General features: G+C 43.5%; 1 protein-coding gene across 7 annotated transcripts; it reads left to right on the forward strand.

Annotated features, from left to right (window-relative positions):
* The first annotated feature begins 40,682 nt into the window (after nucleotides 1-40,682).
* On the forward strand, nucleotides 40,683-121,606 carry CTDSPL (CTD small phosphatase like). 7 transcript variants are annotated; one of them, XM_048317447.1, is made up of 9 exons: nucleotides 40,683-41,164; nucleotides 87,600-87,754; nucleotides 94,291-94,323; nucleotides 97,920-97,973; nucleotides 101,116-101,217; nucleotides 106,176-106,232; nucleotides 113,386-113,478; nucleotides 113,616-113,641; nucleotides 115,091-115,205. In XM_048317447.1, exons 1-9 carry the CDS (start codon nucleotides 41,089-41,091, stop codon nucleotides 115,104-115,106), a joined length of 612 nt encoding a protein of 203 aa, XP_048173404.1. In that variant the 5' UTR covers nucleotides 40,683-41,088; the 3' UTR covers nucleotides 115,107-115,205. The 7 variants fall into 7 exon arrangements, with proteins under 7 accessions (XP_048173404.1, XP_048173495.1, XP_048173016.1 ...); XM_048317059.1 differs by lacking the exon at nucleotides 113,616-113,641 and adding an exon at nucleotides 117,112-121,606 and having other exon boundaries at nucleotides 40,689-41,164; nucleotides 115,091-115,276; XM_048317132.1 differs by lacking the exons at nucleotides 40,683-41,164; nucleotides 113,616-113,641 and adding exons at nucleotides 43,003-43,051; nucleotides 117,112-121,606 and having other exon boundaries at nucleotides 115,091-115,276.
* The last annotated feature ends 11,293 nt before the right edge of the window (nucleotides 121,607-132,899 follow it).

Genomic DNA, 132,899 nt, shown 5'->3' on the forward strand with positions numbered 1-132,899 from the left:
CCTTTCCTGGTGATTCATGTCAAAAACAGGGGGACAAGAAGGTTTTTAGCGGAACCTTTTGTTTTGCTGGGGGAACAGCAGCCTTCCCAGGTTACCACCAAGGCTTTTATTTTTTATTACTCTTAGCTCAGCCAGGCTGGATGAATTGTCCTCCAGTGTAGGCACCAGTGCTGCCTGTGCTGCTGTGCTCTCGGGCAGCTCTGATCTACAGCACAGCGGTTACCCAGAAGGAACCAAGCGAAGAGCTCTCGTTTCCTCTCCCATAAACAAGTTTTCCCCAGGTTTTGGCTTACACACATGCAGAGGGCCATCACCATGTGGGGTTCACAAGTTCTACCTCGTGTTCCTGACATTCACTTCCACAGCTCCTGAGCTGGGCTTGTGTTGAGGATGTGAAATTCCAGTCGGGTTCGGAGAGGTACGTTTACACTCTTACCTGTTGAAGGAGGGGGTGGTTAACAGGATGGCTGCCTGGGCAATGTCAGGTGGTTCTCACACAGACATACCCCTTCCCTCTCACAAATGGCCCATCACAGGAAATTGGATTGACCTCCTCTTTATTTATCGTCACCAACTCTTGTTCTGCCTTGTCAGAGACTGATGACTGCTCCCAGTGTTTGCCGTCTACCCAGACCTCAAGGAATACTACAGGGCTCTTTGGAGAGATGCAATCACAGAGCTGTGGGCAGTTGGCCAGATTAATTCCTGATTACAGTGTAGAATATATGGCCAGTGATTTCTCAAATCCCACTATCAGCTGTTTTAGGCAGCCATAAAATATAATACTGCTCATATAATGACTAAAATCCATCTACAATACCAGGAGGATTTAGTCCCTTCTCCTAGGGTTGGCCCTCCATTCTTCTGACCTTCCTCACAGACCTCCTCTGCTCACCCCTTTGGGTTGAAATCCCCCTCCTTGTACCCAGGGGACCCACATGCAGCATTCAGGATGAAAACCTCCAAGCTCCCCATAAATGTGATGGAAACACTCTCCTGATTTTGAAAGCCAGGGTAAATCCTGGGTTTTCTGGCACATTTTCGCACTGTCTCTTGCTGCCTTTGTCACACTTTGTGGACTTGTTTAGATGAGCAATTAATTGGTTGAGGCAGGATTGCCTGGGAAAAGTCAAGTGAGAAATACCTTTCATAGAACATCAAGCTGGACTCAGTATTCAAAATCTGAGAAGTGCTGTCACAGGACATATTTCCATGGTAAGCCAAAGGAAAGAAATGATGAACATTGAAGTGAACTGGTTTATACTGGCCTGCTCTGGTGGTGGGAGATCCTCGCCAGCACCTGAAATGTCAATGCTACAGCCACTCTGCAACGTGCTCTGTGCTGTTGGACGCCTCAAAGTCCTGAAGGAGTTAAAGCCCTAAAATCTCCCTTGGTGACCTGTCCTCTAGCAGGCAGCCCTGTTCCCAAAGGATTACACCAGGTATCTATCCCAAACCCGCCACTCCCCACTGCAGAGGCTGTCACTGCTCGGAGCAGCCCATGGCTCTCTCTCAGGAGGTCTCCCCCAAACTGTGGCCACCTGAAGCCCCTCTCAGCATGCTGGCATTTCTCCTTGTCCCCACTGCAGCCGTGGTGGCATCCTGCCCACTCACAGGCATCGTGCCCATGTCCCCAGCCCCTGCTGCCAGCCTGTCACCGGGGCAGGGGTCTCTTTGTGGCCCCTCCAGCAGGTCTGCATTCCATGCCAGTGGCAAGAGAGGCTTTCTGACGCCTCTGCTTCCCTCTCTGCCCCTCTCTCAGCATGCAGGATGCTCACACAAAGGAGGAAGCATATGTGTGGTTTGGAGGGAAGCAGCGTGGCACCGCTTTTGGACACCTCCCTTACCTGACACCTTTCCTACCTCTCCTGTCCTTTTATTCCTGTGTGTGGTGGAGAGCAAAACCTCTCTGCAAGCCTGGCTTATTTTTAGAAGGCTGCACAGCCAGAGACACCCTTTCACTAGCCAAAGTAAGAGGACACCAAATGGTCCTGACCTTTCTCTCCAAGGCCCCATGTGGGGCCCGTGCATTGGGCAGAGCACAGGGTGGAAGCAGGGAAGGAAGGAATTTGTGTGTGCTTGCTTGGCTGACTGCCCTTGCCTGGGGCTTGGGTTTATATAAAGAAGATGAGGACACCACACAGGGATGAAGGTTTGTTGGCCATCACAGGGCTCGGAAGCTGTACTGACAAGGTCATGGGCTTGAAAACACTTTCAAAAACCTCCTCAGCAGATCTCCTGGAAATGCTTCTCCTCATCTCTCCCAGGTGCTGAGCATGCAGAGTGACTTTACCTAGAGCCTGTGAATTTCCCTCTTTGTTCTTATGACACCCCAGTGTTGCAGCAGGGACTTGATGCAGTTCCTCATGCATCTGAGCCACTGTTTGAAAAAAAAAAGCAAAATAGCAAAGGGTTGATCCCTGCCTGCAGGTGGGAGTCCTGAGAGGCAGAGAAAAGGAGTCCCAGATTTGCTCTGCCTTGTGTAGACTCTCTCTTTCTCTTTATTTAAATCCAGTCTCATCAGACTTGGTGCTGCGACCATTTCCCTGGGGGAGCCTGTTTCAGTGTCTGACCACCCTCTGGATGAAGAACCTTTTCCTAATACCCAATCTAAACCTCCCCTGACACAGCTCCAGCCATTCCCTCGGGCCCTGTTACTGGTCAGAGAAGAGATCAGTGCCTGCCCCTCCTCTTCTCCTCAAGAGGAAGCCGTAGACCGTGATGAGGTCACGTCTGGTCCCTGCTTTTGCAGTGGATTTTGGAAATAAACCACCTGCCATCCTCTGTCCCTTGGACTCACAGCTGTACAGTGGCACTGCTTCAGTTAAAGCGACACTTCCTGCACATGGAGCAGGGTCCTGCAGTGCTGGCTACTACACAAACATTTAAAAAGGGAAACTCTGGCTCCAACAAACTGGCAAGATGATTTTAATACAGGAGTGAGCACACAAGTGCAGATGAGCAGGGTAACGAGATGCCTTTTTCCCTGGCTTTGTAACCTCTTCACCCATCAAAGCCCAGCAGCGAACACACGGACCACGGGCACAGCAAGGGGCTCAAATGTGTTCTGCAGCTTGGATAATTGATAAAAACAGCCCTCTCTCAGCCCCAGCCCTGGCTTGAATGTGACAGCCACGCCAAGGAGGCCTTTAACGTGCCTGGAACTGCTGCAGACAATGGGGAGGCCGGATTTCCAGGAGGGCAGCAGGAGAAGAGGAGGAGTTGCTGCTTCATGACCCATCAGCTCTCCAGAGCATAAGGACACCTTTGTTTGCTTATCCTTCAGCCTCCTGTTACCCAAAGTGGGAGAAGCAGGAGATGGGAGAAACCTGGGATTTTCAAACATTTTCTGAGTCAGATGCAGCGGGAGAGGGGAGGAAAGCATTCCCACATCCAGGCTGAAACAAACAGGCAGCGCCTGCCTGGGCCCAGAGCAGCCACCGCCCCTGATAAACACCAGTGCTGGTGCAAACCCCAAGGGATTTGGGGGTCTGCTTGGGTATCTCCCCCAAAATCCATCAGGCAGCACCTTGCCTGGAGGCAGCATCACCCACGGCCTTCTGTTAGTGGGGTATGGTGATGGGGGCTGGACGTTTTCCTCCTGGCAGCCAGGGATGTGCGAAACGCTCGCCTTCCACTCGCCCAGGCACAGCCTACCCCAAGCCACCCCGACCTCAGGGTGTCTCCTCATCACACTGTCCCTTCCCCAGCTGGAAAAGTTTTCCAGCCCCAGGATCTGCTCTGTGAGAGAGAATCCCCAGTAAGTTTACTCAGAGGTTTGTCAACCCGGGGATTTTTCCCTCCCCAAATTATTTCAGAGAGAAGTTTTAAGTTACAGCATCTGCCCCTCCCTGATTTTCCTCCTGTGCCATTGTTGTATGGGACTGGAATTACCTGAAGGTTGGGTTTCCATCCAAACACCAGAAGGAAGGAGGCAGAAATGCCATTCATTATCTCCAGTTGATTTTATTTATCAGGTATAAAGGAGCAACTGGAAGCCAAACAGACATTTGGGCAAATATGTTCAAAGGGGCTGCTATCATTTAATGGGTGAAATGTTAAGGAGCTTTAGCATGAGGTGATGCTGGCAGAGAACTCCAGGACTCTTTGCCCAGGCCAGAAGGAAAAGCTGAGGACAACTGCACTGACTTTGGCTCAACCCAGTCAAATACTGCAACGACTGTTTTTAACTTGCAGTCAGCTTGAAGGCAGCATCAGCAGCTCCAAACCTGAAGGAAAGGATCACATGCCTGAAATCTTGCCTGATTTCTTCTCCAACTATATCATCTAGTCTAATAAAAGACAATAACTCCTCCTCCCAACCTTGCCTTGCTCAGAGCCTGAAAACACCAGAGCTCCAACAATTCTCCTGTAACAAAGGGAATGAGTCATTCATCAAAGCATGCATTTGGGAAAAAAAAAAATCTGCATATTCATTTTAAATTCTGGTATTTAGCTAAAAAGATCTGGTTTACCTGTAGAAAATTATATTTAAAAATAATTTTAAAAATCAACAAAACCCCCAAAACCTAATCAACGGCTGTTGAAATTCAAAGTCTGGGGGCAAATGGCTGAAAGATATTTTTGGGCACAAATAACATCATTTTTCAAGCATAAGCAGAATAGTGGGAACAAAGGACTTGCCAAAGGATTGCAGCTAGAGCAAGCTCTGGGGAAATCATTTCAACAGACAGATGGGTGGAAGGACACCCAAATGTCAGGAAATGGCACCCAAAACCTGACAACATCCAGATTTCCTGAGCACATCGGGCAATGAGGAAGCTGCTGCCGTTTCATACCTCACATAGCGATTGTCTGCATGCAAAAAAAGAAAAGCCACGTGGCCTGAGACGTTTTCTGGAGTGACAGAGTCACTTGTGGCCACCACAAGGTGGGCACCTTGTCAGCTGCAGAGGTTTAACAGGACTCCAAAACCCCTTTTTAAAATGGCCTCTAGTCTGCAAGGCAAGCAGAATCTCTGGCTTCAAAGACATCTCCCTGGATCTTCACAAAGATTTTTTGTTTTAAAGTGGGGTCTGTGCTAATTTGTACCTCTAAACACCAGGAGGTGCTCCCAGGGCCAGCAGAGCCTGGAATTGCAGCAGTGCAGAACATCCCTCCTCCAAGCTGAGGCTGCTGCTGTCTGAACAAGGTGTCTTTGCCCCAGCACCTGAAGAATAGTGGGGTTTTGGTAGCTTCAGTGAATCGTAATTGCACCCATCCAAAAGTAGTGACCTCAGCCCTGCCAACCATAAAACACTGCTCACTGCTTGGGCTTAATGGTGTGTGGCCTGCCAAGGAATCTTTTTTCTCTCCCTTTCAGAGACAATCTGGGGGAATTTATTGGCTTTTTAAAGCTGTCTGATCTTTCACTGAAGGAAACTAATGGAATATCAATGACACCAGGTATTTGTCACAAGTATCATTTATGGAGGAAATACGGGCCTGGCTCAGGAGGGCTCTCCTGCACATGGTTAACCAATTCCACACACAGGTCCAGGCAGCAGCTGGGATCAAACCCAGGCTTCTCTGTGGCTGCAGGCTTATCAGCCCCTACCAAACACAGGAAAGCAAAGAGCATTCCTAATTCAGTTGACTAATTCAATTTAAAATCCCGATGAGGACAAGGCAGCTTGAATTTTCATGGGAGCTTTAATTTAGGATGACACCTTTGCAGCTGGAAGGAAGAGCCTTTGGTTGATTTCAAGCACCTTTTCAAAATAGCAGGTAAAAAAAAATAATTTTAAAAAGATGAAAACATTCCTTTTCCCATTTTTTTACTAGCATCTCCATTTTTTTCAGCTCTGACTTTTCACTGAGCTACACCCTATTTGGGGAAAGGTCTGCTCTTTTTTTGACTCTTTTTCTGACAGGTTAAGAGTTACCCAAAAGAAAACGATGTCTCAGAAGCGTTGTGAGAGATGTGAGGCTTCAGTTTTTAACAGAAAAAAAAGCTTTATATACAGGCTGCACCCTTATGGGGTCATCTAACCCTTGTGGAGGACTCATGCCTGCTGTGCTGAGGTTTTACCCCACAGGGCAGCATCAAGAGCCGTGATCAGCTCCCCAAAACTGAGATTTGCAAACATCCCACGCTCAGACTCTGGTTTTTGGGACACAAATCTGCTTTCAGGTTTTCTTGCCAGCCTTAAACCCAGCTTGGGTACTCAAGAGCCTGCTAAGGACTGTGCCCAGTGATGAGTCTTTCTCTGCAACATGGTGGAAAAACTCCTCTTAAAAACATGAAATGTGCCAGAAAGGAGCAAGCAGCATGTCTCATTCCTCAAATTTTTTGGAACGGGTTTTGAATAACAGAGGGGATGGTGGCAAAGGGAAAAAAAGGCCACTTTTGTGCTCAAAGACTGGAGAAATGTTTAAGTACCCGAAGCTTCGTGTTAAATTAGTACAAAACATGGTGATTTGCTGCAGGGCTCGAATTTCAGCTTCTGCAAACCTCTCTCAGGGGAGAAGCGAAAGGGAAAGAGCAGGTCCCGGGTTTGAAAGCAGTGAATAAATTAAGCCCGGGATGCTTTAACCCCAGGAGTGTGGCAGGAGAAGCCTCCGTACGACGGCGGAGGGAATTTCCCGCAGAGCTTTGACAGCACAATTAGCAGCGGGGCTCGATGGGGCAGGGAACGAGAGCAGGAGCGAGCGTGGCCGGGGGGGATTGTTGATGTGCCCCCGAGCTGCAGAAGCTTCTGTTGCCTCTATTCCCTTAAACCACGGTGCTCTGTCCCCCAGATCCAATCCCTGGGCTCGCATCCATCCACCATCCCGCAGGGAATTGCTCCTGCCTTGCTCTGTGAGCTCCCGGGGCTTGTCCGCCTTCGGGGGAAACGGGGCAGTGATAGGAGGAGCAGGGATGGCCCAACACCTCCGAGCCCTTTAGTGCCTCTGTTCCTTCAAAGCTGCTCAGAAATGAGCCGGAGACCCAAATTAGGGTGAAAAGAGGGCTCAACATGTAATTTTTTTTCAAATGCTGTGACCACGTTCCACGGATTTTGGGGAGCGATCCCTAAATCCGAGCCCAGCAGTGCTGCAGGTTCACATCTGAGCTGTCCCTGGGTCTGTCTGCAGAACGTGCTGGCAGCTCCTGGAACGCAGAGCAAGACAGAGGGAGGGAGAGAGAGAGCAAGAGGGAGACGTGCTGCAGATACTTGCACACCAGAACATCACATGAACATGTTTAGTATTTTTCCAGAGGAAAATATCATCCAGGAGGCATAATTATATCTTAGGTTCCCTTTTTTTTTTTTTTTTTTTTACAGAGCTTTTTAAGCAGTTGTTTTGTTTCATTCTTCTCCTTTTTCTATTTTCGAATTACAGCGTTTGCAGAAACAGGAGGAGGATGACAGCTAACACAAGAGAGAAGCCACGGGTGCCTGAGAGGGAGAGAGATGCTGCTGTTCCTTGCCATCCCTGGAAGTGTTCAAGGCCAGGTTGGATGGGGCTCTGAGCAACCTCATCCAGTGGAAGATGTCCCTGCCCATGGCAGGGGGAGTTGGAATGACATGATCATTAAGGTTCCTTCAAACCTAAATTGTTCTAGGATTCTGTGACTCAAAAGCAGCTAAATTTAGGTCTTGTTCTGCAAGCTGACTCCCCCGTGGCAACTCACAAAGTGATTCTTGCTTGATGATCTCTCAAAGGACAAGACCTTGGCAAGAGAGAACCTCTTGAACTTCCCACCATCCCAACACATCCAGAGGTTAAATTTCTCTGGGAACATCCCCAAGAAGGTGGTTGAAGCAGCTCTGACAAGCTGGATATTTTGTACACCTCCATCCTGACAGGTGAGACGCTCACCCACTGCCACCATTGGTGAAGCTCACCCTCTTCCCAGTCATCACTTGAAATCATTTTGTGCTGCTCCACTGGCTCAGGGCCACAGCTGGATGCCAGGGGAGCTGGGAACACATCACGTTTTCACAAACAGAAGTGCCCAAAGGCATTTGAGATAGCAAACTCACTCCTTCTAGGCTGTCACCACAGTAACAGGGGGCTTCCCAAAAATAATCAACAATATGATTCTGAGCCGCTCACTTGTCATCTTGGAATTAGCAGCTACTCAACATTTTGGCTGAGAAATGAAACACCCAGCAGGAATTGGTAGTGGGTGTTTCAGAGGGGAGTTTTACATGAGGCACCTTGTCCTTGGTCACCTGTGGGGACCTGTGGCAGGGGAGGAGAGATCCCTTCCTGAAGCCAGGATTCTTTCTGTCCTAAAGCATGAGAATCACGAGAGCTCTTAGGGGTGGTGAAGTACCACTGAGGTATGGAAACCTCCATGTACTGTTGGAGATCCCAGCTCTGGCCATTGCCTTCTGTGGCACAGACACCTTCCAAGGAGGAATTTATCACTGTTTATTCCCAAGGCACAGCGAGGGTGAGGTTTCCAGCGATGTTTTTATTGCTCAGCTAACAGTGTTAACCTCTTCAGTGAGGATGTGCACCCATCTAGCAGTTGTCATTGACTGAAATTAGCTTTGCACTTCAGGATTTGTCAAGTTGCAATTGTACTAAATGCTTTACTGGCTGCAAAGTGACAGTCCTGACACAGCTAATGCCATGACCCTTTGGCCTCAAAGCAGTTTGAGCAGACCCCTTGGTCCCTTCCTCTCATCAGGATTTGCATCTCCCGAGATGTATGTCACTACCTTTTTTTTTTTTTTTAGCAGAATACTTCTTTTTCACATGTTCTGAGAATTTCAGGCTGTGCATGGATCACGTTTTCAAAATCTCTTCCATATTTACAGGGCTCAGAAGCCCTTTTTTATATCTACACTTGTTTACTTCACCCAGCACCAGAGCTGGGAGTGGGGAACACAGGACAGGGTATTTCAGGTCTCACTATAAAATCAGGTGAAACAGGGCACAAATAATTTGCAGGGCTGCAGCAAGGACAGGGACAGAAGTCTTCTCATGCTGTTCTGTAGAGGAGAAAGATACCAATGAGGGCTGGACTGAGGGCTGAAAGGGCTAGAGGCCAGTAGGTCCAGAAAATATTCAGTAGAACAGATCTCCTGGTCCTTCCTGTACAGGAGCCTTCTGCCATCACACAGGATGGTGCTCAGCGCTTGGAGAAGCTGCCAGAAAAAAATCCCACTGATTTTAGCTCAGAAGGTGTTTAATCCTATTCCTAAATCCATGGCAATGAAAACTGCTGGAAGATCCCAGCCCAGATGCTCAGCAAAGAGGTGCTGTTTTCTCCTGTGATGGCAGCCCTTCTCCAAGTGGCACCTCTGGGATGTGACACCGCTGAAGCTCACCTGGCTGGTGAGCATTTGTGATCAATTAAACCCCCACTGCCCTCCTGTTTTCCCTACAAATGTCCCATTAGGATCCAAGCAACAGCCACAGTCAGGAATGCAAAGACAATTATGCACTGGAATTTAAACAAACCATTAATTACCAAGATGCTCTGGCAGATGATGGCTCCAACAATGCTTATTACAAGAACCTCCATCAAGTTATCTGCTCTTTCATGTGTGGCAGAGGTAACAATCTCCACTGAGATGGGAAAAATAATTAAAACCATACAACAAGATGTTTTATTAATGACACGCACATCTCCATTGCTCTGAGAAAATTGGGCAATCTGTTCCTACACCACAGCTCTCCTTCAAGGGTTTGTATTTAACATCACTTTAATAATGGCTGGCTAGAGTGCTACCTAGCTCCCTTGGGTTGGCTTAAAGGAGGAGAGGACAAGGGAAGGATTTATTTATGAACGGCACCCACTGTAGAGCAGATCTATGGCACAAAGTGGAATAGAAAAAAGCCTTGCAAAGACAGTCCCTGCTTAACTCACTGGCTTTTAAAGAAGGGGTTCAGCAATGCAGTAACAAAACACAAAGTGCTTGAAAAAAACATCTTTAGGAAAAGTACTTCTTAAACCAAAAAAAACCCACCTTGGTTTCCCTCTACAAATCTAGATCTGATCTCAGCTGATCTGGTATCAAAGGCTTTCACTGGGAGCAGGAGCAGATCCATCAGGGGGTTTGCAAGGTTTGGTGAACCTGAGTTCAGTGATGGGCCCGCAGAGCACAGCCCTGGGACGTGAAACTCCCTTCCACTGCCCTTCATAGCAAGCACGAGGTTAACGTGTCTGAAGATTGAAGCCCTCTCTTGATGTCTGACCAAACCCCCAACAGGACAAGCTTTTCCAGCCTGCCCTGTCAGCTCACCCCAGTCTGCCTGAGGACTGCACACAGGAGCATCCGCTCCTCCTGCCCTCGGGCTGGCACCACCGGCCGGCAGAGCCACCAAGGACATGACTCACCACGGTGCTGAGCACCTTCCCTCTTCCCACTGAGCTCTAATTTACTTAATCACCACAGATGTCTAATTAAGGACAGGCGTTAGATGTGATGGGGAGCCGGCTCTTTTCCTGTTCACACACTATGGGGCTGGGCAAGCCCAGTGTCCCTCACCTGGTTTCAGGCTTTCAAACGGAAATGTTTTGTTCCTTTCCCAATGGAAGTTCAAAGTGGACATTTCACCTAAAAGCAGAGGGTGTAGAAGAACCTATAAAAAATGCTTTAGATCCCAAAAATATTTCAGAGGAAACTTTTTTCTCTGTCACAGGTATTTACGTGCATGGGCTGGGTTCTAGCAGGGATGTAGAAGCTTGGACTGGGCTGAGAAAAGAATAAAATATTGCTATGAGGGGTACAGAAGGGAGCTCACTGGCCACAGGCTCACTGCCCAGTATAACCACAGCTCTGCATGGAGACAAGAAAGGACCAGGACCTTCTCTACAGCAGCTGCTTTGCTCTGCTAACCTGATCTTTAGTGCAGGCACAGCCTCAAGGGTTGTGGCACTGAAATCAGTCCTGCCTCTTCCACATACTGCTGGGTAGCCTTGAGTGAGTCACTCAGCCTCACTCAGATGCACACTGCATGGCTAGGGAGGCATGGATACTCCTTTTTACTCCATGGATACTCCATCATTTGGTGGCATCCATTGGCTATGAGGTGTGGGGACATTTTAATAGCAGTATCTGGCTTTTCTGAGATACTTAGCACAAGCAGATCTTGAAGTGCCTTCTAAAAGCTGTACAATTTCATTATTCTTGGTTGGTAAATGGGGCCTTAGCCCTGGCAGGAGTGTCTAGAAGCTGCCACAGAGCCTTTCATTCATGTTGTCTTTGAAATTCAGTCAGCAGCTGAGTTGCCTCACAGGATCACCCACCAGTGGCTCCTGACTCTCATTCATCAGGGCACACTCAAAGACATCTCCCTGACCTCCAGCAGAGCCATGTGCCTGCTTAGGTTACAAACAGGCTTCAGAAGGCATCTGCTGGGCTGCTTCACTGCAGAAGCTCAAGTTTCGCTTCCCAAAATGATGAAACACTTGTTTGACACTTGTTTGGTTGGATGGAGCCATGAAGTTATTCAACCCTGCCAAGGTTTCGCTGTGAGAAAAGACCAAATAGTTGAAGACTAGGGCTTTTCTTTGATATTTAAATAATTCCAACAGAAGAAGCACTTGCCTAATGCTGAGATGAACCGGGGCATGCCCAGGAGTGTGAAGCACAGTGAGCACCACAGCTGCCCACACGACACTGTCATCGTGTGGCCAACGCCACGTTGAAGACCTGCAGAGGGTCTCCCGTTGTAATAGGTCACAACATGAGGTGCCAAGGGCTTCCCATGTGTCTTGCAGCTCCCTCCCAGTGCAGGTGGGGTCTGTAGAAGGCAGAACAACCAGCATTGTCATCTTTCTTGTTAGAGAAGAGATGGCTGCAAGGTCGGTCTGGGAGAGAGGGTGCTGCGAGCGCCGTCTGTGCTGCCAACACAGTGATGCCGAGGGAGAGAGGAGCAGTCTGTCAGCCAGGGAGAACATGAGCCCAAGGCCAAAAGAAGGGGTATCTGCCCAAGAAAAGCAGGAACTCTCTCCCCCTGCACGCTCACAGCCCCCAACAGCTGGGGATGTGGATGATGCAGGCACCTGGTGCCAGCAGCGCCCTGATCTGTGCACAGGGAACCACACACAGGGCTCACCATGGGTGCAGTGGGGACATTTGGGGTCACCATGGGTGCAGTGGGGACATTCGGACTTCCCCAAAGCCCATCATCCCACCTGTGCCATGGAGAGGCCCTGGATCTGTGGGTGCCTCACTGGGATGTCAGGTGCTGCTGAACCCGCGTCCTTTCAGAGCAGGGAAGGGAACAGCAGGGAGCGCACATCTGCATGTGACCTGAGTGACACGAGGCTGCAGGCACAAATTACACACTTTACAAGTGACATCTGCTGTCACAGGGGGAGGTTAGAACGAGGCTGTTTAAAATTCAACTAAACTCTGCCCAGAAACAGGGCAGTACATTGTCTCTTTTTCTTTTTCACCCTCCGGAGTAACACTGTGATGTTTCTAGCAAGGAAGTCCCTCTAACAGATTTCACAGTGGGTTTTGCCCAGAGGGTGGGATTCACATATTCCATGGGAATGTCTGGCTGCTTCACAAGCTCCAGGCCAGAATCTCTGTCAGTAAGTACCACAGGAGTTGATTTACACCATCAGAGGTCTGGTTTAGACCAGGAAGAGCTACAAAATGCAGGAGATGCTCAGTAGCATCCTACAGCCCCACTGTGCAGATGGAGAAACTGAGGCACAGCAACTCCATGTTCTACCAGCAGAACTTATAGCAGGATCAAGACCTCTGCAGTGCAATCCTGCCCTTTGATAATGTCCTCTTTTTTTCTCTAGACATGGCGAAAAAGAACTGAACATTGTTTCTGAATTCACAGCTCCAATCCATCTTCCAGATAACTCACGACATGAAAGTAAAATGAATTGTTGCTCTCCTTCTCTCCATGATCTCAGCAAATCCTAACAGCATTACTGTGACTACATGGATTGGATATTCTCTCTCCAGTTTTCTGGTCTATCTGACTCTCTTTGGACACACACACCTTGATATGCTGTTAAACTCTCCCACCCACGAGCTGCTTGCGCGTAGCTTTGCTCTGATTTGTCATAGATGGCTGTACCATTATGATGCTATTAAGTCAGTTATCTCATAACATGGAATTACTTAATAATTTGCTCCATTTGTCCTCATTGATGGAAACAATGTGCTCAACCACATCTTATCTCAGTTCTCAAGGATTTTAAGCAATCTGTCAAAGCCTTGAGCAGCTCCAGCTCTTCATTTTATCAGTGGGAAGATCAGAATATGTGACTCAGAGCAGTGCTGAAGGATCCTTCAATGTGCAGAAGAGAAGCAGGACATAAACTGAGCTGGGCAAATTCAGATGAGACAATTACCAGTAACAGGGAATATCTATCAAAGGAATTGATGTACTGTCTACATCCTGAAGACACAATTCTTCTGATTAATGCCTGTATCCACAGGGAAAAGCCAACACTGACTCTTGTCTTGCTGTGCACATTTAGACCCAGGAGAGATCTAGTCTATGTGCCCAGGAGAACCAAGGGTTTACTCTTATCTTTCTAGAGGAGACTTCTAAGACTGGGCAGATGAATTGTGTCCTTGGAGTGCACATTTCCTACCACCTATGGTAAGAGGAGTTGGCAGTGGCCACGTTAGATGTAACTATATTGTAAATGTCTAGTCAGGAGAGATGAACTCCAATTTTGGTGCTCAGCTCTGTTTCCAAACTGAGTGCCCAGTACTCTTTGGATGTGTTGGGTATCTGCACACATATCTGCTGGCTGACATGATGAAAGACCTATGGGGACTTCATCTCTCAGGAATTTGATGTCATCCAGACTTGGGCCTCCTCTGAGTCCTTTGTCATGTCTGCCACTGCAGATGCCAGAGGTATCCACGGTATGTGCTGTCTGGGACAGGCTGGAGCATTTCACCAATTAAAAATGCCAGTTCTCAGAGAGCTCCTAATGCAGCCAACAGCGCTGTTCTTCTGGCCAAAGGAATCACTCCCTGGGGTCATGGGCAGGATCAACAGGCACCCATTGCTCATTGGACACCATCCTGCAGAGGCTGTAATTCAGCTGTGTCTCCATCTCTGAACTCTACCCTTCATATCATGCAGGGAGCTCAGCTCTGCTGACAACACATTGCTACCTCACACCCCCGGAGGGTCTTGAGGGTATCTTGCCCAGCTTTCAGCAGCTGCTCCAAGAGCTGCTCCAGAGCCTGTAGGCCTGCATCCTTTCCTGCCAGATTTGTGTGGACGCCACAGATTCTCACAGCATCCCAAAAAAACCCCCATACACCTCCATTTAGACAAGTGAACAGTGCCCTGTATGTTTTCCAGGAACACACGCATTACTCAAGAACGCTTTGCTGGATACATTGCACAAATACAGAGGTGAGGTTTTGTGGTGTGTGTACACAAATGCTCGGACTCAAAGACTTTGTTTCTGGCCATAAAATTTCTAAATGATCCTTACTTATCGGCCAGGATGTTTGCTTTGCTCAGTTCATTACTGTAGGCAAGATGCTTTTCCTGCACTTTATCACAGGATCTCGAAGGGTAAAAGATTTCTATGAATACCAATGTTTATTCTATCAACGGGAACACTCAGTGCAGTTAAAATACAGTCAAACAAGATGCACTAGGACAGAAAACCACAAGCTGTGTTTCATGCGTGGCCATAAACAAGCTCAGCTTATCAGAAAAACAGGTCCAAATGTGTCAGGAGCCAGAGAAAGCTCTTGATTACCCAGCATCAAGCCCGTGGCCAATGTGACTGTTGGCCTCTTTTCACAGGAGCAAGTTATAATCCATGTTGGCATGTGTGAAATAAAAAATAGGCGGCACTCATTAAGAAAGAAAAGAAACGGAAAACCGTGAAAAGGAAAGTAGCTTTACCAGTATTTCCAGTGGTGAATCATTGGCATTCAGGGCTGCGGCCTGGTTAGGGCGAGAAGGCTTCTCATTTGGGTGCCCAACACTGACAAATCCTGCTAGGGAAAAATGCTACCCCTCTTCCCCTGGAAGCAGAGAGGCAGGAGGGTTAGAGCTCTGCTGCTGCTGCAAGGGATTCCTTTTCTCCACTCTCCCCAGGAAAGCCATCCCCCTTTTCAAGCTCCCCACTCCACCCTGGCCAGATCCCAGCACTCTGTTCCCAGCCCCATGGGCTGTCTTCAGCCCTGTCCACAAAGGCTGCTCTTAAAATGTTCAACCCCTCCTTTCCCAGCAGAGAGGGAAAATACCAGTTCCTTGAAAACAAGTGGCAATATTCTCAGAGACAGCCGGGAAAGATCAAGAAGGCTTTAATGTTTTCACCATCTTCCTGAGTCTGAGCTCTTACTGGTGTAGACTGGAAGCAAACTTGGTCCCTGTCACCAACAGTGCTTTCCCTATAAAAATAGGAGTTTCCAACGGAACAAGTTTTCCCTAATTGTTCCTGGCAGGCGTTTCACCGTCAGCTTCTCTGTGGGCAAACCTGCTACTGGTCCCTCCACTAAAACCACAGCAAACAAGGTCTGGAGAACAAAACTCGAGATGACAGGGAGAGCTTAAATAAAAAGGAAGGAAGAACAAAACCTACAGCAGGCACATAATCAAGTGAACCAAAGGGCTTGTCCAAGCTACCAACAGCTGGGTGACAAATCTGCCCGTCTGGGATGCAAGAGCAGAGAAAGTGGCTCAGCAAACCATGCAGGGCCTGAAAGTCAGCAACCTACGATGAGTCACTGGGGCCAGGACGTGAATTTTGGGTGTCTGGGAGTGAAGAGGACAACCCAGTGCTGCCTGGAGCACTGAGTTCTCCAGGGAGATGCCTGTCTCCCGGCTGGTCCAGCACTAGAGGGTAACAGTGAGTCAGGCTGTTGGGCCAGTTGTTGGGCTAGGTCGTGTTGATGGTAATGGAAGGGTTGGAAGTGGTGATTCCAGGGAGGTCAGAGCAGGCAGGAGCAAATGAAGGGTGTTGCACTCCCCTCTCTGCACTTGCTATAGGGCACTTATGGGGCTGGGCTGCCCCATGGACAGAGCAGTGGGGGTGCTGGAGGGGGTCTCTGTGCACTGGTGGGAGAAGAAACGAGGTGACATCAGAAACGGGCTGCTGAGCATTGAGGGAGCGCAGGGCTGTGGGGTGGAAGGCCAGGAAAGGGGATAAGGAGCCTGGTGGAAGGTGCTTTCTGCCCTTGCAGGATGATTTTGAGCCAAGGGCCAACTCACTGCTCTGCTTCTGCACTCAGAGCAGGATATGCACCCGCTGAACCCCACGTTTTACTCTCAAAGCCCTGGTTGCTCATCTTTAGCAGCTAACGTGCTTTTGAACACATAACACAACCAAAGCCCAGCGTAAGGTGTAAATTTACACAGCTTGCTGATGCTTCAGTTCAGGACCTCATCTTCTGGACATGGACAAGCAGAGCCCTGGCAGCCACCTGAGCTGCCTTTGATGGCAGGAGCCAGACCTGTGCCTGTGTCTGTTGGCATTGAGCTTGGGACCTCATGTGTATGCAGAGCATCGAGCAGAGCAGCTCTTCTTAAACGGTGCCTGTATTCCCAGAGGGGCTGTGCCCAGTCACACATCACTTGGTAAAGTTGTAGTGAATTATTTTTCCTTTAAAGCTTCAATATTTTTTGAATCTTTAATCAAAACTGTAAAGCTTAAGAGCAGGTTCTCTAGCAATTGAAGTTAGGTGTCTAGTGGTTAGATAGGACCAGCAGTCAGGACTCCTGGGTCCCATTTTCAAACTTCCCACTGACTCTTTGAGTGACCTTGAAGAAGTCAATTAATTTCTGTGTCATTTTCCAGACAGGTAAAAATGAGGAAATAATTCTTCCCCAGTTCACTGGGGGATTTTGAGTGTTAATTGTTTGCAGGGCACTTTTCTCTCCCCGAATGAGAAGTAAAAGAAAGGCTGCAGGAAGGCTGAAGCTTGGCATAGCAGGACATGAACACTTCAGGACCATGCTGATGTGCTCAGAGGGCCCTTGCTGCAAGGAGGGGGAATCACTTGACCCTACATCCCTTGGCCTGCACATATGGCTAGAAACCTTCCAGCACTGCACCTGGGGTCCAGCTCTCCCCACCGGCTGCCCCAAGGCTGCCCTGCCCCAGCCTCTCAGCAGCTCTGGAGGCTGATGTCTCCTTGCAGTGGTGTTATGGAGGCAGAGGCGGTGAGAAGGAACCAGCTGTCTCCATCCAGAGCCTCTCACACGTGTCCATCTCTCATCCCCCCAGGCTCCCAGCCTTGGCACGTTTGCTGATCCTCACCAATAACATGCTGATACCTCACCAATGGGGATGCATCACCAGCTGGCAGGCTCTCAGCGACCAACCACAGCTATGAATTCCCATCTGGGCTATCAGCTGCTTTGTAGAGCCTACCAAAAAATCCTTTGGGGACTTGGCTTTGTTCTAAAATGGAATATTTTCACATCTAGAATGAGGTGATCCTTTTTCTGGGGTGCTCTGTTGAGGCCAGCGGAGCTGTGTCAGGCCACACCAGGCTGCCCTGGGGTGGGAATGACTCCTGCAGGGAAGGATCTCTGAGTTTATGAATGTGGAAATTTATTTTTGCCTTGAAGGGAGGCTTGTCACTGCCCTGTCTGCAGAGCTGATCGCTGCACAGGTTTCCCCGGGCAGGAGAGAGGATGAGGAGCTGCCACTCGGGAACCCCATCCAAATTAACCTACTTACCAGGCTGCTCTGCTGGCTGCTCCAGGAGAAGGCTGTTTGTTTGCTTTAGGCCATTTCTGTGCAAGCACTAACCAGAGGTGAGCAAAATTCGGAAAATTTCTGCTCCCATGGGAAATTTCAGCCTTTCAGAGGTGGTTTGCATCTCAAATCAGGCCAGTTCAGCAAAATGAAATTCTGGTTCAACTCACTTGGAGCAGTCGGATTCTCCCTGGTGAAAAAGTGCAATCTGGAGAAAGAAGGGAGCGGAGAAATGGGGGAGACTTTCTTTAACTTACAGGAAACTTCCCTTTATGAACAATTGTATTTTTTCACTTGTTCCAGTCCCAAACTGCTCCAGAACTAATGCCAGGAATTCCCTCATCTATTTATACTGTTTTGCTGTCTGGGTCTTATTGTACCTGGCATTTCCTGTGACATATGACTGTGTTGCAAATAATACCAGGAACATTTACCTTGTGGAAGTATTGTGGAGGGAAGGCATCCAAGGGCCCTTTGTCAGCCTGCTGTCAAAAACCTGCAGGGATCATCCCAGGCCCCCCAGCGCTGCCAGCAAGGGTCCAAAGCCCTGTGGATTTTAGAGCACTGCATCTGCAACAGTGTGGGCTTGTTTTGGGGGGGGATAAATGCTTTTTCTGGTGAAAGAAAGCAGCAACACTGTGAATTTCTGTCAGTTTTGCCAAGTGAATTCATTTAGAGTTAAAAAACATAAGTTGCATGAGATGGATTTCACTATGAAATGTGTCTTTGTTCAGAGATTTCCTTTCTCTCTGTTTTTCTTCTTAACGTGAAAAATCCTTAAAGAGTGAACTGAAATGCTTTCTCTGGGATAGAGTGAAACTTTTTTATTAGATCAGGAACAATATAGACGTGTGTAATTATCTTTCAGCATCTCCAGCAAACCAAAACATCTCTTACTCACCTCATTGTAATTGAAAGCGTCGTGGGACACCCTGTTAAAACTGAAGCTGCTTGCAATTGGCTTGAATCCAAACAAATAACTCTTAACTGAAACTCTTGTTTTTACAAAAGGAGCCATGAAAACATTACCATGATGAAGATCTGTCAGAGCTTACTTTGGGGGACAACTGCCAAGTGGCGGTTCTGTATCTAATCTCATCAGCATTGCTGTAGTTACAAGCAAAATCAGGTCCATGGATTGCTGTTTTCTTGGTATTAAGTTAATGTCAGTGAGACAGACCAGATCTGGGATGGAGTTTGGCTGATTGCATGTAAATGTCTAAATTTGAGTTCCCTTCACAGTCACAGAAATCTAGTTATGACAGCCCGTGGTGTCTAGGGAACAGCTCACTAAAGTAGGTGTCTAAAACAGTTTGGCTAAACCCCACCTTGAACAAACTTATGTCAGTGCTGCAAAATCAGCCCAGTTCTGATGGAGACAGAGGGTGTAGATGTGCAGGAAGGAAGACAGGTGCCTAAATACAGGTATTTCAAGTCCTTTGGGATGCCCTGGTGTATCTCACCTGGCTTCTGGTTACCTCTAGAAGGACATGGGTCTCACACAGATCCCATCTCCTACCTGCCAGCCTCGTGTCCCTGCTGACATGGACATCCAAAGCAGCACTTGGTCACTGATTCATTCCCCTGAAGTTGCATGAGGTGAAAATCATTCCCAGAGTCCCCAGGTCAGCAGGACCTGGAAATACACCATTTGGGAGCACTCCTGATGGGCCCATATTTCCAAAGATGGATCATGTAGCAGCAGCCTGCAGCGTGACAGCCCTGCCCAGAATTCCAGGAGGTTGCCCAGCTGAGCAAGTCAGTCTCTTGTTACCTTACATAAGGCACATGGCGAGAGGAGGAATTGCTGTGGAGACTGCATGGGGCTTTCTTGGAAAGCACCTCCATTAACTTCCAACCTTTTGTCACCTCCTGCAGAATCGCTTCCATGATTTTCCTGCTGACAAGTCACACCTCTTGCTTTGTGGGGGGCAGGGCCATGCCAAACTGCCCCCAGTCCTTGCAGAGGCAGAGCTTGCTTGCATCACACTAGGAAGCAGGAGATTTACACCAGTGGGATTGCACAATCACTCCAGATAAGGGGAATGTAACATGTCAGCAGTGTCCATGTCTTTATCTCTGTAGGAAAGACATACAGGAACACTCAGATCTCTGTGGCATTGACAGAAGAAATATCCTTTCCCTGCATTTCATCTGAACATGAGCACTGAAGAGTGAGCAGCACTGTTTGACCAACAGCCCCAATGCTGCTTATCTGCTGCTAAACCAGAGCTGGCACTGCTTTAAATCATGCATTTCCCTTTCCCTGTCATTTATAATCAATAGAGATAGTTTATGTTTATGCAGCTTCTTTCATCCTAAGGATCCCACAGTGTGTTATGAGGCATGATCCAGATGCTGCCCTTCTGTTCTGTAAGTACATTCACTCATGAAGACATCACAGAATCATGAATAGGTTTGGGTTGGAAGGGATCTTAAAGACGATTTCATTCCAATCCCCTGCCATGGGCAGGGATGCCTTCCACTATCCCAGGTTGCTCAGAGCCCCATCCAATGTGGCCTTGGACAATTCCAGGGATCCAGAGGCAGCCACAGCTTCTCTGGGCACCCTGTGCCAGGGCCTCCCCACCCTCACAGGGATGAATTTCTTCCTAATACCTCATCTAAACTTGACCTCTGCCAGTTTAGGTTTTTTCCCTCTTGTCCTAACACTTACATGCCCTTGTCAAAGTCCCTCTTACAGGGTACCTTTAGGGACCGTGGAAATCCATCTGGGCTTTCTGCCCTGGTGGCTTCTTTGTTCATGGATGTACTGGTCAGTGGTGGTGTCCCAAGCAATGATGGAAAGAAGCACAACCATGCCATTTACATTCTTCTGTTAAAAATGCATCCTAGAAGATGGTTGGAAAGACAGATATGCCCCAGGGCAAGAAACCTGTGAAAGCATGATTTCTGCAAAGGGCCATACGTACAGACCTTTTAGGGACTAAGTTCACATCATATCTTCAAGAGAGGGCAAATCCATCTCCAAAGGTGACTTGTAGAAGGGCAAGTAGACTGAACAGAGGTTTGATTCTAAAATCCTGAGATCCAGTGAAAATTAGACTGTGAATCTGAGGCTCCCTAACCAAATGTGAATACTTCAGCTGTAGATGTCTGTCTCTGAGCTTATTTGCTAAACCCCACTTGAGTCCGGGAAGACAATTGGGGGTTTTTAGGGCATAACCCAATAGGGCATGTGTTGCAAATATCTACTTTAGGATGAGGTACATTGTTGGACTGTAAAGGGAGTCCAGGATGACTATTCAGAAGTAAATGTCCACGTTGCAGATGTCTGAAGTTAGGAGAGATGAATCTTACCTTGCAGCAGCACCTGTGAGCCCAAAACTAAACAAGGGATCTAACCAGACAACAGGAGTCCTTCTTTCATCTGGGCTGACACCTTTGTGTTCTCTGCCCCACACCTTTCAGAGAAATGGAGAAGAGGTGGCAAACAGCACTGGGCTCTTTGTGCCTTTGGATCCAGGTAAAAAGGCAGTGAAACAGGCCTTGCCAGAAAATCCTCTAAAAGTAGCCAAAAGCTTGCTTAGTTTAATTACCAAGGCCAGAAGGTGGTATAGAAATCAGCAAGGGCAGAACCAGGGCTTCACACCCAGAAATAACAACCTTGATATTTAGTCCACTGAAATAAACAGAGTGGGCTGGAGATGGGATGAGAAACAATACTCTTTAAAACACAACCCATTTTAATGTTTCTTTGGAGATCATAATGAGAACTGTGGAATTACAGGATGAGATGAAAGTTTCCTATTTAGCAAATTAAAGAGAGGTTTTGAGGCTTTCCAAGAGCTTCACTCAGCTTCAAAATAGAGTGGACCAAAACTAAGCATCACCCAGACTAACCACAGTTCTGGTCAGAAGAACAGATCCAAGAATGTTCTCTCTGAGCACCTGAGTCTCAGTTGATGGGAGTCTTTCCACTGACTTCCCTGGGTTTTGGACACATACAGAGTTTTTTCCCCTTAGACAGGAGATCTTAGACCCCTGCCTAAAGCCGCTATTAGAGGCAGTGTTTGCCTGTCTGCATTCCAGAGCTAATGCACATTCCAGCCCGTGCAGAGGACTTTGCCTCCCCTCCGATGCACAAGGTCACCTCACCTTTGATCCTCTTCGTTGGTGTCAGGCTATCTGAGGAGGGCTGTGGAATGACTCAGCAGCTCACCGCCCGCTCTGCTTCTCCCTTTAACCGGATTTTTTGCTTCAGTGGAGCTGTTCCCAGCCTGGCTGAAGCTCACATGCCAGATCTTGAAGCGAGCAAGAGCGCAATTATCCAGCAGGTGTAAAGCCAGCTAACGCCAGCACAGCACGGCTCGGGCATGCGTCAGGCACGATGAGGTGGCAAAACATCGCTGGCGTTGCCACGGGGATAACAACACAGGAGCAGAGCATCAGGTAACAACAAACTGTCACATGCCAGCAGGGCATCCACCTTCACCTACTCCACCTCAGCAGGAGGAAGAGACAGTGAGTTGGGAACACTGGGGACGTTTGGGAGAAGTTTGATGAGTCCTATTTGTGCTGCTAAACCCCAGCAGTGACTGGTGCTCCTGAGCTCACGAGACATGTTGCAGAAACTTAAGACGGTCAAAAGCCACAAGATATGCGACCAATGGAATGACAAATTGAGGGTAAGGCTTAAGAAGCAGCACATAGACCAGGTTTGTCAACTGCTTCCTAGGTGCCCAGTGCTCCTTGTGGGAAGGGGTCTGGCCATCTGTTCTAGAATCACAGAATGGTTCGGGTTGGAAGGGACCTTAAAGATCATCTCATCACAACCCCCCTGCCATGGGCAGGGACAACTTCCATTAGACCAGATTGCTCATAGCCCCATCCAACCTGGCCTTGGACACTTCCTGGGATGGGGAATTCCCTTTTCTGTGCCAGTACCTCACCACCCTCACAGGGAAGAATTTCTTCCTAACATCTTATTTAAATCTCTCCCGGTTTAGTTTAAAACAGGCATGGGTCAACACACAACTTGACAGCCCTAGGTGGTCCATGAGAGAGACTTTAGTAGGAATCTTGCCTGGAGTGCTGCCTAGTTTTGCTTCACTCCATTTCACTGGCACGTCCACAATCACAACCACTCACAAAGTCCCACCGGTCACTGCCCCACATCCCACCACATCACACAGCTCAATTCAAAGCCCTTTAGGACCTGGCTCTGATGACACCACAAGTGCCCCCAACACACCTGCTGCTGAAATTCTCCCTGAATCTCAGCCATCATTTATGTACAGTAATTAGTACTGTTTGGAACCCTTGAGAAAAGCATGGATAAATACTAAGAAACTACTTAATGCTCCAAAGCCTAAAACATCTTGGCTTTAGCTAGTTTATGCTGTATCATAGTATCCAACTTGCAGTGCAGGGCACAAAAATAGCTTCCAATGATATTATCACTTTGTTCTAGTGGGCTAAATTCAGCCCTGAGGGGCTGTAGAAATTAATGGGGTTTGGCCCAACATGAAGTTAATAAGGATGGTCTATTTCAAGCCCATAAGGTACCACATTCTGCCACTACAGATTGACTGGGAATAACTCACCTCTTCAGAGACACTGTATTCACTTGCAGCCCTGGATGTGTTTGCTCTAAATAGAGGCAGCAAAAACAGACATCAAAACCAAAAACATTTCTTTCAGACTCCAAATGCCTCTGGCTCTGATTTTGATCTTGCAGGCAGTAGAAGCTCAAGTGAGTGGAGAGGTTTATTCCTCATTTGTGCCAGTAAAAATGAAATGGGCCCACTATGTTTAACACTGCTTTGGGATGCAGAACGTTTAAGGCAGTATCTAACAACTTAGAAATTGTTAATCTTGGTTCAACAAGGCTAACCTGTACTTCTTCCAATCTCTTCCTATGGATGATCTCTTTGCATCTTTTGATTTCTGTAGCCACTTACTTTTTTAACTTCCCTGTCCATTCAGCCAGATTCACCTTGCCTTCTCAGGAACTTCAGAATCAAACTCATCCAGCATCAGATTTCCAGTTCTGCAAGACCCTATCCTCATCTCTACAAAGCTTGTTCATTTAGCTGGACCAATATGTGTTTACCTGTCAGAAGGGGTGCATAAGCATGTTTTCTTGGAGTCTGCACTGCTGCTCCCTCCTTCTGCATCTCAGCCTTAACCCCCAGCTTGAACTTGACCTTTAAGCCTTTGCAGCTGTTTGTTTTGAAACAGGGCACAACCACAGAGGCCCAAAATACACCCTCAATTCCTGCATCCCGATTCTCCATCGTGCCTTGTACTTTCCACAAACACTCTAAAAAAAGCAGAATGCTCCAGAAAGTACTAAACTTCAGCTCAAGTGGTGTCAGATCTTCCAAACAGTCTTGTAATTTTTAACGTGGATGATTTGTGTAAGAAATCTCCCGTCTTCCCTGTCCCTTTTACAACTTACCCTGGCTGTCCTAAGCTGAAGAGGAAACTGAGGAAGGATCTCCCCTGAATGTCTGTTTTGGCTTCCTCTTGGAGTGGACTAAATTTGACATTTATGGGACATTTTATGGTTCAGAAGCCAGTTACCACAGTCCAGCTGTGTCCATACTATCAAAGGGTGACTCCATCCAAACTGCCTATGGGGAAAGATCCCTCGTCCATGTCAACTTCAAAGCACCAACTGGAGACTGTTTGGGACAGCTCTAGGTAGCCTGGGCCAAAAATTGTGCCGGGGATAATTCTAACCATAGAAGGCAAATTCTAGGGGCTCCAAACTGTTTCACTATTGTAGATGTATACTTTAAAACCTTCCCATCAGTATAAAAAAAACCAAACCAAACTGTATCTTTTTTTTTTTCCTGGATTACTTACTTTATCTTATGAGGTGTTCTCCTTTCCCCAGAAAGAAAGAGAAGTGTTTCCTGCTGAGGAAAGCTGTGCTGAAGAGGAGCACGTCCACCTCTTTCTGTGGATTTCATTCCTGATTTCATTCCTGATTTCATTCCTATGGCTCATAAACTTAACTCCCCAAATTTGTTGACTTTCAGCAAGGCGGACGAGGGTGGGACTTGGGACTGTGAGTATGGACTTACATAGACTATAGCTGTGGAGATGAGGACTTTCCAAGGAGGAGAAAGAACTCAGTGCCCAGCTCCCTCCCAACCCAAAGGCTCTGCCTGGTCCTTCCCTGATACAGACAGCACCTCCCAACACCCCTCCACGTTCCAGCAAAGATGAATGGGTTGATAACCAATTTATTATGTTTGTTCTTTTACCACAACCAAACGTAGTCCATTAATTACTTGGATCACAGAAAATAAAGAGCTGATTTGAGATTCTCATCTACTTAGTCATTTGTTAACTTCTGATAAAACTGAGCTTTGTCTTCTTATCTCTCTTCGCCAAACAGAGAGGCCAAGGCCAGTAAGTGAACCTCATCTTTCACACTACCCTCCTGATTCAATCAGTCACATATTGTAGTTGATCATTACATTTTCGCGATAACTACTTGCCCTCTATTCTAGGATGTAAAAAATGTTGGGTGCACTAACCAGGGAAGGAGGAGGAAATACAAAGCTCCACGGACATCACATCTTTTTTATCAATTTATTTGGTGTAAAACTGGCGGTAATTTCACAATTTATTTGGTCCCTAATCAGATGGAATAGCTTGTCTCTCTGGAATGAAAACAGTCTTTACCCTCAATATACATCCATTATACCTCATTCCCCAGGGACCATTCTAATACAAAAGTTTCTCAAAGAACAAACTTCACCATCTTATCTTTCACCATTATGATTTCTGAATCCTCAAAGCTAGTCTTTCTTCAGGGAGTTCTGACACCACTTACTCCATCTCACAATTCATGTTTAAGGCCTAGCCCTTACTCATGGATGCTCTGTGTTTCTTGGGAACTCCCTCTTAAATACAAACATCATCAGGTCCATTTTTCTGGCTAATGCATCTGCTCACATCTGTCAGGCCTCTCATTAGGATGATACTGGGACTTTCTTGGGAGCCAGATGACATCTCCAGCCTACACTCTTTAAAGTCATAATTTTTAATTTGTCACTACATCTAAGGGAAAATGAAAACTTCGAAAATTTTGAAAATTGACTTTAGGAACTTCATCATCAGTTCTGAAAATCTCAGCTCTGGGCTGATGTCCCTGTGGTGTAAAGACCTGAGTTCATTTGGTAGCAGTGATAAAATTTTGCTCTCATTTCGAACAGCATAATTTTGCAGCAGATTTAATTATTCCCTGCAAACATTTCCTCTGGCAAAGGGTAGATCTACATGTATGTAACAGATCATGACCTTTCTTCCCCCTACCCCAAAGCTTTGGCACCACGTGTGTTTATGGCATTGTGCACACAGCAAGCAATCACCCTGCAAGACAGGAAGGCAACTCCAGAGAGTGAGTTGTTGCCAACAGCAAAGAACTGGTTGGTTAAAAGGGTGGTTAATGTTCTGAAATACTGAGTGGCTAACAACACGTCAAGTGGCTGTTGAGAGAATGCTCATATTTACTCAGAGGTCAATTATTCACTCATAAATTTATTGGTTTAATTTCCTTATAGTCTATTTCCTCTATTACATATTCATAATCATCTTCTCATAAGTTCTCCTCCTACAGCTACTAATTATTCTCTATGTTCGCCACACACCCTTTTGTGCCATATAGATGGGGAATATTAATTTCTGTATAGCAGAGATTTTTTTTTTAATTAAAGCAATGTTCTTTAGAAATAAATGCAACAACCATCAATTAAATTCAACAAATAAGGAAAAGTAATTATACAAAAATGCCAATCAAGATGCTGAGATGAAATTCAAATGACATCAATCACACTTCTGCTGTTCCAAAATGCTGATTTAATCAATGTGAAGTCCACAGGGCTTCAGTAAGGGAACCATTCTCACACATTACTTTTTATTTCTCTGGAAGACGCAGTTACCAGCTCTGTACCTGGGGTAATCTACTCTGGGAAAAGGTGTGCAAAAGGTCTGCTCCATGCTCTGGGTGTCTGAGAAATCAACACAGATCACATCTCAGACTCTGCACGGTATCTTCACTCCTCCCTGTGAACAAGAGCAGGTACAAATAACTGAAGTATTTGAAATATTTCACCAAAAATAAGGGCTCACAATCTTTGGGGACTCAGGACTATTTACTTCTATGGGAGACAATCAAGTGTCACTCCTTTTTCAATGAGGATCTTCCAAGATGCACAAGCCTTTTAAGGTCTGCAAGGGAGTGTTTCTGCATAAACACTCCCCTGTTAAGTTTAACCAAAGTAGTCAAGAGGGAAGAACATGGTCACTAAGAAACTAGAACTAGATTAAGAAAAGTAGTCTGGTGGGTCTTAAAAAATTCAAGGGAACAAGGTAAAAAGTTTGCAAGTCTGTAACTGGTTATCATCAAATACTTATTTTATACAGCTACATGTTACATAGACTGAGCAGTTACACATAGTCATTCATACTGTAGTTACACAGAACAACAAAAAAACCATAATGTGCTTCTTGCCAATTGTGTTTGGCCCCAAGCTAGAAAAACTTCTGCAGTAGAGCAGCCTCTTGGTCCAGAGGCTGGATTGTGTCCTGAAGCTATCTCATGGATCTGTTTTCCAGAATCGCGGCCAGACACACACAACTCCCATTAAAGTAATTGATTGCTCTGTGTGCTTAATACTTCAATATCCTGGGATCTATAGATTACAGCACAACGTGCTGCATCGTAATATATGGCAAATTGCACTGAAGTCCGTTGGCACTGGCTAAGTAAAGACCAAAGAGATGGATATCAGAGTCCAGGAAGAGGCACGAGGGATATGTTAGAAGCCAGTAGCCAGCTGTGCAGAGTTTAACCTGTCTACGATATTTCTGTGAGAGCTGCAAGCAGAAAATCCCATCCCATTATCTCCAGAGAGGGAAGAGGGATCGTGAAGAGAGAAGGGTGAATTATTAAAGGATAGGCCAAGTATGACTGAGAGCTTATTAAAAAGGGAGGAGGATGGGTAAGCAGAGAAACAGCTTGCTAGGCTGGTTCTATTAAAATCTAAGGCCGGATCCTCTGTGTAAATTAGCATAGCTCCATTGACTCGGGTCGACTGGTTGACTTCTTCGGCTTTATGGCAGTTTACCAGCTGACATTTTAGCCCATTAACTTGAAGCATTGCATGTTTTCCTGGGAGCTTGGTCTTTGTTCTGTCCCCCACTCTTTTTTTTTCCGCCAGAACTGACAAAATCCTTCAGCTGAAACATCTGAGGAACGACATCTCATCAAAGATGGACGTTTCCATGGAAATATCTGTTTCGGATGAAATTTTTTGAGTCTTTCACAGATAAAATATAAATAACTGGTTGGACAAGTTTTCAATAAATCAAAATAGAAACTTTGCTGGAGAAGCTGAAATGTTGTTTGGGTTGCATTTTTCCTCTGTTTTCTCAAATAAAGAACATACAATGCCTGAAGAACAGAAATGGCCAAATTGAAAATTTGCTGAAAACTTCTAAGAGGAGATGAAACCCTGTTTTGGGTTATTCCCCCACAGATGCCTGCATTTATACCCCTGAGGGCAAAAAGAGATGATGAAGAGCTGACGGCAATGAATGTGAGGCAGAGGAGGGAGAGGCAGAGATAAGCACTCCTGGTTTTTCTCTGGATGAGAGCCTTTTCTTTTTTCTCGCTCTTTTCCCTGCTCCTTCTCTTCCCACTCCTTGCATCAAAATGTAATCTGGTGGAAAAAAAACCCAGAGCAAGCTCTGCCTCCCCTGCACCAGACGTTGCTGATAGAGAGAACCTCTGACATGGATCCAGAGGGTTTTTTCTTCCTCATTTTGAACCCTGATTCACCCACACGAAAGGGCCGACATTTAATCATATGGGGAAATACATTCCAGGGGTGAAACTGCTGTGGCTGTTTCCCAAAATATGATCCCAAGGAAGAAGAACTGGTTATGGAAGATCATGCCCTGAAAACCATTTTTAAAATTAATATGTAAAACGAAGAGCTCTGTTCAAACACATAGAGTCTCACCACAATGGAAGTTGGTAACTTCATCCCTGAGAGACTCATGGGGAGTTTCATCCCAAGAATATTAGAAGAGTAGGAATGCATCAAGGATCCTCCACATCTGCTGGTAATCCCATACTCCAAAACAGCACTGGGGAACCACTCCAGGGGGTCTCACCTGATATGTGCAGTGACAACCAAGGTTCTGACTTAAAATGCCAAGAGATTATCAGAGATACAAGACCAGTTGAGTATTTCCATGACTTTACCTTACATCAACTGCCCACAAAGCTCTCCATCAGTGAAATCATAGAGTCATAGAATCATAGAATGTTTCGAGTGGGAAAGGATCTTAAAGATCATCTCATTCCAACCCCCTGCCATGGGCAGGGACACCTTCAACTAGACCAGGTTGCTCTAAGTCCTGTCCAACCTGGTCTCAAATATTTCCTGGGAAGGAGAGTCCACAACTTCCCTGGCCAACCTGTGCCAGGGCCTCACCACCCTCACAGGGAAGAATTTCTTCCTAATATTTAATCTAAACCTGTTCTCTTTTAGTTTAAAACCACTTCCTCTTGCCCCATCACTATCTGCCCATGTAAAAAATGTTCCAACTTATTCAGTCCCTGGTTCTGGAAATGAAGTACCAGCTTCCTTGGCATAATTCAGAATACCAAAAAAATTAAGAAGCCTCCTACGACTGGGGAAGAGAATTTGAGCTACCAGCTGCTTTGAACATTTGTAGAGGAATACTTGGGGACTGGGTTGCAAACACACTGCTATATTCCACTCTCCAGCAGCCTGAAGTATGTTTGGCAATATACAGGAGAGAACTTCTGTTGGTGTGAAACACCAACCAGAACAGGGCCTAATCCCACACATGGATGAATATGGTCATGCCATTTTACTGCTGTGCATGAGGTCCCATAAAGAATATGTCGCTCGACTTACTTTTCTCACATAAAGAATAAAAGGTATGTTTAAGCCAGTGCTTAGCTTTAGGCAGTGCTTAGCTGCTGACCAGCGTGGAAATCCCATCTGGAGAAGACATGCAGATTCGTCATCACTGCCAAAGTAGTTTTCTACAGCAAGTGCTAATGCAAAATGAGACAAGAACTACTTACTTCAGTGCAGGCAAACTTCAGCTTTTTCTGTGAGCTTGTTGGGTGAGGTCAGCCAGATTAAAAGAAAAAAAAAGTTTGCTAAACTCTAAATGCAATTAAAACTAAAGAGGGTGCACTGGGGGTAGGTGTTATTCAGAGTGTTTGAGGGGGTGCCAGAATCTGGATCTGAATAGTTTTGATTAACAAACCTGGGTCTGAATTGCTAGAGAACTGTTCATTTCGTTAAGCCATTATTCATGGCCTGTGACTGGTCATAAGTAATGTTCTGCATCCTGATGAGAGGATTGAAGCTTACGCTGGCATGATGAATGCCTGACAGCAGATAATGAATAGTGTACTTCCCTCACAATTCACAAATGCTCCGGGGTTTCTGAATTGTAAACTACCAGGCCAACTCACTGAACAACTACATTGAAATAACATTCCCAAAAGCAGCAGGATTTCAACTCTTTCTCTATGGGGTAGAGTCTAATTTCCTTAAATCAAAGCAGTACAGGTCAAGCAGGTGTCCTAGAGCTGCTTGTTGGTTTTGTCTCAGACCCAGGCACTCTGCAAATACAACCCAACCCCTGAGCCACAAATTCTTCCTCAGGGAGAGAGCTGAGGGTTCCCTGCTGGGTCAAAACCCAACTCTCCCAAAAAGTACCATCCCTCCATGACTCCACCAGTTCCACTTGTAGCTGGAGCTGTTTAAATACTCGCAAACAACAACCCACATGGTCACATAAATAGCAGCCAACGGAAGCCCAAGTAATTCATTTATCAGTATATTGGCCAGTGGACTGTCTTAATTATTTAACTATTCTGGTAAAAGCTAATGCATAAAGAACTTTAACAGTGTGTGGATCTTGCACAGGGCCTTCAGCCAAGGGGAAAATTCAGGCTGTTCAAAGTCTTCCCTGCATGCAAATGGGATAGATTGTTCCTGCTGCATGGAGCTGTGGGATGACTGGCCAGGGGCAAAGCATTACAAGGGATGCTTAGACCAACACACTGCCACGCTCTTTCCAGCTTTATCAGTGTCTCTAAACACCAGTATGACTTGTACCCACTCATAAATATATCCCCAAACGAACAAAACACAAGCGTGCAAGGAAAATATTTTGTTTACTGACCCAAGGGAAAGTGAAATGTAAGATAGCTGTCCAGTGAAGCCCGGAGAAAATCACCTGGGAGCATCAAAATGCAGGTGCTGCAGCTGAACACTTGACAGACAACCACGTGTAGAGCACTTTACCCACAGAGGATGAGGAAAAAATTGTTTGGCTTGAGATATTTGCACTTCACAGGCTGATCTCTCAACCAAGCTGAAGAAGCAATTAATTGAATTAACAGGGCATAGCAGCCTCTGGAGCACTCAACACTGCTGCTGTGGCAGGCCTGCTGCCCAGACGTCTTCACCTGAGAGCACTGCACCTCTTTGCTTCCACTCCAGCCACGTCTTTGCTGTGCATGACAGTCATGGCACTCATTAAGCTGGTGGCTTGGGACAGGCTTTAGGTTGGGAATGGCTTCTGCGAGAATCTCAGTTCAGCGGGATCCTGCTGGGATGGCGAATCCAAAAATAAACAAGCGGAGGCTTCCCACTGACCCACTGACGCAGCATCGGTGACGTTTTCACACTTGGCACCTTTTTAACAAACAACTGCTCTGTGGTTGCTTGAGGTGATCGTGCACGCTCCGTGAGCTCTTTGTGTCTGCTCACAGCGCTGAGCTCCCGCATCCCACTGATCCACCCCGGGCTTCTCTTCCTCATGGGTGGGGGATAGGACCAGGAATTACGGACTTTGCCTATCTTCCAGGGGTAGTACACGACTTATCCCACCACAGCCCTTCCCGTGCCTTTACCAGGTCGATTTTCAAGCTCTTAAAGGGTAGATTCAACCTCAGACAGGAGAGGGAGCAGCCTGGGTAGCCCAAATCCTGCCAGAAATTGCCTATGTAATTGCAGTTGAATTACTCTTTCTATGCTTCAGTTTTCCGCAGGAAATTATATTTCCTTTGACACTTAAAACTCTAGATCTTTATGCTGTGGGTCACTTCCTACTACTTCTTGTACAGAACCCAGCACAATGAGACTAGCTTTGACAAGATTGCTGAATTATCTTGATCTCACAATCAAATATTTTTATTAAGCTCAATTTCATCCTGGTTGTCATACATAAGTGCTTCTTCCTGATGCTTAGACACTTCTGTTACTCGTAGATATTTATCAGGGAACATTTTTCATGGCCTTTTTACTGGAATACAAATTCTACAGTGAAAAGTGTAGGATATTACTCCAAACTGTTGGTGGGTGGCCAGTGCCTCTGGCTTTGGGAATCACCAGCAACCCGTCAAGCAGCAGTACCTGTGTTGCTTTACATATTCAGGAAAGCAAAGTTATATGGAGCTCTTGGTGTATCTGGAACTGGATTCCTTTTTATTACACAGGCAGCAAAAGAGACAACTGGAGAAGACAAAAATACTATTCCCAAGCACAGACACAGAACTCCTTTAAATCATCTCTGCTTTTCCAATATCTAAAGCTCCTTTTCCATGATCTAAAGCTCCTTTTCCCAACAAAGGTCACCAGGTTTCTGTGCAGCTCTCCAGCAACCAGGTGCTGAACACCACCCCACATTTGAAATTCTGAGGAGAAAGGCACTAGGATTGAAATGAGTTTGCTAGGAGCTTTTCTTCAAGGATTTCCTATCTCCTACTCTTTCTGTGGTCCACTTTCCTTTCCTCTGCTTTACCATTTCCTCCATCTACACTTTCCCATCAGAGCTTGTGTGCAGAATTCACAGATGCCTTTCATAAACCTGTCCTCCTTCCTTCACTCAAACCTCCCCACTTTGATTTCTCTACTTCCAGCCACACAGACCACACCACATCACAAAACATGCTCTTTCAAATTCCTGACACTCTCAGGTTCCACTAGCAGCCACGTGAACAAAATTTCAATCAGACAAATGGTCCGAGTGGAAGCATCACAGCTCCAAAGGCTTCAAAGAACGCTTGTGGTTTCCATGCCAGCATTTTTTGTGGTAGCCACTCACTGCTAGTAGGGTCTAGTATCAGCCTTAACCAACCAAGCCACTTCACTTTCCACAGCCAGCCCATAATTAAAAAAGGCCAATAGACTCTCGATGATGATGCAATGATGTGTTCTCAGGTGCTTCTCTAGGCACGAGGCCAAAAGCTAAGTTACCATTTATGCAATTTGAAATGAAAGGCACAAAATTAGGCAGCGACTAGAATTTCTCATTGCAATTCTTAATCGTTTTGACTTTATTTTTCCAACAGTCAGCAGGTTTTTCCTGTGAAGAGTCCTTTAAAAAATAAATTAGATGGCTACTTACCATGACTATCAGTTGACTCAGATGACAGGAGACATTGCACTTACAAGACCTTTCGTGTTCCTCACTCCTCCTTTTCTGTTTCTCAATTAGGCAAGAAGATTCTACTGCCTTCATTCATACTATTGCTTTATTCCATAGCTCACACTAATGATTTCAGCAGTGACTCCTGCAATAAATTACCGTTCCCGTGTGCCAAGATGACCTGAAGTCCTTGCCGAGGGCTGTTTCAGGCCTTTGTCATGACTTTCTTATCCCGTTTCATCCTCCACAAAGCCAGGACTTTCTCACAGCTCATCAGCTGGCTCCCCCAGAATTGGTATACAAATACCTTCCCATGTTTACTGTGCTTCATGGGAAACCACAGCTGTGTCACTAACATGGCATGTATCGACCATTGCTCTTATTAACTCAGCAACCCCATCGTGTACCTATCAGTAAGAAGGTGTTTGTTGTCCTGTTTTATATGTGAGAATGGTCAATGTCTCACTGATTCAGGTGTTACACCAACATTTCCCACATTTGGAGAATAAAACACACATTTCTAAGAATGAGTATCAACATTTGAAATAAGAAATATGAACATTTAGAAGTATTTTTTAAATATGAACCTCTAAGAGTTACAAAAACATCATGGACCTATCCTATTTCCCTCCAGTCAAAGTCCAGCCAATCCCTTTTAAGTGCTGCGAAATCCTCACTGGAGCTGGGCACAAGGTAGAGCTTAGTCATGGAGCCTCTTGCAGATCAGCTGGAATCTTTGTAAGTATAAATCATAGAGCAAAATCAATTGCTTCCGAATCATGTCTCAGAAAGAATTACCAAGAGCATGCACGAAGTCAAATCCCCAAAAGACAGGGAATGCCAGAGTTAAGATGATCATGACCTAGTCTGGAAAGGACAAGCTGCTGCACTTGATGCTACATAGCCTCAGGGGAATGTGCAGTAACTGGTTACCCCAGTGCCCTATAAAATCTACTCTCAGGCTTTCCATGGTTGCTATTAAGAGGAGTTGTAAACAGCCACGGAACCATAACACGAGATTAGCTGTTGTTATATGTGTTTCACAGATAAACTCTCTGACAACCAGTGAAACTGAAATGGAAACCAAGCCTCTACAGCCGAATTGGCAGGAATGCTGCAGCAGGATACTGGAGAACAGTGCTCACAATGGGTAACCAGATAAGGGCAAAGCCAGCTTTTATCCTGTTCCACTCTTGTGCTCAAGTGAAGCAGCAGAACAATCAAAAGTGAAGCCCGGCTACTGTTGACATGTTCCACCTCTCATGTCTCAACAACATCAAAAGGTTGTAGAATCATGGAATGGTTTGGGCTGGAAGAGACCTTTAATAATCACCTAGTCCAACCCACCTGCCATGGGCAGGGACATCTTCAACCAGATCAGGTTGCTCAGAGCCCCATCCAACCTGACCTTGAATGTTTCCAGGGATGGGGCATCCACCACCTCTCTGTAGCATGGATATTGTCTAAGGCTGAGGATAAAGATGCAGTTGCACTACTTGAAGTTGCTGTTGCCTCCTAAATGGTTGGGGTTTGGCGCCGTGCTATTGCTTCTGGAGTTTGAAAGACTCACAGGAAGCCCTGATCTGCTCTAAGACAAATTAATTGGGCGAAAGAATTTAACCTGTTGCCTTCAGTCTCCCGGCTTTGACTGAGAGGAAGATTTGTTACAAATGTCTCCACCAGCTGATTTGTGGTGGCAGCTCCTCTCCAGCTCTAGGAGGTTGAGGAGCACCTTAGGGCAGCAGCAGACTCTTTAAACTTGACCAGATGAAGATGCAACAAACACACGAATGGGAGACTTCACCAGCCTTTAACAAGTTTGGAACACGATTTGGTTGCTTGCTAAAAAAAAAAAAAAAGAGCAGGCTTCCTTGCAGAGGTGTAGCATTTGCAGTTAGGTAGAACTGGATACGTCACTTGTAGGTCACCTGGTGATGAGCCCTCAGAGCCTTCCAGCCATGGGTCAGCAGCTGCATTCAACCCAGAACCGAAATTACAGCCAGGCATTGTAATTGTATGTTTGCTTTCCTCTGGGTCGAACACTTTTCAGGCATTGTTTCTTCTGTGGGTGTCTGACATCTGCCACAATCAGCCTTCATCTGAGTTGGGCTCCTTAATCAAAGTTTCTGGATTAGGAGTGTACAGAAATTTTGTATTAAACATAAATCGTTAACGTTAGTTAAAAACCCATTCACCTTGTCTTCAGCACTAATTCAGCCCAAGGTAAGGACCTACATTTTCTATCCTGTGCACAGTAAAAATCCCAGGAGAATAAAAAACCCACAAGAACTCATAATTTGCAATGCTACTTTTCCCCCAAAATAGCTTTATTGGGGAGCAAGAAGGGAGACAATTTCTGTTACAGTACTTGAAAGCCAGTTTCATGACTCTTTCTCAGATTGACAGTAATACCGATTCCACCCAAACAACTCAGCCTGAAACAGACAACTCATAATGTTAAAGTTCAGGACAGTTACAGTTGACTGAAAAAGGGACTCAGAATGGAAATTGTCGTACAACTGCTACGTTATGACTTCTGCCAGATCTGGAGATAAAACTAAAAGCAGCCATTTTCTTCAGATTGATTTGGTTCTCTCTTATGTGGAATGACAATAATAACATCTAAATGATAGCACTGCTTGGAGCTCTCTCATTTTTTTTCCAGAGGAATAAATACACTGTATTCAAAGCCACAAAATCCTTGGAATTCATAGCACTCAGTGAAACCAAAAGTGATCAAACAAGCACTAGTTTAATAAATTCTGATATGCACATATGTTCCAACAGGGAGTACGTTGTGTTTTACTTGGGTAAAAGCAGAGTCCCAGCACACTTAATGCTCAACTGTTTTCTCATCAGAATCTCTTCTGTCATACCAAATAGGTCACTGTGTGGAAATCACAGCCACATTTTAAGTAGATTGAGTTAACTTTATGAATGCATCATAAAATGGGAACTTCATAACTTCCTATTGACACTGTTTTACAGTCGCAATTTACCATACTAAAGGCACTATTTAGGAAACAATGACTGAACTACAATGAGATAATTAAGGAATAATGTCCATTACTTCAAAGTATACAAAGCAGTAAACAGCTGCCAAAAGTGATTAATAGCCGAGGTGAAGTTAAGACATTTAATCAATCTAATAAACCATTTATTGCAAGAATATAGCTGCTTACACTAACTATGAGACATTTATCTTATTGATACAAACTGCAGTATTTTCCTTTCTTTAGGATGCAGCATCACGAGACCTTGATTGTTCTCCCATTAAAGTCAAGGATAAAACTCCCATTGTGGGCCCAGGGTCAAGACTTCACAGAGCTGATACCAATGAAAATAAATGCTTCCTTTTAATGTAGAACAGTTCTGATAAAAACATTTCCCCCCCCACCCCCCACTATTATAAAACATCTTGTGGCATTGAGAGAGGGACACATTTTAGTAGCAAGGACAAATGTCAGAAGTCATGATGAAAACCTGGATCTCCTATTAGCTGGTACTGCAATTCCCTGCTAAGTATTGTTTAGTCTGTACCTCCACCTCTGATCTGTGACAGAGAGGTGAAACCATTTCCTTGTTCCATGGGATTATTTAGGATTTAGCTCATGTAGCATACAAAGAAACTGTAGAAGATACTGTACACACTTCGGAGTGTTCCTAAAGTAAAACCAAAAAGGATACAACACGGATTGCTCTTGATTCTGTAACATCTGTGTAATAACTGGCCCAGGAAGGAGAGTGCTGGGGGTGGGAAAGGCTGATCCCATGCCCAGGAGAAGGGACCTGTTTCCGAGGTTACAGCAGCACTGCCAGGACAAGAACGGCTCTGCTTCCTCAGCTTCCGTTCTGCTTCCCTCTACTCTGCAAGACCGTGGGCTTTCCACAGCTCCTCAGTATCCTGCTTTTTTGCTCTCCACCTTAGGCTGGAGGGGTGAGGGAGCTGCATGGCAGCAGCAAAGGGACAAGTGCAGGGAGAGACAACCCCTCCTGGCACGCCCTCTCACCCTACTTCCCCCTTATATATCGCCACAAACAGCAGTTCCCCCTCTAAACTGAAGCAAATGCCAAATTCCTGACTAAGATGAACACACAGCGAGCTGCTTGACTGGAGTTTTACGACATGAGTTGCAGAAACAATCTTACCAGCATTAAAATCATACATACCGCATTGGCTCGAGGTGAACATTGCATTTGTCAAGCCTTGCAAAACGTGCTTTTCATCAGACAAGACGTTTCTGTCTCCTCATCCCTGCATAGGAAAGAGGCATTGGAACACATGTTCTCCCACCACACAGTACAATTTCCCTTTCCCTACAAAGAAGTGGAAGACGTTCTTAGCGCTGGATGACTCCTAAACTTGCTCTGAAGCAATTCTTTTGTCCTAATGGTAGCAGGAAGCTTCTTTGGTTTTACCCAAATATAAATATTGATACAGAAACTCATACCAGATAATAACAGAGGTATGAATTTATTGTTTCAGCAAAAGCTCCTATGCAAATTAACCCTAAGATAATTAAAAATGCCTCCAGTGCCTGGGCGGGTAAAAGATCAAGCACTTGCTGGGTTACAATATAACCAGTGCTGTGATAAAGCTGCATAATAGCTCAGGAGCAGCAGCTCCCAGCCTTCCCAGGCAGCAGGGCTAATTCCACCAGCCAACATGTACCAACTCCTGCTCATCTGCGCCCGATCCAGCCTGCAAGGGACTGTTTGTAACTGCAAGACTCTTGTCTGGAGAAGCCAAAGCCAAGGAGCAGGTTGGAACTTGCACAGTTGGATGCAATGCAAGCAGTGGCATCGCGCTCACTCCCCGTGCAAGTGTTTGTCATAAGAGTAGGACGGGAAAACCTAAAATACAAGTCCCAGAAACCTGCACTACAGGTATCTCTGCCTGTACTGCTCTTTAGGGAGTGTTAGTTTTGGAGACGGAAAGCACAGGTAGATTTGGAATGACTTTTTCTGCATTGAAAAAAACGCAGTGATTTGAAGACTCACAGCAAAATGTTTAAACCTCTTGAGTGCAGGAATGAAACAAGACCCTGAGCTTTTAAGTAATTTTCTCCAGAAACTGGATGTGGCACTGCTGCAGAGCAGAGATTCCTTGAGGCTGGGCCCATAGCCTTTTTCATGGCAAGGAAGAGCTGCAACAAAAACAGCTGCTTAAATTGCTGGAATTAAACACAATGGTCATTTCTGCAGCCCAACTTGGCAGCTGAAATGAATCAAAGAGTCCCAGAATGGCTGGGGTTGGAAGGGACCTTAAAGATCATGTAGTGCAAGCCCCCTGCCATAGGCAGAGACACCTTCCACTATCCCGGGTTACTCCAAGCGCCATCCAACCTGGCCTTGGACACTTCCAGGGATGGGGAGTCAGTGCCATGGTTTTGTTACTGTTAAGTAAAACTGTTCATAGATACATTTCTAAACATTTTTTTTAAATGCAAATGGTCAGTAGGTTCCTCTTTCAGTGCAAAAAGAAGATAGTTGTAACCAGTATTACTAAAATTCATTTTGCCTGGATCTATGCCGGCTACAGAAGGATTTTCCCCATTTATTTAATTAAATTTAAAATTATATCTATCCTTGGTGTAGCAAGGTTACAATAAAGGCTTGAATATACATTAGATTTTTTTCTAGGAGACAAAGGAGGTTACAATTCCTCATTTATGTTAATTACACCACCATGCTTTTGTAAAGATTTTCTCTTGGTTTTACACTCTGGCAGCCCCACATCAGAGCCATTATTTGGGGTGGGTTTCCCCACATACTTTCCCCACTATCAGGTCCAAGGCCCTGGCTAATGGCAGGTACCAAGGAGGGTGGGAGCAGGACAGGTACACCACAGTTTATGTCCTCATGCACCAGCAAACAGCAGTGCTGGGAATTCCTGGAGAGCCAGACATGCCTTTTAGGAAAAACACAGAGGGCATTTGCTGTGAGAGAAGCAGCCAAACCTGCCACAGGTACCTTCTCAGGACAAGAGGGACATGGAGCTCCAGGAGTGGGTCCAGCAGAGGCTACAAGAAAGATTAAGGGACTGGAGCATCTCTCTTACAAGGAGAAGCTGCGGAAGCTGGGGCTGTTCACCCTTCAGAGGAGACATTGAGAGGGGACGTCACCAATATCTGTCCCTGTCTGCAGGGAGGGCTCAGAGCACAGACCAGGCCCTGCTCTGTGGGGTCCAGGAGGAACGGGCAGGAACTGATCCCAGGAAGCTGGACCTGAACATGAGGAAGAACTTCTTCCCTGTGTACTGACTGAGCCCTGAAGAGATTGCCCAGAGAGGGTGTGGAGTCTCCCTCCCTGGGAATATTCCAGAACCATCCGGACACAATCCTGTGCCGTGTTCTCTGGGACGGCCCTGCTGGGGTCCTCCCCTGCTGGAGCAGGGACATGGGACCAGATGACCCACTGTGGTCCCTTCCAACCTGAGTGATTCTGTGATTTGAGCTACACACTCCCTTCTGAAAAAAGACACAGTCACCTGTAAAAATACTTCACACGTCTTCTAATCAGATGGTTTATACCTGTTCATGAACCCATTAACATTCAGGTCCAGAGAAGGTCAACAGAGCTGGGAATGGGTCTGGAGCAGCAGGAGAGGACGAGGGAGCTGGGAAAGGGGCTCAGCCTGGAGCAAAGGAGGCTCAGGGGGGACCTTGTGGCTCTGCACAAGTCCCTGACAGGACGGGGCAGCCGGGGGGGTCGGGCTCTGCTCCCAGGGAACAGGGACAGGAGCAGAGGGAACGGCCTCAGGCTGGGCCAGGGGAGGGTCAGGTTGGACGTTAGGACGAATTCCTTCACAGAAAAGTTGATTAGACATTAGAGACTAGAAATAGGATGCCCCAGTGAGGTGGTGGAATCACTGGAGATGTTTAAGGAAAGCTCGCATGTGGCACCCAATGGCTGACATGGTGGCGCTGGGCCATAGGTTGAACTCACTGATCCCAGAGCCCGTTTCCCACCTAAACAATTCCGACTCCGTGATTTATTTTTTCCCGCGCAGCCCGAGGCGGGAAATGGCGGCCGGGCCCGCCCCGCGCCCTCACGGCTCCGCCGACCCCGCCCTCCGCGTTAAGCCCCGCCCCGGCCCCGCCCCCGCCGCGCCCCCGTTGTGTTGTGCGCGCTGCCCGCGGCCCCGCCCCGCCCCGCCCCGGCCCCGCCCCGTTGTTTACCGCGCACCGCCGGGCGCTGCCGCTCCCGCCCCTCGCTCCGGACCCGGCGCGGGGCGGGCCGGGCGCGCTCACGGGCTCGGGGCGCGGCGGCGGCGGCGGAGGAGGCGGCGGCGGTGGCGGCGGCGGGCGGGTTGTGGCGCAGCGCGGGGAGCGGCTCGGCCCCTTTCCCCTCCCTTCCTCCCCTCGCGCCGCGCTTCCCTCCTCGCCCGCGACCCGGGAACGGGGGGAGGAGGAGGAGGAGGAGGTGGAGGGGGCGGCCCGGCGTCGCTCCGCCGAGCGCTGCCCGCGGGAGGAAGGGGGGCGCGGGGATGAGATAAGCGCGGGGGCGGGCGGCAGGGGGGGGTATGTAGGGGCGGCTCAGGTGGATGCGGGGGGCGGCGTGAGGCCGCGGGGGGAGGCGCGGAGCGGAGGGACGGGGGCTCTTCCCCCGCCTCGGGAGGCGGCGGGGGCTCGGGGGGAAGCGTTCGGCGGGCTTCCCGGAAGGGTGAATTGGATTAATTCTCTTTTTTTTAAGGGGGGAGGGGGTTGCGCTCCTTTTCCCCCCTCCGCCGTGCAGAATTGGCGCCGGCAGGAGGCCTCGGTGGCATCGCGTTTGGCGTCCTTCCCACCCCCTTCCCTTCGGTTTCGCTCCTGGAGGAGTTGGTTGTTGAGGTTTCGGTTGTTTTAGTTTTTTTTTTAATAGTTTTTATTTTTTTTTTCAAATACAAACCTGAGTCTTGATTTTTTTTAAACAAACAAACCAACCCGCTCCCCCCAGCACCCCCCAACCCCCCCCGCACACAAGCCTGCCTCTGAGAGGGAAATAGCCAGGTGGAATCTCACTCTGTTTCCATGGACAACCCGTCCATTATCACCCAGGTGACTAACCCCAAAGAGGAGGAGATCCTGTCCTGCACTCAGGATAAAGGTGAGCTGCTTTCTCTCTTTCCTTATGATTTTTTTCCCCCCTCTATTTAAAAATGCACATAGTAACAACTCGCATTCTTCAGTGACCGTATAATCCTCTCTAGGCTGCTGGGAAGAGAGGAGAGCTTGTTGGGTTTGGGCTGGTTTTTTGTTGTTTTTTTTCTTTTTTTTGTGGGATGAAGGTATTTGCATGAAGGTCTTCGAAAGGGCTTGGTGGATACAGCTGAGAACTTGTTAAAAGTGTTTAAATACCGAATTTCATCGGTCATTTAAATAAAATATTCTTGTTCCCCGAGGTTCGGGGAGGTAACTTTATAAGGTGGTCACTGTGCAGTTAGTGCCCTGCTCCAGGGAAGGGATACCTGTGCTGGGTGTGTTGGAAGGTTTTGAAATACCTGCTGTAAAGATTTTAAATTCTTTCCCCCTCTCCTTTTTTTTTTTTTTTTTTTTTTTTTTTTTTTTTTTTTTAAAGAAAACAATTTCCAGATTTCTTTCCTATATTCCTCCCTTCCTCACATTTCAGAATCCGTGCAGCTTTCAGGTTTGTTGGAGATTATTTGTGCTTCTCAGGGAGAGACACGGGCTACTTGTAGAAGCGGGCTCTATTTACTCCCCAGATAAATAGTTGTTGCTTGCATAAGGCATCACACTTGGATTGGGTTTTGCTCCCAAATGAGATGAATCCAGCCTGGCCGAAGGAGCTGCTTCCCTTCAAAAGTCTGGATGTTGACAAGTGCCCTTAACCTTGTTTGCTTTCAGAAGCTTTGAGCAGTCTCGGGGTCTGTAAGTGGCCGTGTCCTTGTGTCTGGTGGTGAACAGGAGGGTTCAGGTTCTGGGGGCTTGTTCACAGGTTTGGGAAGTTATTTGGATGTCAGTTTTATGCTTTGTTACGGGCAGTGCAGGTAAATAGGGAGGAAGGGGCAGAAATTAGAAATAAAGAGTTATGTCCATGTTGCCTGGTAGGTACGGTCAGACCTCTGAGTGGTCGTCTAAAAATGGTGGATTGATAGATCTTGCCCTGAAATTGATGGGTTTAGTGCCCAAATAGCTTCCATTTTCGTGTGGCTCATCTTGGAAATAGTGAGGGGTCTCAGATTGTTGGAGAAGTTGCTCCTAGTTACTTTTGACTGTAAGGCCATACGTGAAATCTTGGTCTTCCCACTTCACCAGTGCTGACTGCAGAAGTATGGAGGTAGATTTACAAAAAAAAAAAAAAAAAAAGGCCATCAGGTTTGGGGGGTGTTTGAACAAAAATTACTTATTTTCAGCATAGGAGTGTTCATGTAACTCTTCAATTCCTTTTGCTTGTGAGGTGTTACTTCCACCATGAGGCCTGGTTTGGCTCAAAAGATTTCTGATGCTTTCCTCTGTTTTGGCAGTGTGGAACGTGGGGTATCTACAGTGAACAAGGTGCTGTGCTCTGCCTACTGTGTCTCCCTAAGACCTGGCTTGGGGTAGACATATGTGATACTGTGCTCAGATGTTGTGGTTTTAATGGCCTATGTTATTGTATGTAATGGAAGGGCTTCGTTAATATCTGTAGCAGCTGGTTGAAATTTTAGTGCAAAAAAGCCAGTTGAGACAAGCAGGGGAAGATTTGACAGCTTGGAATAAGAGTAGGCATCCACATCAAACAAGTGGCTTCGGAGTCCTGGGCAGAGCGAGCGAAAATATGCATCTAACTTGCATAACTCTGCAGTAACTTGCATAATGTGCATTGTGTTCTTGCTATTGGTTTGTCTTTGGCAGAAAATCATGATGGTCTTCGTTGCAGAGAAGGAGCTTTTCAGGCTTCGTGTTGTGTTAGCAGGGCTGGGCTGGGGGAGAGGGGAAGGAGGGGAGCTGGTGTTGGAGATGAGGAAACTCCAGCGTCATCTTCAAACAGGAGGTGAATTCTCTTTTTTTTTGGGTTTTTTGGTGGTTTTATTTTTTTTAATGTGGTTACAGTGCATGCAGTGGATTGACTATGAGCTCTGTGGTGAGACTTTCAAATCACTCCGGAGCAACTTTTGCAGCAGGAGAAGTGCGGGTCTGTCCGTCCTGGGCTCTGGAAGGAGAGTGCTGCTTGCTCCAACCTCTTCCACTACAGGTTTTCCCGGTGCTCGAGGTACGGAGCTTGTGGAAACCCGTTGCTCTACCTGCCTCCCTGGCGTGGCTGCACATCGCGTCACCCAATTTTCTGTCAGATTTCTGAGCGGTTTTAGCAGAGCTTTTAGGTCCAGTGAGCTGTGAGAGAGAGAGCCCAGAGCGGAGATAGGGAATCCAGATACGGCTCCTAGCAGGAGGCTGCTGCTAAGTGAGTCCTTGCTGCTAATTCAGGTTGAGCTGAGTGTATTGGTACAAAATGGCTCACAAATATGTTAAGGCAAAATGAATTAACTCTTTGTTTCATGAAATCCAGAATCAGCTGAGTCTGAATTCTGGAATTTTGTGATACGGTGAAATACAGCTGTGTGGTGTGAGCCAAGGCTGTCCAGTTTAATGAAAAGCTGGTTTTTTTCCTCCTAGTTTGGCTGCAGACATAAATTCCAGGGTACTAAGGGGCATGTGGGGGCTTTGGGAATCAGGGTTTTCTTAGGGTTTTTGAGACCTTGTGTTGGTGTTTCTTGTGGAAAAAAATGAATTTATTTTCCTGTTGTTAAGCTGGAGAGAGGCAGTTCCACAGTAACTGAGCAGCTGCTAAATAATGCATGTGTATACCTTCAAGGTTTTGATTTTTCCCCAAGATTTCTTTTAAGCTTTTAATCAGATGTGAGACCAGCATTTAGCTTGATTTATTTTTTTTAAATGTATTTATGTTTTAAAAGGAATTCAATGTGCAGTACAGGCTTATGCCAAATTTCTCCTGTGCGAGGGAGCGAGGTTGGCAAGAAACAGAGCTGGTTCTGTGGTCCTGGGGCAGTTATGTTTTTAGGTAAATACTGTGCTTTACAAATAAAAGTGCTCAAGCATTTTCTTGCTAGTCCAGGTGTATTAAAAAATACCTTTTGAGATAAGTGAAGCTGTGGCAACTTGTTAAGGGGGAGCTTGTAAACACTAAGAGGGATTTGTTAACATTTATTTTTTAACAAATGGCAAAAAATTTCGAAGGTGGAAAAAACCAGGTCTTGGTATGTGAACCATTCCCTAGTGTGTTGCCACATGGTGGTGCACTGGATTTAGTTGTCTGTCAAAATGAAAGCTGAGCATGAAAGGTTTGCTACAATCGTATTTTATTATTGTTATTATTATTATTGTAATGTTCTCAAATGCCTGTGGTGTTCATGCTGCTGGAGGATTTTGGCCCGTATCTATGTTGTTAAATTAGTTCTGGGAAATAGAAACTTAGGTTCTCCCAACTGGAAGTGATACGTAGGTGCCTGGAAATACTTTGAACACTAAATTCACAGAGAATTCAATTCCCTGTTAGTTTTTTAAGTAACAAAAATAGTAGTTCTTTGCAGAAATATTTTATGTTGCGGTCATCTGGCACTTCTGGAAATCGGGAACATTAACAAACTTGAAACTAAAAGAAAGAGACCTACGTATGGGAAAAGAGGTTTGTTTTGTCAGGCGTCAATTTGAACAACTACAAAAAAATACAAATACAAAGTACGAAGAACAACTGGAAGTCTGGATCTCTATAAATCAGTACAGATAAAATCAACTGGTTATTTTTATTTTTTTAATTGTTATTAATTCTTATTACTCAGAGACCCCTAATGTAAAATCAGTGTGGTTAAATGTACAGAAAACTGGGCAGTGCTGACAGAGCTCCTCTGAGTGTCACGTTGAGAACATGGTCATGGATGGGCAACAGGCATTCAGTCCAAAGAAGTGAATTTGCCTTTTTTACCTGCCTGCATTAATTTGATCCTCATAAATGATGCAAATTCTTGGCTGTTTCCATGTGCTAAGTTAAATAGGAGTGAAAAATAGCCCAGTCCTTCAGGTACCTGCTTCAGGCTGTGGTGTTTTGTTTTCTCTCTTCAGATACATCTTTCCTGACTTCTATAAAATTTGCCTGTCAGCTGACTGTCTATTTTCAGTTATTTAGAGTAACAGAATGTTTTTGTGTCCCTACAGGTGTGAATTGTCTTCTTCAGTAAATTATATGAAAGGGGTTCACACTGCAACCTGAACCATTAGGTTTTTTTCAGTCACAGTGTGAATCCCTGTGGATGTTTTCACAAACTTTTTTGCCTTCTTTTCTTTCAAATAGAGTTGGAAAAACCAGCAATGAGACCAATACTCATTATAATTTTAAATAAGGAGTTCTGAAGATCTCAAGTTAAGAGCCAAAATAAGTGTCTTTAATTGTGTCTTCAACAGAAAAACCATATTTAATATAGCTGAAAATACTTTGAATATGCTTTTTTGCCATTACATCACCAGGATTCAGAGTACTCAAACACTTGAACATATGTTAATGATCCTGAGACATTGTCTCAACAGATTTATAGTATTGACTTCAGAATTTTAACACTAAAGTAGCATTTAAAGGGGGGAAAAAAAAAAAGTGGAAACCACTCTAGCAGTCCAGTGGAATGTGAATTGCTCACAGAGGGTAAAATTTTAAATCATTAACTAATGACATAGTTGGTATATGAAACCAGAAGCCATACAGTAGGTTTTGTGTTCCAGGAAGACTGTAGCAACCTGTAGTAACCCAAGATTTGATTTAGGATTGCAGTTAACAGGCAGAAGTGCAGTAATGGGAATGATAATTTGCCTGAATATCAAATATTCAATCAGTGTCTGTAACCTGCAGTGTGATCGTTTCTTCACAGTGCTTGTTGTCACCTCAAATTCATACTGGTTTCAATTCAGTGATTAGTTAAAGTGTTCAGAAGTTTAACATGCCTTTAAAAAAAAAAAACCCAGCCCAACAAAGTTGACCTACATTTTGTTAATTCAGTATTCAGAAATGCAAATGGCATTTTCTGACATAATCAGTAAAATGTGGCGTGATCGATGCCACGCTTCAGCTTTCAGAGTTTAAGCTGAACATTCCAAATAAGCCTCTGGATAACGGGTCCATTTTTGTTTCTTTAAAGGGATAAAAACTGAAATGCTGAGAAGGCAAAAGGCCAAGAGAAATGAAACTCCCTGACTTGGTCGCTGTTGTGAAGGACGTTCCTGTTGCCCTCAGAGATAGGTTTGACTGTGGGAGGCTCATTTTCCCATCATGGAACACTTAATTTATGAGTTTGACTGTCATGTAGAAGTTACCATTCTGACATGAAAATGGTTGCAAATTAGATCTGTCCCACAGTTTTTATATATATGTCAGTTCCTAGATACTCCTTCTATAAGCACGTGTACTTCTGTTTTCTGCTGAGTTTTGAGATGTTGGCAATGACCACCATGGTTGGGACTCAGTATTACATTTTCAATTAAAAATCCAGTTTCAGGCAGTCCTGGATATGGAAATGATAACTTGGGAGGTGAACTTGTCCGTTACTCAAGCCCAGCCAACAGAGAATTTTGGATGCATTACTTTGAATTGTATTTGAAGTGTTTCTGTCCACAAGAGTTAACACTTTCTTTAAAAAAAAAAGGAACGGGAAAAGCAAAGACAGGTCTAATTATCTACGTTCTTCCTTAGGTTTTGCCCACTGTGTGAATCAGAAGGGGAAAATGTGCCTCATCCCTCTTTCTCCTCCCTGCCTGGGAGATGTATCTTGCTGGGAGAGCAATGAGGAATGTGGATATATGTAGGACCAGGAAGGAGCTGAGAGCTGCCAGAATGCTCCAGCCTGTTTGGAGGACAGAGCAAAGTATGAAATCCTGGCTCATGAGGGCTGGGTACCCCAGGCAGAGGCTGGTGGTGGGACTGGGAATAGTTTTGGCATCTGTGATGGGCTCCCAACCTGCCCTGACCACTCCTGGGCAGTGGGTGCTCCCATGATGAAGTCTGAGGGTCTCTGCCCACCCATTTGGGTGGTTTTGTGTGTTCCCTTATCCCAGCTCAGAATTATTTCCAGAAAGGAGTGGAAACTTCCAAGCTGAAACAAGAGAAGGGCTGATAGAACTACAACGGGCCAAGCGTGTTTAGATGTTTAAAGATCACATCTGGATTGCTGGTAGGGATTGTAAACCATCCCGTGCCTCTCAGCAGTGGAAACCTGGCTGGAAAATCTCCCAGAAACATTTAGCAACATCTCCTAAGTCTCCATGAGTCGGTTCTAGTGGATGTTCCTGATCTAAGCTGTATTTCAACAGGGTGACATCTCACTGGGTTTAAATTCTCTGCTGAACTCCCAGAGCTGCAGGCAGGCACAGAGGAAAGGATCCTTTTGTTCTTTAATGTCATCACAGACACTTTCAAGAGTTTCACGTTGGCAGTGTTAATCTTCTATAAATTCTGCTTTTGCTGGAGTTTGAGGGGAGCTTGCTTTATTTTTACTTGGAGAGGTTGAGGCGTAAAACAGACATGGATGGGATGATTATGGAAAGCATAAGTAGCATCTAAATAGATCTGAGTGAAAATAAGTTCCACGTGATCTGCTGTGGTATAATTTTGGCCTTTTTTTGTATTTCTGGAATGTTTGCTGTAAGACAAGAAAAAAAAATCCAAGAGTTCTATACGGTCCAGTTCTTCCAGTGCCAGCTGCTACTGTGTAACGCAGATATTAGCAGTAAAAATATCAACTTCAACCAAATGAGCAGAGAAAGTCCTGTTCTAAAGCTTGTAGGCTTTATTCAGGCTGTTATCAAAATGATCACTTGCAAAGTGCCACTTCTTGTTTTCTTTGTACAAGATAATAAAGTATGATTTGTAAAAAGAAGAACCCAATTATTACAAGTGATTGGCTGCACTAGAAATGAGAATTCTATTATCTAGAAAATTTATTGCGAGTTAAAGCTGAATAAATACATGGTAGACTTGGATTCTAAGGGTGTCAGGGGGTTTGAAATGAGATTTTTTTTCTTTATTTATTTTTTCAATAAACTATTACTCTATTCTGAATGTTTATTAATATGTTTAAAGCCTGACAGATGGGAGAATAAGACACTGCAGGGCCTGTTTTGTACAGAGGAGCAGCCCCAAATAATGGATGCCTGGTCTGTCAAAATCTAATGTGTATGTAACTTTTAAAATGTTTCAAAAATTTCAGGACAGGTTTGTAGGAAGCAAATATTTCATGAACCTCAGCCTGCAGTCACAGTTTGCATATTGATGGTGCTGTTTAAAGTCGAGTCCTCTCTTCTGGGTAACTGGCCAGTTGTTTGCTGCCACTGTTGCAAACCTTATTTTCCTGGTAGCAAGTGAAGTATTGATTTTTATTCACTGCCATGCTCTCCCCCACCCTGGCAGCTCTCTGCTTCCTGACTTGTCCTCCAGGATTCCCAGCGGAATTGGCAGTAAAACTAATCTTGCTGTTTCCTGGCCTGCTGTAATCAGCAGTAAAATTTGAAACTTTCTTGTTTATTTGATGATATGCAAAGGTTGGCCATCCTCTTGGAGTATGGAACTCCTCCCCTGGCCTCTGGGAGCCAGAGGGTGGGATGTGCTTCCAGCTCCTCAGGATGAGCTCCTGCCTTTGAGAACGCTTTGGGGTAGATAAATCAGTTTCAGTCCTCATAATCATCATAAAGAATTTCTGCCACAAAGGTGCTGTTACAGTGGACACGTGCAGAAGAGTCCAGGTATGGTTTTTTTGAAGCAATGCTAGCAAAGAATTTTTTTAAAAGATACAAATTTTCTACCAAGTCATTCTGAGCATGCATTTAACAATTGGCAGACAGTGCTGCTTTATTTCTGTCCACAAAAGCTGTCTTGTATTTTCATGCCTCAATATTTACGTACTTGCATTCATTACCCACGAGTGCACGTACATGTGGTTACCAGGGATCTAATTAGAGGAAAGCTTTCGTAGGGTCAAAGAATAGTTAGGGTTGGAAGGGACCTTAAAGATCATCTTGTTCCAACACCTTCCACTAGACCAGGCTGCTCCAAACCCTCTCCAACGTGGCCTTGGACAATTCCAGTGATGGGGCAGCCGCAGCTTCTCTGGGCAACCTGTGCCAGGGCCTCCCCACCCGCACAGGGATGAATTTCTTCCTAATACCCCATCTAATCCTGCCCTCTGTCAGTTTGAAGCCATTCCCCCTTGGCCTGTCCCAAGTCCCTCTCCAGCTCTCTTGGAGCCCCTTCAGGCACTGGAAGTGGCTCCAGGGTCTCCCCAAAGCCTTCTCCTCTTCTCCAGGTGAACACCCCCAGCCCTTTGTCTCCATACCAGAGGTTCTCCAGCTCTCAGAGCATTTTTGTGGCCTCCTGGTGTTGCTGCAGCAGGTCCACCTTGGTGAAGCCCAGAATGGTGGGTGTAGATTTTGAAGCTCGTTTGCAGTGTGAGGTTTGCTTGAACTGTGAAGTTGGCAATTTTTCCTAGTGATAGTCAGATACAGGCATTCTGCAGGGGAGAGGTCAATAGTGGCACATTCCTAGAAAATATTTAATCATTTATATACTTCCTTCAGCCAAGCACAAAGAAAGGTCTAACATTTACCACCTGGAGAGAAAGGTACAATTATGAAGTATCTCATTAAACCTTCACAAAACCCTTAACATTTTTTTAAAATGGGCTTATGGTACTTCTTTCAACTAAAACTGGTTAAAGATACACATGAACAATTTGATGAAGGCAGTGTAAAGTGAAGCATTTCAGGGAAAACACCTCCATGTATTTCACAGGGATTTTTGGAATTAATCTTTGACCTTCTGGGGTTTTTTTAATTCTCTTGCTTGCCTTGTTTTGCTTGCTTGCCTTCTTATCTTCCATCAGAAGTTCTGGACTGCAACAGCTGCCTCTGTTCTGATGCTGTTGAAGCTCAAGGGGCTGAGGTGTTTGATGGCTGTGTCCGGGGATAATTCTGGTGTGTCACTGCTGGGTTAATGCTTGGACTCTATCTTAGAGATCTTTTCCAAGCTTTATGATTCTCTGAGAAGCTGTAGTGGATGTTTGGGGCTCAGGTGGTGCAGTGAGGAGGAGCCCTGGACAATATTACATGGACAGATTGTCTCCTGGCAAGCTGGCCAGAGTGGTGTAGGAGCTGTCTCGTAAGGTGAGATGTTCTTTGTGTTGAAATTTAGGAGGATAAAGGTCTTTTATCACCTCCAAGGAATGTTGTGCTATGTTTAAAGGGAGGAGATGCATGAAAAATAACCAAAATAATAGAATGAGTGCTTCAGGGCTCTTCCCAGGGTACAGCATGGCTTCAGAGTGAAAGGCAGAATATCCCATTTGAGTTAAAGGAAGTGTTTGCTCCTGCATCATACAGGTGCATAACCTGTGAAGAAATGGTTTCCAAAATTGTTTACCTGGGAATTCCTGAACAGGATGAACTGGCAGCAATTTGCATTTGTTATAACTGATGCATTATATACTGAAAAACAGTATTATAAAGATACTGATTGTGTTCAGCATATAGAATCAGTCATAGAATGGTTTGCATTGTAAGGGACATTAAAGATCATCCAGTTCCAACCCTCTGCCGTGGGCAGGGACACCTTCCACTAGATCGTGCTGCTCCAAGCCCCATCCAGCCTGGCCTTGAACACTTCCAGGGATGGGGCAGTATAGGAAGGAAGGGTAAAATTTCATTGCATAGTGACCAACTGAGCATGTCAAGTGTTTGTGCTTGTATTTATCCTGAACTCGCCGACAGTTTTCCTGTGCTGGGTTATGGGTGCTGGAAGATGATTACCTTTGCCAAGTCATTTGTTGGCCAGCTGCCAGTTCTCATTACTTTTTATGATGTGAAGGTGATTTCATTGAGAATCCGCAAGTTGAAAGTGATTTTGAGAGTTTTGGAAGTGGAGAGGGGGGAAGGTTACGTTAGTTGGGGAATTAAGAAAAGAAAAGGAAAAGAGTACTGAATGCAATCTGCAGAGCAATTCATTTGCTAATTACGCATTGACATAAATTGGAAAGCCCCAGAAGGAGGGGGTTTACAGCATAACTGGAAAACAATTTGCATCTGTGTAGAGGTCTGTGCTTATCCACAAAGGAATGAGATTTTAACTGGATTTGTTTAATCGGGTTTATCGTGAGATTTTAACTGGATTTGTTTAATCGGGTTTATCGTGAGTGCATAGTTGTGGCCTTCCTTTTTCCTCACGTTGCAAAATCGCCTGTCTTTCTGGAAGATTCCCTCTTGTGTTGAGATTAAATATGTCAGAGAGGAATGTATGGAGAAGTTTAATGGAGACTGAAAGTGAAACCTAAGGAAAACCAGGAAATGTCCTTCTGAATTTTAGAGTGGATTGAATACGTGAATGTTTCTGGCTCCAGATTACCGTGATAAAACTGTCAGCTTAATGCAAACTCTGCCCTGAAATTCAAATGCCTTTTTTTTTTTTTTTTTCCCTGCCCTATAAGAAATCTGAAACTCCAGCAAATTCTTGCTGTCTCTACTGGGAAGGTTTCTAACAACTAATTGTACACACTAATTACATGCTAACTAGCATTGCTCCAAAGAGCATTCAGTGTTAGTATTATGATAGTTTGGGGGTTTTTTCCTATAAATCTTTCAGAGTTGTTGGTGCCCAACATGTTACCGTACAGTTGCCTCCATTTTCCCTTCGGTAAACATGTCATGATGGGAAAAAGACAAAAATGCAAACAAAACTAGAAATCAAACTTGACAGTTTTGAAATAGGAATCTGTTCAGGTCTCATGCCTGTATTTACTTGTGCTGTTGCTTCTGCACATCATTATAAATTACCTGTTTAGCATCGTTCTGGCAGGCAAGGGAGCTCTGAGAGCAGAATGTTTTTAAAAATGTCACTTGTGGCAGTGATGGATTCTTTTCAGTACCTTTAAATCAATCAGTTGTTTATCTTAAATGTAAGTGCTAAATACTGTTACTATCTCATGATACAAAACTGTGATCATATTATAAGGAGAAAAATGAGCTTTCGGACCGAACCTGCCCCAGATGCAGGAAACAACTTCAGTAGATTCCTAAGGACCAGGTGTCCCTGGATCCCTCAGTCAGGTGCCATTTCCACAGGATGCAGAATAGCATTTGGTAACAAAAAAGAAGACATCAGAAGGAGGTTTTGCTTTATAATTTTTCAAAGTGTCCTTTCAGGAAAAGTCCTAAATAGAGTGAAACTGCCATTTCTTTTTGTGTAATATGCTGGATTAAGCCCTGAAGTGCAAAACTTTATGTTGACCTTGTGCTGTTGTGTTTCTGTTGAAACACAGTTTCCACAGTGGTGAATTCCTGATGCCCCAGATAGTTCTGGTTCTTCCCCTCATCACCCAAAAATATTTGTTTCACTGAACTCTCCTCAAATAACACTTGCAGTCTTCTTAAATTGTAAATCTAAAAATACTGCTTGGAGCTTTGCAACATAAAAAAATAATTGCCTGAGCTCCTAAATCCAAGAAAACAAAAAACCAACACACACACTCCCCAGGAATAAAATCAAGCAAGCCAAAATGAAGCAAACAAAAAATTCCCAGTAATATTAGCAGGGATATAAACTGTGAGCATGAAACTACTCCTGGAAATCTCAAAGGTGACCTTGTGGTGGTGACCAGGAGGACACAGCAGTACAATTTTTAGCAAGGTGACCTGGCACTCAGCCTGTACAAACCACTCTCCAGCCCCTTTGGGAAGGGGGATGCTGGTGTACAAGGGTGTGCATTTGTTTGAGTAATGGTTGTACTAAAACATAGAAGCAACCTTGGTTTTATTTTGGAAATGCCTTCAGTGGGCACTAAGAAACAGATAAGAGTAAAATAAGTCTGGGCTGACTCATTGCAGAATGTGCTGAGATAATCCTGAATTCCTCTTAAAGTTAATATCTGTTTAGTTTAGGCTCTGTTTATCCTTGTGCTGTGGATAAGGGGGTGTTGGAATTCAATTGAAATAATTTTAGAAATTCCTAGGTAAAAAATCATTATTTTTTCAACAAACAGAAATGCCCATAGTGATTAGCAAAAAACCTTGATTTTTTTCTGTTGCTGATGGTGAAAGGTTGCAATAAAATGTTTGTACTGGCTACTTTAAGTAGCAGTTGAAGTCAGGTGGGAAAACAAAACTCCGTGGTGCTGTTTTTAAATTGTTTTCCAGTAATTGTCAGCCCAATCCATGCTGCTCTTTAAAAAAAAAAAAAAACCACAACAACAAAAACATACTCTGCAATTTTTGTTGTGAAGATGATTTCTTAAGTCCCACTGTAGGTGGTCTTTGTATGAAAGCCTTCAAGTAACAAATGGCTTTATCTTCTCTTCTGCTAATAAGGTCAGTAAAGGTTTCTCTTTTGGATAATAATAACAACAGCCTTTCAAAGGCGTGAGAATCCCGAGTGGAAAACAGGTTCACAGTTATCACCTTTTTAATAGCTGCTCAGGTGATTGGCAGCTGCTGCTGCTGCTAGGAAGTGTTTTACAGGAGTAAACTGGTTTTCTTGCTTTAATTAGGACCATATGTGTACAGCAACTGTGATTGTCTGGGAAGCTGCATCCTGTATTTTCAGTTAAGTAGCTGATAAAATTATGCAGTTGTGGAAATGACTACCAAGTCCAGTGGGGAGGTGTCTTTGCAAACTGTTTTGGTTTTGCTTTCTATTTAGTCATTCAAGGCAATCAAACATTGATTGAGGTTTGATGGTCTTGTGCTGTAATAAAACAAACTCTGAATATTTTCCTGAGGTGATAAAGTAACTGTTTGGACCCCATATCCAAAAACACAATTAAAAAATCCACCAAATTTCAAGTTTTCTGACCAACAAAACACCTGTAAATTGTTTTCTTGGCAAAGTCTGCATGGATTAACTTCTCTGTAATCAGCTATGTTGCATGGTAAATAGTAGCAAAAAATAGATTGAACAAGAGAAATAAATATGAACGTGTTAAATTCTTGATTTGTGTTCTAGTGAAAGGAGCATCTAGTGTTTGCTAGAGAAGTCCATTTTTAATTCTTCTAGAAACAATTAAAACTTGTCAACTGAAGGGAGTGCTTGGATGCTGGACCTAAAGATATTTCTTTGGCAATGTTTGGGTGAAACTGACCACTAACACCCTTCCCTCTGGAAAACATCCCATCTATTTATGTCACTTCCCAGAGGTTAAATGCAGCCCTTGGAACAGGCACAGGAATGCCTTTTGGTCCAAGTGGCCGAATATGTCACTTTTCTTGATTACTGGGGTGACCACATGTCATTATTCCTGCCCTGTGTGGAGCCAGGAGGTGCCAGGAGATGTCCCAGGGCACTCCCTGCCCATTGCTAACTCCCCTCCCTGCTGGCTGGGTTTTTTTTGTTGCTTTGTTTTGGGCTTTTTCTGTGTTTATTCACCAACACCAGTGCGTATCCATTTCAGGCTTTTTGAGGAGAAGCTGAGCCAGATGTTCTGTTGTCCCTCAGCTGTGGATGTGTGACTGAAAGAGGCAGTGTCCTGCTCATCTCTGATCCTCTTAATTTGGCAATAATTGTCTTCCTAACAAAGCTTTCTGTCATCATTGATATTTTCAGTTCAGTTATTTGCCGTGCTTAGTGGGGCCCTAAATAATGCTATACTAACATACCTAGTAGGACTTTCAGTCAAGTGTGTGAGGTGTTGCTGGAACCATTTCCATGTCTGAAAAAATGAAATATTGCTGTGCCTGTTCCTTACCCAAGTGCTCAGGAACAGGAAAAATTCCCTTCATTCGATTGATAAAGTTTGAGGTGAGGGCATCTTCCATTTTGTTCCATGAGTTTGAATAGTTTTCAGTTTGGGGTTTGGTGGGGGTTTTTTTGATAAAATAATACTTGATAGCAAAAACTTAAGCGTGGCTTTGTCCTGTGTGCATGTAAATAAAGTGGGTTTATCTTAAAAGTTGGTGGAGGGAACACAGGTGCTGTAGGATGCAGTTGATTGCAATGTTGAAGTTGTCTGCTTTAGGATGCCATGAATCTTGGGGACTCCATTAACAGTGAAGAAGCCTGTACAAATTTTCACTGACTTCTGTGCAAAGATAAGTTAAATGGAGTTCAAAATCCTAATTTGACAGCTTTGTCACCAGCTTTGTCACGCTGTGTGTCAGCACTGGGGTTTGGCTCCATTGCAGTGTAACCAGGGATACGGACTTGCAGAGTGCCACCATTTAGCTCCTCTTCACAGGAGAAGGAGAAGAAGAGGGGAAAATTTGGCAGAAGAAATTCAGTGGTTGGTGGTGGTGTTCTGCTTCTCTAAGTTTAGCAGCCTTGGGGGTGGTTGTTAAAATGGGCTTTCAGATTTTGAAACCCTGTGTTGGGAGCAGCGTTAGGTAACGTGGAGCTTCAGCGTGCTGGAGGTCCATCAGTGCTGCCAAAGCCCCAACACCTGGGTGAATTTAATCAGTAATTCAGTAAAAATGGAAGAGATTTAAAAGCTCTCCCCATTGCAGGCAAGAATGGTCGTTTGCTCAGGGATAAGCTCGAGGCAGAGTATTTAAACTGCGGTGTGTGGAAGTTTCATGTCACACTGAAGTCCCGTCGCTCTACTCCATAGAAGCAAACCTGATCTCAGCATCAGCAGGGGCTCGTTGTTTTGCCACTGTAAAGAAACTTCTTGTGTCTGTTACGCAGCCAGTAGAACAATATAGAGGGTTATGGAAAGGCTGCATTATTCCAGGGGCCTTTTGGATGGTTTTCACAGTTTCTATAGGATGTTAGCAAATCGCCCATTGCAAAAAGCTGTAAGTGAATTCGATAAAATATCACCTCTCCTAATTCTTTCTCTGATGGATTTTGTCAGCTGCCTTCCTGAGTGAGTACCACCAACATTTTTTTATGTTTATTCTTCAGCATCTCCAGGAAATCTTGTCTTAATTGCCTGTTTCTGAATTAATTTTTTTTTTCTTTGCAAGATCAGGATCCTTTGCACGATTATTCAGGAAAAGTCTTTGTAAGAAATTTTTCATTTCCTGCTCTTTTTCCCCTGCATCGAAGGGAAAATCAATGCTCAGTTCTGGAAAGGGAGGGGGATTCATCTGGGATAATGACTTAACACTGGCTGCAGAGGGAAATGGGGTGCTGTTGTGAAGTGAGGGAAGAGATCACATGAGCACTGAGTGGTTTTAGTGGATTCTGACTGGATTTATCTTCTATACATTTTGATAGTCTAGGGAACTGCTAAGGAAAAAAAAGTCCAGAGTCTGCATCTTGCTAGAATAACTCTGTACTTCTTTTAACATATTCAGGAAGCATAAATTTGCAGCACTCACAGTAAAAGGAAATTTTCATAGCTGTTCAGAACTAAGACCTTATATTGTATGTAATGCATTTCATTGGACTTACGCTTTCCATGATTTGGGTCTTGACTTCAAGGTGCTCCTGCCAGTGAAGGGAAAGGAATGGAGAAGCCTTGGCAGAGCTGTTCCCATGGCTTCTGTCTCCCTCATACCCATCCTTCTCCTCTCGTGAACTTAGAGCTGTGGTGTTTTGGAATCTTGTCTCATCCTGCAGGTATTTGTGCCTTGGCCCCTCTACAGGACTTTGTGTGAGCTTAGCTCTGGTTCAAGGCGAGGCATTAACACAGATTTTTGGGTTGGGAGAGGGTTGAATTTGCAACCAGCTTTAAACTCCTGCCCTGAAATTCTCCCTTAGGATGAGATTAAATCATTCTGCAGACTCAGCTGTGAGCTCAATGGTGTGATTTTAGTGGGGCTGGTCTGTGGCACTAAGGATAAAATTTAGCTCGCTGCTGGAGCTTGGCAGGGTAAGATTCACAATCAGAGTTTGCAGTTTAGGAAGTATTTACGGGGCATTTAACAGTTACTGAAACTCTAACACTGTTCACCCTTTTTCTGTGATCAGTAATTAGCAAGGTGGTATTTTATTTCCACTGGTAGACTGAGATTACTTGCTCTACCTCTACTGTTGATGTCCCAGGAAGTAATTTAAGGGAATGAGGATGCCTGAATAGTTAGGATCTGGGAAAAGAAGATAGGCCACTATTTCTGCAGTAAATAGAAAATTGAGAAAAGGAGAGCAAGGTAGCAAACAGAAAACTGGAGGAAAGATGGAGCAAAGCTTTTAAGGAGTTCAGCATGATGTAAATGTCAGTATAAAAAACAAATCACCTTTCAGGTGTCACACAAGCCCTTTTTAGGGTTTCTTCCTTGACAGTGTAGGTTTTCAAGATAAAAATACTAAGCTTTAATTTTCTGCTGCAGAAAAGAATTTAAAAGAAAAGGCTTATTGTTCATACAAGACTGGCAGACTAATGTTAGAAAGGTTGGTTTTTTTCAAAGCAGGGGAGTTTTTAACCCATTAATGTTATTTCAGCCATTGTAAATACTCATGTATAATTCTTTAAGTAACTGAGGGTTAGTTTGTGCTCCTGTATACACATGGAACGACTATAGGTAAATACCTGTTGCCTACCTTTGGGTTTGTTACTGTGAGAGGAAGTTCCAGGCTCATGGCATTGTCCAGGAATTCAGGTTGGAAGGGACTTCTGGAGGTCAAAGCAGGGTTGAGTCAAGTTTTGAGTATCTCCAAGGATGGAGATTTCACAAGCAGTCTGAGACCCTGTTCTAATATTTAGAAGGAATTTATCTTGCTGCAACTTGGATCCCGTTGCCTCTTCTACTGCTCCTGTGTCTGTTCCACCAAGAATCTCAGTCCATGTTCTCTGTAACCTCCTCAGCAGCTGTATCTGCTTAAAATGTTAACCTAGATGTGCAAAGGAGTAATAAAATGCCTGTTTGTCCAGTGTTACCCTCTTACTCAGGCAGTTGTGTTTACTTAAATATAATTCATCTGCAAAGATCCTTCTCTTCCATGATGTTTGTGGTGATTTTCAGTTCAAAGCCAGTGCTTTGTTTTGTCCTCACTCTTGCCTTGGCTGTATTTGTTTTCTGAAGATACTGTGGCTATAGATTCCTCCTTAAAAAATAATAATAATAATAATTTTGTCATGCTGTTATCTACTGCTCTAACCCGTTTTTTGGTTTAACATAATCACCTGTTGGAAGTACCTACCCTATTGTGCATGCACAGCTTTTAATGTTTTCTACAGTAAGTAAAAATCCCATTTTCAACTATGTCATATGAGTCAAAACCCTCTCAGAATTTTTCATTTGAAAGGGATGTTCCTCTTTTCCAGCACTCAAAGATTTAATGTGCTGGTTCTTGGGACACTGTACCCAAGTTACTGGGTGTTTCAGAAAAATACGTACTGTTCAACTGGGAACCTTTTTTATTTGCCCAATGACATATCCAGAAAAATGATTTGTACAAGGGTAAAGACAAAGGCACCTTCCACTATCCCAGGTTGCTCCAAGCCCTCTCCAGCCTGGCCTTGGACACTTCCAAGGATGGAGCAGCCACTCTGGGCAACCTGTGCCAGGGCCTCACCACCCTCACAGGGAAGAATTTCTTCCTAATATCCCATCTAACCCTGCCCTCTCTCAGTCTGAAGCCATTCCCTGTGTCCTGTCACTCCAGGCCCTTGTCCAAAGTCCCTCTCCACCTCTCTTGGAGCCCCTTTTGTCTCTGAAAGTGGCTCTAAGGTCTTCGCAGACCCTTCTTTCCTCCAGGCTGAACAACCTCCACAAAACCCTTCATGTCCTCATCACTTTGAGGCCATCCTACAGAATACCTAGAGATGCTTAGCAATGGTTGTAGACAAACTGGGTTTTTTCGGGTATGTATTTGTGTGAAGGTTATAGTGGTAGCAGCTGACATTTTCAAAGATTGAAAGGGAAATCACGAGGTGTTGATGTTATTATTGTTAAATTCTGTGTGGTTTTCAGTCCTTGACAGATTTGTGCTCCATGTAGTGTTCCTGCTCCTGAGTAGTTTGCTATTGTTAAATGGTGTATATTCATCCTCAGTCTTGAATTCAGCTGAAGTCTGGATTCAAAATTTAGATGAGATTCTTTACCTCTGAAATTCTGCTTTCTCTGCTTTAAAATTCAGCAGTTCTTAATATCCTGCAGCAATTTTGTGTGGCACTTTGATATATTCTCTGTAAAGCACACAGAATCCGAGTCTTTATAATTTCAGTAAGAATGGCAATGGCTCTTAAGTAATGTAGAATGAATGTGAGGAAGCTTTGGCAAAAGTGTTCCTGCTCTACAGAAAATTAGAGCGAGGATTTTAATGGCACGAGGTGATTACAGCCTCCTCCAGAAATGACATGATGATCCATAAACAGCTCAGTGTTCCTGAGCAAGAAGCTTAAATGATGGGTTACTTCTAAATAAATTGACATCTGTCAACTTCTTACATTTTTTTAATGTGGTGGTTGTTTTTTTTTTCCTAAGTGTATAACGATTTAAAATAGAATTTGAGGTTATACTGTAAGGTGGTGTCTGTGGGGCTTCATGTAGAGAAGGTTGGGTTTTGAGGGAATGGCAGCATAGAAGACCTTGGTGCTTTGGGTTTGGGGGCATTTTCAACCCTTCTTCCCTTCTGTCTGTTTTTGTTTGCTATGCCAGTCGAATCTTCCTTCTGAGGTTACAGAAAATAACTGTTAAGACTAAGTAGGGAATTTTTTTATGGCTTTAGTTCCAGGTACTCCTACTATTTCTTTTTTCTTTTTCTTTTGTTTTTTTCTAGCTGTTGTGGGTAGGATAATTTTCCTGCTGCTTGACTTTCCTAGGGCATGTAGGCCAACAGTATTTTAGGTACAACTTTTCACCCTAACTTCTCATTTTACCACAGGACCTGCAGATGTAAAATAACTTAAAGCTTCATACAACCTGCTGTTCACACAGCCTTAAGAAGAATGCATATACTTCAATATTTTATTATTATTATCTTAGCATTTCATCAGAATACTATGAATGTTATTTTTCGATGCAGAAGATTCAGAAAAATTATGGGCTAGATAGCCCAGTAGAAAATCTGTACCTCATTTAAAAAATCCTTGTGAATCCTGTCTTCAAAGAAAAAAAAAAATTCCCTTTGTATCTCCCAATAAAATTCTGACATCTCCTTTTTTTAGCTTCAGCTTTACATTTTGCAGTGCCCTTTGTTTTATTGCTGTAATACCAGCTAGCCTGTAAGAAGCCAACTCCAAACTGCATCATGATGGCAGGTTGCTTATATTCTTTTAATTCTCTCTGATAAAACAATTTGAGTTAATTACTGCTTGGATTTCTCACATTATTTGGGCAAACAGCTCTGTTACACTCAATAGCACATTTTGTGATTGTTTATTTGTTTGAGGAGAGTATTAGTGTTTTCCTTCAGTGTTTTGCTTTAAGATTAACATATCATTAAGCTGCATAATAAGACACAGTCTTTATTCTCGTGCAGTGAAATGGCAGGGGAAGGCAGGGCATAGTCTTGCAGTTCAGTCAAGAGAAGTAAGAAGAAAAAAAAAAAAACAAAAAAAAAAATCTCTGAAAGTGCATTAGTCAGTGAATTTGGGCTCTGTTACGGGACAGCAAGGCCCAAATTGAAGCGTCTACAGTAAAACTTGTGTTTGTGGAGGTGGATTATTTGTTCATTTTTGCCAAATGTTTCAAAACATGGACTTTTAGTACCAAATTAATCCGTGTAGCCAGGTTTTGCATAATTTGGGGAGCAGTATTTTCTGATCTATCAGCACTATTTGATATATTTTATCATTTATTGTGCTCTGTGTCTCTGGTATGGATTAATCGAGGTCTCTAATAACTGCACTTTGGGAGATCACCAGTTAAAACAGTCTTTGCTTTTGGAGGCAAGAAGTTAATCTTTGATGGTGTGTTTTTGACATGTTACTGGAAATCATTCTGTGCACTCGCTCTGCTGCTATTTCCAGCATTGTTGTGGGGCTCTTTTCAGCAAAACCGCTGTCAATGAGAGCCTCATGAAGCAAAAAAACCCAGCAGCTGATCCATGTGTGTTGTATCCATGGAGTTAAGCACTTCACTTAAATGGAACAGAGAATTGCATATAAAAAACATTTTTTTTAATGGGATGCTGCACCTCAAATTCTGTGCTCAGTTTTGGGACCCTTGATACAAGAAAGAAGGGCTGGAGCGTGTTCGGGGAAGGAAATGGAGCTTGGGAAGGTTCTGGAGCACCAGGAGCAGCTGTGGGGGGGCTCAGCCTGGAGAAAAGGAGGCTTGGGGGGCGGGGACCTTTACCTCTCCATGACTACCTGAAAGGAGGGCATAGCAGGGTGGGGGTCAACCTGTTCTCCCAGGGATCAAGTGACAGAACCAAAAGAAATGGCCTCAAGTTGCACTGTGGAAGGTTTAAATTGGATATTAGGAAAAACTTTTTCACCAAAGGATTATCAGGCACTGGAGCAGGCTGCCCAGGGCAGTGGTGGAGTCACCACCCTGGAGGGATTTAAAAGATGTGCAGATGTGGCCCTTGGGGCAGGGTTTAGTGGTGGCCTGGGCAGTGCTGGGTTAATGGTTGGTCTGGATGATCTTGGAGGCCTTTTCCAACCTAAAGGATTCAGTGGTTCAATGTTTCTGTGCTGTCACAACCTGCTGCAGCCTCATCTGTTCCTTCATGTGTTAGGCTCCCTTTATAACCTAAGTTTAAATAGGAGTTGTGTTAGGCAGAAGAAAGACAAACTTAAACCACACAACCTTTCTTTTTTTCTTTATGCTCCATAGGACTTTGCCTTTAGAATGTGAACAGATGGTGGTTTTTCCTCTTCTGGCTTCTCATGAGTGGTACATTCTCTTTGGTTCCTATATTGACTAGTACCAGAAAATGTAGGACACTGGGCTGTCTACTAACAATGCTCCACTTAAAGTTCAATGAGTAAAAGCATTTGGAAGTCCTGTGCTCTGAAGTGTTTCAGAAAAGCTGCTTCAAAAGTTCTTGAAACACGTGGGGTTCTTTTCTCGGCATGGAGCCTTGTGGTGCAGTCCTGGTAGTTGTCCATCCTGGTCTGCCACTGATAGTTGGTGGCTTTTCCTTTCCTAAAACAAATGGTGTGTTTGGAGTGCAATTAATATTTATTTTTACACTGCTGCCCACAAAAAACTGTTCTTAATGTGCACCTACTTCCTCCTTAAGCAAGGTTACAGCCTTGCTGTTTAAAAAAGGGATCATCAGGCTGGATGATTATAAAGTCTGGCCTCTTACCATCATCTTCACAAGTGCCACTGGTTTTCCTTAGGATTCATCCTTTTCTCCTCACTCTTTGTGACTTCATGACCCACCTGTAGAGACAGATGTGCCAAACAGGCTGTTAATTGTCATGGTTGCTTTAGCTGGAGTCTATAATAAGACATCTCATGATGAAAAGGTGGTTGCTCATGTTGAAAACCTGATAGATGAACATGTCACCAGTGACACAGAACATGACAAATGTGCCTCCAGTCATTTCATTTGTCACTACAAATGTGATTCTCTTTATCTGCTTGGCATGAATATATATGCAGAACAGATTTGAGCATTCCTGTGTCAAGTGATAGTGTAGATGGAGTGTGGTGGTAGAAACATTTGTTGTTACAAGAGCCTCTTTTAAGTTTGGGGACGTCCTCTGGCAGCTCTGCTCTGTGGTGACAGTGGTTGTTGCTTGAAACATGATGGGAACCCATTGGTGTCCCTCTGAGTTGTCATCATTGGCCTGGAACATCGTGTTTCTTCTTTTTTTTGCACTCCTTGAATTCTGCAGGTCTAAATTTTTCGGTGTTACGAACAGTTGAACATAACAGTGATGTTCAGAAATAGTGTGTTTAAAAAAAAATCAGCCTGGAACAACCACAATATAACTTTTATCTGTTCTTCTGAGGGTGTTTCATATTGATTAAAGTGTTGTGATCCATTTGTATCCTACCTGTAAGGAAAAGTCTAAGTGTTGTACAGATCTGTGTATTTTACCAATGCACCACGCTGTCCTCAAAAGTTCATTTAGAAACACTACAAAATTGCCCAAAGGTTGGTTGGTTGTTGTTTTTATTCCTCTTTCACAGGCATTTAAGTTAAGAATTAATTTTAAAAAATGCTTAAACAAGCAAAAAAAGCATTAAAAAAAACACCCACCAAACAAAAATAGTTGGATTTGGTGTGGTTAATCCCAGAAGGGGAGCCTTGGTCCCAGTGACAGCTTTCTTAAAAGCAGCTGGGCAGAACTGGCTGTAGTCAGGCCCATGCTGGATCAAAGGGGAAATGTGCCCTGTCAAGAGGTGCTTTTGTGGGGACCTGAACTGAATTCCACATCACTTTTGTGTGCTACTCTGCCTCTCTGGCAATTCTTAAACTCTGAAGAATACAACCTAAAGTTGTCTTGGTAGGAAAGTAAGAGCCATTCCCTAAGGATTAATATGCCCCTCTCAAAATGACTGTCATTTTTCATCTGGACATGAAGATTTGTTACAGCACTTGTGTTTTTAAATATCTGAGTTCTGCATTGGTGAGGAAGGATCAGTGTGAGCCACAAGCTGTGGCAGATATGGTAAAAGCTGTGGTTGTGAAAGGAGGGGGTCTGCCACAGGCAGGAGAATGCAGGGTCTGTCACAGGAGGGGATTTCAGTGTGTACAGAGTCCTTCACCTGTGCCAGATGACGCCTCTTTAATCACAGACTCACAGAATGGTTTGGGTTGGAAAGGATCTTGAAGACCCTTCAGTCCCACCCTCTGCCATGGGCAGGGACACCTTCCAGTATCCCAGGCTGCTCCAAGCCCCATCCAACCTGGCCTTAGGCACTTGCAGGGATCCAGGGGCAGCCTCAGCTGCTCTGGGCACCCTGTGCCAGGGCCTCCCCAACCTCACAGGGAAGAGTTTTTTCTTTGTATCTGTTCAGGCCTGGCTCTCTATCAGTTTAAAGCCATCCCTTCTTGTTCTGTCACTCCAGGCCCTTGTCCCAAGTCCCTCTCCAGCTCTCCTGGAGCCCCTTTAGGCTCTGGAAGGGGCTCTAAGGTCTCCCTGGAGCCTTTTCTTCTCCAGGTGAACACCCCCAGCTCTCTCAGCCTGGCTCCAGAGCAGAGGGGCTCCAGTCCTTGGAGCATCTTTGTGGCCTCTTCTGGACTCACTCCAACAGGTCCTTGCCCTTCTCCTGTTGTGGCTGTTTAAGCCACTTGAGAACTTTGGAGATGCTGGCAGAGATGGTCCACGGTCTGTGTTCAGACTTATGCATGTGTTGAAAGGTGGACTAAGATGTGCTTGGCATGGAGAGGAGCAGTGCTGATGATCCAGAGCACATCAGTAATACTTGCATTTGCTGTTTGAAGGCTGCTGCCCTGTGCTGTGGGTCACCATAACAATGTACCCTAATTCTGTCCTTGCTCACCTTCAGGATCGTGCTCTTGTCAAGTGGTGGGGCACCCAGCAGCCTTGTGAAGGGTCTCTGTGACACTGTAATTAATATTTGAGTTTCATTTATGGGATTATCAAGAAAGGAAGATTGAGTTGAAATGTTGGCAATAACAAAACTGGACTGTAAAATAAATGGTAGCACCAGGGAGCTGCTGCAGTGGGCAAGTTTCATTAAAGCTCCTGTGTCCCAGCAGAACAGGTTGGAAAATGAGCGCTGCTGGTGGTGTCAGCACAGTCACATTGCAGTGGAGAGTCTTCCTTGGAAAACCTTACAAACCCTGGCTGTGCTTCCACTCAAGTACCTGCCCACAGCATGTGCCCTGTGTTGGTGAGTGCTGCAGAGATTCAAACCACAGAAGGTGCTGGTGAAGTGATCTTTGTTTTTTGCAGTAGACACTTAGGGGAGGAGTACAGCAGGGCACAGCATATCCTTCTCGTGTTCCAACAGGATTTGATGCAGGAAAGGCAGCTGAGGGAGATCCCTAAAGGCATCACAGGTAAGGAGGCCCCACAGCTGCAGAAGCGGAAGGTGGCTCTCAGAAAGGGTGGCTGAAGTGGTGACATTTATCAGAGGTTCAGAGAGAGAGAAAGAGCAAAATCATTAAAGTCAGCAAGCTGCAGGGTGGCAAACTTCAGTAAGCACTGAGAAGTTGGAGACATGACTCAGTTCCTTCAGATGCAAGCCTGAAAGAAAAAGAGGATTTAAGATGATGTAGCAGTTTAACAGAATTTTTTATTGTGGAGACGGGCACAGGCTGTCCCAGTTCAAATGAAGCATAGAAAATACAGTAGTTCACTAACTTGATAAGTTTTTCCAGCACAAGAGGAAGGAAGGAAGCCTGCAAAAAGTCTGCCCTAGTTTCTAATAGGGATGGTTTGAGCGAGAATATTTTTGCTTCCCTGATATTTTTGGATGCTGTTTTTAATTTTTTCTTAATTAATTTTTAATGTTCTCTGTCTTGTGCTTGCCAGAACATGCACCTGGCAGTGGCTGTGGGGAAGGCAAAGTATTGGGAAAGTATTGTAGTAATGAAAGGAAGACAAAGGATTTGGTTTGGTGCTCAGGAAAGCAGGAAAGGGAAGTCACCAACTTCTGACACTGAAATATTGTATTAAATTGGGGGGAGGGAAGCTGGTATCAGTCTTTGGCTAAGACTTTAATTGGGAGCAGATGGCAAATTAAATCACTGGATGCTTAGTGGCTGGTGTGAAACTGTACAACTTCAGAACTGTGAGCTGTTACCTTTGACACCTTGGGAAGAGTAAATAATCTTCTAAAAAAAAACCCATAAGAACTAAAATAGTGCTTAGGCTGTCTTATTCATAATTTCCAATTTCAGTTTTCAGAAAGGAACACAGAAACTTGAGAAATATTGCAAGAAGCCAAGAAAGCCAATCATACCCAGCAGATTTTTCTTTTCAAAAATAAACCGTGTCACAGGGACTGAACTTATTTCTGTAACTTGGTAACATGGGGAGGGAAAACGAGTAGATTGCCACGAGCTGAAAAGAAGCTTTTTAAGAACAAACTAGAAAAATGCTGGTCTGCATATAACCTGCTGTGAAATGGATGCAGAAATCTTTGCTGATACATCAGTAGTCCAGGGCTTTCAGAGGGATGTGGCAGGTGGAATAGTGGGGTGGAGTGTCCAGGTCTGGCACTGGTCAGTCACTGATGACCTGGGCGATGCAGTGGAGGAGACTCTGAATCTGCAGGTACTGAAACAGGAGCCATGCTGGGTGTTTCCACTAAAAATAGAAAGGGACTGGATGAGCCAAACGTAAATCCTGTGTTTTTCATATTACTTAATCAGACTATTTCCAGTTTTTGTGGCATAAATCAGTGCAAAACCAGAAGATGACTGGTAGTGTTGCTAGACCTTAGAAAATCCTGAGGTATTTGTAGTAGTCAGATCTGACACGTAGCAGTAAGAAAAAAAAAGAGATATATGTCTGTTTACACATTCCAACGTGACAGCTGATTTGTAGCAATGGTGAAGTTGTCCTGCTGTACCCTGTTTTGGAAAGACTTCTCTGAGCTGCTGTGTAAGGCTTTGTCCTCTGGATTTGCTGTTGAGAGCTTTCCAAGGAGATGGGAGAAAGCCGAGTAGAAAAGCTGACCTGCAGTAAAAGGCTGAACAAATTGAGAATTTCTTCTTTTTATCCTGGGGAGGGGTATCCTGATTTTTATTTATTTATTTATCTGCCCCTGGTTTCTGTGACTGATGTGATTACAGCATTTCAGCAGTGAGTTTGCCAACAGAAATCACAGTGGTGCTGATACTGGAATAGAGGTTTTCATAGAGGAAAGATGTATTGGTGTGGTTGGCTCTACACATAGTTAATCCAGGTACAGTCACTTCCCTTCCTTTCTTCCCACCTCTTGTTGCTATTCCATTATTAACCATGACATCTGTAGCTGAACACAAAGAGTGAGGGCTTAAAAGCATCAGGTTCATACCTACCACTGGAAGCACCTTGAATCAGCAGTTCAGACAACCTGAAATAAATCACTTCAGCTGGTGCTTTAAGCAGGGCCCCTTCTTCCCTCTCTTTTCAGAGAGCACCTTTTCTCTTAGTCATATTAAATGCTTTTTGCAGAATATCTCGATTTTAGGGAGGGTGCTTTAAGCCCCCCTTGATTTGTGGTGCCCTTTGCACATCCCGTGGTATTTCCACGAGTAGCTGCTGTTCCTCAGCCAAGCACAGGCATTAGGAGAGGCATCAGCTCCTTTGGATGAAGCTCTTGACACAACAGTAAGCAGCAATTTGCTGCTGTACATCTTAAATGTTGTAGAATTATTCAGTGTAAATCCTGTAAAAGTTGTGGTGGAGTTGGCTGCTGATCCCAGTCAGCAGTTGAAGGAACGGTGAGTCTGGGATCCAAGCAATCCTGCCCCTCCAAAGTGCCATGGATGCATTTAAGCAAATTGCAGATATCTTTATGTGTGGTGTAGGAGTTTTACTCACAGTCAGTAACTGAGGAAGTGCCAGAATAATTGGAAAGGATGACAGGAAGGGTTTTTTACTCTATTTTAGGCCATGAGGTTCAGGAAGAAGGAATTGAGGAAGCTGCTGGGAGGGGACGCACATACACAAATAAAATTACAAAACACTATGTTTCAATATATGATGCTTGGTTAGTTGGGTTTTTTCCCCTGGAACGTACTGGGGTGAGCCTGGCAATGTTGCAATGGCCAAGAGATGGGGAAAGAAGGTTCACCCTTTTGGGTTGAGACGGAAACAAACTGTTCTGAGGATGGAAGGGGCTGATGGTGCAGTCCAGGGGCTGGCATGGAGCAAGCAGGCAGAGAAACTCAACAGCTTTCAGAGAAAAAGGAGATGAATTAGAGTTGTAGACGACTCCTTCCTTGTTTTCCTTCCTTGATCTGATGCTCTGGGTTCCCAGGCTGCTGTGGCCAAGCTCAATCTTCTTTCAACCACATCTTCCCCATCTTCCTCCCCATCTCCCACAAATGCTGTTGCTGCTGCTTCCCCAACCCCACAGGAGTGAAAGTGCCTGATGCGTAACACTGAAACCTGTGAATAAAGATCTCTGGACATTCCAGATTTTCTGGCCATAGTGGTGTTGCAAAGTTTGTTTGTACCTTTTAGATCTGGACTATCTGCTCTCTGTCTTGATGAATAACGTTCAGTGTGTTTGTTCAGCTGCAGGAATTTGTTAATCTTCCCTTCAGTTTGCTCCCAGAAAAAAAAAAAAAAAAAAAGAAAAAAAGATAAATAATCTCACCCTGGAGAAGTTTAGCAAAGATTGGATTGTGAGAGCTTTCCGTGCCGTTTTTTTTTTCTTTTTTTTTTTCTTTTCTGGGAGAGTACATTTGTAGTGGTAGCTGGAAGAGCAGAGAACTGAATGTGCAGGATTAAGCTTGAGGCCCCAGCTTCCTGTATAAGGGGAGAGGAGCTCACGAAGCCGCGGCAGCAGCCAAAAGGAAAAGGGTAATGGACAAACATAGGCTGTGTGGATCAGGGCGCTGCCTGCCAGCTGCTCCTAGGGGGACTTCCTGCTCTGGGACACAGGGGATGTTGGGGACAGTCACTGTCAGTGCAAAGCTGAGCACAGGAGCTGGCTGAGGGAGCTCCTCCTGGGTTTAGCAGCTCAGAAGGCAATAGGGGGTTATTTCTGAGAAGGTTTAGGTACAAGAGCTCATGGATTTTGTATTGAAGACTACAGCAGAGAGGTAGGAAAACAGAAGTTCCTGGGAAAAAAATAACACCAGGAATTCACTGGTCTTTAGTGGAAGAGCCACAGGTTTGTAGGAGCTTTTTCATGGACACTGCAAAGCCAAGCAACTTCAGTGCTGTTTCCAAACCTTGCTGGGACATCACTTCCCTTTGAAAGCTGGGTTAGAAATGTGTTTGTGACAGGGTTTACAGCTCGCTTCCACAATCTGTGATCTGGGAACAGATCAACAAACTCTGTTTGTAGATAGTTCTCTGCAGACCAGGCACAGGAGAGTCTCTGATTCCCGTGTCTTGCACCTTAAATCTGCTTTTCTTTGGGAAATGTGAAGAGCTTCCTAGAAGTCCAACCCAGAGTGAAATCTTTGAATGCCAATAGTTTAATGATAATTTTTAAAACTGTAATAAATTAAGTAAAGAAGAAAACTCTTGTTTCCTACTGTTTTGCTGTAATAATGAGCAGAGTACCCCAACTCACGTGGAACATGGTACCTTAAAGAGAAATTAGAAGCTATTTTGAAGGAGTGATTGGGGTGATGGCTGAAACCTGTAGTTGCAGCCATACATTCGAGTCCCCAACATTTCCTCCAGTCACCTTAATAAAAATAACTCTTTTGCCATTTTTCCTCTCCCATGTGGGTCTTCCTTCCACCAGGCAATGCATGGAAATCTTAGAATCATTTAGGCTGGAAAAAACCTCTAAGACCATCGAATCCAGCCATTAGTCCCTCTCTGTGCTGGGGCTGCACCGGGGATCCAGCCCTGAGCAGTGAAGGCAGTGTCTGTGCTGGTTGTATTTGTCCTTTATGCTGCAGATCATAGCATGTGTGCTCCTTTCTCAGAGGACACCTTGTCCAGTTCCTCAAAGAGTCATGAACTTGCTGCTGGCTTCCTGGAGAAGACTCTTGAAGCCTCCAGGGAGCTGAGCCCCAGCGGTGCTGCCTCCCAACGCGCCAGACGCAAACACTTAAAAATACTTCTCCCATAGCAGCACAATTGGACTCTTGCTGTCTGATTCCTGAAACATCTGGGTTCGTGCTCCACAGTTTGTTTATTTTTGTACAAGCCTGAGAAGGGATCAGGAGACTGAGGCCGTGGCAGAGCCCTCAGCCTGCGGAGTCAAGGCTTGAACAAGTGGCACGGGATTGATGCGGCTGCTGTTCTTAGAAGGACTCTCCTCTTCCTAGAAGTTTTCATCCTTACACCAGGCACTTATTTCCCTCCCTCTCCTCCCTTGCATCATTTTTGCAGCTGTTTTTTCTTGTGGGTTTGGGTTTTATTTACATCTGCTGTTAGTAACGTAGACTGTATATGCCTCCTTGAAATCGGGATTCTCCTCCGTGTACAAAAACCTGGGTTTTGTGAATGGCTGAAAAAAATCTGTTCCACTTCAGATTACAACACTGAGTTATGGAACAAAATGTCTTACACTCCTTATTGTGGATACGGTAAGGGATTATCTTTTTTTTTAATGACAGTTACAAAGCTTTACAGAATTGTTTCAGAACTGGTCTGATAAATGGTGAAATATTTTGTTGCAGCTTAATTACAGAGAACAGGAGCTTATGGTTTACCCTTATTTAAACATGCACATGAATCTTTTCGAAGTAATAGGGCAAATATAGTACTGTTTCTGGAGGCTTAAAAAGAAGATTTGTGCGCTAATATTAAATTTTTAATGTATTATTCATGAGGAAAGCCAAGCTGAAAGCTTTTTTTTCCTCCCCTCAGTGGAAATGAGCTTGAAGAATACATTATCTGTATAGAAAAAAAATGTAAAGGATTCTTGCTCTTGCTAATAGCAATGTGGTGCATGCAAGTACTGTTGGAATTTCCTCAGGGAAAACAGAATTTGGTCGAAAATAAGCTGATACAATCATTGAATAATTCATACAACATTACTGGAGTTCAATTCCTAAAATAAGTTAGGGTAATTCCAGTTAGAATGTGCTTTTTAGAATGATGGAGTGATTGTTTATTGAAGTTGCTTTGAACTCCATGTCTAAGAATTATTGCCTCTGATTTGGTTACAGGGCTGGGCTGTGTATTTTTGTTACTCGTGCCACTTTCAAGCTGTCTTTTGCAGATGTGTGCATGTGCACACCATGTATTCCTGGAGATCTCTATGTACTTTTGGGTTGTTAAGGCAGGAAGAATGTGTGTGAGCTTTGGAATTTGGAGAAACTATATAGTATTATGTAATACAATGCATCTTTTCAGTATGGAATATTTTATACCTTGTGCAGACTGATGTTTGTAATTATATTTCCTGCTGTGGTATAACTATAAACAAGATGTATAAGCCAAGTGACATCATTTTTAGTGTTCTTTTTCCTTTGTACTTTCTCATTCCTAGATCATGCTTGGTTTAGTTGCCTGAGATGACTCCAGGAAAAAAAAAAAAACAAGTTGCATGTTTAAGCAGCTCCAGAGATACATTTTTCCATTGCCTTACTACAGTCTTACAGAACAATTAGTTTATGAATAAGAAAAGTATCAGTAATTATTAATATACAAACACCACACTTATATCTTGTGGAAGGCATAACTTAAATTGTTACTCAGATGCTAAGACCTCATCTAGCAAGATTTCCTAGATATGGTTAATGTCATTTCTACACATTGGATAAAGCAGGAATATTTGCTCCCTGTGATAAGGGAATAAAGTTAGGATGTAACAAGCTAAGTGCTCCTCTAGAACCTACTATTAAATTATATGAGCACCTCTCAATTTTTAATATATATTCAGCCCCAAGGTGCTACTGAAAGGCTGTGTGTGTGCCTTACCGAAGAATAAAACTGAAGCAGAAAATGTTCGGCAGTTGGTTTTTACACAGGGTTTAAAAAATTATTCTTATGGACAAGGAACTGTTGCACAAAAACTTTGAAGCTGCTTGTCCAAAAAAATGGAAATTTGGAGCGGAGCAGAAAAGTGGATCGGGTTCTCTTTAGACTTGAACTGGTTTTCGTGGGTGGGGCTGACCTTTTTCCCTGTGTTTTGCAGGACGTACATCCTATTAAGAAGTACAATGCAGTGTTGTCTTTTGTCACTTGATCCAGAGTTTGGGAAACCTCAATTCTATGTCCCCAGCTGTCATTTGGAACAGTTAATACCTTCTGGCATTACTTGGAACTTTTGTATTGTCTTTCCTTTTGATGAGTGTCCAAAACTTGGGCTTGCAAGAGAAAATACCTGTTTGACATGTACTTGGAGCCACATTCCTTAGTATTTGCTGTGAAACTTCCAGTGGCATAAATCACAAACTGGTAGAGGAGTTGGTCCCATAAACAGAAGAACAAGAGGAATGTCTCAGATTTGTAGAACTTGCTATAAATGTTATATTTAATGTTTTCCATAAATAAGATAACCTTTGGGATTGAAGAGAAGACATAAGGTAGTGGTGGGAAGTGTAAAACCTGTGGCCAGAGAGCAGGTACAAACATCCCAGGAGTGTTGTAATCACCTTGTGGTGTTATCAGGTGGTGGTGGAAGCGTGTTTTGACATGTGGCTTGTCACAGGTATTTGGAAATTGTGCTCATCCTTCATTAAAGGAAGGGCTGAAACAGCCTCTTCAATGCTTGGGCTCAGCTGTACGACTGCACCAGCTGATTAAATAAGGCCTTTGAACAATTGAATTTCCTAAAATGAGAGAGGAAAAAACCCAAAGTTTTGTGGATAATGTGTTTGCTTAAGTGCTCAGTGGCCAGGGCATCCTCTGCCTGAGAAAACTTTCCACTTTCACCTCTGGGCGAAAGGAGGAAGGAAGAGTGTTTAAAAAAAAAACTGCTGTGAAAGCCCATCCAGAAGCTTTGCCGTGTTTGTGTAAGCTCTTCCCCTTGGGAATTGTGTTGGGTCTTTCAGTGGTCTTTCAGCTGGTACACAAAATACTTGGAGCAAATAACCTTCCATTAAATGTTCTGCCGTCAGAACTTTCTGTATGGTGGCACTTTTCTTGCAGCACCTCATGGAGACCTCACAGGGTTCCTCAGGAATCCTGGAAGCTGGGGTACACCTGAGAGGGGCAGGAGACTGTGTTTGGTGTCCAGAGTTCCTAGTTCAGCCTTGCTGAGGAACCTCATGTTAAGCCCTAGTGCCATGTTTGCTTTTGTTATGAACAACATTTTCCATTTGTGTTTTGGTTATGCAGATCAGTGGTGTGGAGTGGTCAGGAAATAGTAGCATTGGGCACAGAAGCAGAAGGATTAAATGAAGGGGTTATTTTGCAGCATTTTTGGGATAAGCAAGTTTTGCTGGACTGTTCCTGGTCTTGGCCAATTCCAGTGACTTACAGGAAGGACCGAAGCAGTGGTGTGGGGGATGGTGATCTTTCCCTTAACTGTAAATGTTTGCAATATAAACAGCTCAGCTGTTCATCAGGGGTTCCCAGGGGAGAGAACAAAAACAATATTGGCATATTTAGGGTGGGTTCTAGTGTAGACAAATCAGATGCATTGTGCCCTACAAGTGCTTATCAGCTTGGCTTTGTGAGCTCTGCTGTGGTCAGCTGGGCTGGTGGCCAAGCTGCCAGGACATTCTGTGAGGAGAATACAGAAACTACTTGGGAGCTATAATGATGTAGTTAAAACAAGAAAATAAAGCCATTTCTTTAAAATGTCAAGACCCATTGCTACTCAGAGACTTCCCCCCACCAGCTGGCCAGGTCTTGGCAGGAGTTTTTTGGCAGTGAGTGTCTCAAACACACTGGACCTTACTTTGTTTATTTTGTAGGGCTGGAATTCCTTGCGTGTGTGGGGACCCGTGGGAGGGGACTCAGGCCTTGATTTCTGCTCACATGTCACTGGAGTACAGTTCTTCAGCAGAAAGAATGTCTCTGCTGCATTGCAAGACTTACATCCAGATTTCTACTCTTGATATTTGTTGAATTTTGGTCTGGGAAAATCCTGTTGGGTCATGGATTTCACAGAATCCCAGAATGGGTTGGGCTAGAAGGGGCGTTAAAGATCATCCAGTTCTACCTCCCATGCCATGGGCTGGGGCACCTTCCACAAGATCAGGTTGCTCCAAGCCCCATCCAACACTTCCAGGGCCGTGGACGCTTCCAGGGAGGAGGCATTCACTGCTTCCTTGAGCAACCTGTGCCAGTGTCTCCCTTTTCTCTTTTTCTGTCACCAGGAGAAATAAGATCTAAGACAGGCCCTAATGAAGCCAATAATGCAGCTATTTGTCCTCATTTTGGTTATGTAGGAGCGGGAGAGGTGCCAAATATTTATCTTGCTTTGCAGCAGGCGTGCCAGTGCATACAGAGCTTTCCTGCTGCAGCTCTGTAGAGCTTTGGGAGATCAATTCAAATGCAGAGTCTGTTTAGATTTGAGTAATTCATTGAATGTGCTGGGGCTGGGCAGAAGGAGCCAAGTGGGCTCTGCCCAAACTGATAGCACTCAGCCAGCAGCCAGAAAAAAGCCTTTCAGATTGCTTGTGCTGTGGTATGGTACAGAACATAATATCATTATTTGTGCCAAAAGGGATTTTTAAAGCTGTCAGGATAAACAACACAGCCAGCTGTGCAGGTGTGACCGTCTTAGGCGCTGCTTTTCTTAGTGCAGGTTTGCTGTGCACAGCTCAGGGGGTCCCGGAGGCGCACAGAGGGTTTTCGGTTAGAAATTGTTGGTTTTGTGCCCCTCTTCCCCTCAGTGTGAGTTAAAACCCGCATGGCAGGGGGTTGTTGGGTGAACACCTGCATGTGGGGTCAGTGCAGACACCTGAACTGCAGAGGGGCAGAGGCTGAGGTAGTGAGAGCAGCATGGGGAGCAGGAAGTAGTTGAAGAGGAGCAATGCTGGGTGTGGACGCGGGCTGGGGCTCCCTCAGCTTGGAGCTTGTTATTGCTGAGAGAGGAGAAGGAGCAAAAACTCGGGATGGCTGTCTAAGTGCTTGAGTATATATGTAAGTATAGACTTAATATGATTTAGCATTTATGGGTCCTTATGCCTGGGGTTTCCCATCTGAGCTAAGTGCAGTAAATGTGCTGGATCCATCGTCGGCTCAGGCCTCCTGCCTCAGCTCATCTGCTGCTTCTCTGCCCTGAGCCAAAGGGAGACCTCTGCTATTAAAAGTGCTGGTGGTAAGGCAAGACTTCTGCCTCCCGAAGAGATGAAAAGTGCTCTGCAAGACCTGGCTTCTTTTACCTCTGAGAACAACAGGACTGTAAGATCTCTCACCCCATCCCCAGAAGTATCCAAGGCCAGGTTGGGGACGGGGCTTGGAGCAGCCTGGAATAGTGGGAGGTGTCCCTGGCGATGGCAGGGAGTGGAATAAGTTGATCTTTAAAGGCCACTTCCAACCCAAACCATTCTAGGCTTCTATGATCTGTGCAATGCAAATGGTGAAAATCTGGCTCTTTTATGCCAAGAAAGAAAAGGATGCAAAGCAGTGGGGATAGTATTGCATCATTATGTACTGAGTACACAGCTCACGCTTGCCTCTGCATCAGTGCTGGAGGAAAACAGCAGGGGTTTTTTGCCAGATTGGGCAGAGACCAGCTGATCAGAAGTGTTCTGCATAAACAGCCTGGGCAGGAATGTAGGCTAAGAGAGGCTGGGGCTTGGGCAAGATGCAAAATGAGAATAATTTCTCTTTCCTCATGCCTGGGTTCTCTCTTAAAATTAGCACAAAGGCACATGCTGAAGAGTAAGCTAGGGAAGAGTTTCAGCTTTGTTAATGGGCTCAGATGCAATTTTTTTTACCTCTTTTTAGTCTACCTTTGACAAGGTCAGTATGTGGCCTTTGGGGATAGCAGGAGTGGGGTCTGTAGAATGAATCCACATAGTTAAAATTACCATCATTTTTGCTCCAGTAAGCAGCAAAAAATTACTGGTTTTGTTGGGTTTTTTTTCCCTCTAATATAATTAAGGAAACAGTTTATTTTTAATGCTTCTAAACTTGTAGTCCTGAAGACACTGGTTATTTAATATCCTCAGTTATACAGCACTCAGTTATTCATGCTTTCTCATGACTGTGAAATAGCAAGTGGGCTGCTCTCAGTGTTACAGGATTGTCAGGAGTTGAAGCATGGGCATTCAATCTTGTGCATTCCTTTAGTACAAAGTTTAGGATATTTCAAATAGGTCAGAAGTACTCGACATTGTGGGTATTTGGAGAGGCAATTAAACATGTCTGCAGCTGTTCCAACCTGCAGCTGAATTGTCAGCTTGGTCGAGGCATCTGAGTGCTTGTTTAAGACACCAAAACGCTTTTTAAAAATTCCCCTCCTGTTAATAAGAATAATAAAAAAATAATGTTTCTTACTAGCTGAATTTCTCAACAGGCAATAAACTGTGGCTTTGTTTTAGGAAGGAATTGCTGGAAGTTCATCAAGTTTCACTGCTTTTATTTTTTGTCAAAACTGTAGACACTTTATCGTACAAAGCTTGCAGTTTCCTGTATCTTTTGTTTCATTCTTAATCTAGTTTTAGCTTTCTGATTATCGTATTTCCAGGTGGGAATGTGCGTCTTTTAATGGTCTGGGAATGTTTAATGGATAAAATACTCATGACTCCGGAGTAAAAGGTCAGAAGAGATAGGATTGAATATTTTCTAGCTTATTTCTTGGGATCAGTTGAAAACACAGTTAATATTAAAAAAAAAGGAGTTTGAAAAGTGAAGGAGAGATGCAGCACCAGGACAATGCGAGATATATTAGCAAATTATTAATGAGACTTTGCAACGTGCTTCTGTGGGGGTTTTTTCCTTACTTCTTTACTTAGTGTGTAACAATAGATGCTCTGTTACAGCTTCAATTTTTTGTCAGAGATACCTGGCAGAGCTGCTGTTCTGCAGGTGACACTTCAATTGAACTGAAAACCCACAGTGGTTGATACTGTAATTACTTTAGATCTAAAATAGTTACAGAAGATGTGTAGGTTTTACTGAAAACGTAAATTGATCAAAATTCCCTCCAGCTTAACTGGTGAGGGCGGATTCAGCAGATAGAAAAAGAAAGCAGCAAATAAAATTGCATTTTTCTCTCTGTGATAGGCACTTGTATTACATATCTATAAATATTGTAATTATTTTTAAAAAAGAATTTATGAAGAGTAATCCAAGATTGGATAAAATCTGCTGCATGAAAGCTAAAGCTGGAGAAGAAATTACCTTGGCAACAGTTTCTCCACGTGAGATTCTGTCCCAGCAGATTCACTCCAGTGTAACCCAGACCTCTTCTTGAGAAATCCCTGCAACAAATAAGTTTATAATCAAAATCTGATGTTTTTATTTTGCTCCCAGAAGGGCTGGATTCAAGTAACCTGCTAAGTGATACTTGTCGTATGATGCCTGTAAATTGATTTTAAGAGCATTTTTAGTTAGAAACAGCTGTTCCTTTTAGATTCTATTAATGACTGAAGCTCAGATAATGCACTGATTCAGAGAAAGTTTCCTCTTCCAGATGAGTGGGATTTCTCTTTATTTCTTTGTATCTGGGTTTCATAATACAGAGAAATTTGAGGAGGGGCAGGGAGGAATGGAGCAGAACAGCAGTCACACCAAATAAATCTACATCTCTGTTAAGTCAGTGTCTTTTTGAAGCTAAGCCACCTCTCTTCTTCTTCCAAAGAAGCAAGGTAAATATTTCATAAATGGTCACATGTTGTTCCCTACTCCATTAAGAATCTCTTCCAGAACTTGCATGATGTAAATGGCTTTGGTTCTGTAGAATGTGTTACCAGAAGCAGCTTGATTTCAGATGTGTATTTTCTCACAGGGTGAATGTTTCATGAGACCTGCACTCAATATCCACAAAATACCAACGGGTTGGTAGAAAGAAACGGGGTTTAGAAAGAGAAATCAAAGGAACTGCAGAAAAGGTGTCCCAGTTTGATTTTTTGCTATTAGGGATGTATCTTTTGGGGAGCAAACTTTGGATGAGTGAATTTCCCTGGCAGGAATTAGACTTGTAGCCTGTCCCAAAAATATCCCCAGGGAGTGAATGAAAAATTCCTAAGGCAAAATGGAGAAACAAAACTTTTTCTTTGCAGAGGAGCACCCTTTAACATATTTTTGCAAGATGAATTTGTTAGAGAAGAGCTGTTCCTAGGAAAGAGAGAAGAAAGCTTGCAAAAATAGACTAATGCTTTGGATTTGATGTCTTGCTGAAGTATTTGCTGCAAAAAGTACCCTAGAGAATGTTGCTGTCTCTATGGGAACATCTTTGGGCTATATTTAGGAAAATTAAATTAAGCTTATTCTCCTCAGATGAGCAAGGTTTTGATAAGGCTTTGGTTGGAGGTGTAGTGGTATTTTTGGGGGGAAAAAGTAGAGGAATTTCTTCCACCTTTGGGTTTAGTGAACCACTTGTCTTACACTTTTCAAGTCAAAAAAAAGAACTAAAAGTGTCACTTATATTTAAGGCAATCTCTGTGTGGCAGGACGGAAGAAGAAGCTCAGCTTAATTTCACAACCCCAGGCTATGAATTTGGTCATTGGGGGGAAAGAAAACCCAATAAAATCCTTATAAAGATCAGTTTATTAAACTGAACAGATTTGATAAGGAAATGAGCTGATTATAGATGCAATGTCCAGCAGTATTCTTTAGGTTTGGATCTCTCCTTGTCTTGAAAAATCAATGATTGGGTAAAAGCTGTGTGGCAGGTGGGTAACTTGGTGTTTTACACACTGTGTGGTGCCTGTGGAGCACAGAAAAAGAGGTTTTTTTACAGCTCTTCACTAACTTCATACTAATTTCATGGCATAAATTCTTCAGGCAAACACGGTCTGGGGCTACAGAGGCCGTGTGTGCGTGTCCGTGCCACGTGCGAGTGTGCATCCATCTGTCCCTTCATACCCTGTGCAATAAGAAAACACTCTCCCAAAGGGCTTTTCTTTAGCTTGTTTATCCCTCTTTCTTGTTCAATCAGCATTGGTTCCAAGACTTCTTTTAGCATTATTATTACTATTATTATGCCAGCTGTGAGTTAAATTAATGTGTGGGGGTAGCAGTTACTGCCTGGGTTGTGTGACGGCTCCAGGTGCCACCCGTTGCTTGCCTGTTCCTGCTTTTTCCCTGTGTTTGAGCTGCTTGGGATGGAGCAAGTTGTTCTTCCCTGCCTTTCCCACCATGTCCCACGCAAGCAGAACCCGGAGCAGAGCGGATGCTGTACATTTTTCTGCTCTATAAACACGTGCTTGTTTACATTTGCTTCCCTGCTGTTCCGACTCAGATCCTCTCCCGATGCCAGGGGGGATCAGCCCTCACTGACAAACACGGAGATCCAGCCATTTTGACCCCGTGTGCTGCTCCTGTTCCCATTTGTTTCTCCTCTGTCTTCCTTACCAAGTATTTAACAAATTATGGTTGAATATTTTCCAGAATTTTTTTTTTCAACGAGGCCAACCTTGGAGTGATTCGAAATTGAGTTAGTCAACGAAGTTGAGATACACAAACATCTGATCTGGTTACTGTGTGTTACTGATGGTGGAAAACAAACTTAAGTGCTGAGTAAAATGGGAATAAAACAATCCCTTTTATTGTAAGCTGCTACTAATATTTGGCAAACCCTTCTCAAGCAAAACCCTCTGCCGTGGGTGCAGCAGCTCATGGAACCTCAGCGCTGCAGATTTTGCAGCTTTAAACTCCCAGGTCTTTGCTGATCCAGCTTCACCAAACCGTGATGTTGCACCAACATCGCAAATACATCAAATTCTCTTTATCAGCAGAAAAGGCTGGGTTGGATCCACAGGCTACATCTGCTGGTGAACTTTGTGCAGTGTATTTTTTTTCTCTGTCTCTCTCTTTTACTAGAAGAAAGGTTTGTTTGTTGGCGGCTGCTCGGGGCGGGACAGGAATGTAATGCATGCACAGACTGCGCAGTATTTCCTGTTGAACTGCCGCTCCAAACCTCGGCGCTGGGAAAATATCCAGATCCAGCAGCTCCAGCCTTGCTCAAACAGCAAAGAAGTGCTGCAGAGTCCAAAATGCTTTGTTTTTCACAGAAAATGCCATTTTTTAAAGTGAACTGTCATGGTGTGCCGGTGCCGTGAATGTATCAGTCTGTGGCTGTTGCTCTGTAATATTTATAGATTATTGCACTGAGACAAAACACTTGAAGCACAAAACACTACGGGGACAGAGAGATGGCTCCATAATGCCACTGTAGAAAGTTCTGTTTATTTTGTATCATAATACATCTCCATAGCATTGCTTGCATACTTCAGTTAGCTTGGTTTACCACCCAGTTACAAACCATGGCAATCTTGTGGCACTGCTACTTTCTCATTATTTGCTGTATTTTATTTTGCCCTTAAACTGGTTGGAAGCATTGCTTTTGCATTGCATGAATTTCGCTCCAGGAATGAAAGATTTCAAGGCAAAAAGCTTGGAGTTGAATCAGTTTGGCCAGGTAGCACTGAACTCCAGTGCTGCAAACCCGCCCTTGAGTGTAGTGTCAAAGTGAGATGAGGGCGTTATTTCTTTTCATTTTTTGTCTTTTTTTCTTAAATGGTTCTGGTCCTTTGTACCGATGTTTCAGACTATCAGCTGATGGAAGGGTGATTGTGGGGTGTGGCTGCTTACTTATTTACTTATTTTATTTAATCATTTACTTATTTTTTTAAGCAGATGTGTATTTTGAGCATGTGTATTCCCAGACTCTTCTGGAACCTATGAAGTGCTATCACTCTTCTTAAAAAAAAGGCAAAAAATACTAGGAAAAGATTTGACTGTGAACTGTGTATGTTTGCATGTATGCATTAGAAAATTCGGTATATTCTTGTAGCCCTTTTTTTGTGTGTTCAGTAGTTATTCAGCCCTGTGTGAAAAGGAGGTGAGTGTGCACAGGTAATCCTTGAAGACTGGGGCACATCCATCCTGGGTGCTCCAAGGAGAACACAGACAAGGCTGTCCAGCTATTTACATAAAAGCCAAAGGTACAGCAGCTCCCTGGCTCATCTTGCTGGGGGAGTTACTGGAGGCGAGCATCTCCTAACTTCTCCTTTGTATTCCCATCCATCTTCTGTCCCAGTGGCTGTTCCAGTGGCAAGCAATACAGGCACAAAAATGAAAGTGCTGCTTGTTAATTAGTTCCTTCCTGGATTACAGGAGCCCTACTTTTCAGTCCTTTGGAGATACAGATCTACACATGCTGCTTCTCAGAATTGGAAGTGGTCTCAGTGTAGCCCTGTCAGCTTGTCAGGCACTGGAGCAGGGGAGGAGGCGGCCAAAATCTGCGCTGTTTAATTCGAGCTTGAAGGTATTTTGCTCAGAACATGGTTCAGCAGGTTAATTGGGTTCTTAAATCAGTATTTAACTTTTCAGCTTCACTCTGAAATGCAGATGCCCCAGAAGCCGTGGATCTGCCTTCAGTCTTCGGGCTGAGTAAATGCCAGAGTTGGGCTCTGACAGATGCATGTATGTTTACATGATCTTGCCTAGTAGCAGCTCTCCTCACTTCTGGAATACTGTAGAAGATGTTTAAGTCATGGCTTATATGAGAAGCTGACACATATATGAAGGTTGTACCATCATATGTATGTGTCCAGCCAAACCGCAGCACGCAGGCTGAAGTGTAGCAACAGCTTTAAGGGTTTGGAGTTTGCCTTGAGATCCATCAGGTTCTTGTCCTGTTCTGAGCCTTTTCATGGCTTCTTATCCCTCCTTGTCGTTTAAGAGGCTTTTGTGTGCAATTGGTGTTTTTAACATTTACTGGCTACATTTCATGAAGCGTCACAGCCCGTACAGAGACAGCAGTGCTGAGTTCTCAGTCGTGTCTTCTGAAAGTGACTTCAAAATTTCACCACCTTTGATCCTTAAAATATGAGCATGCAAAACCAAGAGCAGGTATTTAATCCACCCAGATTTGAGGCCTGTAATAAATAATTTATGTAAGGCAAAATAAGGGGGTGTTTTTAGCTTTAAGCTACTGCAACAGGAACATTTCCAAAGCTTTCTTTGGTTAGGTAGAGGTCTTTGTACAGCTTTAGCTGAATTGATGGATGAATTAGCATCCATCCTGATGATTTTTGTTCTAGGTACTGTGTGAAATTTTATTTTTGAGGACTTCTGGAGGTACAGAAATGAAACTGTAGTGTTTTGATACCCACTAGAAAACTTGTCTTAGAATGGGATAAGCTGTTCTTCTGTCATCATTTCATTTAACGTTCAGGCGCAACTCATGAGCTTGTTTTCCAAAACATCATGGAATGATTTACTAAGAGTAGTGTTCAGTTTTTTCCTAAAATTCCCTAAAAGCTCCTAAATCATATTGATATTTTTTTCAGATCAAAGTGCACTGACCTAAAGAAATTATCTCAAAAATAAAAATAAGTTACTCGGTTATTTTTCCCTCATGTCCCCACCTGCCTTACATATTCAAGCTTTTTTTCTTGCTCATAACTTCCATCCAGAGCAAACTACTAATGGAATGCCTGGGAAACAGGTTGGTGGAGAAGGAGAGTCAAATGCTTTGGAAAGATTTTTATTTCACTAAACTAGTCTGGGATCCTTCCCTTCAAAGTAATAATTTCAGTGGAAAACCCAGAACCTTACTTTTTTTTAATTGTGTTGCTGGGGGAAGAAGAGTTGCCAGTTTCAGTTGAAATTAAGGTAATTCTGGGATATAATATGCTGAATTTAAGCAGAGCAAGTTGCTTGGGCTATACATGTTTGAAGGTTAAACCAGTTGTGGGTGGTTGTTTCAGGTATTGTGACAGTGCTTTTATTGCTATATTTTCTGCAGAGTTTACATGAGAGGTGAAACCTTTCAATGATAAACTGCAAATGGCATTTTAAAACTAAAGGTACGAGAGCACCACATGCAGATCTGGCACTAAGGGTTGTAAAACAATTTCTGTCCTGGTTAGTACATCACAAAAAGAGGAGCTGTATCAGCAAGTTGATGGTTTTCTCCTTAACTGTTTCCATCTTGAGGCGTGTGGGATATAAAATTTCATTTTTCTGAGAAGATCAGATACAGCCTTTTACAAAGTTGGAGAAATTAGACATTTCTAATCATGTATAGATTTTAAAACTGCTTCCTTTGAAGAAAGGCTTTGTTTAATATCACTTAATTCTGACTCGCCTCTTTCCGTCCTGTGTTACAAACTAACTTGTGGTGAGAGCTCCCCATACCCAGATGTTCATTTTATTCATTTAGTGAGCTCATCTGTAAGCGAGGAAGTCTCTTCATTATCCAGTTTCATATTATTTGGGAGAACTGGATATTGCATTCATTTAATTAGGAAAAATTCAGCGGTAATTAGCTTGTTCCTGGCTGCAGAGGAATGGGCTTGGAGCCTTCCAGTCATCCCGAGGTAGCTTCCTGCAGCAGCGAGGGGTTTGTGGTACTGTGGCTGCACAAGAATCTGCTTTTGTAATTTCACATCTCTACAGCGAGATCTGATGGGGAAAGCCCTCAACTAAACTTTTTTAGAGTACAGTACATGAGGGAAAAAGCTTTTTTTTTTTTTTTTTTTTTTACTGTGTAACTTGTGCTGTTGCTGGAACTGTCCTGGTGGGAGAGCAGCACAACCCTTCTGCCTTCCAGAGGAAGCTGTGTGTGAAAGGAGCTTGGAGAAGATGCTGTAGATTACTTCTATTAGCACCTCTTGTATTAATTTCTGCTATAACATTTGTGTTATTGTACCTGTGTGTGTTAATACTTGGGGTTTGTTGTGGACTTTTTCTCCCTGTTCTCTTGTAAACCACCCAGTACGGCTCCATACCTCCCATTTAAGCTTATGTGACTGCAGGAATTTATTTTAAAACTTGGCCTTTATCTTTCCTTGAGCCCCTCCCCAGTGCTGTGGGTTTGTTAGGACTTGCCAGAAGACTTCCATAAGCACGGTTCTGGGACTGTCTTTGGATTCCAGACAATTCAGGGATTAACATACCCTCAAACAATGGGTGGCACACGGGTCATGGGTAGTGAGGCTTGTCCTTAGAAATGGCATCTGGAAATTACAGGAGAGACCCTAAACTGGGGCCAGTCTGCACCAGAGTTACTTCCCTTCTAGACAGAAACCACTGTGCTCCTGTTTCTGACCCTGGCTGTAAATAACATTTTACAAATTCAGGTAATTTGACAAAAGTGCTTCACTGAAGGCTCTTGCAGACCTCCAGGAGATCCGTGGCAAAGCAGTGGGGGATCTGTGCACTCTGCTCTTCAGTGCAGCCTTAAACCATATGGAAAAGGAAATAAAGTAATCAAAATTAGTGAAGGAAAAGGTTATTTGTTAGTGCATGTAAATAGATGGGTGCGTATATCTGTGCATCTGTATATAGATTTAAAACCTAACTGTGAAAAGTTGTAGGAAGGCAGCATGACTTTGAATGACTGGCCCTTAAAATAGCAGATGGAATTAAATGTAGATACATGTGACATTTTCTGCATGGGAAGATACAAGAATTCCTCATTTATATTTGCAGCAATGCCTGAAATCCCTACTAATGAAGAGATCTTGGTGGTACAATCAGATCTGAAAAATCACATTAGCCCAATGCACACTTGTTGCAAACCTCAAGTAAGATATTAGGAATTATTAGAAAAGCAAGAGAACAAAGCATTGCGTGGGTGTTTAAATTCATGGTGGGATTTCTTCCTTTCATCCTGGATGTTGTGTGTGCTTCCAGTCCCTCTCTTCCTGCTTCAAAAATACAAATTAGGGACTGCAGGAAGGTAAGAAACAAGGATGCTCAGAGTTCTGAAGCAGCTGAGCTCTTGTCTGAGCTGTGGACCTTCCTGCTACACAATACTTTGGGCTCTAAAAGTTGGTGTAGGTTCAGAAAGTGGGGCAAAGCCATGAAAGAGGAATTTGTGGAGGATTATTGCACACATATTTGGTGTGTTCAGGTGGGGAGGTCCTTAAACTGCACTTGGAGGGAACCTGGGGTGGTGGGAGGGAAAGCACCTCTCCAGGCTCACCCTGATCCTTTCTTCACCCCTCCTGCAGGCACCTGCTGCTCTGTTTTCTCTGCTTTCACAGAGAACGTATTTTCATCTTGTGGAGTTGTTCTGCCTGGGCTTTTTTGGGACACGGTGTTGAGGTGTTCCATGTGCAGGGTTTGAGATGTAAAATGTCACTGAAAGTGTCCTCAGCATTCAGTGTGGTGGGGTAATGATGGCTTATTGTGTCTGGGGAGGGTGTAGGAAATCAGCTCCAGAAACTGAGGTTGTAACTTTCAAAAGGTGGAGGAGAGGAAAGAAAATGTTCCTTAAATTCCATGTGCTGGATGTTGCAGTTTTGATAACTCACTTTACCCTTACAGTATCATTACTGCCTGGTCTCACCTATGAGCTTTTAAGGAATGCCGGACTTTGTCCTCAGCAGTTCTTTCTCTTTAAAATTTGCTGCCATCCAGAGTACCTAAATTTGTGTTAGTCATTCAACATCAGTGCTTCTTTGCACCTTTATAGTTGTTCTAGTGGTGCTGTCACTGCTTCAAGGAAAGCAAATCCAGCAAACAGTGCACGGATTGCAGGTGGTTCAGGGTAACTAAGGAAGGAGAAACTATTTTCCATGATGCACAGCACTGTCAGGTTGCTAAACATGAGCTAACGGGTGCAAATATTTTCTATATATGCAGTATTTGTATTTTAATGTAGCACAGCACATAAAGCCGCCTGAGAACTTCTGTTCCTTACTGCATCCAAAATTATCATGTATTACGTCACTGTAAAGCCTCTATAATAGCTTTATAAAATCCCTTTGAAACAACATCTAAATTAGTAGAAAGACCTGTTTGAAACTGCACTGTGTTATGAATGGCAGAATTGTCAAGACTAAAAACCAAGATTAAAATCCAATGAAGGATTATTTTTCCTAGTAAAATGCTTCAGTAAGTGAAAGGGAGTGGCCAGATTTCGAGCATATGCTTGGATCCAAGTGTTCTTAGAAGGTTTGGACCAATCAGTATTTTTTGTCTAGAGATTTTTGAACGTTTATTTAGAAAATTTACTGTCTCTTTCTATAGTAAGTAGAGAAGATACAAATATTAGTTCTGAAATGGTTTTGGTGTTCCATTGATCTCTTGTGCTGAGGCTGTGAGGAATTTAAACAGCCTGCTGTAATTGATACCTGCATTCAAATGAGATAATTTGCCCTCATATTTTTAAGTAGAGGCTGAAATCAAACAAGAAATTATTAGGAAGGTTTCTGTGGCAGTAGCTGTAGGCAGCAGGACACGCAGCATTGTTCCTCCCGTTCTAATTTCAGCATATTTCAATTTTTAATGTCGGAAAGGAGTTCTCCTTGCCAGGGTTATATTGCAACTAACTTGCTTGTGCTTGCAATACCATTTTTTCTGAGTGCTTTGAAAATGTCCTTCCCAACTGCCCAGGTATCCTTTGGGGATTTCTAAAACTGTATTGTTGCAAATAGAGTATGACATTTTGAGAATGAGTCTTTTACTGTAACTTGTAGCACTGGTGGCCAGAGTTCTACATGTGTTTTGTGTTTAACTGGAGTATTGATAAGTGGTGTTGGATTGGTTTCAGTTTACAGATGTCTTTTAAAGTAATGAAATACTTCCTTGAGCACACAAATCTCTGCACAGTTCTGACTTTATCCTGCTGAGTACTTTTTAAATTGGTGGAAGTCTATAAAACCCGTTTAGTTTTTGATATTGGTACACTTTGCTCTTAGTAGCAATTAATAACTGAACCTGGGCAGTGATTACTGCCTTAAAGTGGAAAAGTATTTTGGCAAATATGGAAATCATAGAATCCTAAAATAATTTAGGTTGGAAGGGACCTTAAATATCATCCAGTTTCAACCCCCTGCCATGGGCAGGGACACCTTCCACTATCCCAGGTTGTTCCGAGCCCCATCCAGCCTGGCCTTGGACACTTCCAGGGAAGGGGCATTCCCTGCTTTTCCATCTTTCTTGTCAAAGCACACGTGGGGACCTGCACACCTTCAGAGCAAGATGGAATCCCCTCAGGTCTTCCAGGGAGATCTGTTCCATTCCACGCACAACCCTTCTTCCACTGAAATTTTCTTTATATATTAATAATTGTGTTGCTTGTACTTCTGTAGCCGATCTCCTTGATTGCACTGTCAGGAGGAAGGTGGATGTGTGTGGAAGTTCCTTAATAATCTGTGAGGGGAAGAAAGATGGGGAATCAAATTTTGATGTCCGTGATGGGACTTACTAAGAATTTCACTTACCTGTAGCTTTGGAATGAGGAAGTGTTTGGTTTCCTATCCGACATAGGAAACAAATAGTTCTAAATAAGCATTATCTAGAAGCATGACAATGGATCATTAAAATAGTTAGTGAACAAATCAAGTATTACTTAAAACATTCTAAACCTTTTCTCCAGCTCTTTTATTTTATTCTTTTTTATTTTAACGTGTGTTCAAGAGGTTTTTTTTTTTGGGAAATCCCTGGATGTCTTTCATGCATTTCTTTTCTCTAAACTATTGCTTTTAACTACAGTTTTCATTCTTTAGAAATGCTACGCTTGCTTTCATTCAGCTGTATGTAATTTTTTACCATTTTAGGGTTATTTTTATCCCGGTAGACCAATAAGTAAGTTGAAAATCAAGGCCAGGGCTCTTGTTTCCTGAGTACCACCCTTGTTCCTGCAGCCTCTATGCTGTGTGTCTTTGGTCCTCCAGCAATGCTGTCAAACAGTAACAAGAGGAAACTCAGAAACGTCTCAGAGCTTTTCCTGACCCTTGCAGGACTTTCACATGTTCCACACGTGATTGTGTAGCTGTGTAGAAACTCTACAGTAGGAATTTAGTGCGTCTCTGGTGTTTAGATCTCTTTGCTTCCTCAGTCCAGAGACACATTTTAGCAGCGAGTTATTTTGTGTAATTACAGTATTCACCTTGGATGTTACTTGGAAAATTCTCTGTGTTGTCTCAGTGTGATTATGCAGTTCCAGGTTGTCGCTGTATGAGTCTGACAAGGGAGAAAATGAGTCGAAACAGAAGAAAAGGGGTCTCAATATGCTGGAAAATCTGTGTAATCTTAACACTTGATAAAGATTTCCAAGTATAACAACCATACATCTTCAGTTGTTGTGGTCTGGAAAACCAGGTCTGTACCACATGAATTTATTTTTCTGCTGTGTGTTTTTTTTCTTTCCCCAGTGTCCCAATGTAATATCAGCTTGAAGAAGCAGAGGAGTCGAAGTATCTTTAGCACCTTATTCTGCTGCTTTCGTGACTACAATGTTGAGCCACCATCTACCAACAGCACCAGTGCTCTGCCTCCTTTGGTGGAGGAGAATGGAGGACTTCAGAAGGTCAGGATTTTGTCCTGTTTTGCTGTCTTGTGGGTCTTTTGTAAGTGAGGCTTAATTCTGCTTCCAAAGTTCTGTCCTAACAGGTTTCCCTCATGGGGAACAGCTGTGAGTTACAGAAAGAATTACTGGTTTGGTGGTGGATTGCTAATACTGTCTATTCATCTGTAATACAAAACTAATATTTCTTTTATGAGTGTTGGCACTGTACATTTTATAAGCAACCAACGTTTAAAACCTGATTAAGACATTTAAAAAAAATGGAGACTTCCCATAAAATTTCAGCTGCTGAGTTGTCTCCAGCTTTGGTTCCCTTTCCTGATTACAGGAACGTTAAAATGTGTTCCACTGGAGCATAGTGGAGCCTTCTGGATTTCACTTTAAATGGTTTTTAGTGACATAAAAACAAATCAAAAGAACTGCTATTATTTGGACCTTTTTTCCTAAGCAGTCCACTTCTTTTTAGTACATGCTGAGTCCAGACATAGCAGCTTTTGGCCATTTTTCCAGGTTATTAAGTTTCATTTAATGAGTCAAATGAATGGATAGAGATTTTAGGTACAAATACAAATAGAATACAAACATTACAACACAAATTAGTATGTTCTCTATAAATCTGGTAACACTGAGAGCATTTGTGTTAAGACCTGAAGAAGTTCAGTTCAATATGGCAAACATAGGAATGCCAAGTTTTCCATACAGTTTCCACGCCTTTGAGATGGCAAATACACGTGAATCCATGGTGGGAATAATAGCAGAAATGGAGATTTCTCTGTGGGTTTTTTACCCTTCTGCTTTTCACACAGTTTTTAATGTCTGATGCAGCTGATTCCTTACTTCCCTTGTCCAGTCCGTTTTATTCTGGTTTGAATTTTGCTGGTTGTGTTTGAATTCTGAAAAGCTCAGGAAAAAGAGCAAGGAGATGTTTGGTGGGAGAGAGGGAAGGAGAGCAGATGAAAGTGATGGAGATTTTGAGTATGTGTGGAGGTAAAGTCTGAACTGTAACAGTTCCTGCTGAAACTGCTCACGCAGAGGTAAAATGCACTGAAAATCCTGCCAAGAGGAGGGATTGTACATGTATTTTTAGACTTCTTCTGCTAGCCAAGGTACATTTCGAGTGAAATGAGGGAAATCTAGCCTGGATGTGCTGAAGGGAAAGCTGAGTAGTGTGTAGCATGTATGCACACATTCATCAGAGGGAAAAAAAGGGATGGGAAGCTACCAAAATTTCCTTTCCACTATGCTGGGGAATGGAAAGGAGGCAGGAGTGAGACTGCTGGCAAGACTACATCTGGGAGAAAATGGGAGTTCAGCAGAAACTAAAACATGAAACCAGGTTTGTTTATTCTGTAGAAAAATGTGAGTTAAAATGGTCTGGAGTCAGTAGTTTCCAGATTGCATTTTGCAAAACAATTATTTTCTAAATATATCTTATGCCTTGAGAGGTTGCATGTGTGTCCACACAAGTTTTCATCCTCACTCTGTGCTGCCTCAGTGAGCAGTTCTGAAGTTGTGCAATACTTGTACACATGACCAGGACACAAATCACAGCATTCCTAAAATTACCAGATCAAAACTTAGGAGACTAGAAAAATTCAAAGAATATGTTGAAGAGACTTTAATTAAAGAGTGTTTCCTTCAGTTGAATGAAATGCACTCAGACATTCATATCTTTTTAGAAGAAATCAATATAGCTAAACTTTTAAGTGGTTCTTGAGGTCAAATAAGTCTATGACATTGCTATTTTAAATGCAGTGTTAAAGATTAATAAGCTCTACATGTGTTTATACTGTTTTTATTTTGAGTGCTAGGACAGTGTAAGTAGGAAACTCTTTTAAAGAAATAAAAAGAGCATTGAAGACTTGAATATGTTTGAATATTGTTACACTGTCAGGCTGGTGATTTTTACCAGGAGAGCTGTTTCAGAGCTGTGCAGGCTGCTTGAATTTGGTGGAGCTAACACTGAGCATCTTGTCTAGATTCAGAAATAAGTAAGGTGGGGGAAGCAACAGTGGGCCTTGGATTCTAAATTGGTGAAATTAAATGTCCAGGAATGACAAAATTGCCTCTCAGGAAAGAAAAGAAAACCTGACAACCCACTGCTTAAATTCCTCTGCTGTTTCATTAAAGCTCTTTTTTGCATTGGTTTCACTGCCAGGTTGGAATTGTTTAAGTTCTGTTAAGCTGCTGCTCAAATGGTCACTTAGTCAAATCTGCTCTCTCTTTTATGTGTTATTAATTATTTATCACATCACAGTTCACTTCTGGCCAGGCCCAGTCAGTTCATGTGTTGTGACCCTTTCCTTGAAAAATGGACAAGGAAAATTGCACAATAATGTCAAGCAGTTACCACTAGGAATGAGTATAAAATGGCTTGGATGTACTTTCCTTACGTCTTTGCTGTTCAGTGGAGTTGGGACATGAAAACTGGTGATAAAGACTTCAGAGGAGGGAAAGGAACGGGGAAAGCCTCTGCTGGTTTCACTGGAATTCACTGTTCTGTGTTGCTTCTGGCATATTCTGAAGCTGATGTGATAAGCCAACTTTCTTTGAATTAGGAATCTTGATTTTTGTAAATGCTGACCTGTTCAAAAGGAGGGAAAGTGGGGGAGACTATTTTGTAAAGTGATTGTAAACACAGGACTGAAATTTTGTTCAGAGTAATTGTGATGTGTGATACAATTTTTATTGTTGTTATTATATGGCTCTAGTAGAAAAAAAATGAAATTGGTGCTTCAGATTAATCAGTGCTTCATGATGTGACTTGATGGTGCTTGACCATCAAGTGTTCTGTCACTTCTTCATGGGATTGGCAGAAACACCAAACTGAGCATGGTTTTGATTAAACAGTTCTTTTCAGTGCTGAATTCTATTCTGTAAAGTGGGGGGGAGGGGTGGGGGGGAAATCCCAAAAACTTCTTTAAAATATTGAGTTCACTTTTAAACCTTCTACTCACAGAGCAGCTGCTTGTCCAAGTGTGACTCTTAATACTGGTAATGAATGGTCCATTCTGTCTCTTAAAGTTTCAATACAACATTTTTTTCAATAATAACTTGTATTTACTGAAACTGTGGCATATTTGTTTTCCTTCAAATGCAGCAGCTATTCAGCACAGCACGAAGTTGCATTTTAAGATGTGATACCTCTGACAATGGGTATATCAGCCTGCCTGCAGCTCGGATGCTGAGCCAGATGTGTCGCTGGGAGTACACAATGTTCAGCCTTATGAACTCCTTGGTAATTTTTTCCTGCCTCCTCAGCAGCAGGCAGCTCCCCAGCACTTTCCAGCCACTGTTCTTTTTTGGTTAGAGTGTTGGGAGAGGGAATTGTGTTTTGCTTTTTTTGGGATAAAATTCAAATCTCCATTTTCGTCCTTCACTTAGCAACTTGGCTCAATTTGTGTATTTTCTGGATGTAAGGTTTTTCTTCTGGGTAAGTTTGTTACCTGACTTCTGAGGTGTTTGTGGATACAGACTTCATTCATTCAGACTTGAAGGGGGTGTCCAGATAGAGGAAGGTGAGAAAAGCTGGATGCAAGCTCTTTTTTCCCTTTGCTTTCAGTCGTGGTGTGGGTGAGGAAGCCCTCACAAGTCTGTGGGCACTTTGCCATTTCACTCCCAACCCACTTCCACTGGAGTCATCCTTGCTTTTGTTTCATAGCAAGATCCAGATCAGGCAGATGGCTCCTGGTAATGAGATGAAGCATGAATGAGGAAAGGGATTTTTATACTTGCTGAGTTAGAGGAGAAGCTCTTGATCCACACTCAATAGGGAAGAACACAGAATTAGGAGGAGGTTTTTTTCTGGGGGCAGCAGCTGCTCCCTCTGCTTTCCCTGTCACTGAATTTCCACCTCACTCCAAAAGCTAGGGCTCCTCCTCCCCACTGCCCCATGCCATCATCTCCCAGGTGATGCTGGAAAGCTGTGTAGATGCCCTGTGGTCGTGTCTCTGACACTCCTGTCTGTTTCAGGGATCTCTATTTACAACACAGTACAGGAAAAAGGATCTTCTCTCTGTCCCACGTGAATGTGGTCCTGCAAAATGAGAAAAAGCTTGTAGTGAGCACATTCTTGAGGTCAAAGTAGCATCTGCGTCATGCTGGAGACCTCAAGGAGCAGCAGGAGCGTGGGCTCTTTGATGAGGGCACCATTAATGACAGGCTTTCTGAGCAGACATGGAAATCACTCTCCAATGTGGAGGAAGATAATTGAGATTAATGTAAATCATTGTACTTTTTCTCCTGCTTAGCCTTCACTGATCAGAGCAAAAAAATTCCAGATATTTGGTTCTGTTGGTCATACATGTGGTATGGAAGGTCTGTTTAGAGAACAAAATCCCGTCTCCATAGTTATGTTTGTTCTCTCTTTGCTCACTCATTCTGACCTTCTTTGCCTCCCAAAAAGTCCTCTGTATTACAAGACAGAGTTTGAGGGTTTGTCAAGTCACTGAAATGTTAAATAATAACTGTACTACTGTTTTTGAAGAACCTGTCATGGTCTAGAGGAAGCTTTGTGCTAAAGAAACTAATAGGATAAATCTGTTACTTTGGTCAGCTTCTTCTCTAAAGTGAAATAGCTCCTTACCTTTGAATACAGACTGTTCTGAAAAAAAGCAAAATACTGTGGCCTGTCACTTGGTGCTCCTTGAGCCCACACATGACCATAGAGAGCATTAGTGAGCAACACAGTGCTGGAAATGGTTGTGTTCCAAACTAAAAATTATGTAGCTACAGGAAAAGATAGGATTTATCATTCCATCTGTATGTAGTGTGGAAAAAATAAAACTCATGAAGAAAAAACACCCTGATTTCAATGGCTGGGGACAAACCAGTTCCTGGGTTGTCTTAGGGATACAATAGGGAAATTTTGGCATTCTAGGAACAGCTTTGTTCTGTTACCAACATCAGGAGCTCGTGGAAAGCCTTCAACAAATGCGGTCATCTGTCATCTCTTTCAAACGATGCTGTTATGACCCATTTCCCTTCCTGTTCCAAGGCATTAGGAAATGAGGCAGGACACTTGTAAGAAGTTTCCCAGAGCAGGCTTGTTTTTAAAAAGCATTTGCCTGTTCATGTACAGTTTTGCTTTCCCAGCAGACTCTTGCAGTTCTCTTTCTGCTTGTTTGTCCTGTTCTCATCACTCTCACTACTGTTTTCATTTTTGCATAGGTATTTCCAGGGTTCCCCTTAAGAAATTCGCTTGTTTCCCACTTTTTTTTTAACTTAAGAAATTCTGTGAGAAAAATTAAGCAAACAGTAATGCAAGTCCTTTAGAAACTGGTTTTGGGTTCCCGTGGAAGACAGTTCCACTAACAGGACATTAACGTACTGAATTAAATTTTTTTCTACTCTTACTGCTATTACTCTGAGAAAAACTTGGATTCTTACCAGCTTGTGTGTGTGTGTATTTTTCTAGAAATCAGGTACTTTTTACCAGTGCCAAGTTTTTGATAGTTCATGATAGTTGCTGCTCTCTAGTTGCTCCTTCAGCTTCTCAGGATTTTGGGCAAACTTCAGTAAAAATTTCTGCTGAGCAGCATTAAAAAAGAGCACTTTAAAAATAATACTGAATTACTTCTTTTTGTCAGTGATGTGTCAACACTGGTAGACTTGAAAACAAATAAGCAGGAGGCTTCTTCAGCTGGAAGAGGCTGTTCTAGTGTTGAAAACAGCCCTTTCAATAGTTCCTCTGCTGGAGATCAGAGCCTGTGTTGTCCAAATATTAAATAATAAAATGATCCACCCAAGCAACATCTATGCTAGAAGGATCAGCTTCCTTTTTTATGTACTGTGCCCACCAGAAAACAAAGTTGGTTTTGAAGGGTTAGAAAGATGAGAAAACAGAGTTCCAGCTTCAGAAATCTCTTACAAATTTGAGTGCCCCTGTGGCCAAGCTTTGTCCATTTTGGAGCTGTCCTTGTTTCTGGATGCCTGAGGATGAGAAGGAAAGGTCAAGTTGGGCGAGACTTTGCTGCCTTCTTCCAAGTGCAGTGCAAAAGTGAGACCATGGGAACAGCACTGGTACTGCTGGATGAGGAAAGTGGGATTCCTTGGATTAGTTTATCATCATCATGTCCTTCTCAGACTTTTTTGCTGTTGCCTAAGTGAAAATGCTGTTTTTTCAAGTCAGTTGTCTCAAATGAAGTTGAGTTCAAGGAGTGGGGTTCTGCCCTGCTGCCGGGGTCTGGCTCAGCCTCTTGTTGCTGCAGTGAAAATTGACAAATATACCCATTAGTAGATCTTAAAGCTGAAAAAGTTCCAGTAAATGCAGGTACTTTCTTATTGCCATCTCTTATTAATCATAGCATGGGTTTTATCAGTCCAGTCTCCTAAAAATCATAAATGCCAGTGTACTAACAGATCATTTCAGCAACTAAAATGCAAAATCCTGGTTTTATTTTTTTTTACCCTGGTTTCTTGAATACTTTGAACTTTTGGTTTAAAATGTTTGAGTGCTACATTTACTGCTCCAGACCTTTGTTCTACCCTTTAAAAGCCATTACCCTTACAGTGATTTTTTTTTTTTTCTTTTTCCCCAGGGTGACCAGATGCAGGTCATGCCTATACCAAGTGTATGTATTTTTATCCCTTTTTCTTTTAATAATTTTCATGACTTTTGCTTTGATTCATTTTATGTTGCAGTCTAACAGGTCTGTTTTGTGTTGCATGTTAGTTAACAAAAGGATTTTATGTTCTGTCTGTAATGTTGTATCCCCAGAGGTGAGCTGAACTGCATGTGTTCTACAGAGACTGAAAGAAGAGTTTGGGTTTTATCTGTGTTCCATCTGCATTTTTAGCATTTTGAAAACACGTGAAGTAGTCTGAAAGTTGAAGTTATTTTAATAGAGGCAAAAGGTGACTCATCATCACTTTGTGAGACACAGTTACAAAAACCTTTTCCTCTCATTTCCCCCTATATTCCAGTTGAAAAGAAGAGTTGGAAACAGCATAATTTATTTGAAATAAGTCACATTAAGAAAACAGAGCACACTGACTATTGCTCATTACTGCACTTGTTTGAGATGATGCTCTTGGTGTCAGCTGCTGCTTTATGGGCCTTAATATTTCTGTTTATCTTCCCTGGATTAAACTTGGAATGCTGTTTGGCATCTGAATTATTTTTCAAAGCTAAATAAAAGGAAGAAAAAAACCAAGTCCTTCAAACCGAAGCTTTTAATTTAATTAGTTTTCACCTTTTTTGGTCAAAAAGCAGCTCTTTTTTTTTACAAGGATGAAGGCTTAGGCTTTGTAAAGCTGAAAATGCCTTTTTTTTTTTTTTTTTTTGAGCTCCTTTGCTGTTTACAATACTTCATCATTGCAGAGTTTCCCAGAAAATAGCAGTGCTGATGTGTGGAGATAATGACCCAGCCCTCTTGTTTGAGATACTTGGTAGCCTTTAAAGACCTGGATATTCCCCAAGATGCCATTCTTTTCCTTCTTTCCCTTCCTTCTCACGTAGCCCAGCATTACAAAACCTCCTGTAAGAAGCCCCCCTGTCTGTGCTGCAGAGCAACAGTGCCAGGAGATCACTGTGACTGTGCAGATCTTCCCTCTTCCAGCAGCTTTTCTTGGATTTGAGAACTGTTGGAAATTCCTCTTCATTGCTTACCTGTTATTTCTGATATGGCTCATGCATGGTGTGTATGCAGACAGGCATGGACATGCATGTGATTTGTATTTCTGCAAGTCTAGGAATAGAAAACTTCAGGTTTAAATCAGAAAATACTGATTTCCAAACTACTTTTCTTTTTTACATACCTGCCAAATTCTGTTAGGTGACTGTAGTTGCTCCACCAGGAATTATTTGAACATGAAACGTGTTCTGGCTGTGCTCTGACCTGGAATAAAAATCTTTCCCAAGAGTGACTGTAGGTACTAACAGAATAAGAATTGAAACAGAACAAAATTCTGGAAGGATAAATGAGTACAGCTTTGACAGGTACAGAAATGAAATGAGATGCTTTGTTAGAACACTGTCTTTGCAATGTTAAAGCAGCGCTCTGTTAGATTTGGGCAGTGGTAGGAAAATGAATTATTCCAGAAGGGATATCTTTTTTTTTCCTCTATCAATTTTTTTTTTTTATTTTAAGCTCAGCTGTAATTTTGCAGACATATATTCCCACCACTAACAAGGCAGTAAAATTAACTTATCTCTGCAGTCATGACGTAGAGTTCTGAGTGAGCAGGTGACTTTGAACACTCCTTCCCCTTCTCCAGTGCCATCTGATGCTTCTTCTTGCAGCAGGACACGGGAGTGTTGTCAGGCAACCATCGCCCTCAGGCACTGGTGTGACATTTATTCTCCAGTATCAAAGTGCTGCTGGCTCTCAGGAACCAGCCAGCAGCGCTGTGTAATCATCTAAATAAAGGCACAAGGGAGCTGCACGTGGGGAAAGTGGTAGGAAAGGAAATGCAGCGTTATGTTAGGAAAAACTCCTAAAATTAAAGTGTTGCTCTGCTGGTCTTAGGAGGGGTGTTGGTCCTGAGTGCTGGAGCCCAAAGGTTTGCTCCAAGACAGTTCTAATTGTGTGTTTCAGTCCCATTAAGGCAGAAATTCTTGATGCTGTGCTACCTAGGGATGAGAAGTGGGCTGTGTAAACTGCGTGTCTTGTACAAACCAGGAGAAAAATATTCTAAAACAGACACAGAGTGAGCTTGGTCACAATGAAGTGGACATTTACTTCTTACAGGGCTCATTGCAAATGTCATCACTTCAAGTGTTTAGAGAATTCCTGAGTGACTCAAAAAGAGCTCTGCCCACTCCCCACCTTCAAATTGAAGCCTCCAGTCAAAATACGAGGATTTCTGGAGCTTAATTGTGCTTTTTATTGTGTATTAAACCTGGCAGTGTGCTGAGGTCACCTGTTTGAAAGCTTCCATTGCTTTATGTGCATTGTGCATTGCTTTTATTTGCATTCATGTGTGGAGTTCAGTGAAATGGATCTTCTGCTCAGTCAGATTTGTCCTGTATTAATTGCACTGAATTTAAAAGCTTGACTTACTGTGAATTTTTGCTTGGTTATTGATAAAGATGACTGCTAAACAGAAAACATTCCAGCTTCAACTTAAGTTCTTCAGGAAATAGAAATAGCATTAGCTTGGGGTTTTTTACAATATGAATTTTATCCTGTCTGTATCTCATTTTTGAAACTGTTTCCAGATAAGGCATAGATTAAACAGCAGCATAATTGATTATTTTCCTAATACTGCAAAATTACTTATTTTTAGGGCTGAAATAAACACAAAATTTTTTAAAAAGGCAAACCCAAAACATTCCCAGCTGACACATTTTGATAGACCTGATTAAAAATCTATTAAATGTAGCTCAGCATACCTGTGCTTTCATGGATTTTTCTCAGCTTTGTTTGGAAAGGAGTATGGTAGAGAAATAGAACCATACAATGGTTTGGGTTGGAAGGAACTTTAAAAGATCATCTCGTTCCAACCCCCAAATCAAAGTAGACCCATAGCAGCTTCACTGTTTCATATTCTTTTGGATGAAGAGGTAGATGGAAATACAAGGCCACACTCGTGCACCATCTTTAATGAGATGTTGTTAAACTTCTCTTAAACAACTCTTAAATGAGTTGGAGTGTCCATTTCTTTTGTTCAGCTGAAAATGCCACTGTTAACGAGTGGTATCAAAATTACCCCTCAGAATCCCTGCAGAAGTTAAATCTCAGCACAGGGATATTGGAGGGGTTTTTTTTCACTTGTCCTCACCTACATGAGATAATTCCTTGTTAGAACTGTTTCTGGAAGAAATTTTGGGAACTGCCTGTTCCACAAGAGGAGCTGGCATCTTCTGGCAGCTGTGTTCTAAGCAGGAATCATTTATCCTCTGTAAGAGTATTTCTGCACATAGCTGCTGGGAGAAGCTGTTATCCCTGCTGAGTGCAGCCGAAAGTGTGAGCTGAGGAGGACATGAACAGTAAATTAATGTGCTGCACTTAGGCTTGACAGCATTGCCAGTACAGAGAGGGAAGAAAAAGGGCTTATTAATTCTGATACTTGTCTCTGTGGGAATACGGGCCTACAGGGAGGAGAGCTGATGATTGTTCTATACAGTGAATTTCTGCAAGATTTGTGTTGACCAGCTGTTTATGCTTCAACCAAAAGTCCTGTTCTCTTGCCGCCACCATCCCCTTTTTTTTTTTTTTTTTCTTAGGGAATATACTATTTCCACGGGACTGAAGCAGTGCAGCAGTCGTTTCACTACAAGGTCTGTTGAGCTGATCAGCCACGAGACCTGGCTGGAATGCATAAATCCCAAACAGTGACTAGTTTAACTTGTATACAGTTTGTGTCTTGTTGGAATTGAAGACCAAGCCAGTGAGATACCACGTGTTATTTTTCTGCCGAGTTCTGTGGAAGTCTGCAGCCTTTCGGGGAGTGTTGCATAGTAAATATGAGTTGCTGTTAGCCACAATTGAATATTCTTAATTATCTCAGATATCTTTAAAGCTGATATGTGTAAAAATAAAAATAAATTATCAACGTTCCAGAGCTATTCACTCTTAACTGTGACGGAAATCTGGTATTTAGAACTCTTCTTGGGTGTGTCTGCATTAGTGAGAAAATTAAAACACAATGTTGAGTAATGCTTGTTTTTGCCTAAAAGCTTTGCTACCCTTGACAGGTGGAAATTGCTTTAGATCAGAAAGCTTGAACAGCAAAACAAATGGGCTGATACTTTGCATACAAATCCTTTCAAGTTCCTAAAAACCTCAAAACTGCCACCCTTGCTCCCAAGTCCTACACCAGGTATTTAGCAGCCTCACAACTTGTAGTAGTGACTTCAGCTTCAGAATAATTTCCTTATCCCTGTTACATTGTCAGAGGGTGAATGTTTTCATAGTTGAGAGCAACAGAATTGCAGTTTGTGAAATGGAAAATTTATTTCTTCTGATCTTCAGACATGTGAACTTCAGGAAACAAGATCAGGTTGAACTCAAGATGCCAAAGCTTGTAGGAGAGTTGGTTGTGCCCTTGTTGGATCAAGTTAGGTCAGTAATTGCACATGATCTCCTAAAACAAAACTGAAAAGGGAGAGAAACTCTAGCCATAACCAGCACCTCGGTGTAGCTACCCCAGGTAAATTGTGCCTGTCCCAGCCACTTCTTTTGAAAGCAAGAGGTGCAGGTGGGTGAAAAAAAACAGTCACAGTTTGCCTCACCGTGCAGTCAGGGAATTTGGGTTCTCAGAGATGAAAGTTCTTGTATTTTGTAGTCGTTGGTGTGTGTCCATCCTTTTCTTGATGACAAATGCAGCAGTTTCCAGCTAAAAAACTAAAGGTATCTGTGGTAAGACAGTGCTCATATTTTCCATGTGCATATTTTTATATGGAAGAATTATCTGTTTCCATATATTTTCCATAGATACAGATATTTTCAGTTTGATAAAGGAATTCACATAGCAGAAGGAATTTCTGGCTTTGAACTGCTTGTGCAGTTTAATGTAGTCAAAAATTCAAAGGAGATAAGAGTTTTGAGTACAACAATAAACTGAACTATTTTTTTTTTAAAAAAAGTATGTTTAACGTTTTTTTGGGATGTTCCTACCTTTTTTTTGTCTTCAAAGACAAGAACTATTGGAACATGGGTTCTGAAGATTGTTGTCTTTAAATGGGTTGGATTTTGTTTTCAGAAAGCTTTTAATTTATTTAGGTTGCAAGTTTGGATCCTTCTTAATATGAAAAACTCAGGTGGGGTGCTAAATACCTTTTAGGCTTTGAATAGGAGGGAGAAACTGAAATTCTTTAGGTCTCGTCCTAGCTGCCAATGTGGAGAGGTGGAACTGAAGCAGTTGTGGGACTGTCCATAACCTAGACAGGTGCTGTATAAATTTCAGCCTGGTTAGGTGGCTGTGGTGGATGGAGCCTTTGCAGGCACTAGGCAGAAGCTGTTTTAATTTGAAGATCGTTGTCAGATGTGTGCTGAGAGGAAATGCACTGAGCTAAGTGGTTTGTAGGCAGGGCAGCTTCCAGTTTGGCTGCTGAGGGAACTGTTGTCGATGTTAATTGTAGGGAACTAAATCAATTTCATTGAACACTCCTAAAAATCCCCCGAGAACTCCTGCTTTAGCTAAAAACACTTAATTTAAGTCCAGAATCTGATTTCTTAGGTGCTTCATTTAAACAATGGCTAATTAGGCATCATTGGCTGGTATCTATCAAGGTGACACTTGAATTCAGCCAGTGGTTTGATAATCTGCCCTGGCTGCTGGAGGGTGTCCAGAGGTGCCTGCCTCACCTGTGTCACCCCCTGCCTGCACAGGGCTGGCCTCAGATCTCTGCAAGCACTTCTACAAAGGGCCACTGAAAAGAAGAAACCTTTGACAGATGATGAATCTTTACCAGAGCAACAGTGAACAGATAAAAAGATAGGAAAAGAATGGAGTTGGAGTTGTGTATCCAAGTCTAAATTAATTTCATTTCCTCTCAGTCTCTGGCTTCTCCCTATTCATACTTTACTATAAAGCTAATCCTTTTCCTTCATCAAAAAAACCCCTGAGTGGCAGCAGTGTTTCAGCACCAAATGGAAGAGTTCTCTCCCATTTCTGTGATTTCAGAAAGTATCCAGTACCAAAATCTAAAGTAACTTATTTTTATTGCAAACTGGGACGCTGAAGTGGGAAATGACATGAAGAATATGGGGCTGTCTGCATTGCTCTCAGGAGAATTGTCAGTTCATGGGATTGGTGCCATTTATAGTAAGGGCAGTGCTGTAGAAGAGCCCTGTTCAGGTTCTTCACTGCAGTTCTAATACCTTGACTGGGAGCATAATTCACACAGAAGTGGATCACCACCCTCATAAGTGGTAAAAATAAGAGTGAAGACATGTCCTGGAAGATTAAATCAGGAATGTTGTCTTCCATCAGGATGATTGCTCCATTTCAGCATTTTTCATGGCAAACAGAAATAATGATTTGTGCAAATGTCCATCAGCCTGATACGGTTGGAAATGGCATTGACTGGAAGTAGGATAACAACAGCAACCACAACCAGGCATTGGGAGAAGAGCCACTGGAAAAAGATGTTGTATCAAATATCCTGGTTTTCTGCTTTTTTTTTAGCTGGTGGTGGTCTTTTACCATTTTAATTTCCATTGCTTTGGAGGTCATTCTAAACAAGCCTCTCATTTGGAAAATAATTTTAAAAAGAAAAGTCTTTGTATGGGTATTGCAGTTGCATGAGCCATTAATATCCATACATGTCCTTGGGATGAGCCCAGAAAAGCATTTGATTTCAAGTCACGTATGCCAGCTCCCAGTAATTACTGGAATAGTAATGTTAACAGAAGGGTGCCCCTTCCATAGAGGTTTTACTTTTTTTTGTTGTCTTCCTCTTTTCTTTTCATTTATAGCCACCAGCTAAATACCTCCTGCCAGAACTGACAGCATCAGACTATGGGAAGAAGTGTGTGGTCATTGATTTAGATGAAACTTTAGTGCACAGTTCATTTAAGGTAAGTAAATTGAAAAGGGATCTCTTGCAGCTTGAATCTGTCAGTGAATGCTGGAGGAACTGTTAAGCCTCTTAACACTTGAACTCCTCTCACAGCCTCTGCCTGGGAGTCCTCATTGCCTCTCCTATGATTATTCATCCTAATTTAGCTCTCCGGGGAGGAACTCCAGAGATTGCTGGTTTTATTTTGGTTTTTTGAGAAAATCACACTGACTGTAGCAAGGCCTGGAATAGTTACTGACTTCATGACTTTAAATATTCCAGCAAGGACCTGTGTTTTGAACAGGTACAAAATTTGTTGCTTTGAAATTAGGGGTTTGTTTTTGCAGTTTAAATGATGCCAATAGGTAGAGTAGGAGAATGGAGAATCAGCACAGCTTTATGCTAGGTTACATGTGCCTTAAACCAGGAGATTTTGGGCACCAGTGGTGGCTCTTCTCTCTTGCTGGAAGATGTTGTTTTCCTCAGGTCAGCCTTCTGTCCTGATCGCAGTCAGTGTTTTTAAGTGTTTAGTTTTCAGAGCAGGGAAGCAAATACCATTTAGTTGTTGCTGATGAGTCAGTCACCTTCAAGGGACAACTTCTATAACCCTTCAGAGTTCAGCATGGGGTGAAGGTACTGGTGGTTTTCCTGTTGTTTAAGTAGGGCTGAAATTAGGAAGCTTCAGAAATACAAAATCTAAATTGGCTCAGGGTACTGATAGCATTTCTGATTAGTACATCTAATAGTGATAAAGTGTCTGCTGGTTTTATACATTGAGTGGAGAATTTATAAGAATTAATAATGTTACCTTACTGCTACCAAACAAGATTAGCCACCCTTACAATCTTCTGGGTGCTTGCACTCCATTTTCCCTGCAAGCATCAACTCCACTTCTTATCCTTCACTTCTTAGTTGCCAGTATTTAAAATGCAAACTTGTAATTCATGTTGTGGTTAGAATTTGGCAGCAGCCTCTCTTTGTTGACTTAAAGAAAACCCTATATGGAGATACTAGAACAAATATTCCTGTGCCTCAAACTGAAATGAAGAATTTTTTTCTCTGTCTTTATTGTGCCTGATGTTATAGAAAATTTATGATGGTGTGCAGGAACCTCTCAGCCTCAGTGCCAGATTTGTCTTCTGTACCCAGGCTGAGCTTGCCCTAGAGAACTTTTCAGGGAGATAAAAACCACAGCTGAATTGGGAAGTGAGAAGCCTTGCCTTCCTGTTTAAACAAGAGTCAAGAATAGGAAGGGAAAGCTGAATTTAAAAATCTAATTGTGTATAATAAAAATGAAGCATTACACTTAGTGTTACCTGAAAGGTAAAAACACAAGTTTGCTTTCTGAGTGTTGTGGGTAATTTTGTACTGTGATTTTTTCCTGGTTTTTGAAACAAAATGAGATTCGGTTTAGGTGGTTATTAATTTTTTTTTTGGACCATTTTAAAGAACTGCATGTTTAATGGTTGGCATAGTTGTAAATCTCTCTTGTAGGACTGAGGTTTGCAGAGTGTTTCTTAGCAGGCTCCTTTTAATCCTCCCATTCATTCAAATGATATTTAATGGGTATTTAAATGATGTTGAGTAGATATTTAAGAAAGACCAAAAGATTTTTCTGCTTGATGATGAGCACTGAATAATGTTTTGTGTGAGGGAAAGAAAACTGGTTCTTTTCTGTGTGAGGTCAGTAAAGTTGGGCAGATGTTGGAATTTCTGCAGTATTTGAGTCTTAGGGCTACGATATTGTTATTTCAATATGAAACCGTGTGACTGGGGGTGTGTAAGAGAAAACCAAGTGCTGGAGGAAATGAATTTAGTTCTTTAGTGGCTGGCACTGTCCAGTGGTGCTCTTTGGGTTTTGTTTCATGACGGGAAATTCTTCAGGTGAATTAAGACCATGAATTGACATCAAATAAAATGATACATTCCAGCAGAGCAGGGGCTTGAACACCTGTGTGCACCCTGCTCTGCCTGGGTAGTCAAGTTACTTCTGTAGTTTTTCAGTTTGTAGGGGTTTGGGGATATTTTGGGGGTTCTTCTTCCATTAAAACATGTCTTCTCTAACCAGGCAGGTCCCCACTTAAAAGCTGGAAAAGCATACATAAATTTGAGAGTTTTAGTACAAAAGGCTTTATTTAAAACACTTGATATTTTAGAATTCGTAATTCTGTTATGAAATAGGCTTCGTATTTCAAATGCAGATTACATGGTTTTTTGACACAACCAGAGAGGCAGAATATTTAAAGTGCTCTTTATGAAAGCAGCAACATCTGAAGGAGGGTAATTCTTGTCTTTTTATGCCCCTGCATATTTGTGAAGCTTTAAGGAGGTACTAGTCTTTCATTCTAGGTGCATATTAATGGAATAAAGTTTGGGGTTCTTTGGCAAGAGTAAAAAGGGAATAGATAGACAGGATAGTTATCATTCCCATCATAAAACAATCATAGAAGCAAAAAATAATTATTAAATCAAGGAGATGTAAACATGGTTTTGTATAAAAAGTATTAAACCACATGCAAGCCTGGAATGCAGTCCTATTCAAAACTGGCAGTGAAACACTTCTAGAGCATTTAAAATGTTGAAAGTTTTTGGTTTGGTTTTTTTTTTTTATTAAATAGAAACGGTTCTAACTGAGCTGAGGATTTTCAGTGGAAATGCATTGCCTTCTTCCAGGCTCTGTCTCTGTGCTTCCCACTGGAGGCACAGAGGTGCTTCACATGCACAGCCCCACAAACCTTTAGCCAGCAAATTGCTGCAGACTTTTCTCCTCTTTTCCCTCCCTGAGGAGACCAGAACCCCAGTCCGTGCTCCTTTTCTATCACCAGTGCCAACAAGAAAGCAACATAATACGTGAAGTGTAAGTGGGGGAAGCAAATTTGTAGTTGGGAGTAGTTTGGTCAGTGTTACAAAGTCTGAGGGTGAGTTTTATTTGTTAGGAAAAACCAAAGTTGCTCACACAGAATGTGGTTTTCTCTGGCATCTGATTGAAGTTGCTTCTGTTAGGATTAAATTCTGTAAAAGCTGTAGTTTTATCAGTGGATTTCAAAGCCTCAGCAGCTTGCAGTGACCTATTCTTTTGCTGCTGCTGCTGCAGAGTATTTCTCTTGCTGAAGGGAGTCATGCATATATAAATGCTTCAAGTGTGTGCAAGCCTCTTCAAAGTCTGCAGGGAGCTGGAGAACTGGTGGCTGAGGCTTCTTGACAATTCATTTGGGTTTCTTTTTAAGGTGAAGCATCAGAACTTTTGTGTACCTGTTCCTGTGGCTGTTAGAGCTGCAGAGTGTCTTTATCTGAGGAGCTTCATGCAGGGAACAGATGGGAGCCTCCCCTCTGTCTTTCTCCAAAGCAAGACAGGGAAATTGCTCAGTGTCACATAGGAAAAATCTAGATTGATCTGTGTATATTTGAGGAATCCTTCAGATCACACCAGCGCAGGGGTCATCAAGAGGATGGAATTCTCCATCACCAGCTGCTCTGGAGGTCTGGTTGCCAGTCCTGGTTGGTCAGGATGAGAGGATTCCATGTAGCCTCTCCTGTGCCCTCAGATCCAGCACTTGCAGGTGTCAGATCAAACCATCTTCCTTATTTTCCTCGCTCCTGAGAGAGGGTGTTTCCCGCCACAGAAATTCTTGTGGTCATTTTGCTCTGCTGGCAGGAAGGTTGTTTGACAGTGGAATTAGAATCTGGTTTCTCCAGGTAGTGGGATCAAAGTGATGCTAGCAGGTTAATACTGCAGGATCCTCTTTGCCCGCCATTTTTTCACAGAGCACCTGTTTAGATTCACCAGTCTGTGATCTGCTTCTTGGTCTCTTTACCTCAGCTGCTCCTCTGCTTTCTTGGCACTTCTTTGCCCCCCTTGAATGGGTTTAAAGTCTGTTTCCAGTCCCACAAACACTTCAGGGGCATCTTCTTGGTGGTTCCTGAGATCCGCCTGTTGACTGATCCAGAAAACCAGGTGGGAAAGTCTGTATGAATCTCACAGAGCTGAGTGAAGATGTTTTCCAGCCTTAGCTTGGTAATACCAGTTACAGACTGGGCTCTTATCCATGAAAGATAGTGGCTCTTAATTAGTCATGTTAAAACTGCATTTGGCAGCTCTGCCTCCGCCATTTCCAGGCTGCAGATGATGGAATGAGCTCCAAGCTCCAGCCAGGCATGTTTACATGGCTTTTTTTTTTAGAGTGGACAGAGTGCATGAGCTGTACCTAAGTTTGGTGTCCACTTGAACCAGTAAACATTGGCAGCAGCCTGTTCCCAACTACCACTGCTGTGTAGCCAAGATTAGATTAGGTACTCCTGAACTGTCTACAGTTCACATTCCTGCTTTCCAGAGCAATTCTACTTGACCAACAGTTTTTCACAGTAAGTCTTGAGAATTGAGTTGTGTTTGACAGGTTGGAGAAATGGATTCAAGGGCTTGGGCAGAGTGTGCCTGCTCTTCCCTTTGGAATTCAAATGAAATTTTGCATGATTAGGTTGATTGGTATTGGCATCTTTAGAATCCTTTAGCTGTACAACCTAAGTCTTGTTGCAGTGCTGATTCAAGTAGAACCAGTAGGTATTACTTTTACCACTGTCTTTATTTTTAATTAATCACTAATGGATGATCCTGAGCAGAATATGTGGAGTACACAGCTGATTTTCTTGGTGGTCATGTATCCACAAAGAATGGATGGGAAAGAATTTCTCCAAAGAGGTGTTTTCCTGATGAACACACTCAGTGGTAGTGGGGGTTATTCAAGCAGTATCATGTTGTATGAAGCTTAAAAATAGGAGAGAAGAGGGAAATGCAGTGTCTGGAATTACAACTGTGAGCTTCTGACTTGTGTAAGAGCACACACAGAGTGGATCTGTGTAGTCAGTAATGATTATTAACTTGTTCCTCAGAAGTAGGTACTCTTCCCTTTTATGGCCCTGAAATTTTCCCTCTAATGATCTTATTTTTAATGCTGATTATTTCCTTGTCATTCTTTCTAGCCAATTAGCAATGCTGATTTCATCGTTCCTGTTGAAATTGATGGAACCATACATCAGGTAAGTGCTGGTTTTTCCTTCAGCATTGTGTCCTGGGTGTCCCAGAACGTTCCCTTCCTCCATTTGCTGCTTTATATCCAATAATTTCTCCTTTTGCAAAGCATGGAGGCTGTGTATTGTGGACTGCAGGCAGGCATCTCTGTGTGATCAGGTGGAATATCTCTTTCAGGACTTCAATACTTGACTCTTTGTCAATTTTAAAATGTTTTCAAACAGGAAATGATGTAAGGATGGGGTTTCAAACATTGCTGGGCCCAGAAAAAAGCTGCTTGAACACTGCATTTCTCATTCTTTCCAAGACAAACAGGACATGAGTTGGCTCCAATGTATGTTGGTAGCTCACATGCCAAAGCTCATTTATGTTTTATAAAAGTATAAAGGAAAAATAGACAGTTCTTCAATTCTTGTGCTAGTCTGTGTTTAATTTCTGTCCCTTTTATTCCTGTAAGTAATTCAAGTTCCTCTTGAACTGATAGGCATTTTTCTATACTTGAGCATATTTGAAAGGTCGGGACAAAATCATGAGGAGATGAATTTTTATGTCTTTAAGAACTTCACTTAAGGCTCTAAGAAATGGTTTTGAGTAAAGGCAAAATGCCTATAATTTGAAAATCAGTCCCTTCCATGTATCTTAGCTTGGTGTCTTTAATCAGTAGACATTTCTGAAGGGTTGAATAAATAAATTACAGTGCTGTAACTTCCCCTCTTCAGGCAGGCATTGAAGTTCTTGCTGGAGATGAGTTAAACAGGTTAATGTGAAGCTGAGCCTTTCTGATACATGAACCTTGCAAATTGTGTGAAACATCTTCTGTTGGGTGTTGGATGTTACAGTTATTGAGGAGCAAATCTCCCCTAGATGTGATTTAACAGAGATTTTAAATACTTTACATTTTGAAACGTTATTTATGGATTATTTTTATGGATTATTTTTACTTGGACAAGGAGGTTTGTATTTTAATCTTGTGCTAATTGGTGGATCATGAAGTTAGTTCATAATTTTGTCTGATTTCCTATGATAGAAGCTATCCATGTATTTGTCACTCTTAAAATGATTCCTGAATATCAGTCAGTGGACTGAAATGTGCTTTAAAGTAATAGTTGTTTTGACAGTTTTTACCATGTGCCTGTTTTATGTAGAAAAATTCAATATCTAGGGTACTTCCACCTGTAATGTTCACCAGAGCTGATGCTTAAAACATTTAAGTGATGTTTTGGGAGATTTGTGATTTTCAGTACTGATTTGATGTGGGCTTCAGTTGTGTTTGGTGCTGTAGAACAGACAAATTCTCTCTCCTAAAACTTTGCAGAATGCTTCTGAAAGTGAGTTTTTGAATGGCTGAAGAGTTGTGATCACTTAGCTTGTCAAGATGACATATTTACATTTTGAAACAAATCCCAGTAAAAGGCTATTTGGGCTTTACAGTCAAACATTTCAAAAGCCTGTTGCTTTTCCATTCCTTGGTGCAAACTCAGATTCTTCACCAAAAATGATGCAGCTTGGCACCTGGAGATGATTCCTTGTGGGGGAAAAGAGAAAACAGCAACAAAAAAACCCCTCCAAACAAGCAAAAACCTCATGACTGAGTCCAAAGGGAGCAGATTTGTGCATCTCCTTCTCCCCTGACAGAGGTGGGCAAGTGAAATTGGTCTCTGTGCTTTGCTGGAGACTCCTTGCATAATTTTCAAGGAAATTGCTTCACTCTTTGTATTTCAAGCTCTTAACCTCTAGAATAGGTAAATAGCTTGGTCTCATTTGGAAGGTAAAAATGAAGGTAGTTGTAAGGAATCTGGGATTCTTGAAATAAAGGTAATTTGTGTGGCAAACAGAACAGGCAAAGCCTGTGTGTGTGATGTCTCTGTAATATTGCTGACATTCAGGAATCTTTTTTTTTTTCATTTATTTTGCACAGTGATAAAGGGCAAAAATGGATATTCTGGCTGAGTCTGATGTGCATTAACACAGGCTGGAGAGCTTTGACAACCTGTTCCCACTTCAAACCTGTAATTCTGTAGTCACTTAGAGCATAATGAACTGATATGAGCAATTTCTGTCATTTATCAGGATTTGTCATCTGTATAATGCGTGTCCATTTTCTTAAGCAGTTTATATACTCCAAGATTAATCACTGACATTGAGAAATATTTCCACCTGTGCAGAATATCCCAGGAGATGGGAAATGTTGTGGAACCATTCTGTCCATAGTGCATATCCCTGCTTCACCAGTGAGCCTGGTGCCTTGTCTGGCAGGAGATTGACAGATTTTTATTGTCCTTGAACTCTGCCTTAGGCAGAACCCAGTGGAAACAAACTGAGCAACACCATTTCAGAGGTGCCCCTTCATAGGGAAACTTGAAATTGTATGAGATTGTTCAGATCTCACATCCCAGAAAGTACAAGTTGTGGCAAATTGAATTGCTGTACTCCTGAAGTACAGTTTTGAGATTGACTTATCTAACATGTTTTTGTCATGGTAAATGTGATGTTGGGTTTTTTTGCTGTTCAACAGAGGTCTTAAAAAAATAATGTATTTCGTTTGGGGAATTTGTTTTCCCTTATATAATTTATAATCCAAAGGTCAGAGAGACTCTTGGGTATTTTTTTATAGGGAGGACAATTCATCATCTTAAAGGGTGCTTGGGTAAATGAGCTTACCTAGATTAAAAACCAGCTTTTCTTAACATCCCTTTTCCCTCTCCCATCTTTCTTTCTCCAGCCTAAATTACCTTATCTTTCGAAAGGATTTGTCATTTTATTTTAAGAAGGAAATAAATCAAGTGTGGAGGAACCTCCCTTCCTTTTTGCTGTGGGTCTTGGGATGCTTGCAGAGGCTGTGCCCATCCCAGGGCAGCTGAAGTTCCAGGGAAGAATCCCATGCTTTGTGCTGGGTGTGATGGCCCAGATACAAAAGGAGGGTTCTGGTGCACGCTGACCCTTCTGGCCACTTCTCTCATTCCCCTCTGGTTCTCTGGGTGAAAGGAGATCAGAGCTGGTCTCCTGCTCCACCAAAGAAAGTACAAGGGAGAAGCTCTGGGAAATCCAGTGGAATGTGGTGGAACTGAGAGGAAGCTCAGTGAGGGTGAAAGTGGTGGCTGGAGGGAGATGTTCAACCTCTTGGGTACCTTGATTTAACTTCTGCAGGAACACATCCTCTGCCTTGGACCCTGCTTCCCACTGACCATGTGCAGAGTGAGCACAGCCCCCAGACCAGAAGCTGTGCATCAAATACAGCTTTAATCCCCAACAAGTGAAGGTTTTTAGGGAATGCTTGTCCTTAATCTTTCATCCAAATTAAATTCCAGTGGCTTTGTGCCTTGCTCTTGATGTCCAAGAGTAAAGAGGGCAGCCAGCAAGAGTTTGATTTGGTGTTATTTTGAATTTAATTTTTAAATATAATTTGTTTATTGAGTAAAACTAACTTTTAAGTGTTTGGGGTGAGGGGGGAGTTAATTCAATTAATTGCTTATTTTTAATTGTTGAAAGCTGAAGGAACATTTGGCATGTATGCTTTGAACATAATATGCAATTTTTTTTTTTAATGGGGGTAAAATGCTGTTCAAATAATAAACTTCCTTCCTATAAAGCTCAGAATCCATGGATTTTCTTGCAGAAGGCTGTGGCCTGGTTCAAGTAATCCAGGATAGGCTGTGTCCATTCTAACTGGCCTATTCTTGGTTACTTGCACTGGGACACGACCACAACTGTGTGAACCAGGACCATGAGGCTCCAGGACATGTGGGATTTTCTGCTCACTGCTCAGAAGAGGCACCCACCCCACAAAAGAGGAGATTACAGGAGTTGGACTTGTCATGGCAGATTTTTTTTGGTCATTACTTGCAGATTTCCTCATTGTCAAGCTGATTTTGAAAGGCCATTCTTTGTGTCCTGTTAAATTGATGGAAAATGAGCTGGGTTTGTCTTTGGGTTTCACAAATACTGAGTCTCTGTAGGCTGAGGCTGCTTTGAGATATAGAAAATTCATGTGCAAGTACGAAATGCTCGAAAACAATTAAAGATAATTGCTTGTGTTCTGCCATTAGCAGCTGTAAGAATCCTGTGGAAACATGCCTAGTGCCTGATTTGTGCTTAAAATGTTGAGAAGGGTTCACTTTAAATAATAATAATAAAAAAAGACTATATTCCTCCAAATTCTTGCTGTGATAAGGAAAAAATTAGTGAGCGTACAATAATAAAAAAAAATTGATTTTTTTTTTTTTTAATGCCCTGAAGACAGTGTATAAATCTCAGAAAAATGCCAGGAGCCAGTTAGTCTAGAGATTTCAACTGAAGACATCAGGCAGTGGAGGAAAAAGCCAAGCCACAAATAACCATGCAGCATTGAGATTCAAGTCCAGCCACTAACAAAGTAAAGGGGAAAAAATTCCAAATGAGAAGGAAGAGGAGAAAAGAGCTGTACTGTCAGCTGAAGAAAGCTTTTATGTGAAGTAAACCAAAGAGATTTTGTAGCCCAGGATGCCAGTACATTTTGGAGTTGCTTCCAGGGTCTGAGTAGGACTTCCCAAAGAAAACTTCAAGGAGAATAACTATCCAGAGTATTAAGATATGTTGTTCTGCCAAAAAAAAAAAAAAAAAAAAAAAAAAAAAAATCAGTGTTGTTAAAAAAAAAGGCAAAGGAATTGGGGCTTTTTACAGAGGGAAACAATTAAGGGAAAAATTTGGTGAGACTTCATCTTAAGAAATGACATTTATTATTAATTAGGCATTTAACATGAGAAGCAAATCTGTTGGCCAGATCCCAGCAGGGAAGGATTTAAGGCAAAGCAGCAAGAGAAACTCAAGTAGAGGAGGCTGTGACTGCTCTGTGGTGGATCAGGAGCCCTAAAACTGCAGAAGGGAGACCATCCAACTAAAAGTGCTGTGTATTCATAGCTAATCCTCAATTAGGTGCAGAATTAGGAGACCTAAAAGCAGCCAAAAGAGCCATTTATTGCAAAGACTGGCAAATGCAGCCCAAGCTGTGGCTCAGAGCTCTGGGGCTGCAGCTCTGGGGTTAATTTACTGTGTGCTCCTGATGGAGGAGGTGGGTTATGTTGCAAGCAGCAAAGTTCAGATCCTTGGCAGGGAGTTTGTAATTACATTCCAAGTGGAAATACTTCACTGACACGGGCAGAGATAGGGATGGAGAGCAAAGAGGAGACTTCTGCTGCTGTGGCTGGAAGCACTGGGCTTTAAAAGGGAAATTAATATTAAATTCCAGCACTTACTCTCCAAGAATGTTGTTAAGACTCTGGGGTGCCCCTTTTGTGCCCTCAAAAATCAGTGTAGGAATAAAACCTAAGGGTGAAGAATCAAGAACTTAATTGTTAACTTGGATCCTGCTGTCTTTCACATCTGGGAAGTTGGATACTCTCTGGATACCCAACTGGAGAGGGACTGCAGCTGTCTCCCTGTCTTTAAAAAAATTCAAAGATAGAATTTGGAGAGGAAACACTACAGCCCAACATTGTGTAGAAAGAATTAAATGAAAAATTAATTGCATTGTTACAGGAGAGGAAATTACTTGGTTTGTGCCTGGTGAAATACAGGAAACATTGCTGTAATTATCTGGAAAGAGAGTGGTGTTGAAGTACATCTGTTAACTGTCTTTAATCCGTAAAATGTCACAATTCTTTGATGGGTTAGGTGCTGCTGTGGTTGTTTAAAAAAAAGAAATCTGGGTTATAAATTGTTATCTGTATCAAAGTTTGAATGTAATGCTTATGAGGCCAGAAATCGTCTAGATAAATTTCACAGAAATAACTTAAAAGAGATAAAGACTTCATGGTATGATCTGTATGCTGCATAAAGGGGAAAATCAACATTTCTGCTTTAGTCATTAAGGTACAGCTCCATCATATGTGTTTTAAAAAAATTTTTGCTTTCCAATTTAGGGTTTCAATTTCAATTACACAGCTTCTTTTTTTCTTCTTTTGCTGAAGGCTTTAATTGTTACACTTGAGTTTAAGCTACTGTTTCCATATTTCTCTCCTTCAGGCTTTTTCTCTGGGTACCTTGATTTTTTTTTTTTTACTTCTTATTAATATGAATCTAGTAAAATACATACAATTAATCTAGTTTAACATATCAAAGAATGAAATTCCTGAAATAGCATCAGTCTTGAAGTTTCTCCTGAATTCAGCTCTGTGCCAGAGTTCTCCACTTGAAATTTCCAGTATTAGGGATTATTTGCCAAACAAAAGAAGATAAAATGCTGCCAATGTTTTCTCTCAAACTTTTAATCTAACTGCAAACAAGACAGATAAATACTTTTCAAGCAGACTCCCCTCTTCAGCTTCCCAGTCTATTGTGAGCTGCTTCCAAGCTTTCTGAGCAGTAGTTTCCTTGTTTTGGTATCTTCTGTGAACACAAAATCGTCGTGTGTGCTCTGAAAAGAGGAGCAAGGAGGTTTTAATATCTGCTAATCAGGTTGTTGACAGTAGGCTGCCAAGCCAGGGCAGAAAGGCAGCAGAGCAGTGCTGAAGACAGGATGCTGAAGAGGAGAGAGATCCTGGGAATTTGCCATCTTTTGGCAAAGTCCTCTTCAGAAGATGCTGTGGACTTTGTCAGCAAGTTGCAGAACCAGCATTTTTAGGCATTCTGCATGGTGCTGTGAAGATTTTTGGTGAGAAAAGCTCTCTGCAGAGCTGGAGGGCTTGATCACTCTCCATAGAGAGTTACGATGCTTAGCACCTGGGGTTTCAGAAATGAAGGAATCAGCCACAGAACAAAAACAGGTTCCTATTGTGCGATTCCTGCCGTCACAGAGGCTTCATCAGATTTATTCCTTCTGTGGAGCTCTTGAGCACTGAAGGCACCAGCACCAGAATGGGTTTGGTGGGGAGAGCCACATCCTTACTTCCTGAGAAGCCTTCCTGTCTGCCTTTGCCTTTAATGAGATTTTTCAAGGAGCACCACTCCAGATGATGCTCGGTGTTTGCAGTTGCATAATCAGCAGGGTCTTGGCAGCCCATGCATGCCAATCTCTCATTATTGGGTCTCTACTTTTATCTTGTGTACTTTCTTTTTCCCCAGCATTTCATTTGAATTGCTTCCCTGTTAACTTTGCTTCAAGTGCTGGAATTGCTGGAGTGGTTTGGGGTTTTTTTTTTACCTTTTCTTGAGTGCCATCTGACCTAAATGCCATTATCATTTCAGGTTTATGTATTGAAACGACCACACGTAGACGAATTTCTTCAGAGGATGGGAGAGCTCTTTGAATGTGTACTCTTCACAGCCAGTCTAGCCAAGGTTTGTTCCTCCCTTCATCTCTTTAACCCTTTTCATGCTGGTCAGTGGACTTTTGGTTGGGTTTTCTATGGATAATTATTTCCACAGTTGGTACTATCTTAATTTTTCCCCTTCTTTTCTGCTTCTTTGTCTGACAGTGTGTACTTTGTCTGCTAGTGTGTGGGTAAGTGTTTCCATGGTAACACCATCACATATGGGCTTGTCTCATAATGTAGCCTCCATGCATTGCTCATGATGCCAATATGAAAGGCTCACAAGTTACCATGGTTATAGTGAGAAATTAGAACAAATAGCGTGCGAGTGAAGCAGCACATTAAAGCTGGGCATGAAATAAAACACCAAATCAAACCCCGTCTACGCCATCAACCAGTGACTCAGAAACTCACTGGAAATTGGGAGCCACGGTTTCTTGCTCTGTCAAGGTGCAATTGCAATCTGGAGTTAGAAAATGAGGCCTTTTTGCAAAGCTTGAAACGTCACCAGGAATATTTTGTGCCCTCTGGTCCTGCAGTAGCAGTAGTGGCTCGTAGGTAGTTTCGATGGTAGATGTTACAGTAGTAGACTGACCTGGAATTCTTCACTTCCTTCAGTGTATTGTATTTGTGGTGTCTTGTTTGTGAGATGGTGTTGGTTATTTCTAAATAGTGCTCTAGCAGGGCAAGCTTTTGCTCCAGCCTAGTGTAGAGATGGTGGAAGGGGATAGGACCCTGATCTTCTATAAAGCCTTTTTCCCTGCTTTCTCTTTACCACATAACTGCTCGGTCATGTTGAAAAAATCCTGAATACTGCCCAATTTCATACTGAAGTTAGGTGCCTTATTTCATAACCAAAAGATGATTGTCTTCAACATCAGTTTTTTTTCTTGGTTTAAAATACAGGAAAATGGTAACTCCTGTTGTGCAGCAATAAGGTATAACTACCATCTTCAAGTATGTGGTTATTCATGTTCGAGTTTATTTGGATACTTTTTCTCGGTCAGTTTATATAAATTGTTGGATTCTAAGCTGGGCTTCACTAGAAGTATCATCTTATGTATAAAATGGGAATTTCCTTGGTATTGTTCATGGGTATTTTTCCTAACAACATCTTTTATGACCCAATTATGCAATTTGGTAATCTTAAGAGTCTTGCTGACCCAGTTGCTCCGAGGGCATCATTTGGCAGAGCCACATCAGGCTCAGATGTGTTCACTGCAGTTTATCTTCAGAGGCACATGGAAACAAATCAGCTGGGGAAATGCTTCATATTGATTTTGTATTAGCATTGGCTGGTTTTATGGTAATGGTAGGTGAGATCTCTGGATCCATCAACCTCTAGAAAACTCTCAGGGTAACTCTAAGTTGGCCCTGACAATAAAACCTGATCAATAAATCACAGAAAACATTTAGCGTGCGAGTTAGCCTTCTCTAGAAAGATAGTTGTCCTACCTTTGCTTTATCTCTTTATTAATCACTTCAGGTTTGCAGGCAAGTGAGTTAATTAACAAGGAGCAGGGAAGAAAATGGAGAAAAAGGGCATTTTATCTGAAATTATTTCGTGTCCTTTCTTTGGCTCTGTGAATTAGCCTTATGTGCACGTTGCTAACTTGCTGCTTCTGACTTCTATTTTTAAGTATGCAGACCCAGTAGCCGACTTACTGGATCGCTGGGGTGTGTTCAGGGCAAGGCTCTTTAGAGAATCCTGTGTTTTCCACCGAGGAAATTACGTGAAGGATCTGAGTCGACTGGGCCGTGAGCTGAGTAAAGTTATTATAGTAGATAATTCTCCTGCATCTTACATCTTCCATCCTGAAAATGCAGTAAGTATTCGAAGTAACTCGAGTGTAACTTCATCTCTCTGGCCCTTGCCCAGATTCTGTGATTCAGAAAATAGACTTTGCAGAGCACTGGCTGGTGTCAGATTCTGTGTTTTCTTAGGCTGCAGGTAGGTTCTGGGGCTCACTGCCAAATGGTGGAGGGTGTGGGTAAACTGATCTTGACAGCGTGTCACAGCCATGACTGCTCGTGTGCTCTGAGCTTTAGCTGTTGGCTTGAGGTCCAGCACTTTGGAGAAATACCAAGTGGTGTGGAACCTGAAAAGCCAACCTAGCTCTAAGAATCAAAGCTGCCCTGCAGCAGGGATTTTGTTCTTTGGACTGGTGGTTACAGAAAGAATGGTTTGGCTTGAATTTCTTTAGGTACTCCCATCTTTTTTCATTGTGTGAATAATATTTTATTAGGCAAGATAATTAATGCTTTACTGGTTGCTACTGAGATCTGCATTTGTGGGTAAGGAAAAGGAAAAAAAAAATGCAGACCCTGTTGTGTTGTTGTGCTCCTCCCTCAGTTATTTTTGTCTTAACTCCATAATTAGAACTGTTAGTCAATTAGTTCATCAAGGTTTAGGAATAAGGGTAAAGGGCAGGCTGCAGTTCTGTAGGGGAGAATAATGAGGGCAGTGTGCATTTTCAGTGTGTTTGTATCGGCTCCAGAAGCTCTGATGGAGAGGTCTGGGGTGCTCCATCCATGGCTGCAGCCAGTACAGCTGCTCACATCTGCTTTAGCTGCCAGGGCAGAAGCTGGAACTCCTCAGATCTACTGACTTTTAGACAACCAGGCTGTGCACTGTTTTCTTCAATGTTTTTAGGCTGTCTTCCTTGTGGACTGTTAAAAATCAGTGTAGGAAATCTTTTATTAAGAGCACTGCTTTGCATGGTCTCCAGAATCACTTTTTTTTTTGTAACATGAGCTATTTATCTTCCAGCAGTCAGCTTTCACATTCAGATCCTAATATTGTGATGCCCTAAGTGATGTGGTGAAAACATTTTTCTGGTTAGTGCCACACGTGGTTTAAAGCTGCCATTTGTAATAACCAGGACCTGTAGCTCTAATTTATGTTCATGGTTAAAATTAAAAACCTGATCCAAGATCATCACTTGGTATCTTGGAAATCAATGCCAAGGAAATAATGAGCTGTAGAAGTTTGGGAGATGAAATTAAGGGCCTTGTCAGAGTGGTTTAATCATGTATAGAAAAATGCTGCTGGCTGAGTGATACTCGAGTCTCTGCAGAAACCAAAGCTTGTAACAAGATCCAAGATAGTCTTGGAAAGACCTCAGTGTACTCCCATAATGAAGATAACACAGAACACCTTCCCCAAATCCAGCCCACATATTTAAGAAGGGTTATTACATGTGTTTTTTTCTGAACCCACTCTCTAGATGTAACATTTTAACCTGAGCACTGTTCTGCCCTTGCTGGTAAACATTTCCTCCAAACCCCATGCCAGAAGGGGTTGTTGCTTCCTGCCTGTGCCTGGTGACTCACTCTGATAATTCTTAGAGGGAAAAAAAAAAAAGATTTGCATGTAAATAAAGTGTCAGTGCAGCTTCATAAGCTGTGTCTTCCTTCCAGTCTGTTCTGGATACCAGGGAGGCAGAGCAGTGTGGGGTCATGTGGGTCACCTCAACATGCAGCTGGAGGTCAGCTGTCCTGGTTGGGCTTGGGGTTGAACCTGCTGCTCCACCTGAATGGTAATGAGTAGCTAATTGCCTTGATGATGATGATGGTGATTACAGAACACCTACACAGACAAAAGTCATGTGTCTTTTACATCATGAAACCCTCTCAGTGTTTGTTGGTTGCTTTGTTTCAGGTGCCTGTGCAGTCCTGGTTTGATGACATGACAGACACAGAGCTGCTAGATCTTATTCCTTTCTTTGAAGGACTAAGCAAAGAGGAAGAAGTTTACAGTATGCTTCATAAACTCTGCAACAGGTAGCCCTTAACTCTGACTGACTCCTGCTCCTAGATTGCAGTTGCTAGAGGCTGTCTCCATCTCTTTCAGCTCTTTCAAATGTAAGCTTTGGGGAGGTCACCCCTGTCAGAAGTGCTACTCTTGATCTTCCTGTTACATTGGACACGAAGGACAATCATGAGTGATGCTATTAAGCCTTCAGAAGCCTGACTCCTAAGGTCATGTGTTCAGACTACTTTTTTAAAGGAAAAAAAAAAAAAAAAAGAAGCTATTTTCAATGGGACTCTTTTAATTAATTTCATAAATGGACATCTTTTACTGGATCAGCTTTTCTTAAAACATGCCAAAAAAAGAAGCTTGTATTTCAGCAGTTGAATTTCTCTCCCTTTCTTCCCCTCCCACTATGCAGACAATTTTACCCCCCTGCTTAGAGCAGTTGACCTGACTCTGAATTTTTTCTTACAGAATGAAGTGCCTTTTTGAATGTTATTTTAAGATAAAAATTCATTTTTGTATAAGACGTATTTCCAGACATCTTTTAGTCTTGTATTGTCTAAATGCTTTAAAAGGAAAAAGGAAAAAAATTTTATAGAGCACTGTAATATATAACAAAGGAAAAAGTTGAAACCAAGATGCTGGGTTCCTGTCTCCACAATGACATTAAGTTGTATCACACTTTGTCATGCTCAGAAGGTTCAGGCGTTTGTGGGAGGGGTGAATTGGGGTCATTAACGTGGTTGTTTCACTGATGAGGATTTTGGGCACAGTTTTAAAACATATCTGCAGTTGTTTGAGTATTTAGGGAGTGATGGAGTTGAGAAAATGAGGTGGCTGAGAGACCTAAAGCACCTTTAATTCCAGACAGATGAAGTTCTGCTGTCTCTGCTTGCGCACAACTGCCATGCCTCTTCTTTTTTGGAAAACCATTATCTTGGGAGAACGGCGAGGAGATCTATTTATTAGTTTAAGATTCTTTTCTCAAAACAACCCCATCTGGGTAAGCTGGATCTGTATTGAGCTGTTTGGAGTACTTTTTTCTTTTAATTGCTGCTACTGTATACTCACCAAATGGAGTTGACCATCGGCTGTTATACTGTTTTTGCCACTGTGCCTGTGCTATGAGACATTTTCTGTAAGCTGCAAACTTGGGCAATAAATAAAATGCAGGCTTCATGACCCACCCCCATGGATTAATCCATTGGTATCTGATATACCAGAGAACCCAGTTAAAGGTGACCTGTAAAGGAGATTTTTTTTTTTTTTTTCAATTAAGGTGAAGCCTTCTCTTTTCTTTGATATATGAAAATGCAGAAAGTATTTTGCCCACACCTTTGATTTGTATTTTTTTTTCCCCAAGGTGTAAGGTGCAGATTAGGAGCTGTATCAAGTCTTGCTGGAAGGGCAGAAGTTACTAGCCTAGACTAAAATCAGTCCTCTGGCTTTGGAGTTGACTTAGAGTCATCTCTGAATCTGAGAGCCTGCTTAACATCTGCAGTGGCATTCACCCTTTTGGATGAATAATTTTTAAATATTTCATGCCTTTGAAGAACAAGGCACACCTTTTTTCAACCCCCCGTTTCCAGTGTCACCTTCCAGTTACTGTCCACAGCAGAAATCTGCCAAACATAAAAGGTGCAGCTGCGTTTGGCTGTCATCAGAGAAGACTAAATGGACTATTTGGTGCTTCTAATTAGCCTTGTGCTAAATTCTGAATTGTAATCCCCCTTTGCCTTTTCTCTTTTTCTCAAAAAGTCCTGATGACTTGGGAAAAAAACCAAATTCCTTTGCGATGGACTTGGCTTGTGACCCTTGTCTCAAAAACATTGGTGAAGCAGCTTAACAAATCCACCAGAGAAGGGCAGGCCAGTCTACACAGGCAGCGAGTGGGTTGTCGTGGGTGCAGTATCAGACTGAGCCCCCTGCAGTGCAGCTGTGCTCCAGCTGTGCTCCAGCTGTGGCTGGGCCCAGGGGTGCTGGAGGCAGTCCCGTCACACCCGTGAGTCTGTACGGCATCACCCTTTTGTTTCTTAACCAGCTGGCATCACCTTAGTACTGTATAAATCTGTGCCACAGCAAAAAGACAAACTGTCGAGTTCAGAATTTAAAAAACTTCAAAAAAAAAAAAGCCTACTTTGTTTGAAAATATAAAGAGGAAAAAAACAAAAAAAAAAAAGGACGTATGGATTCTGGTTAGTCCATTAATGTTTACTTTCAGTTTAAGATGGTTTAATTTTGTATTTGACTCCAGAGTAATGAAACTGTAAGCTGCCAAAAAAAAAAAAAAAAGAGTTGTTCTGTGAGCAGTATTTACAACTGTGCCTGTGGCTCCTGGGCCCCAGGTGCAGTTTGCAGGGAAGTATTCAGGTTGTAGTTAGTCGTGCAGGTATGAGAGGAATGGCTGAAGAAATTCAAAGACTTTTTCTCGTTAGCATTAGACCAAACAATCAGACAATGAATAATCCACGAGACAGGGCCGTGTGACAGTTGTGACCTGTTGGACGTGAGACAAACCATGTCACCCGTTTGCATCTCTGGAAGCAGCGATTTCATGAACCAGTTGCCTTAAGTCTGTGAATGAATGTTGATTCTATTATTAAAGTGTCTTGTATTGTTTTCAAATCCACATAGAATGGGCAACTGAACTTCTGCACCAGCCTCTGGAGGAACGGTTCTCATGATGTTCTGTACAACCACGCTTGTACTGTATTATTTTGGCTCTTAAAATCCCCAAATTAAAAAAAAAAAAAAAAAAAGTTACTGTAACTTAGTACAGCATTAAAATGACACTTGGGGACAATACAAAGACAAAAAACCACAGCTTTGATCTCTGCTAGTTTTAAGAGTTTTTTCTGTAAGTTCTGATCAATTCTATTTTTTTTAACCCACCCAACTCATACGGAAATAAAACTCAGAGTGCTCTGCAATCAGGTTTGGACTCCCCCTGGGTATTCAGATTTGGCCAAAGGGATCAAACTGTCACAGTTGTTTATTTTGACACTACCATCATACTTGAAATTTCAAGTGTTGAGTTTGCGTGGATATACATACGCTGTGTATTTAGAGTTTCTAGATTCTAACAAAGCAATAGAGTTCTGTCCATAAAGTCAGAGAACGAGTGGAATGTTTGTAAAATTTGCAATACGGGTATTTGATTGTATTTTAAATACAAGATTTAAAAAAAAATTCAAATAGGAAAAAAAAAAAACAAACCTTGTTTCCTAAATCTCTTGCATATTTTGAAGTGCAGTTAGTGCATGCAGGTCACCAGGGCTGTTACAAACCCTGGGTTTCAGTTCTATTTCTGGCTATTACAGAAATATTAAAAAGTCTTTTCCCAGTTGGTCATTCTAAAGAGAAGCTGCCTGGCCTGGAGTTCTGTTGTCCTTTTTATGTTGGGTTAAAAAACGGTTTTTTGCCTGTATAGGTATTTTTAAATTAAGCTGTAAGGCAGAATGCCTTAGACCCTTGAAATCCAACTGAAGTGTTAACAGTGAAATTGCCATTTGTAACCTTAGGGCTGTGCGCTGAATCCTTGTTCACCACCAGGAAGCGTGGCAGGCTTGGGATGAGGAGATGGTAGCAAATGTACAATATTGCTGTGTTCATTTAGGTAGCTTTGGAAGAATAATTTGTCTCTTTGTTTCGCCCTTTTGATCTTCATTAAAACAGCAGAAGTTTTACGTGGAAGAAACTCAACACCTGGAGACGTTTTGGTTGTCAAGTGTACACAATCACTTTTCTTACAGCATGATTTTGATTAGACTGGTTGGGGACAATAAAGTATCTAAATGACACTGGTGTGTGCTGATGTTGCAGCTTTTGAAATTTCAGTGTAAAAAAAAAAAAAAAAAAAACCAAGAAAAAGAATCTGTAGCTCTGTGACTTCCGAAGGCGTAACCCTCTGTTGGACAGATTGTTTTCAACCTAATAAACCACAGTTCCGCGCAGCCCTATTTGTAAAACAAAGACAAGTTTGTGCCTCTGATTCCAAGGTGCTGTGATGTTTTTTGCCTTTTTGGGGCGGGGAGGGGCAGGTGAGACTGGCGTGGGGCAATCGCTTCAAAATCTCTGGGCTAACTATGCAAAACCAGCTGTCAGTTTTCTGTTTCACATGATGTTGTAAAATCCCAGCTGACTCTCTCTTATTTCTTGTTAAAGATCTATTGGGAACTCCTTAACAGAGGAGTAAGCAATGGAAATGTTTCTTTCTTTCTTTTTTTCCTTTTTTTTTTTTTCCTTATGATGGAGCTGTTTACACTTTGATGCAATGAACAATCCAGCAATACTTGAGAAACACTACAGATACCATGAGTGTTTGCAGGAGAGAGAAGTGTTGTCAATCAGGTATTGAATGGTTTCTTTACTGTCACAAATAAAAAATTTTAACAATATAGTTACTTGTGCATGTAATACTTCTCTGGGAAAAAGCATTTCTGCACTTCTCCTTCAGTAATAGGCACTGCCCTAATTCAGCAGGGACTTCACTCCTGCTAATGCACATCCATGTTGGAGGATAAAATCACTCATCTCTGTCCCACCCTCCTCCCCCTCTCCTCGTTCTCAGTCATGTGTAGGACTCCTCCGTGGCTGCCCTGGCACCTGCTTGTGCAAACAGAGCTGATGAACTACTGATGAACTCTGCTAAATAAATCGGTGGCGACTCTTGCAGATGTTCCAGCTATTTAGATCTCTTGGATGAGATCATACAATAATTTGTTCAAGTCTCAAAGCTGTGTGACTTCTTTTGAAGGGCTTACTTCAGCTACTTGAATAGCTGTTCTTAACATCACTGCCATATCCACATGAATATCTGAATAAAACACTTTATTTGGTTGGAAAAATCTATTTTGGGACTTTTTATCGGACACAGTAAGACTTAGAGCCTTCCTTTCTAGGAAGAGGCACATATTATTGATGCTTTATGAGCAGAAAACCTCAGGCCTGTTGGAATAAGCAGCTGGCTCAAGATAGCACATTAGATGCAATTAAAAATATTTTTTAGTTAGTTCTATGATCATTTGGAATGCCCTGGACTGCCTTTACTTTGTACTGGTGGGTCAGGTTCTTGATTTTTTAGATTTTTTTTTTTAGGTTTGGTTTGGTTTTGGTTTCGTTTTTAATTTTACCAATCTCCTTAACTGCTGCTTAGGATAAAGATTTCTTTCTTTCTTTTTTCACTTGGCAAAAAAAGTGTTTCAAAATTCATAAAACAGCTCATTTACAGTGGTGAGAAAGATCCTGTTGTTCTGTCCCGACAGAAACCGAGTGTCTGCAGGACTGAATACACAATAGTCTATACACCTATAGGCTTTTCAGTGGTTTTTCCCCCCCTTTCTGTCGTCTTTTGACTCAAAAGGAAAGCCAGCTGCTCTGAAATTGCCTGCAGGATGGGATACGGCTGTTCCAGGTGGGATGCAGCCTCCAGCAGTTTTCCTGGCAAGCGACCTTCACCACCCAGACTCCCCAGCAGCCCAGCCACACTGGCAGGAGCCCAGGCAAAGTTCTGCTGGACTCCTGTGGTTCTGCTGGAGGAGAAATGATCTGTGGGTAACCCATTGGTTTGGACAGATCGGCAGACTCAGCCTTGGAAAGCTCCCAGGAGTTTTGTTGGGAAGGAGCTGTGCTGGGAACGGGGTGTCCGTGGTTGAAGGGGCATTTCCGAGGCACGGCACACACAGGGATCAGTGGTGTGTCTGTAGGGTGGGTTGCTTAGGGTAGGTAAGTGCCTCTGCAGTGCACCCCAATATCAAAAGGTGAGGTTTGGTCGTGGCTAAAATTAGATCAAACTGAGTTTGGGAGGTGGTGGCTGTGTCCGTGTCCCCTCGTGGTGCCTCCCACTGCTCTCCCCGAACCGGTGTTGCTCAGTTTGGCACCCACCTTTTTTGACTTAATGACGTGGACACACCTGATGGGATGGACATGGCAGGAGAATGGACCCAGGAGCACAGCACAGCTGGCACTGTCAGCCTCATCAGCTCAGGGCGAACTCCAGCAAGGACAAGGCTGCTGCTGCTCAAAGGCAAACACGGGAGTCACCGCTCAGCCAGAGATGTGTCACCCCCTGGGAGAACCTCTGTCCCTCCAGATAATGAGGGGTGATCCTTTTGTCCCTACAAACGTGATGTCACCACCTCTGAATTCCCAGTCTTTCAAATAAATGTTGCACTCGAAAGCTTGAGAGGTTGTTGGGGGAGTTGCTGGCTTGACAATGGGTTGTTTTCTTTGATTTTAATGAGCTTTTGTGATGAAAACCAAATTTCTTTACAGTGTAACCTTGTAATTTTTTTTTCTCATGCTTTGATTCAGTTTGACAATAAACTATCTGTGTTATTTTTTTCATTCTCTTCATGTCTGATAATGCAAATAGTTTAGGCCTGTTCCCAGAAATCCCCCTTTCCCTGTCCACATTCCGTTCTCCATTGGGGAAACATTGGGAGAGGGAGGCAAAGACTTCACAGGATCAGGCCGGGAAGTTCTCATTCCATTCTTAACAACTCTTTGGAGGTGCTGGGCTTTAACAGAGATGAAAGCCCTGACTGCTGAGCACCAAGGCCTTCTCCTCTGGCAGCGTATTTGGCAGAAATGTTCAGCTCCTTTATGGTTAACCTGCTGAGGTTTGGATAAATCCATCTGGCTGCTTTCCAAAGCCGCTGAAGCCTGTAAGATGGAGCTGGGAAAAGCCGGACTGTGGGAGGGGAGAAGGGGGCAGGGGGAAACGTGATGGTGGCTGGTGGGGTTTCTGTACAAGCCCCTTTCAGTCCCTGCATGCAGCAGCCCTCATACTGAAAGCAGTTGGGTGCCTCCTCACCTGCCTATCCCGGGTTTTTAGGGATAAACGGGGCTGAGAGGGGATCAGTGTCACTGCCTTTCTGCCAGGCTGCGGTGTCACCTCTGTGTAACTCGTGGCAGTGCCTGTTGTGAGTGGTGATGTTGAGCGGCTGACCTGGCACAGCTCTTGGGTCAGCCAGTCAGCAGCCAAACATTGATCCCCTGAGGGAAGGAGAAGCTGGGGGAGCCGCCTTTGCTGGGGCTGGATTGGTTCGAGGTGCCCGTGTGAAGGAGTCCCTCACCTGGCACATCTCGAGTTAGGTCTGCATGGAAGGATGAGCCTGCAGAAGGTGGTTGCAAGTAAAGCATTTGCTGGAAAACAACCCCACAGAAAGATGAAAGTCTGGCATTTTTATGTGTGTTTTTAATAGGAAAACCGTTTTATAAATACTTTTGGGATTTTTTTTTTTCCTAATCTCTACCTAATCCCCTGGTTAATACCTGCTGTACCCTCAGAGATTGAGAGCCAGAGGTTTGTGCAAAATTTATCTGTGGGGTTTTTTGTGCACGTGAAATGGGCCATTTTTTTCATTTACAAGCAAATACATCTAGAAGAAGAGGGAAGATTTTTGTCAAGACCTGAACCCATTTAATCACAGAATTACAGAATAATTTTTGTTGAGAAAGAGTCACAGCTGAGGGGGACCAGGTGCTGTGTAGGAGTCGGACTGAGGCTGGGCACAGGTCCTGCCCTTGGCTCTGCATCACAGGGCTGGAGCTCTGTGACCCTTAACTTTCCTTCTGATTTTCTCCTCTAAATAGTGACTGGAGCCTTGGTCTCACTGGAATCCTCTATAACACATCTGAGTAACTCAGAGCAGGTTCACATGAGTCGTCACCCACTGGTCTGATCCCTGATCTGCTCGATGGATCTTGGAATAACAACCAGAGGGTTCAGGCAAATACTTGGGATGACGATGCTTGGAAAACAGCTGGAGTGTTGCATCCCAAAAAGGAGGATGAGGGGGGAAGGTCTGGAGGACCTTCGTGGCTCTGGATTGTGGTGGTCTGAGCCGTGGCATGGTCTGGCAGTGGGAGCATTTGGCTTTGATGTATCTGTGATGGAAGTCTTGGGGAAAAAAGAGGGGTTTAAGGGCTTGGTCCATGCAGGGCCCGGTCACACCACGAGATGGTGCAGCCGGGCAGCGCTGCCGTTTAAAGGCGCCGTAGAGGAAATTTAGAAGCCATTATCTCAAATAAAAGCATCACCACCGCTTTGAATGTCTGAGTCCCCTGCCACGATTGTGCTTCACAGGCCCACGGATGACGCCTTCCATCAGGTATAAATTTCTCTTGGTATTTCACAAGCAATTTCTTCGTTTGCCCAATGAATGCTGAGTTTCCTTTGAGAAAGGAGCCGGTGGCTCCACACCTGAATGCAGGGTAAGTGTTCATGATCATTGTAGTCACTGATTATCTTTTCTTCCATGAAAATGCAGAAATATATGATCAGCACAGGAAAACTAGAGAGGGAAATCAGCATTGCTCAAATAGTTGAGTTCTAAATTATGTCCTTACACCTCCCCTAGAGTGCTAAATCTTTTTTTCCTCCAAAAGATTTGCTGCTCAACATTTTCTTTCTTTTTTTTTTTTTTTTTTTTTTAAAGCAACATCATTTTAAATCGGGATTTGGCTGAAGTACATGGGGAGAACTATGGACAAATGTTCAATCTCCAGGAGGGGAAGGAAAAAAAAAGAAGAAATAAAAGTGGTGCCAAGCTGGCAGGTGTGTGACAAGGCACATTCCCTGTGCCAGTTCCGCTCCCTGCCCGTGTCTAGCATGCAGGGGCAAGGGGACAGGGAGGGGTGGCCAGGCTGGACCAAAAGGGTTGGACCTTTCCAGGGAATGGACCCCACACCTGCAGGGCTGCCTCTCCCTGTTAGTGACTGCAGCATCTGCTTTCACATTCCCAACACCCTCGTGGGATTTTTGGGGAGAACAGGGGGTTTTCCACGCCATCAGCCCCCCCTGCAGCCCATCTCCTTGGCTTTCTGCTCTCCTGGCAGGCTCCTTCCCACCTGGAAGTGCCTGCCCTGTGAGGAAAGTCAGGAGTTAGGTCCCTGCGGCCTGGAGATGAGAAGGCTCAGGGGGCCCCTCATCACAGCACCCCAGTGCTGAAAAGGGGCTGCAAAGAGGATGGAGGATCTCTCCTCACACACAGCCATGGAGAAGACAACAGGCAATGGCTACAAGTTGCCCCAGAAGAGGTTTTATCTTGACACAAATTTTTACAGTGAGAATCATGGGAACAACTTCCCCAGGGTTGTTGTGGAGTCCCCATGGCTGGAGGACTTCAAGGTGTGACAGGAGGGTGATGGAAAACCTCATCCATGCTCCCTTTCCGTGAGAGGCTGGATCAGATGATCTTTCAAGATCTCTTTCAGCCTGGGCTGTCCTTTGAGTCTGTGATTCCCGTGTGTCATCCTCCACCTCCTGGCTGGCTGCCCCAGGACTGGGGTGACCCTGGTGAAGCAGGAGTGCTCTGCAGCTGAGGAGGAGCCATCCAACCTTGGACATTTCATTCTGGTCCCCCCTCTTTTGCCTCTCTTTTAATTCATGAGGGCAAGACTGCCTTTAAAGTTAAATCCCATCTGGGATCCCAGTTCCTGGCTTTTCTGGGAGACAGCTTTGCCCATCACAGGCAGCTCCAGCCACACGGAGCTGAGGGGAAGCTGCTGCAAGTAACTCCTGCATCTCTGTTAGCAAACAAAGACATTCTCAGCTGCAAAAATAAGATTGTCTGCAAATCCATGTTCCCCATGGGATGCAGGATGAAGGTGTAACTTGATGACTGTAACCCAGCCAATATGGAAAATTTAAATTGAAAGGAGAGAAATTCCTTGACAGGCATCTCCCAACCTTTACAGTGCGCCAGGGAAAAGGTCAGGCTCCAGTTAATGATGTTAAATGTGGGTCTGATCTCTCCAAGATCCAGTTTCTCCTCGAGTTGTTTCAGTTCCTTGGATGCTGTTGGGGCACAGGCACTTCTCACCTTCACTCTGTGAAAAGGAAGGAAATTATCTACACCTCATTGTCCAAGGGGTAAAACCATTCCACAAATAATGTATTTGCTTATATATCCTGTAAAGGTTGTGACCTCATCTCACTTGATTTCACATCACTCTTGTTCTCCTGAAAATCTTTGGGAGCTGGGGGGATAAATGTTTTTTATCTGCCTGCAATGAGTCAGCTACAGGCAGCGAAGGGAACCAGATTTTCTGGCTGCTTTAGGTTTTCTAAATTTCAACTTTACAGAAAAAATCCAGTTCTTCTTTTAACTTTTTCATAACCAGGTTGTCAGCTGTGACACTTTATTGTGATGTTTTTTAAAATAATGAATTTGATGTGCTTGCTGACAGGCTGGATCTCACAGGCACTGGGTTTGTATGCTGTCACCCATTTTTAGGGATCTCACCACCAAAATAGGTATCAGCTCCATCCTGGAGACAGTCAGAAATGTTGAAGCAGAGCCACTAATTAGTCATAATGCTGGGTTCTTTTCCCTAATATCCTTTTGAGCTTTAGAGCAGGCACCTCCTGTGAACTCGTGTGTGATTATCAGTGAAGTGGAAACTGGATCATTAAGAACCTCTGCAAATAAAGAGAGTGGCAGCTCATCCTCCTGCAAGACAAGCACATCCTGGGCTGCATCACAAGAATTGGCACTAGCACATCGAGGGAGGTGATTCCCTCTCTGCTCTGCCCTCGTGAGACCCCTCCTGCAGTGCTGGGTGCAGCTCTGGGGCTTCCAGCACAACAAGGATGGGACGTGGAGCTGCTGGAGAGACTCCAAAGGAGGCCATGGAGACATACCAAGGGCTGGAGCCAGGCTGGGAGAACTGGGGGTGTTCACCTGGGCAAGAGAAGGCTCCAGGGAGATCTCAGAGCCCCTTCCATGGACCTAAAGGGGCTCCAGGAGAGCTGGAGAGGGACTTGGGACAAGGGATGGAGGGACAGGACACAGGGAATGGCTTCCCACTGAAAGAGAGAAGATTTGGATTAGATATTAGGAATAAATTCTTCCCTATGAGGGTGGGGAGGCCCTGGCACAGAGTGCCCACAGAAGCTGTGGCTGCTCCTGCATCCCTGGAAGTGTCCAAGGCCAGGCTGGATGGGGCTTGGAGCAGCCTGGGATAGGGAAAGGTGTCCCTGCCCCTGGCAGGGGTGGCACTGGATGAGTTTTAATGTCCCTTCCAACCCAAACCATTCTGGGATTCTAAGAGATCCCACCTGCCATGGCCCTGCTGAGAATGACAGCAATTAGAGATGGGTGAAGGTACTCTGAGTTGCTTTTTTAAATGCCAATATTATATCAAAACAAACATAAAACATCGTCAATTCCTACAGACTTTCTTCTCCCCTCTCCTGCTCTGTGGCAACTCTGGAACAATGAAAAAAAAGTCATTTTTTCAGCAGCATTTTCAAAGTTCAGAACACTTCTGTGATTATTATTTTATTTCCTTTTTTTTTTCCTTAAATGAGCAGCAACTACAGCTTTACTGCTTTTATCAGCTAACAGCCTTGAGGGTGTTACAGAAAAGCTGCACTGCTGTAATGAAAGAAACAGAGATGGGAAAACTAAGGCTGCTACAGTACCAGTGAGCTCTGTGTGGCCTCAGTTTTAGCTTGCAGGTAGCCTAAACCACTATTCAAGGAAGGGAAGGGGAGAGAGAGGCTGAATTCTAAATGGTCCCAGTCCAGGTCTGTAAATTGTGTGAAGGCACAGCCCTGTTTTCCTGAATGTCTGTTCACAGCTTGTCCTGATGCTTTATTTAAAATTGCACAGTGCAAGGTGGGAGGGGGAGAACGACTGTGTCAGGCTGAGGTAGGAGGGAGGATGGGAAGCACAAGCTGTCAGGTACTGGAGCTGCCCTCAGATCTGCAGCCGAGGCAGCAGCTTCAAAGCACTTCATCAAACCTCAGCTGTCTTAGCTGGAAAACACACAGGAGTGGGGAAAATAACAGGTGCCTGTTTGCTGGGAAAAGCGGTGGTGGGAGAAGCCTCTCTCATCTCAGGTCAGCACAAGGTGGGAATGGTCAAAGAGTCATTCATAGAATCACAGAATGGTTTGGGCTGGAAGGGACCTTAAAGACCATCCAGTTCCAATGCCCTGCCATGGGCAGGGACACCTCCCACCAGGCAGGTTGAGGTCAGGTTTTCCCTTGCTGTCACCTGCTCCAGGTGATGTCTGTCACCATCGGAGATTTTTTAAGGCAGCTTCGCTCATCCTTCAGCTCCCCCAGCCTGACCAGAAGTGCTGCTTACAGAAAATCTGGGGGGAAAAAAATGCTTTAGTCATGCCCAAAGCCCCCTGGAAAGAACTAAACCCTCCTGTCTCAAGCTCAGCTACCTAAGCTCAGTGGGCTTGGAGGAGCTTTCCAAGCATCATTTCTCAAAGCAGTTTCCCCAGGGAAAGCCCTTTCCTGCAAGGATTTGGTTGCTGCCTTGCGTGAAATGAACGGTGGTGCTGGAGGGAGAGGAAAGCAGGGCCCTGTGCTGAACACTGCTGCTGGAAGCTCTGTGCAAAATCACCTTGTTGTCAGTGGATCTGTGGATACAGCCACACCTGGCTGATGCTCCCCCAGCTGAACCTGGGAAGGGTGTCGGGTCTCTGAAGCCATGGAGGAACAATCTGCAGTTCAAACTCCATGAGGAGCAGAGGAGAGCTTTCCCTGGGGATGACTGAAAGCAGAGATGTGAGCAGGGAGATCTCCTTGAGTGACAAATCCATGCGGATCAAACATATGAATAGAGAGCAGGGAGATAAAAGGAGGTGATAATGAAGTGGGAGCCGGTCTCTTCGACCACGTAACAAGCCATAGGACAAGAGGAAATGTCCCCAGGTTGTGCCAGGGGAGTTTAATTTGGGTATTAGGGAATATTTCTTCACTGAAAGGATGATCAGGCATTGGAACAGGCTGCCCAGGGCAGTGGTGGGGTCAGCATCCCTGGAAGTGTTCAAAAAACACGTGGGCGTGGGGGCAGGGTTTAGTGGTGGGCTTGGCAGTGCTGGGTTAAAGGTTGGGCTCATGGGTGTCAGAGGGGTTTTCCAAATTTAAAGATTGGAAGATCCTGTGCAATGAACGGCAAGGTCCGGATCACTTGTGCCATGCTTCAGAAGGAAAAACAACCACAAGTTTAAAAAAACCAAACCATTGGCAAAAAAATCCCCATCTCATTCGAGGAATATATTTTCAAAAAGGGAGTTACATAAAAACTGGGAAATAAGTGCTGCTGCTCTGCTGGATGCCAGAGAGGCTTGGATCAGAGCTGTGATCAGTGCCAGTGGGCCCTGGGGCAGAAATCAGAGATAAAGCGGGCTAGGAGTGCCACGGAACGGAGAGTGTGGAAAGCACAGTGGGAGGAAAACATCACACAGAGAGGCCCTTCTCTCCTCTGGTGTCCCTGCCCATGGCAGGGGGCTGGAACTAGACAATCTTCAAGGTCCCTTCCAACCCAAACCACTCCAGGATTCTAGAAGAGGGAGAAAGTTGTTACCAGGATAAATGCCTGGCTTTCAGCAGGATGTCTGATTTATGTCACATCAAAAAGAGGGATTCATTTTCAACACAAAAACGAGATTTCAGCAATGTGTAAGGACAACCATACAGCTACGTCCTTGCTACAAGCACCGGGAGTGGATGACTGCTGTAGATCCCTTCCAACTTAAATCTCCTCTTCTCTTCTCTTCTCTTCTCTTCTCTTCTCTTCTCTTCTCTTCTCTTCTCTTCTCTTCTCTTCTCTTCTCTTCTCTTCTCTTCTCTTCTCTTCTTCTCTTTTCTCTTCTCTTCTCTTCTCTTCTCTTCTCTTCTCTTCTCTTCTTCTCTTCTCTATTCTCCTCTTCTCTTCTCTTCTCTTCTCTTCTCTTCTCTTCTCTTCTCTTCTCTTCTCTTCTCTTCTCTTCTCTTCTCTTCTCTTCTCTTCTCTTCTCTTCTCTTCTCTTCTCTTCTCTTCTCTTCTCTTCTCTTCTCTTCTCTTCTCTTCTCTTCTCTCCTCTCCTCTCCTCTCCTCTCCTCTCCTCTCCTCTCCTCTCCTCTTCTCTCCTCTCCTCCCCTCTTCTTTTCACTTTGCTTCCACCTCTCCCCACCTCTTCCCACTTCTCCTCTCTCCAATATGAATTCCAAAGCAGGATAGCTGTAGGACCTGTGAGCTCCTTCCTAGTGAAGATATTGAACAGCACACCCAGCCACTGACCTCCAGCAGCACACAACTCTCCAGACTCCAAATGTGGCTGCACAGGAGCTGTGTGTCCTCTTCAGTGTCCTTCACACTTCCTATTTCCCTTGTCTAGGTGGGGACACCCCTGATCTAGACAAACACACGCCCTGTCACTGTCACAGTGCTGCAGGTGAGGCTTCCGGCCATCCCTGGGACATCTGCAGCCAGGGTTTTCTGGCACAAGTAAATCTGGACTTGTCTTCAAAAGCAAATGTTGTGGAAGCTCCCAGCACCAAGGCAGGACTTAGCTGCTTCTGCTCTGCTTTCAGGGAGTGTGAGGTGCAAAGCACCCCAGTGAAGAACATTAGAGACTTTGGGAAGTGTAATCCAGCTGGGAAGGCTGATTTAGGAGAGAAGAAAGGGGATGTAAGGAAATAACTTCAAGCCTGGGTCACTGGAGATTTGAAGTGGTTTGGATTTTGGCTGAAATGGCTGAGAGCCATGGGGGTTTATTGAATAATCACCACTTTCTGTGTAAAGTGCAAAAATGTTCCTGAGGAACCTCTGATTTTTCAGTTGCTCAGACCAAACATTTCCTGCGTGTAAAGTGTGGTCCTTCAGAAACGTCAGGTCCTGTGCTCCCCGGGCAGGTTATCCGAGCAGTGATCCCTGTGTCCCCTGCAGTCCCCGTGAGGGAGCAAAGGCTGCAGCTGCCAGGACCAGCAGGGATGTGCAAACACACGCAGTGCTCGGTGCTAACTGCTCTCTTTCGCTTCCCTCAACTGCCTGAAGCTTGGAAACCAGTCCAGCCTGTTCCAGTCTCCTCCCTCGACTGGTTCCTGGCCTTCAGTGCATCAGAGATGGGCTCTTTCCTTGTGGGACTGGAAAATGATTCATCCACCAGCACAGGAATGCAACCCTGGAGGCATCGTTTGCAGGCCTCTCCCAAAATCCTCTTCTGGAGCTGGATTTCTGTTCGGAAGGAATGTGGTCTGGAAAAGTCCTCCCCAGTAAATCTTTGAGAAAAGAGGAGTGGAGTCCCAGCCTCATTCCAATCCTCAGCCTCATCCAGATCCTTGCTGAGGAGAGAAAACATCCTAAACCCAAAAGTGGGTGCAGCAGATCTGCCTCAAGGGCCAGGACTCCTGCTCAGGTGTGAGTGCCCTGCCCTTCCCTCCTCCCTGGGCTGGTGAGCCTCAGTGTCACCCTCCTCCTCCTCATCCTCCCTGTTTGCAAAGGGAGTGATGCCTCTGTCTGCAGGCGAGGCAGAAGCCGAGCAGACACATGGGAGTGCCAGTGCACATTGATGCCACCACGTGTGGGGTGATGTCACCGGGGCCGTCACCGCTGTCCCCAGGCGGTTTTGGTGAGCAGGGACATTGCCTGGTGTGTTGTGTTTGTTGTGTTGTGCGGGTGCCCACGGATCGAGCCGGTGTCCATCCACTCCGCTGGGTAATGTGCTTAACCCAAATCAGCCAAGCCCTGGGCGGAAAGGGAGGCAAGTTCTGCAACTTCTGATGCTTTCCCCTCGTGCCAAAAATAGGTGAGATAACACTGCCCTTTGCAGGATGAGCTCTTTGTGTGAGTGCTGCTGTTCAGAAGAGCCTGGAAAAGCAGGAAGGAGACACAAGAATCCAGCCAATTCCTGTTGGGGCGTGCCACAGGGATGCCCCAAGAACAACCTCTCGCTTGTATTAG

Source organism: Corvus hawaiiensis, chromosome 1 (genome assembly GCF_020740725.1).
Source record: "Corvus hawaiiensis isolate bCorHaw1 chromosome 1, bCorHaw1.pri.cur, whole genome shotgun sequence".
Taxonomy (NCBI): Eukaryota; Metazoa; Chordata; class Aves; order Passeriformes; family Corvidae; genus Corvus; species Corvus hawaiiensis.

Coding starts and splice junctions, on each gene's coding strand:
- CTDSPL (XM_048317059.1), top strand. CDS start 41,089: ATGGACAACCCGTCCATTATCACCCAGGTGACTAACCCCAAAGAGGAG. Junction 41,165..87,599: donor GTCCTGCACTCAGGATAAAG/GTGAGCTGCTTT, acceptor TTCTTTCCCCAG/TGTCCCAATGTAATATCAGC. Junction 101,218..106,175: donor TAGTGCACAGTTCATTTAAG/GTAAGTAAATTG, acceptor CATTCTTTCTAG/CCAATTAGCAATGCTGATTT.